We start from the raw sequence: 132,224 nt of genomic DNA, 5'->3' as shown, positions 1-132,224 counted from the left end.
GTGGATATGCCCCGTTGTGGTAATGATAACTTTGATCACTTGGTTAAGGTAGTGTCTGCCAGATTTCTCCACTGTAAAGCTACTATTTTTCCCTTTCTACTTAAATATCTTTGGGAAGATACTTTCTGACTATGTGAACATCCTGTTTATCAACATAACTTTCACCCACCAATTTTAGCATCCATCAATGATTCTTGCCTATATCAATTATTCCTGTGGTGTTTGCAAGTGGTGATTTGCTATTTTCATCAACGCTTCTAATTAGTTGGAATGCCACTATAAGGAAGAGTTTTTCCTTCTCCCCTGATTTATTCATTTATTTTTAATAGCATAGACTCACAGATTCATATTTTATTCTACAGGTTATAATTCATTATCATTATTTATTATGTTACTCAAAATGTCCCTGATTTGGCCATTGGGGTCCCTTCAAGTTGACTCCTAGGCGCTTCTGACATGGCCCCATCAGTTTTTTGGCACATCCCTACTTTCTGGCACTGCAGATGTTCCAGGTTCATGTACTTTTCCTTTGCTACTAGTCTAGGATTAGCAGTTTCTCCAAAGAGCCCTTGTTCCCTCTATTGGAGATAGCACTAGGTATACTCATTGGTTCTGGGGTATAGCTTGCCTTAGGCCCTCTCAGCAGATAGAGCCAAAAGCATATGTATGCCCACATCTGTGTGTGTTTATCTATGTATGTATATCTATAAAATCATTAGTTTGTATCGATACTTCCAATTCCAAACATCTCAGGGCTCATTCTTTTTTTTTTTTTTTTCAGGGTTCATTCTTGCCTTAGAAGTGTCTCTCCCTTTTAAAAATTCACTAAATATTTACTGAACACCTGCCAAGGGCCAGGCTCTGTGCAAGGCACTGGGGATACAATAGTGAACAAAACAGGTATGGTCCTGGCCTGCCCTCATGAAGCTTAGAAGGCATAATTCATGGATTATTCCCCTTTTCTCCAAATTGCTAAATTTATGCTTTCTACTGGCTCCTTCTCACCAGGATTTAAACAGGCCACAGAAGGACTTCAAGCAGGTAACATGAGCAGTTCTACATTTCTTAACAAGTCATTCTACTCGTGAATCGAAGGAAGAAAGAGTAAACTGGAGAGGCCAATTGTCAAATCAGTTGAAGAGGGATGAAAGCAAAGGTGGGGAGACCAATTATGAGACTAGTAAGTAGTCCAAGGTAAGAGATGACAGGCAACTGGACTGGGGTGAAAGGGAGGGGGCAATGGGAAAAAAATAAATGGATTTGAGAGATAGTTAGGAGATAGATGGACCACACCTGGTGACTGACTGAAGGGTAGGGGGATGAGGGAGAAGGATGACTCAAGGAGGACTCCTAGGTTTCAGGGAGTGTGTGCAGATATATTGGCTCAGATTTCCATATATTGTAAATATATGACAATACGTCTCTTCCATTAAATGGTAAACAACCTGATGACAAGAACAGACTAACAATGTATTATTCATATATTTGTATCCCCAGTATTCCCACAGTGTCTGGTACATAGTTGGAGCTCAAGAACTTGTGCTGAATAAACAAATAGGTGATCTTTCTCAGACTTACCGAGTTGAGATTTCAGCTGTAGGGTATCAAGTTAGTTATAATACCTTCATAAAAGCCTAAAACTCTTTTAGTAGAGGAAAATGACTTATACTGAATATCTATTCTCCCAAAAGACTATATCCTGGTCTTTTAGTTTATTACATACACTTTCTCTTCTATCACTAATTCATCTTACCCAAGAGGTAAAACCCAGAAGCTATAAAATAGAGGTAAACATTTGACTATAACAATGAAATTTCACTTCACCCCTATCAGATTGCCAAAAATTAAGGCCTATTAAGAGCCTATTCCTGGCAGGGAGGTGGGGGTAAGCGGAGGCCTCTGTTTCCTCACCTCCCAAATGAGGCTACGTGGATTAGGTGAAGTGTTTTTAGACTCAAGCAGGCATCTAGTAAAGATTGACACTGCCTTTCTCTTTACATATCCATATACTCCTCCTTCGAGACCCAATTCAAACCACTCCTCCACTAGGAAGCCTGCCCAGACCACTCCAATATGCAGCAACTTCTCTTCCCTTCTCTGAGCTCCTGGGTTACCTATCTGTAAAATGCTTCAGAAATTAATCATGGGTAGTTCTGTGATTGCTCTTGCAATAAATCACTTTCTTCTTTACTTGTTATTTAACTATCACATATTCATACACTGTTCTCCAGTGAAGTCAGATACACCTGGATTCAAAGGTCAGCTATGCCACTTATTTGCTATGACTTCATCTCTCCAGTGTTCAAGTTCTTATCTGGGATATGAGAGACACAGCCATCTATCTGATAAGGTCATTGTTAGGGTTTGAGATAATGTGTGTATAGGGCCCAGCACATGCCACATATTAGGTTTTCAATAACTAGATGCCAACAGGCAGTCGTTAAGGGCAGCTGTCAGATGTTTTTCAAATGTCAATCCCCTCCCAGATACAGCACCTCACAGAGTGCCTCACACATGGCTGCTGCTTGATATTTTATTTACTTATATTCCACCTTGTCCAAAAAGGACCTAAGGCAGGTAGGTGTTCAACAAATATTTGTTAAATGATTACAGGCCACACTTCCCATTCAGATTTTCTTCTTCTTTCTTTCTTTCCATTTTTCCATAATAAGCAGAACCACCATAATGTTGTGACTTTTTTTTTTTTTGGCCACACAGTTTGTGGGATCTCAGTTCCCAACCAGGGATTGAACCCAGGCCACGGCAGTGAAAGCCTGGAATCCTAACCACTAGACCACCAGGGAACTCCCAATATTGTAACTTTTTAAAAGCCTTTCATCATCCTTCACTTGCACCAATGATTTTTTTTTATTTAATTAAAAAATTTTAACTATGAAATACATGCTCATGGTGAAAATGAAAACATCATAAGGAAATAAAATGAAAAGTAGGCTTCTCTCCCCATATTCAGTTTCACCATCCACATGTAATATTAAAAAAACAACAACAAAAAACATTTCCTATGTGTCTTTCTAGAAATCTCCTTACATACACATGCTAAGTTAAAAAATAATAATAATTTGGATAACACTATAGATACTATCTACTCCCTGCTTTTTTCACTTAACATATGGGTAGTATTTATTGGTTTTGGAGTTTGGCAACTATTCAACCTTCTTTAAGTTATCAAAGATCTGCCCTGATTTAGCAGCATAAGCATATAAGCTCCACAAGAGCATTTTTGTCTCTTTTGCTCTCCTCTATCCCCAGCACCTAGATAGTAAATGAATCATAACTATATGGTCAAAAGTGCTTGCTAATGAATGTACTTTCTTTTGAGGAACTGCCTTCATTCAAGGTACATTGCCTTCCTTTAGCCAAGTGGCAAGGAAGATTGATTAGATGCTCTCTCCTTAGATTTTGAACTGTGAGCAGAATACAAACAGTTGGAGGGAGTTTATCCATTCCAGTGCTGAACCCATATGAGAGCATGGAATGTTCCTGCAAGACAATTCTCTGTGGTAGCCTACCTGACTGCTTCCAGCCTGGTTCTCCTGCCTTACTTTCAATCCTGTGAACTCACCCAATTCCTTCCAATAAATTTCCTTTTGCTTAAGTTAGCTCAGTGTTTCTCAACCTCAGTGCTACTGACATCTTGAGCCACAACATCTTTGTTGTGAGGGGCTGTTCTGTGCATTATAGTATGTTTAGCAGCATCCCTGGTCTCAACCCACCAGATGCTAGTGTAACTATCAAAAAAGTTTCCAGATGTTAACAAATGTCCCCTAGTGGGACTGAATTAGCTAGAGTTGATTTCTGTGGAACAAAAAAAAAACCCTAACTGATGACCACTACATCTTTAGCAACTTTTCATTATGGCCTATATAGAAATATCTCATTTGTTTCAATAGCTCAGCTATATAATACTATGTTATATTGATATGTCATAAGTTAATACATCAGTCAACTAACAATGGATTTTAAGGCTTTATCTGGTGTTATTTTAAACAACAGCTTTATGGAGATACAAGTCAAACACCAAATAATTCACCCATTTAAAGTGTACACTTCAGTGATTTTTAGTATATTCACAGAGTTGTGCAGTCATCGCTACAATCGATTTTAGAATGTTTTCATCACCTCAAAAAGAGGTGCACATCCCTGCACACCTTAGTTGTCACTCCTCAAAACTCCATCTCCCTCAACCCTAGGCAACTGCTAATCTAATTTCTGTCTCTGTAGACCTACCTATTCTGAACACTTCATATAAACGGAATCATAGAATATGTTCTCTTTCGTACTGGCTTACTTCACTTAGCACAATGTTTTCAAGGTTCGGCCATGCTATAGCATTTAACAGTACTTCATCCCTTATGGTTGAATAATATTCCATTGTATGGACACATTTTATCTACCCATATATCAGTTGATAAGCATTTGGGTTGCTCCACTTTGTGGCTATTATGAATAATGCTGCTATGAACATTCATGTACAAGTTTTTGTGTAGACAGGTTTTCATTTCTCTTGGGTATATATCTGGGGGTAGAACTGCTGGGTCATACGGAAACTTTATGTCTAACATTTTGAGGAAGTGCCAGACTGTTTTCCAAAATGGCCCCACCATTTTACCTTCCCATCAGCAGTGTATTAGAGCTCTAACTTCCTCACATTCTCACCAACACTTATTATCACTTATCATTTATTATTCATCTTTTTTATTATAGCCACCCTAGGGGGAGTGAAGTGGTATTTCATAGCGGTTTCGATTTGCATTTCCCTGATGGCTAACGTTGGTGAGCATCTCTTCAGGTGCTTACTGGCCATTTGTATATCTTTGGAGAAATGTCTATTCAGATCCTTTGTCCATTTTTTAATTGGGTTCTTTGCCTTTCTATTATTGAGTTGCAACAAATCTTTATATATTCTAGACACAAGTCATTTTTCAGATACATTATTTCCAAAAATCTTCTCCCATTCTGAAACGAGTGAAAGTCTTTTCACTTTCTGAACAGCACAAAAGTTTAAAATGTTTATTGTCAGTCTTTGGTAAAATAGTGTGAGATGAGCAGCTAGTTCAGCTTGTAGCTCAGCCATGTAAAGTGTTTTGCTCTGAGACAACTAACATACTTTGGATGCAGCAGAAGTGTGCATATTTCCCATTTCATCACACAGAATATTTAAAATATGCATATCCAAGGGTCAAAATTTAATAAATGAATAATTTTTACTGCTTAAGTGAACTTCTGTTTTTATTCTATGTGTGTGGTAGTGAAGACTATATAACCATTAGTACAGTTTGGTGTCAGTGCCTTTAATGGTGCTAAGATACAAGCAGTTACATCCGCCATTGTTTGTGCTATCAGTGTAAATGCCAATGCAGTGAAAGAGGCAAATAATGCTTTAGTATTATTATAAAAATAGCTTTGACCTCACATACCTCCTGGAAAGGTTCTCAGGGAGCCCTAGAAGTCTGTTAGACGACTTTTTGAGAACTGCTGCTCTGACATCCACACTTGTTTAAAAAAGAAAATAATTCTTTATATATACATTTTCGCATAAAATTGATACTCCTGAAACAAGATACAAGAAGGAAGATGTGGCATCTTATCCTGTGATTTTTACCTACTCTTGACATACCACTGCCTTATCCCAGGGACACCTAACCCGGAGAGAGGAATTTAACCAAGGACAATGAAAAGTAATGAGTCTTCCACAATATTTATGAGGAAAAGAAGACTAATTAGTAGGTGATTTTTTTTGTAAAATTATTTACCCTTTGTAAATATCTTTTCCGTTAGAGTTGACATAAGCTGTTAAAATTCTATTCTCTGAATAGCAAATGAAGATAAAGAGACAGGTTTTAGACTGTCTTCTATAAGTGGCCAGTGAAGCCTCTGTCCAGAATTAAGAAAAGGTCAATTCAAAGTAATCTTAAAGGGCTTACCTGGTGGCACAGTGGTTAAGAATCTGCCTGCCAATGAAGGGGACAGGGGTTTGAGACCTGGTCCAGGAAGATCCCACATGCCGAGAAGCAACTAAGCCCGTGCGCCACAACTGTTGAGCCTGCGCTCTAAAGCCTGCGAGCCACAACTACTGAGCCCACGTGCCACAACTACTGAAGCCTGTGTGCCTAGAGCCCATGCTCCGCAACAAGAGAAGCCGCCGCAATGAGAAGCCCTCACACAGCAATGAAGAGTAGCCCTTGCTCACTGCAACTAGAGAAAGGAACGAAGACCAATGCAGCCTAAAACAAATAAACTTATATAAAAAGAAAAAGTAACATTATAGATGCTAAGCCAGTAAAATGTATTCTGGGGACCAAGGTCTCCCTATAAAAGTCCTTTAAGAGACACAGGTACATTATCTATTTGAAAACTACTTAGCCAATCTAAGGCTCTTCAAGGACTTATAGCTGTGTTAAAGCAAACTTCTGAAATAGTTACAGACCATGGCTAAGTTACTGAGACCTAGGCCAGTCCTAACTTGTCTTTGTGCCCAACCCACCCTGCATACCACTGCAAAATTAATCCCCCTAAATCACTCTCACATTGACTCAAGAACTTTTAGTAATAATTAAGAGCTAACACCAATGGAGCTCTTAACCATGTACCCAGTGTTGTCCTGAACAATTTAAATGAATTTTCTCATTTAATCCTCCCAGTAACCCAGTGAGGTAGGTTCTGTAATTCTCCTCCTGAAGATGAGAAAACTTTGGCTTAAAAAGATTCAATAACTCACCCAAAATTGCTGAGCCCCTGAGTGGCAATGCTAAGACTCAAATGTAGGTTTGAGTTGAAGCTCTCAACCACTAAGGTATTTCTGCAGAGATACCATTGGTCTAATAATCACTTAGGAAATTTGTTTTTTAAAAAAACAGCTAATTGGGCACAACTACAAGGCACATGGATCAGAATTTCCAGGGTAATTCTCTGACTCACAGCAGGTTTGGGAACCACTACAAGTTAACTCTCCATTTCCTACATAATGGAGTCCATTTCTTATGTCCTCCTCCCAGCAGGATTCTAGGATAAAGGCAAAATTCCTTAAATTGGCTTACAAAGCTCTTCAGAGTCTGTCACTTGACTGACCTTTGTGGTCCCGTTTTACCCCAAGTCCTCTCTTTGTTTTGATTTCTCCTCTTCACCACAGGGCTTTCCTTCTCAGGGTATTTGCACATGCTGTCCTTTGGCCTGGGATGCTCTTCCCTCCTCCCTTTGTCCAATTAACTGTTGCTCTTCCTCAGTTCTCAGCATAATGGACACTTCCTGAGAAACTTTTCTGACCTCCCTGTCTAGGTAAAAACCCTAGTTATTATCTCTCATAACACCATGTACTACATTTGCAACCTAAAAAATGTATTTATGTGATTCTCTCTCTCCCACTATAAATGGTAAACTCCACAAAAGTAGGGACCATGCTTGTTTTTCTCATTATTGTGTCTCCAGTACCTAGCTTAGTGCCTGTCACATAAATATTGCTTGTTCAATAAATACTTATCAAAAGAATTAATAGCTTCAAGGCCTTTTAACTATTCCCTACTTAACCAACCAATCATATTTTTCACTCTTACTCAACAGAGACACAGTTCCAGTTACAGAGGTTAACTCCTCTCTCTTCATCTTTTCATCCTTATCCAGACCCAAGATCCTTCTCCACCTCTTTACCTACATAATTCTTATTGCTACAAGGTAGAGTCTAAATTCCCCTTGTTTCACAAAGTTCTCTAACACACCAGCCCATAACAGTCTCTAAACTTCTACCTCACTTTGTATTTCTAGGCCAATTCATTTGGCACTTAATCAATCATATGCTTCCATGTATCATTATGTAGTATTTCATATGTAAATGCTTTGTTTTAATTTTTTTAAATATAAACGTTGGTAGGTAGTTTGTATGTTCTTAAAGGGTAGTTATTGTTTAATTTGTGACTAGAGTACCCAGGCACATCATAAATCCTCTGGAAATGTCTGCTGAATAAATTAATGAAGAATATTCTGTGGCCTGCAATGTGGACTCAGCCTGCAATTTATCACCAAATTTGGCAATTGACAATTCTCCTTGGAAGGCACCTGGATACTTTATATATCTCTTTGGAATATCTCCAGGGCCCCTTTTGGCAGACAGTTCAAAACAAGTGTCATGCGAGAACATTAAAGTAATATACTACTTTAAATTTCCTAACATATTTAGAACAGTTCCATACTCAGGTATTTCTAAATCCATTATAAAATTATTAATGCATAAGTGCATTTCAACTTTTTATTTTTGGGGGGGTCAGACTAAGATCTAAGTAAGTAAGAAGTTTTTTCCTTCAAAATCATAAAGTAAATTATAATTCCAATTATTCCAAGCCTTATCTGAAAACACAAGAGCCAAGGAAAACAAAGTTGACAAACAATACTGAAATTCAAGCTATGTGTGTCACCCATTTCAAATTTATCTGAAGGAATTTATTTCATGAGTTCTATCAATCATGATTTTTGTCCATACTAATTAAAAAATATAAAAAATTAAAGTTAAATTAAAGAATTATCAGTTATCTGTTCATCTGTTTCTCTTTAGATGTCCTTATGAACATTTTCTATGGAGCTAATTTTTTAACAGCTTTACTGAGATGTAACTTACATACTATAAAATTAACTCATATTAAGCATACAATTCAGTTTTTTAGGTATATTTACAGAGCTGTGCCACCATCACCAGAATATAATTTTGTTTTATCTTATTTTTTTAATTGCAATATAATTCACAAAGTTGTGTAACCATCACCACTCTAATTCTGGAAATTTTCATCAACCCAAAAAGAAACCTCATACCCGTTAGCAATCTCTCCCCATTACTCCCCAACTCTTCCAGCTCTAGGCAACCACTAATCTACTTTGTCTCTATGAATTTATTCTTAACATTTAATATAAATGGAATCATACAATATGTTGTTTTTGTGACTGGCTCCTTTCACTTAGCATAATGTTTTCAAGGTTCATCCATATTGTCACATGTATCAGAACTTCATTCCTTGTTATAAGCTAATCACATTCTGTTGTATGACTATACCACACTTGGTTTATCCATTCATCAGTTGATGGATATTTCGGTTGTTTCCACTTTTTGGCTATTAGGAATAATGCTGCTGTGAATGTTGGCATACAAGTCTTTGTGTAGACATATGTTTTTATTTCTCTTAGGCAGATACCAAGGAGTGGAATTACTAGGTCAGGTGCTTATTGCTTTTTTTTTGCTTTTTTTTTTTTGCTAATCACTCTTAAGATGAATAACAGAAATTTTTTTTCCTATTTCAAAGGATTTTTGACACAGCCAGGAAACAGAATTTTCATGAAAATGCTAATATAAATTCTTTTTTTCAATATGCTAAGATCAAATTCTATTTTTTGAGCGGCATGTATGTATCAATCTCCTTGTGGCTGACAATTTCTTAAGAGATAAATACGCAGTAAGGGAAGACTTACCCAGTAGGAGTAGCAATAAATAGGAATTTAAAATATCAAACACCCTGATTAAATTACTTATTTCCCTCCCCTGTCAGGGGCCTGCTTCTCATTTCATGAGAAAAAGGTGAAGCATTAATTATAATTAGTCATGTAAATTCCCAAAGCTTTTCATAAAAGCATCCTTCAGAAATTGGAGGCCAAATAAACTTCTGGTCACATGTTATTTTTGTTTTTCTTCCTCGTGATGTACACTCTAGTTCAAATATATTCAGGAAGCCGACTTTGAGCAGAGAATTAAGAGCGGATTGTAAAATTCTACGTAAAAAAAAAAAAGAGCTTAAGCAACATATTTTAATTTAAAGAAAAATCAAACCTCTTACGGCAGAAATTAGGCATAATCAGGGGAAAACTACCAGACATCCTACCAATCGCAGCACTAGAGAACGTCACAGGTCATCCAAAAGACGCATTCCTGTTAGCCAACAGCTCTTTTCCTCCCGCCAAAGCTGTCCCTAGAGCGTCAGAGAATAAACCAACGAGCGATTCATGATTTTTCCCTTTTGATCCCCTCCCCTCCCCACACACACACATCCACCTGCTTGGAGGTGTCAAGGCGACTAGAAATGGTTAACAGCGACCAGCAGCAGGGAGAGAAACAAACACCCCTGACGACCCACAGCTGAGTAAGCAAGAGCTGTTTATTCACGAACACGTTCCGTTTGGAGACTAGTGGCGAGCCCTTGAAAGCCCAGGCACATTTTAGAAGGTTCCTAGAGAGGCAGGGAATAAACTCCCCCCATAACCCCGCCCCTCTCCCCCACCCCCCCGTCGGGCAAACATACACGGAGAGGTTCTGGTGGGAACCACCTCGTCTAGGCAGCCACTGCCCTTCCGACCCCTCAGGAATAACCTCATGTACTAGAGCATCCGACCCCTCACGGGGGTTGCGTAACTCCTCAAAATGGGTTCAGACACGGCCGACGCTGGCCCCAGCGCCGAGGGCTTCAGAAGGGGCTTCTGCTACCCCCACCCCCGCCACGGCCCGCCCCGACGCCGCGGCCGCGACTGGGGACCCTGCCGAGAAATGGCCCTTTAGCCCGCCCCCCCCCTCACCTGGCTCGGTCCCACCTGAGCACGAGAGCTGAGAGAAAAAAAACAGGCAGGGAGGGCTGACCTTGATGCTACTGACGGTGGAGCGGCACATCCCGCTGCTTCCTGGAAAGCGGCCCGCAAGACATTTTTCCCCCTGGAGGAAGGAAACGGGAGGGCGCCGGCCGGGCGGCGGCGGGCGCGACGGCGGTGGTCGGGGCGGGCTGGGCAGCCTCTTGCGGGGACGGTCCGAGGACTACATCTCCCAGGCTGCTCTGGGCCGCCTTACGTCGTGACCCCGGCGCGCACTGAAGTGGTGACTCTTACCTCACAAAGGTAGCTCCTCCGCCGGCAGCAACTCGGCGCCCGCGGTCCATGGACCGGAACCCTGGGCCGACGGGCAGGAACCCGGGCCGCAATCGCCGCCTCCCCGCCCCAGGCTCCTCCTCCTCGCTCCCCACCGCCTCCTCCCGACGCCCGCGGGCCGCGCACCGCCACCGTCGGGCTCGCAGAGCCGCCCCGGGAGGCTGGGTGGGGGCGTTCGCGGCTGCCGCCGGACTGAGGCCTACTCCGCCGCCTCTCAGTGCTATTGTCCCTGGGCCCGGGCCCACTGGGGAGGCGAGTGCGCCGCCTCCGACGAAGATGCCGGACCAAGCCCTACAGCAGATGCTGGACAGGTACGGGCAGCCTTGGGGGAGGACGCGGGCCGGGCCTCGGGGCTCTTCGGAGCGGAGCCTAGCCTGCCGGGAGGAGTTCCACGGCCTGGGGGCCGAGTGAGGGGCAGAAAGTTTGGAGTCCGTACTGGGGGGAGGACGGAGCGGGCGGCCTGGGTGCGTAGACTTAAAGCGAAACTTAGTTACGGATTGGTGTCTGGTTTTGTCCGAGCGCCGTTGCGAAGTGAGAGGGGTTCGTGTGAACCCAGAGAATTAGTTTCTTCTTCTTACTGTCCTCCTCCCCTCCCCCCAAACTGTGTTGTAACGTGTTTGTCAGCGCTGTCACTGGCAAGAAGGACCAGACGTTCTCTGGGGAGTGATCCCCCTCCAATTTGTACACTCCTTCCAAAAACCAAGGATAAGCATTCTTTTGGAAAGCCTGATAGACTGACTTCATTCCTCCTTCCTCCCCCATCCCATCCCCATCCCAAACTATAAGGGCAAGAGTAGCCGCAAGGGACTTTAACGGTCAGACCAGAGTAGAGGTTATGGAAAACAGCCGTAAGTCCAGCCCTGAACACTTAGCGTATTTTACCATTCGTTGAGTTTACTGAGAAAGTTTCATCTTCTCATGGGGTAAGTTCCTGGGGGGGGGCTCCAGTCGGTAAAACTCTTTCTGTGAAATCGGCTGCACCGCCCTCTGCTGTTGAAATTCTAGGCTCTACCACGAGTTTTTGGAGACCCTTACTCCACATTTTCCCCTAAGCCACGACATCACTTCCTGGTCTAGCCAGTGCTACAAGCTAATGCATGTTTGGTTGCCTACAACTCTCAGTAGACCATTTGCCACCCAGTTCAGCGTGTGGTACAGGTCTTCGTACTGAGGAAAAGTCCAACTGTAGGGTTGGCAATGAAAGGCCAACCTTAAATGAGATTATACCCAGTTAAATGCTGTTTGGATCACACCCAGAACACAAGTCACTCAAGAGTACATCTTCCAGAGTGACAGGCATTTCCTTTGGAGCTTAGAATTTTGAGACATCTAAGTTGATAGAAATCATGTACTGACTTTTTCAGTTGGGGTGACCCAGTGATTAATCCAGCCCTTGTTTGAGGGGAGCATTCAAGTCAAGTTGTATTGACTAACCCCTTTTTATGTAAGTAGTTTACAAGCTCCCGGAAGGCAGAAACTTACGCATCATTATTTATTTTGAAACCTACAGCAGAGCCTGGCACTAAGCAGGTCATCAGTAAATATTTCTTTAATGAACAAATGTATGAAATTTTGTCATTTTCCCCAGTTGTCTAGAGGTTTGATAATTTACCAGGTTTTACGAGGTAAATTATAATTTACCATACTGGCAAATTATATAGGACTACTGAAATATGCCCACAGGAGACCACTTTCTGCCACTGCCAATTCCAATCAAATGAGACGCTATTCTGGTGCTGGGTATTTTGTAATTAATTTTGTTTTCCCCCTCTGAGGGCCTGCTGCTTTCACTTTTATGTAGGTGACTTTTAGAAAAGCTTTTGTGCCCAAGAGCTGATCTGGCTTTCATACACTCTTTGGAGATTTCCATAAAAGTAAAAAAGCCAAGGAGTGCTAGCCAGGCATTTAAAACATCTAATAGAAACATGGAAATTCTGGCTGCATGTACTGAAACAGGTGACTATAATACTGGCTTCCCTCATCTTCGGCACCTTTTTGACATACTTCAAGGTAGATTCTTAAGATGACGTTCAAAGATCTTTATTATCTAAGTCAGTGTTTTGCAACGTGGCCCCACGTTGGAATCAGCCTGGGGAGCATTTTAAAATATGGATGGATGCCTGGCTCTGCCCACAACCAATTAATTCACAGATTTCTGGAGAATGGGGCCTGAGCATGTATATTTTCAAAAGCTTTCCTGATGTTTATTGTAGTTGAAAATCACTTTTTTTTTTTTGGTCGCGCGGCGCAGCTTGCTGGGGGATCTTAGTTCCCCAACCAGGACCAGGGATTGAATCCGGGCCCCCTGCAGTGGAAGTGTGGAGTCCTAACCACTGGACCACCAGGGAATTCCCACTACTCTAAATCCCAAGGGATTATTTCAGGATAAGAGAGAGTACATTTTAGTGATGTAAGCTTGGCCAGAAATCTTAAAATTCTCATCTTGCCACTTACTAGCTATGTGACTTTGGACTTATATTCTGAGGTTCTACATCCTCATTTGTAAAATGGCAGTATCCTACCTCACAGGATTGTATAAATGAGAACACGTGTAAGCACTTTATAAAACAATAAACTGGGGCCTCCCTGGTGGCGCAGTGGTTGAGAGTCCGCCTGCCGATGCAGGGGATACGGGTTCGTGCCCCGGTCTGGGAGGATCCCATATGCCGTGGAGCGGCTGGGCCCGTGAGTCATGGCCGCTGGGCCTGCGCATCCGGAGCCTGTGCTCCGCAACGGGAGAAGCCACAACAGTGAGAGGCCCGCATACCGCAAAAAAGAAAAAAAGAAAAAAAAAAAAAACAATAAACTGCTATTCATATGTTAGGCACACAGAAAGTACTTAAGATTCTAGTGTAACCAACTAATGTAGCAATTCTCTCCCCACCACACACACACACCCATCTCCATATTTACAGTATCATCTTAATCTGGGCTGGCCTTACATGCAAATTGAACACAAAGATACTTGATGGGTTCATTTGAGGAATACTGACAGGCCCAACAGACTAAAATATGTCAACTTGTTAGGACCTAGAATTCTTGCTTTGAATTTGGCTTCCCCCCAGGTTGGTCTTTGGGTGGCAATTTTTGAGGGATAGAATTTAGCTCAGAAACTTGCCCTTATTTTTATTTCTTCAGTGCAAGTTCTGTCCTTCAGAAGATTAGGAAATGTGTATAACATATACTGTTGTTTTGCTTCTAGGTTAAAATTAGGTATATTTTAGTGCTTATTAAACATTTGTATTTAATGAATTGACTTAATAAATATCAGTGCATTTGCCCGATACCATTCTAGGTCCTCAGTATATGGTGGTAGTGAACATAAGCAAAAATGCTCATATGGAGCTTTAATTCTAGTGAGGTTTGTGTTCCATAAACTGCCAAATAAAATGAAGATTATATTTACATAACATGGATGGTATGTTCAGTTTATACACTTAGTCTTTCAAGGTTTTTTAATTAATAGCAAGTTATTAATAGCTGAAGTTCAATTGCCTTGTCCTTTGTGAATAACTAAATTTAGTTTAGCAATTGTTTATCTTGATAAATTTTATTATTGCAGTATTTGTAGATAGAAAGAGTATATATAGATATATATTTTGATGGCCTTTCATTTTTATAAACAGTAAGCAACTGTTTTACATACATTTATCATTTGAACCTTTTAAATTGTTTGAGAAAGGGGGTGGGAAAGTGGGTGGTTTTCTAGTGTCATGAATGATTTGGGATCACAAATCATTGCCCTGAAATTATAACCATTCATAAACTTAAACCTTTTACATCGGGTTCTCTGAATCTTGGTCAGTTCCTCTTCCTTCCCTTCATTGCCATACTTTTTTAAGGAGAGGTCTGTTATATATTATTCTATCACCATTAAACTTTCTTGTTTTCTCTTTTATTTCTCAAAATTAGGATTAAATGTATAGAGAATACAAAGAATACTGTAACAAACTGCAGAAATGAACCTCAGGTTTAAAGCCTGGTGAGAGATGCTTCTGGAAACTTGACTTTTGTGTACCCCTTTCACCTTAAACACTCAGGAATTTGTTGAGGTTGTTTGCATCACTTACTTGCACCTGGTGAGTAGGCAAGGAATGTAGCCAGTGTCCCCAGAACAGTCAATGGGGAGAAAAGCAGGGAGAACCATCTGCTCCCCACAAGCCTCCTGCAGTGGCAAAGTGAATTAGAATCCGCACTCTCAGGGTGTTGTCAACCACACATGTACATCCTTTTAGAGGCTGTAGAGTGTTCTGATGGGAACGTACTATATTATCTTCTTATTTATATAACCACCTCTAGTTTCCATGAAAGCAACTTCTCACTCTCTGAAGCATATTTTCCCCAATCATATCACTATCCCATTTTGACATTTACAGAACAATACCTAGAATTTAAAAACATTAGCAATTAGTTGTATTTGCTTCCATCTCTATGTAAAAAGTGGAAACATTACTGATAAAGTCCCCTTTGGCCACTATCCCCAGTCCCATATCTTCTCTCCATCCCCACTCCACTATCGTAAATGGGTTTATGTTCTTCCAGTCTTTGTTTAATCCTTTTTTTTTTTCTTTTTTTTTTTTTTTTTGCGGTACGCGGGCCTCTCACTGTTGTGGCCTCTCCCGTTGCGGAGCACAGGCTCCAGACGCACAGGCTCAGCAGCCACGGCTCACAGGCCCAGCCGCTCCGCGGCATGTGGGATCTTCCCCTACCGGGGCACGAACTCGCATCCCCTGCATCGGCGGGCAGACTCTCAACCACTGCGCCACCAGGGAAGCCCTGTTTAATGCTTTTATATATACCATATGTAATTCATAGTACACGCCAGGGAAAAAATTTAAAATTTTAATATATTTCTAAAATTTAAATATATCAATCTACAGTTGGCTTTTTAAAATACTGAGTTCTGTGATATACAGCAATTAAAGAGTATATATATATAATCCATTGTATTAACTTACCACTCTTTTTCTTTCTAAATCCGTTTCCCTGTTTGTGACATTTATATTCTTATTTTCTCCTTATTATCTCTTGTTGTAATTTGATTTTCATCCACCTTTCTTGTCCGTAGCTCTACTAAAAGTATACTGAAGGTTACCAATAATTTCTTAATCGGTAAACCTAATGACTTTTTTTCTTGGTCCACATGTCCTTGACATATATGTAGTGGAGATGAAACTGGTGACGACTACCCCCTAACTTCTTGAAACTGTGTTCTAGTCTACCACACTATTTGTCTTTTACTTTTTTCGCCTCTTATATATCACTTTACTTTTACTCTCTTCAGTCAATTAAGTATGGTTCAATCCTCAGCACTTATCATTCTTCTCTGAAAAGTAGACCTGCTTACTATCTCACTATCACCTTTATTTGAGTGACTCCCAGGTTTATGTCTTTATTCCTGACCTCTTTCCCACATTTTAGTGTTTGCATTCTAGCTGCCCAGTAGACATTTCCATTTGTGTATACAGAGTATTACTAGCACCTTAACGTATCTAAACTACTGCTATTTCCCTGGCGTGTACTTATCTTGACTTCCCAATTTTGGCCTTTGATAGGACCATTCTTCTAGTCTACCAGCCATAAGACCTACATCTTTTTTTTCTTTTTTGCTTTTTTCCTCCAAATCCACTTGCTTATCAGATACTATATTCTTTCTCTGACTCCAGTTTTTCTCTACCAGTTTGACTTGCAGAGTGGTACCAGAATTTCCCAGTTTGACTTAACAGAGTGGTACCAGAAATGGCCAAGGCACAATTATCATGGCGTTTCCATACTTTAAAACCTGTCAGTCTCTACATCACCTATAGGATAAATTCTAAACTTTCAAGGCCCTGGTGAAGAGGTTTAGCTCTATTAATCCAATCCAGCCCCAACCATACTCTTCTGCACTGCACTTCATTGTCCTCTGGATATATCCTGCTGTACATCTTCTTCTTTTTGCTTTAGATGACTTCCTCCCTTTTGACCCCTGGCTAACTCTGACCCATGTTTAGAATTCAGCTCAAGTATCACCTTGAAGCATTACACAGCTCCTTCAGGCAGAGTGAGTTACTTCTTCCTGTATTTCCATAGAACCTTTACGCATTCATTTTAGTACATCACACTGTATGGTAATATTTCTTTTTTTTTTTTGCGGTACGTGGGCCTCTCACCGTTTTGGCCTCTCCCGTTGCGGAGCACAGGCTCCGGACGCGCAGGCCCTGAGGCCATGGCTCACAGACCCAGCCGCTCCGTGGCATGTGGGAATCTTCCCAGACCGGGGCACGAACCCATGTCCCCTGCATCGGCGGGCAGACTCTCAACCACTGCACCACCAGGGAAGCCCCAGTAATTTTATTTTTAATGCACCTATCCCAAGTCTCAGAGCCTTCCACACATACCCTTTACCACCACCACCATGCACATTCAAGTGGAAGTTCACTGAGAACAGAAACTGTTCCCTATCCCATTTCCCCAGAAGGGGAAAGTACATTGGAGACACTGTTGAATCATGGTGTCTGTCTTTTCACTATTTATGACATATCAGTGCCTAGAATAATCTTGCTAAAGAACCAAATATTTATTTGCTCAAAACCTTCTGTATTTTCTTAATTGCTTATTAAGCTTAAGTTCAAATTCTTTTTTTGATTTATTTATTTTTTTGCGGTATGCGGGCCTCTCACTGTTGTGGCCTCTCCCGTTGCGGAACACAGCCTCCGGACGCGCAGGCTCAGCGGCCATGGCTCACGGGCCCAGCTGCTCTGCGGCATGTGGGATCTTCCCAGACCGGGGCACGAACCTGCATCCCCTGCATTGGCAGGTGGACTCTCTACCACTGCGCCACCAGGGAAGCCCAAGTTCAAATTCTTTAACCTGGCCTTCAAGACCCTCCATAATCATATTTATGGTGCTCTCTATTATGTTTAAGACAGTGAGTATTTTGCTGGCACCAGCTACCTTCTTAAAGCTTTGCTTCTGTTTAAGAATGAGTTCATAAAGTATATATGTTTTGCCTAGGCCAAACTGATTCACTCACTGTCCTGTGTACTTTTCAGCATCTTGTCTTTCAAAATTCCACCCACTCTTCAAGACCCAGTTTAGTTTCTGCCTCATTTATAAAGCTTTTCTGACCATTTCAGCCAGAAATATTTCCCCCCTTCTCCAGACTCATGTAGCAGTTCTTTACAGGCCACACGTACATACGTGCTTCCCAACTCTTTACATGCCATAGTTCATAAGATGAGAGATGGTAACATTTATATGGCACCTTGGAGTACACTGGCAGGGGTTTAGATCTCTAGTGAAAGCTCCTTATGGCTGCTTAAAAGTACCCTAGCAAAAACGAAACACATAGCTCTTTTTTGTGGTGCCTTGGAGGTGGTCGGCCGCTTCAGAATGAAGCTGAACATCTCTTTCCCGGCCACTGGCTGCCAGAAACTCATTGAAGTGGACGATGAACGAAAACTTCATACCTTCTATGAGAAGCATATGGCCACAGAAGTTGCTGCTGACACTCTGGGTGAAGAATGGAAGGGTTATGTGGTCCAAATCAGTGGTGGGAACAACAAACAGGGTTTCCCCATGAAGCAGGGTGTCTTGACCCATGGCCGAGTCTGCCTGCTACTGAGTAAGGGGCATTCCTGTTACAGACCAAGGAGGACTGGAGAAAGAAAGCGCAAACCTGTACAGGGTTGCATTGTGGATGCCAATCTGAGCGTTCTCAATTTGATCATTGTAAAAAAAGGGGAGAAGGATATTCCTGGACTCACTGATACTACTGTGCCTCGTTGCCTGGGGCCCAAAAGAGCTAGCAGTATCCACAAACTTTTCAGTCTCTCTAAAGAAGATGATGTCTGCTACTATGTTGTGAGAAAGCCCCTAAACAAAGAAGGTAAGAAACCTAGGACCAAAGCACCCAAGATTCAGCGTCTTGTTACTCCACGTGTTCTGCAACACAAACATCTGCGAATTGCTCTGAAGAAACAGCGTACTAAGAAAAATAAGGAAGAGGCTGCAGAATATGCTAAACTTTTGGCCAGGAGAATGAAGGAGGCCAAAGAAAAACGCCAGGAACAGATTGCCAAGAGACGGAGGCTGTCCTCTCTGAGAGCTTCTACTTCTAAGTCTGAGTCCAGTCAAAAATGAGATGTTCTAAGAGTAACAAATAAATAAGATCAGACATCAAAAAAAAAATGAAACACATAATTACTTGTACTGGCTATAATTTCCTTAGAAATGAGAAGTGGAAAATTTTCTCAGAATACACTATCCATATGGCAGCATGGTGCAGTGAAAAAAGCTGATGTTTTTGGTGGTTTTTAAAATTTTTTAATTTTTTTTTATTGGGATATAATTTACAAAAAAGCTCATATTTTAGAGTTGAGGCCTAGGTTGCATCCATGCCTTTCTACTTAACCATGAGGCCTTGGGCAGACTGTTTAACCGTTCTGGGCTTTTGTTTCCTTATTTATTTAAGACAGAAATAATTATGTTTGCAGAGTTTGTGAAGATCAGAGACAAAGAGCATGGCATGAATATATGCTTAGTAAATGAATGCTTTCATTGTGGGGTATTTCCCTTTCCCTTTTTTGTAACATGTCATAATTGTGGTAGCTCTTTGATAAATCCAAATACTTTAACTTCTATTCCACTTGGCTGGACAGACATATAAAGGGATGTTTAGTCTTTTTTTTTAATTTTTAAAATTTATTTATTATTTTTATTTTTGGTTGCCTTGGGTCTTTGTTGCTGCACGCAGGCTTTTCTCTAGTTGCAGCGAGCAGGGGCTACTCTTCGTTGCAGTTCCTGGGCTGCTCATTGGGTGGCTTCTCTTGTTGCAGAGCACGGGCTCTAGGCACGCAGGCTTCAGTAGTTGTGGCACTCGGGCTCCGTAGTTGTGGCTTGCGGGCTCTAGAGTGCAGGCTCAGAACTTGTGGCACACGGGCTTCGTTGCTCCGTGGCATGTGGAATCTTCCCGGACCAGGGCTGGAATTCGTGTCCCCTGCACTGGCAGGCAGATTCTTAACCACTGCGCCACCAGGGAAGTCCCGGACTTTTAGTCTTCTTGATGGTATAGTTCCTGTTTAAGAATACATGGGATGTGACTCTTTTAATCCTGAGACAAAGCAAGCAGTTTGCAGTTTTTTCCATTGTTAAATTTAGGCGTTCCTTGCATTATTAACCAGAGCATGGTTCTCTAAGCATCTTCTTTTTTTTTTGGCTGTGTTGGGTCTTTGTTTCTGTGCGAGGGCTTTCTCTAGTTGCAGCGAGCGGGGGCCACTCTTCATCGCGGTGCATGGGCCTCTCACTGTCGCGGCCTCTCTTATTGCAGAGCACAAGCTCCAGACGCGCAGGTTCAGTAGTTGTGGCCCACGGGCTTAGTTGCTCCGCGGCATGTGGGATCTTCCCAGACCAGGGCACGAACCCGTGTCCCTGCATTGACAGGCAGATTCTCAACCACTGCGCCACCAGGGAAGCCCCCTCTAAGCATCTTCTGAATTAAGGACATGTTCTCTTTCCCTAAAACAGTCATGGAAATACATTGGCAAGGCACCATATATAATAACAACAACAACAATTTAAAGCTTGTTTCATTGCTCTCACTCCTGTATTCTGGAACTCTTCTATTCTGCTTCCCTCCAGTTTTCATCAAAGTGATCATAGGCAGGAGCCTATGATTTTCCAGATCTTTCTAATAATCCACTATAAACACCTACAGTCTGAGTCTGCAAAGGTAGACTTTACTGCCAACTGTTTTATTAGATAACCATACCTATCTTGCTTAGTTAATTTATGTGCCAGTGAGAAACTATTCTATTGATAAGTTTCCTCCCCTTTTTCCCCCATATACTTTTAAAATAATTAATCATATAAACTAGTTTAGTCACAAATGAACCCTGTGAAGTGAGGTTACCTTTGTCATCCATCCTTTGCCAACTGGTTTGTAATATCTGGCTTTATTTTAAAACCTTTCTGCTCCAGCCACATTGGTTTTATCATTGTCCATGATCATATGCTCATGTCTATCTCTAAGGTTGTTTATGCTGTTATTCTTACTTCAGATACCCTTATTCTTTTCATTCCCCAATTGTTATCTCATTTGTAGTTCTTCCTTTTCATAAAACCTTCTCAGCTATTTCATCCTGTGTTTCTTATGGTCATCATCACGTTTCTGTATTACCTTTGGTCACCAGCATCATTTCTTGGCACTCAGTGTTTTGTGTGGTTGTTTTGATGTGATCCTTCTATGCATATATTTGTTCCTTAACTAGATTGTAAGTTCCTTAAATGTATTTCTTCTGGCATCAAATAGTGAGCATACTAAGTATGTTCAAGTTAATTTAGGGGGAGATCTTGAATACTCTTTGATTTAAGGCAAATTAGATGTATATTCCTATAACTGTTTATAAATTTTACTGTTGAGAAGGATTTATATCAATAATTGGGGAAAAGTTATAATTTTAATTTAAAATTACATAGAAGTAAATGATTTTTTAATAAAGAGTGGCATGTCATACATGCAGATTAGTGACATTACCAGTACCAGTAAGGCCATACATTTAAGGAATAAGTAATATTCTTTAGAATTGTCTAGTTTAGTTCTTTTTTCATGTCTTCATATTATAATAGTAACTTGTTCTTTAATCTCTGAACCAGTCATGATAATTCCCAGATCTCCCTTTACTCTGTAACCTAATGAGCAGTAACTTGGCTGGTGGAAAGGTGTGGAAGTAAATTGTGAGTGTGTATTATCAGCAAGCAGGCAGCATTTAGAAAACCTAGTGGAAGGAAAAGAAGGGTGGTAGAAAATGAATTGAGGATTTGAATAAATATCTTAAGCAGTGGTGTTGGCCTATTGAACAATTGGGGGTGATCAGGAATCCAGGACCTTTTCCACTGAATACCAGGGTGCCAGGCAGAACTGCTGTATGTGCTAATTTAGATAAGAGAATGCATCCATAAAAATCTAGGCATAGGGCTTCCCCAGTGGCACAGTGGTTGAGAGTCCGCCTGCCGATGCAGGGGACACGGGTTCGTGCCCCGGTCTGGGAGGATCCCACATGCCGCGGAGCGGCTAGGCCCGTGAGCCATGGCCACCGAGCCTGCGCATCCAGAGCCTGTGCTCCACAACGGGGGAGGCCACAACAGTGAGAGGCCCGCGTACCACACACACACAAAAAAAATCTAGGCATAGATGTAAAGTTGACACCATCTTTCTCATCTCTCTTGGTGCCATTATTGCTACTGTTCATTTGGTGGTTATGTATGTGCCAGACAATTCTTAAGCAGTTTCATAATCACTTGTTTAATCCTTTACAATAGAGAATCTTTTTTAAAAATTTATTTTATTGAAGTATAGTTGATTTACAATGTTGTGTTAATTTCTGCTGCACAGCAAAGTGACTCAGCCACACACCTACGTACATTCTCCTTCGTATTCTTCTTCGCCGTGGCTTCTCACAGGACACTGAACATAGTTCCCTGTGGTATACAGTAGGACCTTGTTGTTTATCCATTCTATATATATTTGTTTGCATCTGCTCATCCCAAATTCACAATCCCTCCCTCCCTCTTGGCAACCACGAGTCTGTTCTCTTTGTCTGTGAGTCTGTTTCTGTTTCATAGATAAGTCCATTTGTGTCCTATTATATTTATTTATTTATTCATTCATTCATTTATTTATTTTGCGGTACGCGGGCCTCTCATTGTTGTGGCCTCTCCCGGCTCCGGATGCACAGGCCCAGTGGCCATGGCTCACGGGCCCAGCCGCTCCGCGGCATGTGGGATCTTCCCGGACCGGGGCACGAACCCGTGTCCCCTGCATCAGCAGGCGGACTCTCAACCACTGCGCCACCAGGGAAGCCCTGTGTCCTATTTTAGATTCCACATGTAAGTGATATCATATGGTATTGTCTTTCACTTTCTGACTTACTTCACTAAGTATGATAATCTCTAGGTCCATCCATGTTGCTGCAAATGGCATTATTTCTTTTTTTTTTGGCTGAGGAGTATTCCTGTGTGTGTGTGTGTGTGTGTGTGTGTGTGTATACACACCACATCTTCTTTATCCATTCATCTGTCGGTAGACATTTAGGTTGTTTCCATGTCTTAGCAATGGTGAATAGTGCTGCTGTGAACTCAGGGGTGCATGCATCTTTTTGAATTATGGTTTTGTCTGGGTATGTGCCCAGGAGTGGGATTGCTGGATAATATGACAACTCTATTTTTAGTTTTTTGAGGAACCCCTATACTGTTTTCCACAGTGGCTGTACCAATTTACAATTCCACTAACAGTGTAGGAGGGTTCTACAATAGGGAATTTTAACATAAAACCTTTTTTATGCTGAGAACTCCTTTGGAAGTTTAGTTAAGCTTAGGGGTTCCTTCTCAGAATGTTTTGAAAGAATAAAACAAAATATACAGGTCAGAAATGGACAAATTACGTTGAAATACAGCTACCAAAATATTAAAAATCTGACATGGTAATATGAGCTTTAAAACAAATACAAGATCTATTACTGGTGGGTCTGATAATTAATTTCAAATTAGCAGTGGGTTAAATGTTATTTTGAGATCTGCACAGCTGTAATAGGAAAATTTCTGGTCACTGTACTAATTTCTAATTGCTGTATGCTAATATTACTATGATTTGTTTATTCATCATTGAAGGAAAACTGAATTTTATTTAGAGTTTAGTGAAAATAAAGGTATAATTAATTTTTTTCCCATCCAAATTTACCAATCCCGTAAATTTTTCATGGACCTCAGGTTAAGAACCCCTGTATTACAAAAACTCTGAAAGAGATTGTCATTAAACCTAAAATAAGTGGTAAGCAGGAATTTGAACTCAGGCATCCCAAGTTCTTTAACCAGTTAGAATATCCTGAACTCACAAAATCTTTTCCCCAAATTTAGCTAGCTTTATTCCTTAGAAAAAAGGATCTCAAGCATTTTGCTTACTATTTAAATTAAAAACCAAATAGATTAAAAATGTTTACATTGAATGTAAAATAAAATTTCATTTTTGTATTATGGTGAGTTGAGGAAACTTACAAAGGGAAAAAGGAAAGAAGAATGGCCAGAGCAGAGGTTCTCAAACTTCAGGTATCACGATCACCTGAAGGGTTTGTTAAAATACCACGTTGGTGATTCCTCAAAAAAGTTAAAAATAGAATTACCATGTGACCCAGCAATTTCACTTCTGGGTATATATCCTAAAAGAATTAAAAACAGGATCTCAAAGAGATATTTGTACACCCATGTTCGTAACAGTGTTATTCACAATAGCTAAAACTTGGAAGCAACCTTAATATCTAAGACCAATGAATGGATAAGCAAAATGTGGTGTATATATACATACAATGGAATAGTATTCAGCCTCATAAAAAGGAAGGATATTCTGCAGTATGCTACAATGTGGATGAACCTTGAAGACGTAGAAAGACAAATACTGGATTATATGAGGTACTTAGAGTAGTCAAAATTATAAAGACAGAAGGTATAAGGGTGGCTGTCAGGGGCTTGGGAGAGAGGACATTGGAGAGTTGTTTAATAAGTATAGAGTTTGTTTTATAAGATGAAGAGTTATGGGGATGGGTGGTGGTGACGGTAGCACAACAGTGTAAATGTATTTAATACCACTGAACTATACACTTAAAAATGGTTAAGATGGCAAATTTTATGTTACATATTTTACTGCAATAAAAAAAGAAGAATTTTTAAAGAAATTTAAAATAAATAAATTTTTTAAATGTAGTGTTGGGTCCCATCCTCAAAGTTTCTGATTCTGCAGGTCTGGGGTGGGACCTGAAAATTTGCATTTCCAGCAAGTTCTCAGATGATGCTTCTGCATCACACTGAACACTGCTGAGAGATTGGAGGATTGAAGAGAAGAAGGGGAGGAAATGACTCAAAGAGAAACTCTTAATTAGAATTTTGTCAGAAATTACAACCTCTTCTTAGGTGTGGACTTTGAAAGGTTTTTGGCTTTGTCCTTTGAAATGGCAAATAGCCAGTTCTCACCTTTTAAGGGTATTAAAATTGCCATCCTATAAACTATAACAAAATATGTAATAAAGTAGAATTATAGTTAAATTGATCCTGCAATGCAAATATTATAGCATTGTCAGTAAGAATTTTTAATTTCAAAATGTTTGGTTTTATCTTTGTTGGTTGTTTTTATCTAAGAAATGACCTGATCCAGTAGCCAGAATCAGGAGCATATTTTTGCCTGTGTGAGAAATAGAAAAACTTGCAAGACTCAAAGTACTTGCAGTGGAAATTAGATTTATTTAAGCCTTTTCATCTCAAGTTGCAGTCAGTAGGAAACAAAGCCATTGACAAAAAATAGTGTCCTTATAAAAGCTGTTTAAGAGTCTACATTATATGATTGTTCAGGGCTATCTCTTATGTCCAGTTTCTCACAATCTATAGCAAGATAGGGTTGTATCTGATAGGAATCTGCCCCAAACTGGTTAAACCAAAAAAAAAAAAAAAAATCTGTGGGCTTATGTAAGTGAACAGTGCAAGGTTATATTTAGCTTTAAGCACAGCTTGATCCATGTCTCAAACGAAGTCATCAGTTTCTATCTTTCAGCTTCCTCTGGGTTCTTTAGGCTCCACATTGTGGCTCTCCTGGCAGCAGAGCCTCACACCCTCGTTTAGCTTCACACTTTTCCTGCCTTCAGGCTCAGTGGAAAAGAAAGTCTGTGTACCAACTTTCCCAGCTAAAATTCTGAAGTTCAATCTAATGAAACTAGCTTTATGGGCCCAGCCTCCCAATAACTGTAATCTAGGACATGGGATACTCCCTTAAACCAATCTAGGGATTACTCTTCCTGGAGCTGGGGATGTGGGACTATAACTGCCTAAATAAACCACATACATGGCTGATGTTGGAGGGAAGAGTGGTTTTCCTTAAAAAGTATGGTATACTTTTTGTCCCTAAAAAAGAGAAATTGTGCTGTACATTAAACCACAAGCTTCTACTCTCTCCTCTATTCTAAGATCTTGAGAAACTCTAAACCCATCATTTTCAAACAACCTCTTTTCCCCCTAAATGGAAGGAGGTGGGGAATTGGAGAATAAATAGCTGAAATAGATTGCATCAAGGAGGCAGTAGGGTATGGGGAAGCAAAGGGGGAGGCATAATTTTAAGACCTTCGTAGGTGGTATTCCTGGTCAGCCTATTAGAAGTGTTTTTTAAAATGCGGGAAGAGAAGATTCCTATACATACTTTGTTCCCTCCCTCATTTCCAGCCCTGAAGACTAATAACTGTCTTACAGGCTTTCTGCCTAAAAACATTTATGTGACCATTTTTATATGCTTTAATTTCCCATGTACCTGGCCCTTATTTCACAGACTAATATTCTTTCCATATTACGTAGATTAAACTCATATACCTAGTAAGGTAGTAAATCAGTTAATAAATTCTTTAGAACCTAACATTTTCTGTATGGTTATTTATATTAAAAATATTTAGTCATCAGAAGCAATTATTTCTACCTTAAGTAAATCCAGTAATTATCCCTTTCACACAGTCTGCTTTCTCCAATATGTTTGCTTTTTTTTACCTGCCATTTTTCTACACCAGCAGTTCCCAAATTTTATTGAATATTGGGATCACCTTGAGAGCGTGTTAAATCACAGATTTGTAGGCCCTCTTCCTCTGGAGTTTCTTATTTACTAGATCTGGAGTAGAGCCAGAGAATTTGCACGTTCCCTAGTGATCCTGAACTACTGGTCCTGAGACCTTTGTTTTGAGAATCCCTGCAATAAAGTCACTTGCCCCTGCTAATTTCTGCTCTCACTCCTCCCTGAAACCTTTTCTGATCTATCCAAATTGATGCTTCCTTCTTCTTAAAATGGATGTACCTATGGTAATTTCACTGGAACCTTAAATTTCTTGTATCTACTGGATGTAGCCCCAATTAAATTATAGGGTTTTCTAGATAGGTACAATCTTCCATTTATTTTGTTTGTGCAACCACATGGAACCAGTGAAACTACATGAAATCACTGAATGCTCAGTAAATGTTGCTGGCAATTTCTATAATTTTCAGTTGCTTGTTTGTTTTGTACTATTAAGTTAGAAGTCTTCATTTTATATAACATTTACTTGTATCTAAATTATAATTTTTAGCTGAAGTAATTTGGTGGTGGTACGTTGGTAGATGTTGAATATCAGACTTTTTGAGAGTATTATTATCAATAAGGTTTTTTTTAATATCTATAGGAAAATTTCAGTTAATCTCTAATGAGCATTAGCTTCAAAATCCAAATTTGTAAGCTGTATACTCACTGTCACTATGAATCAAACAATAAAAACAAGGTTATGGGTATTAACACTTCCAATTAGGTTTAACACCTAATAAGTTTTCACTGTAAATCATCGTTCAACTATCTTATCTACCATAGTTGTGAAATTAGAAAAAAAATCTGGAAAGTGCCTCTTTTACATGTTAGTTGAGTACCTTCTAAAAAGTAAAACTGTAGAAGTGTTTATTTAGGGGTGAAGTACACTAATGTCTGAAACTTTGAAATACATCAAAAAATAAGATTGATGAAAGAATATGTAGTAAAGTACATATGTAGCAAAATGATAAGAATTGTAGAATCTAGGTGTTAAGAATATGGATGTTCACCAAACAGTTTTTCAACTTTTTTTGAAAGTTTGAAATTTTTCCTATTAAATGTTGGGGAAAAATAAACTTGTACTTATCCAGAATTTATGGGGATTATAACTATACAAATATTCCCATTATATTGGTATATGAAGCTGCCATTTATGTAAGTTAAAAACAGATAAATATAGGCAATTTCATTTGGTTCAACTTATTAAGGTTCTTTACATTTCATTTTGTTTTTCCCTGATGACTGGAAATTGGCTTAATTTAAGATTCAGTTCACCTTAATACTGATTAATTATGCTGGTCTAGATGTACTTAGCTACATATATGTTCCATTGTTGATATGAAAAACTTAAAAGAACCTAGAAATCGAGTTTCTAGATATTCTGCCTATATTTTGTTACCAAAATATGGTTTTTATTTCCCAGAGGTATACAATTATATTTACAAAATTACCTTGGTTAAATGGGGAAAATATATACTAACACCTCAAATAACTGGTTTATTTGCTGTATACTTGTCAATTGAAATTTTATGAAAAAAACTAGGTTGAAACCCAGTCAAATCATGGATAGTGATGATGGTTGCCACTGTGAATGACTTAGTGCTACTGAATTGCAATCTTAAAAATGGTTAAAGTAGTAAATTTTATGTTATGTATGTTTTACCACAATAACATTTTAAAGAATAAGGAGGTGGAGGAGGAGTCATTTCTGGATAACCGTAAGATAGCACGAGGGCCCAGACAGCTTGGCTGAGGTGGGTCAGAGGGTCAGGCATGCTCAAACAAATGCTCCCTACCTCCAGTTTTTACCTAGGTAGGTCAAATGAAATCTGACTGAATTTGAAAGCTGATCAAAAGCACAATTTTGGATATTGTTGCCACGTATTCAGTTCAGTTTTTTTTTCCCTATTCTAATTGTGAAGTTTTAATTGGAGCACACAATTAAAATTCATATTGTTCTACAGACTGGAGACCTCACCTGTATATAGTACCTGACTATATAGTCTTTCCCATTGAGCATAGTTAAGTTCTGACAGAAGCCACTTATCTAATTAAGTGAAATGTGCACAGTAAGTGACAAGCTTTAATTAGCAGTTTCCTATTGTGCAGTCAAACTTTAAGGTAGTAAAGGGGAGTGAATGGTGTCACTGAGTTAAATTGTATTTGCCGTAATGGAAATCGGTGTCAAAACTCGTGTTAATTGAGAAGAAAAAAATAAGGAATTGCAACCTAATTCCACAAGAACAAATTAGAGTTCATGAAGTATCCTCAAAAGCAAAATGGGGAAATGTTTAAAAATTAACCATCTCAATAGAATTTTTTAAAATATAAGCATCCCAGACTTGACTTTTAGATTTTGAATATAATAAATATAATTTAATTCCCACAAAAAAGGAAAACCAATCATACCTATAATGGAAACATGTAGGCCGAAATTTATCATATCACTATCCTATAGCAATTTATCCTGATATCTTCATCTCTTCTTCCCTTTGTGCTTTTTAATTTAATCATCTTTCTCTCTTATAGTCATACTTCACCAGAAAGAGAAATGAGTGGGGTTTTTTTCTGTCTCAGTTGAAAACTGAATGAGACCATATGTGAAATCATTTATGTAATACTTGTAATACTTTAGTTTTCCAAGTTCAAGAGGTTAAGAGGTTAATGTTGTTGAAATGGGAGATACACTGAATTTCACATATTCCTATATTTACCACTCCTCGAAGAATTATTAGGTCTTATAAAAGCCGCTTGAGGATTGTCTCTTTGCATCTGGTTCATTAGAGAAAATGAAGAATTATTAGAAAGATGGACTTCCTTGGTGGCACAGTGGTTAAGAATCTGCCTGCCAATGCAGGGGACATGGGTTCAAGCCCTTGTCCGGGAGGGCTTGAACCCATGGAGTTCAAGCAACTAAAGCCTGTGCGCCACAACTACTGAGCCTGTGCTCTAGAGCCCACAAGCCACAACTACTGAGCCCACGAGCCACAACTACTGAAGCCCGCACACCTAGAGCCCATGCTTTGCAACAAGAGAAGCCACTGCAGTGAGAAGCCCGTGCACTGCAATGAAGAAGAGTAGCCCCGCTCACCGCAACTAGAGAAAGCCCACGCACAGAAACAAAGACCAGTGCAGCCAAAAATAAATAAATTAAAAAAAAAAAAAAAAAAAACTTAGGGCTTCCCTGGTGGCGCAGTGGTTGAGAGTCCACCTGCCGATGCAGGGGACGCGGGTTCATGCCCCGATCCGGGAAGATCCCACATGCCGTGGAGCGGCTGGGCCCGTGAGCCATGGCTGCTGAGCCTGCGCGTCCGGAGCCTGTGCTCCACAACAGGAGAGGCCACAGCAGTGAGAGGCCTGCATACCGCAAAAAACAAAACCAACAACCTTAATGTACTAGAAAGATGGAGGAAGTTATATAAAGACAAATTTCAGAAAACACAAGATTCTGCAGAAGAATACAAGGAAAAACAGAAAAAGAAGAAACTACTCTACTGGAAATGTGTTGGTTGTTTTTCTCCTCAGTCTTTTAATACAGAATTAGAAGTTCCTATAATATAACATAGTAGGCTCATCCCATTAAGTGGGAGCTGTGGTGAAGAGGAGGCTGGGGTGTTAATGATAATGTCATTATTTTCTCTTTTAATTTACAGAAGTTGCTGGGTGTGTTTTGCCACTGATGAAGATGATAGAACAGCTGAATGGGTGAGACCATGCAGATGCAGAGGATCTACAAAATGGGTTCACCAGGCTTGTCTGCAGCGCTGGGTGGATGAAAAACAAAGAGGAAACAGTACAGCCAGAGTGGCATGTCCCCAGTGCAATGCTGAATACTTAATAGTTTTTCCAAAGTTGGGTAAGAAGATCCTTAAAACCAACACAGAGATATATATATATATATATATATATATATATATATATATATATAATGTTATAATATATGACTCTATGATCCTAGCTTTATTTTTAAGTGGCTCATCTCTTTGCATTTTTGTGAATTTCTCTATTCCATTTCTGTTGTTTTCTCTCTAAATGTCAGATATTTGTTTTGCTAACAGTTTACATTATCCTTAATATATCCCCAGATCTATCCATTTGTCTGTGTATTCAATGTTTTCATTTGGTTGAGTGGATAAAGAACTTGGATATCTAATTGTGTGGGTAAAATCAAGTTAACAAAACTGTAATAAAAGCCTGACTAAAGAGCCTCATTCTCTGGAAACCATTGGTGTGGGAGAAAGAAAACAATAGTGTGTTCTTTCTAATACTTATTTTTCTTAATTCTCCTATTAAGGAATAAAAGGGAAATTAAATATTTAATAAAAGACAGTGTTTGGAATCCAATTTATGTGGCTGTTTTTCATGAAAACTACTTTCCTTTTTCTGTGAATTGGCAGGCGAGGAATAACCAATGGTCTTTGAGAATGAGGCTAGAGTTGAAACAAGTGTAAGCAGATTGTTTAAAGGAAGCTATAACTAAGGCTGATATTTAGTTAGCATGTTCCATTACATCCATGTGATTATGAACTGGTGTCATTCTCTTTGTTTGGTATTTATGCCATGCCAGTTGTTCAAAATTTTTAATATCACACTTGTCTATAATCGAGGTATATGAAAGCAGTTTGGGTTTTGGGAAGGTCAAGGAAAAAAATGACTTTGTGGAGGAATAGAGTTCAAGGAGAAACTGGAAATGATTATTAGATTTTTTTTTCTAGGTGCTATACATATTGAAATCAGACCTTTCTTTAAAAAAATAAGGCAACATAAGTGCAGATGATGAAGTGCTTTTCTAATGTGAGAAGATTAATAATAAGGACAAACAAAATTTCCATAGCTGTCTATATTTCTCTCTCTAACTTAATGCATAGGAAGAAGTGATAGCTTTCTATGAAAGAAAAATAGTGTAGTAGAGAAAGTAGCATTTCTCAGACATTTACAATTTGTGGACCACACTGACAGGTCTTTTTTGTTGTTGTTGTTTTTAATTTATTTATTTATTTATTTTTGCCTGTGTTGGGTCTTTGTTGATGCGCGCGGGCTTTCTCTAGTTGCAGCGAGCGGGGGCTACTCTTCATTGCGGTGCGCAGGCTTCTCATTATGGTGGCTTCTCGTTGTGGAGCACGGGCTGTAGGCGCGAGGGCTTCAGTAGTTGCAGCACACGGGCTCAGTAGTATTTAACTGTTTCTTTTCCTACTTCTTAGTTCTGCTAAATCAGATAATCCCACTTTTCAACTATAGGTTGTTGGGAATAGCAGCAAGTATAGGATGATTCTTTTAGATGTTTTAGATATTCAGATGGATGGGTACAAAAATTACTGCAAGAATTCTCACTGAAAACTACCTACAATATCCGATGAAGCACTGAGTTGACAAATGTGTGGCACTCAGCAATGAAGTTGAATGTTGCAGTTTGGAAGATGGCAGTGGATAAATCTGTCCTTCTGGTTGTATTTCAGTTCTAGGAAACATGTTTTTAGGTCTAGTGTGGTAATTGAATACCTTTTTTAAGTATACTAATAAGACACTGATTTCATTCTACAACAAGGAAAGAAAATGGCTACATGTTGGAAAAGTCAAACTCTTTGCTTAAGCTATGTGTATCATGATTTGGTCTTCGTATTTTATCATTAAGAATTGTTATTTCACCCTCATATGATAGGTTCAAGCTATTCACAATACTGAATATCACAGAGATCTGTCACTTGAGTAAGCCACAGATAATCATAGACTTTTTTTTTTTTTTTTTGGTACGCGGGCCTCTCACTGTTGTGGCCTCTCCCATTGCGGAGCACAGGCTCCGGACACGCAGGCTCAGCGGCCCTAGCTCACGGGCCTAGCTGCTCCGTGGCATGTGGGATCCTCCCAGACCGGGGCACGAACCCGTGTCCCCTGCATCGGCAGGCGGACTCTCAACCACTGTGCCACCAGGGAAGCCCAATCATAGACATTTTTTACTGACCCTACTGGTGTCATGGGGAAAAAAATGTACATACTTCATTTAAATAATTTTTGTTAGCATCTTTCCTCCTGACAAGATAGGAAAGCAGAGTGTTGTATTTGCTTCTTTTTTCCTGACATAACATGCTGAAGATACCTGCTCAGGGACTGCAGTTTGAATATTATATTCACAATTTTCCATGCAATCTTTAACAGATTCAATAGAAGACTTACTGTCAAATGTCAGGTGTTGTCTGTAAATGAAGCCATATGTGAATTGACTTTCAGGTGCTATACTCTTCCTTTCTACACACATGACTAGTGCTTTTGGCCATATTGATCCTAGTGTACATTTTCAAGTCAAGGTTCAAAGATAATTGTTGGTTAAAGGAAAATCCCTTCTCTAAAGCATGTTTTCATTGATAATCAGAACTGTTTGTATTTTATAATTTACATATTATGTACATACCAAGAGTTGATTCATATTCTGAATACGAGTGGTTTCTTGTAGCCATGAAACAAAATATTTAAGAGCATACATCTGTGATACTAACTGTTCTTACTCACTGAATACCACACCTAACATTGTGTAATTAATGTCCAGTAGTGTCATCTGAAACAGAAACATACCAGTAAGTTGTTTTCTTTCTGAGCATATTTGTCATTAATTTTGCAGCTGACCATAGTTATACCTGTTTTTGTTAAAATAATTAAAAGTTCCTTCGCAGTTTTTAATCTTTGCTTTCAATAACAAAACTCATAATGCAGGTATTGATTGGTTTACTAGAGTGGTTGAAAATTATATGAATGCTTCAGTGGCTTCTTATCCCTGTTTTATAATGTTTCAGTCCCTGTTTAAAAATGTATTACACTTTGATTGGAACAAAGAGGTCCCCCAGTGTAAACTAATAACTTGTAATTCACTGGTCATAGCCCACTGTAAGATCCTACTGTTTTCACTCTACAAGATCATACTATTTATCATTTATGACATTCTGAGTCAAATGTGTTTTTATCACTTTTACTCTTCAATGAACACTTTTGAGGCATTGATTCATTTTCCTAATTGGAGATTTAACACATTGATAGGAACAACAACAAAATATATATTTAACCAATGTAAACAACTCATGATGTCAAAGTTCGTTAACTGAAACAAACAGTCCCCTCTTAACTATCCTTGTAAAGCATGTGTGACCCTTGGAACATAACAATTAAGAAGCTAAAGGAATTTCCTTAAAAGTCATAATTAATCTTTTCAATTTATGAAATGTTTGTGATCAAAGCTTTTGTCACTTTTTTTTAATCAAACTATCTATAGTAAACCAATTAATTGATTCCCAGGGACCACCATTGGTCCCCAGATGACAGTTAGAAGACACTGCCCAGAAGAAAGAATGAAAGACAAGAGAAAAGATGCAGAGAGGAAGAGGTGATGGTTAACATTCTATGAGATGATCTCTGTGTAGCAGGTATTTAAAAAGAGTTTTCGGGCTTCCCTGGTGGCGCGGTGGTTGAGAGTCTGCCTGCCGATGCAGGGGACATGGGTTCGTGCCCCAGTCCGGGAAGATCCCACATGCCACGGAGCAGCTAGGCCTGTGAGCCATGGCCGCTGAGCCCGCGTATCCGGAGCCTGTGCTCCTCAACGGGAGAGGCCACAACAGTGAGAGGCCCGTGTACCGCCAAAAAAAAAAAAAAAAAAAGAGTTTTCATATGGATTTAGACTCAGTCTGTCTGGCTAGCTGGCCAAAGTCTGCATCTTTTCTGGTACTTAGTGGCAGCCAGAATGGAAGGATGGTGACAACTGTGTGTTCTTAATTGTCAATAGGGAATATATTGTGAATATATCCTCCTAGTCATCCCGTCCTCCTCCCTAAACCCTGGCAACCAGTGATCTTTTTACTGTCTTCATAGTCTTGCCTTTTTCAGAATGTCATATAGCTGGAATCATACAGTATGTAGCCTTTTCAGATTGGTTTCTTTCACTTAGTAAATATATTTAAAGTTTCTCTGTGTCTTTGATGGCTTGATAGTTCATTTCTTGTTAATACTGAATCATATCCCATTGTCTGGACATACCACAGCTTATTTATCCATTCGCCTACTGCAGGACATCTTGTTGCTTCCAGGTTTTGACAATTACAAATAAAGCTGCAGTACACATCTGTGTGCAAGTTTTGTGTGGACATATATTTTCAACTTATTTAGGTAAATAACAAGGATCGTAATTGCTGGATCATATGGTAAGAGTATGTTTAGTTTTGTAAGAAACTACCAAAATGTCTTTCACAGTGGCTGTACATTTTGCATTCTGACCAGCAATAAGTTCCTGTTGGTCTATATCCTTTCAGCACTTGCTTTTGTCAGTGTTTTGGATTTAGCCATTTATATCTCATTGTTTTATTTTTTTATTTTTATTTTTATTTTTTTTAATAAATTTATTTATTAATTTTTGGCTGCATTGGGTCTTTGTCGCTGCACGTGGGTTTTCTCTAGTTGTGGCAAGCGGGGGCTACTCTTCATTGCAATGCGAGGGTTTCAGTAGTTGTGGCATGCAGTCTCAGTAGTTGTGGCTCACAGGCTCTAGAGCTCAGCCTCAGTAGTTGTGGCACACATGCTTAGTTGCTCCGCGGCATGTGGGATCTTCCCGGACCAGGGCTCGAACCTGTGTCCCCTGAGGCAGGTGGATTCTTAACCACTGCGCCACCAATTTTAATTTGCTATTTCCTAATAACATACATGTTAAGTGTCTTTTCATATGCTTATTAAGAGTCTTATGTCCTTCTCACACCCGTCAGAATGGCCATCATCAAAAAATCTACAAACACCCAGGAATGCAAGGATTCTTCAATATATGCAAATCAATCAATGTGATACACCATATTAACAAATTGAAGGAGAAAAACCATATGATCATCTCAATAGATGCAGAGAAAGCTTTCGACAAAATTCAACACCCATTTATGATAAAAACCCTGCAGAAAGTAGGCATACAGGGAACTTTCCTCAACATAATAAAGGCCATATATGGCAAACCCACAGCCAACATCGTCCTCAATGGTGAAAAACTGAAACCATTTCCACTAAGGTCAGGAACAAGACAAGGTTGCCCACTCTCACCACTCTTATTCAACCTAGTTTTGGAAGTTTTAGCCACAGCAATCAGAGAAGAAAAAGAAATAAAAGGAATCCAAATCGGAAAAGAAGAAGTAAAGCTGTCACTGTTTGCAGATGACATGATACTATACATAGAGAATCCTAAAGATGCTACCAGAAAACTACTAGAGCTAATCAATGAATTTGGTAAATAGCAGGATACAAAATTAATGCACAGAAATCTCTGGCATTCCTATACACTGATCATGAAAAATCTGAAAATGAAATTAAGAAAACACTCCCATTTACCACTGCAACAAAAAGAATAAAATATCTAGGAATAAACCTACCTAAGGAGACAAAAGACCTGTATGCAGAAAATTATAAGACACTCATGAAAGAAATTAAAAATGATACAAATAGATGGAGAGATATACCATGTTCTTGGATTGGAAGAATCAACATTGTGAAAATGACTCTACTACCCAAAGCAATCTACAGATTCAATGCAATCCCTATCAAACTACCACTGGTATGTTTCACAGAACTAGAACAAAAAATGTCACAATTTGTATGGAAACACAAAAGACCCCGAATAGCCAAAGCAATCTTGAGAAAGAAAAACAGAGCTGGAGGAATCAGGCTCCCTGACTTCAGACTATACTACAAAGCTGCAGTAATCAAGACATTATGGTACTGGCACAAAAACAGAAATATAGATCAGTGGAACAGGATAGAAGGCCCAGAGATAAACCCACGCACATATGGTCACCTTATCTTTGATAAAGGAGGCAAGAATATACAGTGGAGAAAAGACAGCCTCTTCCATACGTGGTGCTGGGAGAACTGGACAGGTACATGTAAAAGTATGGGATTAGACCTCTCCCTAACACCATACACAAAAATAAACTCAAAAGGGATTAAAGACCTAAATGTAAGGCCAGAAACTATCAAACTCTTAGAGGAAAACATAGGCAGAACGCTCTATGACATAAATCACAGCAAGATCCTTTTTGACCCACCTCCTAGAGAAAGGGAAATAATAACAAAAAGAAACAAATGGGACCTAATGAAACTTAAAAGCTTTTGCACAGCAAAGGAAACCATAAACAAGACCAAAAGACAACCCTCAGAATGGGAGAAAATATTTGCAAATGAAGCAACTGACAAAGGATTATTCTCCAGAATTTACAAGCAGCTCATGCAGCTCAATATGAAAAAAACAAACAACCCAATCCAAAAATGGCAGAAGACCTAAACAGACATTTCTCCAAAGAAGATATACAGATTGCCAACAAACACATGAAAGAATGCTCTACATAATTAATCATTAGAGAAATGCAAATCAAAACTACAATGAGGTATCACCTCACACGGTCAGAATGGCCATCATCAAAAAATCTAGAAACAATAAATGCTGGAGAGGGTGTGGAGAAAAGGGAACCCTCTTGCACTGTTGGTGGGAATGTAAATTGATACAGCCACTATGGAGAACAGTATGGAGGTTCCTTAAAAAACTAAAAAGAGAACTACCATATGACCCAGCAATCCCACTACTGGGTGTATACCCTGAGAAGACCATAATTCAAAAAGAGTCATGTACCACAGTGTTCATTGCAGCTCTATTTACAATAGCCAGGACATGGAAGCAACCTAAGTGTCCATCAACAGATGAATGGATAAAGAAGATGTGGCACATATATACAATGGAATATTACTCAGCCATAAAAAGAAACGAAATTGAGTTATTTGTAGTGAGGTGGATGGACGTAGAGTCTGTCCTACAGAGTGAAGTAAGTCAGAAAGAGAAAAACAAATATTTTATGCTAACACATATATGTGGAATCTAAAAAACAAACAAAAAATGGTCATGAAGAACCTAGGGGCAAGACGGGAATAAAGACGCAGACCTACTAGAGAATGGACTTGAGGATATGGGGAGGGGAAAGGGTAAGATGGGACAACGTGAGACAGTGGCATGGACATATATACACTACCAAATGTAAAATACATAGCTCGTGGGAAGCAGCCGCATAGCACAGGGAAATTAACTCGGTGCTTTGTGACCACCTAGAGGGGTGGGATAGGGAGGGTGGGAGGGAGGGAGACGCAGGAGGGAAGAGATATGCAGATATATGTGTATGTATAACTGATTCACTTTGTTATAAAGCAGAAACTAACACACCATTGTAAAGCAGTTATACTCCAATAAAGATGTTAAAAAAAAAGGAAGAAAAAATAGTCTTATGTCTTCTTTGATGAGGTGTCTGTGAAGTCTTTTGATTGTTTTTAACGTCAGTTTTCTTATTATTGAGTTTTAAATGTTCTTTGTGTATTTTGGATAACAGTTCTTTATCAGGTATATCTTTTGCAAATATTTTTTCCCAGTCTGTGGCTTCTCTTCTCATTCTCTTGATCTTTCTTCTTTTTTAATGTAGTAATTTACAGCTATAAATTTCTCTCTAAGCACTGCTTGGATTTCTGCTTTTACCTGTTGATTATTCAGGAGTGTGGTGTTTAATTTTCACATATTTGTAAATTTTCCAAATGCCCTTCTCTTATTGATTTCTAATTTCATTCCATTGTGATCAAAGAACATACTTTGCTATCCATTCTTTTAAATGATTAAAGCTTGTTTTATGGCCTAGCAAGCTTTATACTTGCAAATGTTCCATGTGTACTTGGGAAGATGTGTGTTCTGTTGGTGGTGGTGGTGGTGGTAGAGTGTGATATAAATATCTAGTTGGCTCATAGAATTTTGATGTCTTCTATTTCCTTGTCATTCTTTTACCTATTCTTCATTGAAAGTGGGCTGTTGAAGTCTACAGCTATTGTTGAATTGTCTGTTTCTCCAGTTCTGCCCATTTTTGCTTCGTTTATTTTGGACTGTTGTAAGGTGCATAAATGTTCTTAATTGTTACGTCTTTCTGATGGATTGTCCCTTTTACCATCATAAAATGTCCTTTGTTTCTAGTAACACTTTTTGTCTTAAAGTTGATTTTAACTGATATCAGTGTTGCCACTTCCACTCTTTATGTAAATTCTTAGATTACTTTCAAGTTAAATTTTATTACAGCTTTGTTTTTTATTTCTTTATTGTTCTCAACTAAGCATTAATTCAAACTTCTGTGTAGAGACAAAGATAACTAACAATTACCCTCAAAAACTGGTTGTCAAATATTAAGTGGAGTGTAAAGCTTGGAAGGAAAAGATATTCACTGGGGATGATGAGGAGTGATTCCTGGGAGAAAGCTTTCCTAGAAAATCTAGCAAATAAAATTAATAGTTGTTACTATTTTATTTTATAATATTTTCTTTTAATAATATTAACAGTGATATCAGTAGCTATCACTTCCTAACAGGCACTGACTCTTTGCCAGGCACTATGTCAGTCAGTTTGCGTATATTATTTTAAGCTTCTCAGAAGTTCTACACAGGGCTTCCCTGGTGGTGCAGTGGTTGAGAGTCCGCCTGCCGATGCAGAGGACACGGGTTCGTGCCCCAGTCCGGGAGGATCCCGCATGCCGCGGAGCGGCTGGGCCCGTGGGCCATGGCCGCTGAGCCTGCGTGTCTGGAGCCTGTGCTCCGCAGCGGGAGAGGCCGCAACGGTGAGAGGCCTGCATACCACAAGAAAAAAAAAAAGTTCTACACAGGGCTTCCCTGGTGGCGCAGTGGTTGAGAGTCCGCCTGCCGATGCAGGGGACACGGGTTCGTGCCCCGGTCCGGGAAGATCCCACATGCTGCAGAGTGGCTAGGCCCGTGAGCCACGGCTGCTGAGCCTGTGCGTCCGGAGCCTGTGCTCCGCAATGGGGGGAGGCCACAACAGTGAGAGGCCCGCGTACCGCAAAAAAAAAAAAAAAAAAAAAAAAAGCTCTACACAATAGATAGTGTCCTTATTCTACAGTTAAGGAAACAGACTTGGCAAATTTATTTAACGGAATCCCATGGGTTTCTAGCAAGTAAGGAGCCAGGATTTTAATTTGCCAAAGCACATCAGAAGCTAGAGGGGAAGGTTACCTAGAGGATGCAGTTTTGTTTGGTCAGCCTCCCAATGCACAAAGCAGGGTGGAGAAAAAGGAGGAGTAAATGTGGAGAGGCAAACAGAATATTGAGCACAATTAGTTTATATGTTAATATATTCTAGACTAGTATACTATACATCATGTTCTATGTTTCCTTTTTTTTTCTTAGCAATATATGGTAGATACCATTTTATATTAGTGTATAAAGAGCTTTTTCTTTGTAGTTGTGTAGTGTTCTGTTACATAAATGTATGGTTATATAACCAGACTCCTAATGATGGACATACAGGCTATTTGTAATCTTTTACTACTACAAAGAGTGCTGTCATAAACAATTGTGTAAAATAATTTTACACATGTGCAAAATGACTAGAGTGGAATTGCTATAAGTCAAAGCGTATGAGCAGTTATAACATTAGTAGACATCATCAAATTGGCTTTTGTAGAGATTATATCTGTTTAATCTTCCCAACAGTGTATTGGAGTGCCTGCTTTTCCATTGCCTTTACCAACATGCTGCTATCAATATACAGAACTAATTATATCTGCTGCCTTAGCATTGATCAAAGCTCAGCAGAATGTTCACTAAGGTTTTTTTCTTTTATTATGAAATTTCATTTGTTGAGACAGAATATATAACTACACATGAGGAATAATGACTAATAAACCATCATCCATTTCCTTATCCCTCAGGTTTAGAAATAAAATATCCTGGTGATTTCAAGTTTTTATCATTAAGTAATGACTATTTTATCTATAAGAATTTTTTGTGTGTGTCTTAAACTTCTATATAATATAGACATAGACATGATAATATAGAATACAGTTTCCCCTCGGTATCTGCAGGAGGTTGGTTCCAGGACCCCTGCAGATACCAAAATCCATGTATGCTCAAGTCCCTTATATAAAATGGCATAGTATTTGCATATAATTTATGCACATACTACTATATACTTTATTTTATTTTATTTATTTATTTTTGGCCACGTTGGGTCTTCATTGCTGCACGCAGGCTTTCTCTAGTTGTGGCGAGCGGGGGCTACTCTTTGTTGCAGTGTGCAGGCTTCTCCTTGCAGTGGCTTCTCTTGTTGCGGAGCATAGGCTCTAGGCGCACGGGCTTCAGTAGCTGTGGCACACGGGTTTAGTTGCTCCGCAGCATGTGGGATCTTCCTGGACCAGGGATCGAAACTGTGTCCCCTGCGTTGGCAGGTGGATTCTTAACCACTGCGCCACCAGGGAAGTCCCCCTACTATACACTTTAAATCATCTCTAGATCACTCATAATATTCTAATACAATGTAAATGGTAAGTTGTTGCTGGTGTGCAGCAACTGAGTTTTGCTTTGGGGAACTTTCTGGAATTTTTTTCCCCTAGATATTTTCATTCTGCAGTTGGTTGAATATGCAGATGCAGAACCCAAAGATTTGGAGGGCCAACTGTAGAATGAAAATATAGCTATGCTAGCTTTTTTAAAATAGATTTGTTATTTTAGGACAATTTTTAATTTACAGAAAAATTTCAAAGATAGTACAGAGAGTTCCCAAATATCCCATATCCAGTTTCCTCTGTTATTAACACCTTATGCAGTATGGTACATTTGTTATAATTAATGTACCAGTACTGATATTATTATTAACTGAAGTCCATACTTTACTCAGGTTTTCTTAATTTTTCCCTAATGTCCTTATTCTGTTCCAGGATCCTGTTCAGGATATTATATTACATTTAGTCATGTCTCCTTAATGCTCCTCTTGGCTGTAACAGCTTCTCAGACTTTCCTTGTTTTTGTTGACCTTGACGGTTTTGAGGAATACTGGTTAGATGTTTTACAGAATGTCTCACAATTCGGATCTGTCTGGTGTTTTTACCATTATCTACTGAGGTTGAGTTTTGGGGTACAAGACCACAGAGATGAAGTGCCATTTTCATCACATAACATCACAGGCACATACGATCAATATTACTTATCACTCATGATACTGACCTTGATCATCTCAGTAAGGTTATGTTTGTCAGGTTTTTTTTTTACTGTAAAGTTACTCTTTTTCCCCCCTTTCATACCAGCTTTTTTTGATGTTATTACATTTGCTTATCTTTTCTCACCCTTTTATTTTCAGTTCTTCTGAATTCTTTTGTAAATAAGTGTAAACTTACTGTGATACTCATATAGTTGGGTTTTTACTGTCAAATTTTATGCATTCTATTTGTCCTTTTTCCTTTTTTTCCCCTTTAGTTGATCATCTTCTGGATTGAAATGCTTTTTCCTCTGATACTATATTTTCCCCTGTACTTTTTTTTTTTTTTTTTTTTTTTGGCTGCGTTGAGTCTTTGTTGCTGCGTGCAGGATTTCTCTGTTCGCGGCAAGTGGGGGCTACTCTTTGTTGCGGTGCACAGGCTTCTTATTGCCGTGGCTTCTCTTGTTGTGGAGCATGGGCTCTAGGCACATGGGCTTCAGTAGTTGTGGCACGTGGGCTCAGTAGTTGTGGCTCGCAGGCTCTAGAGCTCAGGCTCAGTAGTTGTGGCACACGGGTTTAGTTGCTCCGCAGCATGTGGGATCTTCCCAGACCAGGGCTCGAACCCGTGTCGAACCTGTGTCCCCTGCATTGACAGGTGGATTCTTAACCACTGCGCCACCAGGAAAGTCCCAGAAATACAAAGGATCTTAAGAAAGTACTGTGAGCAGTTGTATGCCAACAAATTGGATAACCTAGAAGTAAAAGATAAATTCCTAGAAACATGAAACCTACAAAGATTGAATCATGAAGAAATAAAAAATGTGAACAGACCAATAACAACTACGGACATCATAAAGCTCCCAACAAAGAAAAACCCAGGACCAGATGGTTTCACTAGTGAATTCTGCCAAACACTTAAGGAAGAATTAATGCCAGTCCTTCTGAGACTCTTTAAAGTTAAAGAGGAGGGAACATTCCCAAACACATTTTATGAGGCCAGCATTACCCTGATACCAAAGCCAGATATGGACACTATAAGAAAACTACAAGCCAATATCCCTGATGAATATAGATGAAAAAATTCTCAACAAAATATTAGCAAAACAAATCCAACAGCATATTTTTTTTTTTTATAAATTTTATTTTTGGCTGCGTTGGGTCTTCATTGCGGCGCGCGGGCTTCTCATTGCAGTGGCTTCTCTTATGGCGGAGCACGGCGCGCGGGCTTCAGTAGTTGTGGCGCACGGGCCTAATTGCTCCGCGGCATGTGGGATCTGCCCGGGCCAGGGCTCGAACCCGTGTCCCCTGCATTGGCAGGCGGATTCTTAACCACTGCGCCACCAGGGAAGCCCCCAACAGCATATTAAAGCATCGTACACCATGATCAAGTGGGATTTATCCCTGGGATGCAAGGATGGTTCAATATCTGCATATCAATCAGTGTGATATATACCACATTAATAGAATGAAAGATAAAAATCTTATCTCTGCATCTCATTATCTGCAGGATGCAGAAAAGCATTTGACAGAATTCAACATCCTTTCATGATAAAAACTCTCAACAAATTGGGTATAGAAGGAGGTACCTCAATGGAATAAAGGCTGTATATGACAAACTCACAGCTAACATCATATGCAGTGTACCCACTAAGATCAAGAACAAGACAAGGGTGTCTGTTCTCACCACTCCCGTCCTACCCAGAGCCATTAGTCAAGAAAAAGAAATAAAAGACATCTGAATCCAAAAGAAAGAAGTAAAATTGTCTTTGCTTGGAGATGATATGATCTTATATATAGAAAATCCTAAAGACTCCACCAAAAGCCTGTTAGAACTAATAAATGAATTCAGTAAAGTTGCAGGATACAAAATCAACATAAAAATCAGTTGTGTTTCTATATATACACTAAGCTATCTGAAAAAGAAATAAAATAATCCCATTTATAGAACCAAAAACAATAAAATACTTAGGAGTAAAACAAAATTTCAACACATTGATGCAAGAAATTAAAGAAGACACAAATAAATGAAAAGCTATCTCATATTCATGGATTGGCAGAATTAATACTGTTAAAATGTCCATACTACCCAAAGCCATCTATATATTCAATGTAATCCTTGAAAGTCCAATGGCATTTTTTATAGAATTAGGAAAAATAATCCTAAAATTGTATGGAACTACAAAAGACCCCCAAATAGCCAAAGCAATCCTGAGAAAGAAGAACAAAGCAGGTGGCATCACATTTACTAATTTAAACTTTATTACAAAGCTATAATAATCAAAGCAATATGGTACTAGTGTAAAAAGACACATAGGCCAATGGAACAGAGTTGAGAGCCCAGAATTGAACCCACACATATATGTTCAACTAATATTTGACAAGGGAGCCAAGAATACTCAGGGAAGTCTCTTCAATAAGTGATGTTGGGCAGACTGAATCGTTACATGCAAAAGACTGAAATTGGCCCCTGTGTTATTCCTCTCACAAAAATTAACTCAAAATGGATTAGAGATTTAAATATAGGACCAGAACCTATAAACGTTCTAGAATAAAACATAGGAAAGTCTCCTTGACATTGATCTTGGCAATGATTTTTTGGATATGACACCAAAAACACAAGCAACAAAAGCAGAAATAAGTTGGACTATATCAAACTAAAGAGCTTTTGCACAGCAAAAGAAACAATTAGCAAAATGAAAGAGTAACCTATGGAATGAGAAAATACTTGTAAGTCATCTGTCTGATAGGGGATTAATATCCAAAATATAAGGAATTTATACAACTCAATATCCAAGAAAACCATACACAATCTGATTTAAAAATGGGTTAAGATCTTGAATAGAAAATTTTCTGTAGAAGACATACAAATGGTCAACTGATGCGTGAAAAGATGCTCAACATCACTAATCATTGGGGAAATGGAAATCAAAACCACAATGAGATGTTACCTCACATCTGTTAGAATAGCTATTAACAAAAAGACAATAGACAGCAAGTGTTAACAAGGCTGTGGAGAAAAGGGTACTGTGTGCACTGTGTGTGGGGATGTTAATTGGTACAGCCACTATGAAAAACTATATGGAGATTACTCAGAAAAAGTTTTTTAACTATCATGTGATCCAGCAATCCCACTTCTGATTAGATATCCAAAGGAATGAAATCACTGTCTGGAAGAGATACCTACACCCCCAGGTTCACTGCAGCATTATTCACAATAGCCAAGACATGGAAACAACCTAAGTGTCCATCGACAGATGAATGGATAAAGAAAATGTGTGTATATATACAGTAGAATATTCATCCTTTTTTAAAAAAAATAAAAGGAAACTCTGCCTTTTGCAAGAACATGGGTAGATCTTAAGGGTATTGTGCTAAGCTAAATAAGTCAGAGAAAGACAAAACTGTATGTTCTCACTTATATGTGGACTCTAAAATATCCAAACTCAAATAGCAGAATGGTTGGGTCTGGGGGTTGGGGAATATTGGGAAATGTTGGTCAAGGGCTACAAACTTCCATTTAAAAGATGAATCAGTTCTAGAGATCAGTGTACAATATGGTGACCATAATTAACACTGTATTATATAAATGAAGGTTAAGAGAGTAGATCTTAAGTGTTAGCACCACAAAGATGGTAATTATGTAAGAGGATTGAAGTGTTAACTAACCTTATTGTGGTGATCATTTCTCAATATAATCAAATTATCACATTCTACACCTTAAACATATATGTTATATGTCAATAATAATAAAGCTGGAAAAATGTATAGTTATCTTTTTTTATGATAAGACTGATCAGTGGATACAGGTTTTATCAACCTGATACATCCAATAGAATTCCCTGTCAGTTTCCACCTACTGGTTTTAGCAGAGATTGATAATTTTTTTATTCATTGCCTCTAGATCTATTATTTCATTAGATGGTACAGAAGAATGACATTGTAATTCTTTCTCTTTTTTTTGAGTTTGTTAGCTTAGAATACTTATTAAAGATGAACTGAGAAGGGATTGCTAAATTGGGGTGAATAGCACATATACTTTTGATGGATTAGGTACTATACCATTTTATATGCACCTGCAATGGATGAGTTTGCCTGTTTACTTACAGCTTTGCCAATAGATGGGCTAACATTTTAGTTTGTCAGTATAATCTGTTAGGTAAGAAAAGGTACCTCAGAGTTTTAATTTCCATTTCTTTATGAGTGAGGTGGCTAACCATTGGAAAGCAAGAAAGAATGCTGTTGTGGTTGTTGTTTTTTTTTAATTTTTATTGGAGTATAATTGCTTTACAATGATGTGTTAGTTTCTGCTGTATCACAAAGTGAATCAGCTATACATATACATATATCTCCATATCCCCTCCCTCTTGCATCTCCCTCACACCCTCCCTGTCCCACCCCTCTAGGTGGTCACAAAGCACTGAGCTGATCTCCCTGTGCTATGCGGTGCTTCCCACTAGCTATCTGTTTTACATTTGGTCGTGTGTATATGTCCGTGCCACTCTCTCACTTCATCCCAGCTTACCCTTCCCCCTCCCTGTGTCCTCAAGTCCATTCTCTACATCTGCGTCTTTATTCCTATCCTGCCCCTAGGTTCTTCAGAACCTTTTTTTTTTTTAAGATTCCATATATGTGTTAGCATACATTGTTCGTTTTTCTCTTACTGACTTACTTCACTCTGTATGACAGACTCTAGGTCCAACCGCCTCATTACAAAGAACTCAATTTCATTTCTCTTTATAGCTGAGTAATATTCCATTGTATATATGTGCCGCATCTTCTTTATCCATTCATCTGTTGATGGACACTTAGGTTGTTTCCATGTCCTGGCTGTTGTAAATAGAGCTGCAATGAACATTGTGGTGCATGACTCTTTTTGAATTAGGGTTTTCTCTGGGTATATATATGCCCAGTAGTGGGATTCCTGGGTCATATGGTAGTTCTATTTTTAGTTTTTTAAGGAACCTCCATACTGTTCTCCATAGTGGCTGTATCAATTTAGATTCCCACCAACAGTGCCAGAGGGTTCCCTTTTCTCCACACCCTCTCCAGCATTTATTGTTTGTAGACTTTTTTATGATGGCCATTCTGACTGGTGTGAGGTGTGATAACTCATTGTAGTTTTGATTTGCATTTCTCTAATGATTAGTGATGTTGAACGTCCTTTTGTTTGAAAAAGGGTACTAAATATATATTAAATATATTTTCCCAAAATTAAAAAAGTTTTTCATGGCTTCAATTTAATGAGAATTTTACATTTTTAATGTTTTCTAAGCTATCAGTTACTTTCTAAGAATAGTCTGCATTGTTTCCTCTAACCACACGGCCCTCTGTTACTCACCGTAAATCCAAGTGGTTACTTTCCTGACTGCTCTCTTAAAATATATTGTTGGCTTATTTCATTACTTGAAAACCACTACAGACTTAAGAATTCAGGTACTTTCTTCATATAATTAAGAGTTTCTAGTAATATTTACACTTGGCCATCAAAGAAGTGTTTATTTTTGCTTTGCATTATATCTAAACGTCTATGGATGATCAAAAGAAAGGAATTGAAAGACCAAAATCTCCATAATGATTCAATCTTTGAGTACCCTCTGATAGTTTTTTTTTTTTTTTTTTTTTTTTTTTTTTGTCGTCTGTGTTGGGTCTTCGTTTCTGTGCGAGGGCTTTCTCTAGTTGCGGCGAGCAGGGGCCACTCTTCATCATGGTGTGCAGGCCTCTCATTGTCGCGGCCTCTCGTTGCAGAGCGCAGGCTCAGTAGTTGTGGCTCACGGGCCCAGTTGCTCTGTGGCATGTGGGATCCTCCCAGACCAGGGCTCGAACCCGTGTACCCTGCATTGGCAGGCGGATTCTCAACCACTGCGCCACCAGGGAAGCCCTACCCTCTGATGTTAAAGTTTATAGGTAGGCATCTCATTAGATCTTCTTTGGCCCTCCTTTATATACCCTCTTATAAGGCAGATGACTAGAATACCTTCAAAGTAAGGATTTCTTGTGTTTATTGCTGGATCACATCTAGTCTTGTTCCCTAAGATTTAAATATAAATTTGTTTTAATAAGTATCTTCAATAGGGTGAGGCTTTCTGGGTGCACACTATATATAAATACTGGTAGATGAATTATAGGTCCAAAACACAATTACAGAATCTTACATTTTTTAAAAAGGAATGACTAATTATAGTCTGGTGTCTTCTCCCTCTTCATTCCCAGATTCCCTGACACCATGAATTTTCCTCTTCCTCCTTGTCCCAGACCTTTAGGCGAAAAAAAATCTGTCCTTTATTTCTTACCTCAGATTTTCCTGAAACAGTCTTATTTTTATACCAGAGCCTTATACCATAAATTTTTCCTCAAACATCTGTCTTGGATTATACCTCCTATTCCAGAGTTCTATTCTACTTAACTTAGTATGCCATTTTTGAAAGAACTAATATCTGACGTTGGTACAGTGTAACACTAAGTACTGTATTAAGAGCTTCATGTGCATTAATTTTCACAAAAACTCTGAGGTAGGGCCTCCCTGGTGGCGCAGTGGTTGAGAGTCCGCCTGCCGATGCAGGGGATACGGGTTCGTGCCCCGGTCTGGGAGGATCCCACATGCCGTGGAGCGGCTGGGCCCGTGAGCCATGGCCGCTGGGCCTGCGCATCCGGAGCCTGTGCTCCGCAACGGGAGAGGCCACAACAGTGAGAGGCCCGCATACCGCAAAAAGAAAAAAAAAAAAAAAACTCTGAGGTAGATATTATCTTCATTATCATTATAGATGTAGAAATTGAGGTCTGGAGATATCATTTTGTCCAAATTCACACGGTAGACCCTACCTAATCCTTACTCCCCTTGTTATTTTGCCTCCTAAGGAGCCTACTGTGGGTTTCTCATATAAAGGGGAAAAGAAAATGAAACAGTAGTGTCAGGTTGACTTTCCTTCGGGTATGGTTACCTGAATTTTATGATAACCCTTTGTTATTCTCTAAAAAGTAGTTTTTCTTATTAATAAAAGTAATTATATTCTCGTCATAGAAAATTTGAAAAATACAGGTATGTTTAAAGAAGAAAAAAGAATATGTAATAACAATTCCTTGGCATATATGTAGTAAGTGCATAATTAATATTGCCATCTATTTTTATGTACTAATGATAATTGATGGTGTTTCTTTTATCACAGCTTAACTTTTTCAACTTTTAATTTGGAAATTCAAAGAATTTAATACCTTAGGCATGGTTTCTCCTAAAAGCAGACAAAACATTTTTTCTCTAATAAGGTTTAATATTTCTTTATCCTTTCTAACAACTCTCTTTTATATTAAACTACTTTAGATTGATGCTACTTTCTCTTTTTTTGTACTCACTTTAGATACAAAATCTTGTGGATTCTATTCTAGTTTATTCTGACTTTAAATATTCTTAGTTTTCCTAAAATATCATATTCATTTTAGCATGCCTGTCACCAGTAACTTCCTTCCTGCCTATTGTGTCATGTTCTTCAGAGATCTGGCTAACGATTTTTATCAATTAACCCCCACCTTACTGGCATACTAGCTTTTTAAAAATATATAAACCCTTTGAATAAAGTCTTTTGCCTCTAGTTAGAAGGTCTTCTAGCATGCCCCCCTTTTCAGATCATAGATTTCAAGGTCAAGATTCACTTCTGTTAATTAGTAAATACATACATACAGACAGTAATATTAAAACTCTTGGGCTTCCCTGGTGGCGCAGTGGTTGAGAGTCCGCCTGCTGATGCAGGGGACGTGGGTTTGTGCCCCGGTCCGGGAGAATCCCACATGCCGCGGAGCGGCTGGGCCTGTGAGCCATGGCCGCTGAGCCTGCGCATCCAGAGCCTGTGCTCCGCAACAGGAGAGGCCGCAACAGTGAGAGGCCCGCGTACCGCAAAAAAAAAAAAAAACTGTTTGCATCCTTACCCCCTCTATAATCTTTACTTAAAATTTGTTAACATGTATCTGTGTAGTTTGTATGATGCTATCATATATTTGTCAGTTTTGCCATAAAGTTTCCCAGTTGTTTAATGTGTATTTATTGTTTGTCCCTAACTAGATTGTAGGCTCCTTGGAGGCAGAGGCTAGTGTGTTAAATTTTATTTACATTTATTTTAATGCATAGTAAAATGCTATGTGTACAATAGGTGCTTAATAAGTACTTAGTAGTTGATGTTATAGCCCTCAAATATTCTGTGGGCTAATCTATTCTAATGAGGAAAAATTTAAGCTTTCCCTTGGCACAAGCTATGTACTCATAAAGAACTACTTTGATGATATTTAGTTACTTTTCTATATATATACACCAAGACATGATATTCATCTGCTTTGACTCTGAATCTTTTATTCATCATTAGTTTTGTTTTGTTTTGAGGGGGTTTTGGTCAGTTATTCTTAGTTTGGTTAAATAAAAAATTGTCCAAGAACATATCCTTTCTTCTGTTGACAATCTAATGACTAACTTTCATCATTAAGCAAAGTAAATTAAAGCCTGGGTTTGCAGGATGTTTGTTTTTACATAAAAAATGGTAAAATCTCAACCTACAAGCAGAGGAGTTAAAGATTAATTACATGAGCTTGTCTGGGGCTCTTAGACCTAGCCTCCGGCATCTTAGTGTTTAAAACAGTGATGAATGCTAGAGAAAGAGTTAAAAGTTAAAACTCTTTACTATCCCATCAAGATTCCCACGTGTTTTTAACTCAGTTGAATTGGTGGTTGTGATATTCGTGTTTTCAGTAAAATCCACATTTGTTGTTGGACCATATAATTAATACTTTTTTTAAGTTGTTTTTTAACACTGAATTGAGTCAAGTACTTGCCACAGAGTGCTGCAGCTAGGTCCTGTGCCATTATATTCTAATGCCCTGTGGAACAGGCCAAAGTGCCCTGATATACTGCCAAGTACCATGTGCTGAAGATAGCTGTAGCTTAGACAGTCCCAGAGAGTGATAGATACCAATCATCATTAAAAAGCATTTTTTAAGCACCTATCTGTACATGGTTCTATCCTAGGCACTGTACAAAACGAGTTAAACAGACATGGCCCCTGCCCCCTGGGAGTTTTCAATCTCAGATGATGCTGACATGGACAGACTTAAAGGATATTGAGACAACTGAACAAACATTGAACAAGAACATAACGTACTAACATTATGCACAAGCAAAGGGGTAAGTGCATTTTGTGGGATAGTATGTGAAGGAAGACTCGTGGAACAGGCTTCCACGAGGCTTAAGCCTGGTGAACAGGGTGGGGTAGATCAATTAGTCAGCCTCTATCAGGTTAGGTTAGTTTTCATTGGGAATTTGGGTTTTCATACAGATTTAATCAAAGTAGGAACAGGACATTCCAGAAATAGTGTGCAACAAAAAGAAGACTTGGAGCAAGGAAAGAAATTTAGAACTGTATTGTTAGACTCTTGGTGACCTCGAAAATCTGCAATTCTCAGCAGTTCTGAACCTGAAAGTGGGGTTGATGTTTTGGCTTAGCAAGTTGGCATTTGAGTTGGGTCTGGCAATCTCTTTTATAAATTTGGCCACTTAACAGTAACCTTGGAGTTCATGGGAGCTGTTATCATCTCAGGGACTTATACAAAGTTATCTTGTGAAGCATTAAATTATGTTTTGTGTTAGAAACTTTAGCACCCTGGCAGTGTCTAGAAATTATTTTTCAAGAATTGGTCAGAGGTGTTTTTGAGGATACCTTTCTATCCCCAAGAAAGGTACTGGGAATTCTGGGTATGATTGTATGCAGTGCCAGGAGATTTTGAACACTAAGTATTACCTGCCCTTCAGTCATTAATTCTTAATTTCCAAAATGTACCTTTAACACCATGCATACAGAGACTTGAATTTAAATCACAACACAACAGTCACAACAAATCTACCTTTGCAGTGTCTGCCAGATAAAACTGATTACTTCTTTTCAGTAGACATGGACTTAGGAATTTCCCTAATAGTTCTCAGCTCACTGTTTGATGTCATTCAAATCTGAAATGTGAAGATTTGAATTTACCCAAAACATTACGTGTAGTTATTTTCTTTACAAAAGCTTTATTGTGCAAAAGAATTCACAATAGATTTCCTTTTAATTGCAAGTTTCCCTAGTGCTCTTTAAATTACTGAATTTTCAAAACTTGTATTTATACAAAGCTTCTCCAATTGCCATTCATTGTGTAAATACAGTACTGTTGGAAACATAAGTGATGAAGCCCACTGAGGCATTAAAAATTCAATAATACCTTTTTAAAATACTAAATAAAACCTTTTTATGCCCTTACATATTTAACTTGTTAAGTACATTTATTCATACTTCTTCCTCCCCATTAGAATTGAGATTTTCAAGGGCTAGAGTCTTGCCTTTCCTCATTTCCCGTAACTGTTTGTACTTTAATCTGACAATAAGAATAGGCTAGTGACTGTTGCTGTTTTCCTTTTATGACCTCAAGTCATAGGATAGTACATGATAAGCTTCCTAATAAGAAAAATATGATTGAGGGACTGCATCCGGAGGATTTGAGTGATTGTTCTTATTCATCAAATAGCTTGCCTAGATAATCTTTAGCTCTCAGAAATACCTCCCTTGGGTGGCAGTTTATAATTCTAATGGTATATTTACCACTAGGCGTTTATCCTTCCTTTTAAATATTAAACTAATCTTGGACTAGTCTATCTGGAAAAGACTTGAGAGGTTTAGGCAAAATAAACTTAAGACAAAAGCCAGAAAAGCCAGAAAAACTGGAAATAGGGATTATAAAATGCAGCCAGTGACTTCATTTAATCCAGCACATCTGTTGCATATGACCCAAGGGATAAGTAAAAAATTTCCAGAAGGAAGCATGAGGACTTATTTGTTTGTTTTTGTTTGTACAGAAAGAATTCATACCCAGTGATTCAGAAGAAAATTGAAAATTGAGCTTATTCTGTTGGAACCTTCTGAGATCTTTAAAGGAAAGACAATTCAAACATCTATCTACTGTCCAAGTTCATAATAGATAAAATCGGTAGTGACTGATTACTTCTTAGGAACTATGTTTTCATCTAAATGATCTGTTACTTTTTTTTAGGAATTATATTGCTTTGCTCCATCAGTAGATCTTTCCAAGCACGCTTTTGAAAAGGTGGGGGATGGGGGGAGAAAGTCAGCTGGAAGCAGGTAAAATACCTTCTCTCCTAATACATTCTGATTCTGAGTGGGTAGAAAAGAGTCTCATAACTTGGGCTTCATACAGAATAATGAAAAAGGAAGACCTAGAGATTTTCATATCCTAGTTTTTCATAAGTACCTCAGTAGAGAATTAAGCAAATTTTTGAGAATCAAAGGAATTGGGATTCGTCAGTAAGAAAAATAAAAAGGTTACTTTCGCTTTGGAGCTTATATTCTAGTTCAGGAGCCAACAAACTTTTTCTGTAAAAAAAAAAAATATATATATATATATATATATATATATATATATATATATAGTAAATGCAGTTGACCCTTGAACAGTGCAGGCTTGGAGGGGGGAAGGGGTACCAACCCTCTGTGCAGTCAAAAACCCACATATAACTTATAGTCGGCCCTCCATATCCACAGCTCCTCTGTATCCCTCCATATCCATGGATTCAACCAACAGAGGATTGTGTAGAACTGTAGTATTTACTATTGAAAAAAATCCTAGTGTAAGTGGATCCATGTAGTTCAAACCCGTGTTGTTCAAGGGTCAGCTGACTTTGCATGTGGCCATGTTTCTCGAAAACTTTATTTACAATAACAGTGAGGTGGATTTGGCCCATGGGCCATAGTTTTTCAACCCTTATTCTAGTAGGTGGAAACAATAAGTAAATTAGAGTATGTTAGGTGGTAAGTGCTTTAGGAAAAAGAAAAATAGAGCAGAGTAATCAAATAGGCAGTATGATGAAGTAGAAGTTGACAGGGTGGGCCTCACTGAGGTCAAGAAAAAGAGGAGGAACCAGCAAAGGAGACTGAAAAGTTAGTGACTGGTGAGATGGAAAGAAAACCAAGAGATGGTGATGTCCTAGAGATGCAATGATTATTGGGAAGAAGAAGGGAACATCTATCAGATGTTGGTGGTAGGCCAAATAAGAGGAAGGCTGCGATTAGACCATTGGATTTAGCTATGTGTGAGTTGTTAGTGACCTTGATGAGCAGTTTTGGTGGAGTGGATTCAAGAGAGACTTGGAGAGAGAGAGTGAAAACAGAAAAGTCTTCTGAGTGATTTTGTTGTAAAGGGAGCAAAGAAATGGAGCAGTGGGAAAAGAAGGATCAAGAGAAGGGTTTTGTTTTTTTGTTTGTGTGTGTGCCGTACGAGAGCCTCTCACTGTTGTGGCCTCTCCCGTTGCGGAGCACAGGCTCCGGACGCACAGGCTCAGCAGCCATGGCGCGGCATGTGGGATCTTCCCGGACCGGGGCACGAACCCGTGTCCCCTGCATCGGCAGGCAGACTCTCAACCACTGCGCCACCAGGGAAGCCCCTTCTTTTTTTTTTTTAAGATAGAATAAATAATGACATGTTTGATGAAAATAATCCAATAAAGGGTAGGGGGAAATGATGTAGGAGGGTAGAAGTGAATTGCTAGAGCTGTGTCTTTGAGTTGGTGAGGGGATGGGATCTGGTGTATAAGTGGGGATTGACCTCAGATAGGTGTGATGTTGGTAGGTGGAAACATGCTGTAAAGAGTCTGTAGTTGTTGTTTTGTGGCTTCAATTTTCTGATGAAAGAACTATCAATAGAGAATATGAAAGCTGAAGTTTTTAGGTTTTATATATACCTATTGGCTGTAACTTTTAGTACCAGCATTTCAGGGATCTTTGGTGACTTACTAAAATGCTTTTTATTGTGCCTTCTGAGAGGGTTATAAACTTAAACCTGCAAATTTGTGTATTTTAAGGATTAAACCCTACATTATGAGATTAAATAATGATACATGTAATGTGTGGCACAGCACCTGCTATCATGTAGAATGTAGAGTCAGTATACATTGAACTAGGCTTACTTTTTCTCTTTGGTCCCAAAAGATACCTTGTCATAGTTTTAAATGTTATGTAAGTTAGATTTTGACAATAATAAGTTTATATGCTAAATTTAAATCATAGGTCCCTTTGACATCTCTCCTAATGTTCTTCCTTCTTCACAGTATGGTCTGTCTTTATACAGTGACTAGTAATATTACTGGCTCCAGCAATCAGGGGGAACTATTGATCAGGGCTCCATAGATGGATGCTTGTTCTTTTAATGATTTTATCATCATATTGCTATTTGAATTTCTTTGTACAATGAAAATAAGTTGGTTTTGTATACAGCCTCCTCCTATAGATTGTAAGCCCCCAGAGGTAGGTAATACCTCTTATACATTTCTAAGAAAATGTCCTAAGTAATAGTTTTTACATAGAGGGCATTCAACAAATATGATGATTACTAACCAAGTCAAGGTTGCATGTTCCTTTAGTTCAACTTAGATATTCAGTTCTTTAGGCCTTGCTCTAATTCAGGTCTAAGACTTTTCCACTACTCTTGAAAATGCTGGAGCTAAATTATATCGGGCTTAATTGCAATTATTATAATTCCTCCTGTATAGTTATTCCCAATAACTACCAGAGGAGATAATAACCAAATTTCACTTTATAAGCACATAATAATAGAAGCATAATTGGCATATACAGCTGTTGGAATGCCATAAAAATTGGCATGATCATTAAAAGTAGTTTGTTAGAGAACAGTACTCAACTAAATATAGTATATTGGATATCAAAGTAAGATAGGTTGACTTTGTGTAACGACAAAAAAAATAGGCTAGGTTACCTTCACACACTACCAAGGAAGTAATAAGTGAAGTCAGAGAAGTGATAGTCTTACCAAATACTATAGAATCTACTTGTGGCCAGGAACTGTTTGTGAAGAGCAAGTTGAAATGGCCATGTCATTCTGCAGTAGCCAGTGTCATCAAGAGAAGTAAGAGAACTATTTTCCTTTATAAGAAGCAGCTGTGTTTAAGGCTTTACTCTTAGGTTTACTGATAAAGATAAAAATTTGAAGGGGCTATTTCCTAGGATTTAGAAAGTAAAACTCAGCTATTCATGCAAATGACTGAGAAATTCTAAATCGGTTCAAATCTAGGTTCCCATTACATTTATAAGTTATTTCTAAAGCATCAGGGCATCCAACTTCATAAAAATATTTTAGATCTGGTAGGTTTTTTGTTTGTTTGTTTGTTTTTAATCTGTCTTGTGTTAAAACTTTGTTTTCTTTATATTATAGGTCCAGTTGTTTACGTCTTGGATCTTGCAGATAGACTGATCTCAAAAGCCTGTCCATTTGCTGCAGCAGGAATAATGGTTGGCTCTATCTATTGGACAGCTGTGACTTATGGAGCAGTGACAGTGATGCAGGTTCACTATTTTATTCTATTTGATGATGTTACTTTTGATATGAAGATCAAACAGATTAAATAGATTTTTGTTGGAGTTTTTAAAATTATTATTTGAACAAGTGATAACATTCTCATGGCTTAAAAATAAGAAAATAGGGCTTCCCTGGTGGCTCAGTGGTTGAGAGTCCACCTGCTGATGCAGGGGACGCAGGTTCGTGCCCTGGTTTGGGAAGATCCCACATGCTGCGGAGCAGCTGGGCCTGTGGGCCATGGCCGCTGAGCCTGCGCGTCCGGAGCCTGTGCTCCGCAACGGGAGAGGCCACAACAGTGAGAGGCCCGCGTACCGCAAAAAAAAAAAGAAAGAAAGAAAGAAAATATATAAAAGCTCTCTAGGGGAAAGTCTTCTTACTCCTGTCCTTCATTTGCCCAGGTTCCCCTCTCCTCAGGTAGCCAGATATATTCTTCCAGACTTGCTTTGTGCATATGCAAGATAAAATAAATATGTTCTCCCACACACGTTATAGTTTTCCCCCCAAAAGGAAACGTATTAGAGCTGAACACCCCTTTTTCCAAAAACAATGAATTTTAGAGATCTTTTCACAAAGTATGGAGAAATCTGCATAGCATTCTTTGTATAGAATTTCAGCAGTTTACTAACCAGTCTCTTATTGATTAGACAGTTAGTTACTTCTAGTTTTTTGCTATTATGAAACAATGCTACAGTTAGTAACTGTGGATGAAAATTAGAATGACTTAAATTTCAAGATTTAGTCCCAGGCCCTTGACTCTTCTCTCTGTATACCTCTTCTTTGAAGATTTCCAGCCATCTTAACTGTGCGTTTTGTGTTCAGATCTATGTCTTCCACCCTAATCTTTTCCCAAAATCAGTCCTATAAGAACAGCATGGCCCTTCTCCTTAAATGACCTCTTATGACTTCACACTCAATATTATTGAAATCGAACTTGTCTTTTCCTCAGTTTGAAACCTAAATTTATTCTCTGTTATCATTTCTCTATATCTTTGATTCCTACAATTATTTTCCCATCTACTCGATATATAGCCTACATTCTTACGGTTACCTTTAACTCTTTCTACTCCATAGCGCTATATCCAGTCCACTAAGTCCAAGCAGTTTCCATCTAGATATGTCTTAACATCTGTGGCTTCCTTTCCACAATCTTTAATACCTGACTTACTGTCTTTCTCCCATCATACCTGGATGGCTAAAGGAGCCTCCTGATTGTTTTCTTTAACTTCATTCTTTTATGTCGATCCATCCTTCCAAATGAATCTTCCTAAAATAATACCTTTCAGCGTTTTACTTCAAAGCTTAACGACTCCTCTAACTTAAGTGATCATTTTCAAAAGCAGCACCTAGATTGGTTAAATGTTTCTTTTTTTTTTTAAAATAAATTTATTTATTTTTATTTTTGGCTGCGTTGGGTCTTTGTTGCTGCACGCAGGCTTTCTCTAGTTGTGCTGACCAGGGGCTACTCTTTGTTGTGGTGCGCGGGCTTCTCATAGCAGTAGCTTCTCTTGTTGCTGAGCACGGGCTCTAGGCTCACGGGCTTCAGTAGTTGTGGCACGTGGGCTCAGCAGTTGTGGCTCACAGGCTCTGTAGTTGTGGCTCGCGGGCTCTAGAGAGCAGGCTTGGTAGTTATGGCGCACGGGCTTAGTTGCTCCGCGGCATGTGGGATCCTCCCAGGCCAGGGCTCGAACCCGTGTCTCCTGCAATGGCAGGCGGATTCTTAACCACTGCGCCACCAGAGAAGCCCAGTTAAATGTTTCATAACTAACTCAGTAATAGTTAACACACTTCGGTTTGTAGATGATATAACTTGCTTTTCTTTAATATAAATTAAAGAGTACATGAAAGAAAAAGGGATCGAAGGGATTATATGTAATATTCTAGAAGTTGCACATAACCTATCTTAACAATCATGGTGAGACAGAATATTGCAATGCTTCTTTATAAAATGTTGATGACACCCCAGAAATCTGGATGTAGTCACTGGAATGAATCACAAATCATTTGTCATAGGATAGTGGATAAAGATTGAGAATCACTGACTTGAAAAAGATTCCATTTCCTTAACCTGGTTTGTTATGCAGTGTTCTCCACAATCTTAACTTCATTCTACTTTGAGGCCTATGGGGCTATCTCCTCCAACCCATCCTTATGTTGTTTAGTTTTTTTACCTCTGTCCTTTGGCTTATGTCACCCTCCCTGCCTAATACCTGTCCTTTCAGTCCTTTCTCTCCGAATTTAAACCCTCCTTCCAGGCTTAGTTCAGCCACTTTCCCTCCATGAAACTTATCAGGCAACTCCTGCCCAGTGTGATTTCTTCTTCCTCTGCATTCATGACATTTTTATTCCTCAAATGGCAGCCAATCCTATGTTGACCAAGTGCTATTTCTTATATCGATTACCTAAGTTATTTAACTTTGGCTGTATTCAGGCCTTACTCTTCCATTAGCAGGTAATTTCCTTGAGAAAGTAGAGACTATCGTATACGTAGGTGTTCCCTGTACAGCATATACACAGATGTTAACTTTAAAAGGCTTTCATAAATAATGATCTTTTTAATATGACCAATTCTATCAGGTAGTAACAGGTTTGTTTAACTGATTATATGTTCTGTAATAATTTGTTAAGCTCCAGTAATGAGTATTAGTATATCATTAGATCAGAGAAGTTCAGGACCATTCACTAGGACTGACAAAGACCTGAAAACTTAGAGATTATACATTGTTTAATGTACAAATACATTATACAAAAGTATATTTTTGCAGATGGGGAAACTAAGGCCCTCTGAGATTGAGTGACTTCTCTTTAAGACCCAATTGACCATAAGAAATGGGATGGCTCTTTTTGAAAAGATTTTAGGCTAGCACAGTCTTAAAAGAATTCTCGTAATTAATGAGACACTTCAACAACAGGAACCAATTAAGGAAAGACTACATTAACAGTATTTTAATTCAGTAAAAGTGAAAGATCATTTGAAGTTATGGAAAAAAGTAAGTCTTGAGCTGACCCTTGAAGAGAATGATTTGGATTGGCAGAGAGGAGGAAACGATATGAGCAAGGAGACAAAAATAAACATGTTAATGGTGACAGTAAAGAAGGTTAAGGGTGACAGAAAAGAACTACAACGATGATAATGCATATGTATATTATGTGTTACCACTTAGATATAACCTTCGCATGTACTGTCTCACTTGAAAAGATTTTTTTTTTAGCCCAGAAATGGGAGCAATTCGCTGTGACAGTAGATAGCTCCTGTTGTGTGATTTACGAGCATTCAGAAGACTTTTATCTTTCTGAATATTTGAGAGCAGTCGTGCCCCCTACTCCATCAGCAGAATTTAGGATTTTCTTTTTCACACTTAACTGTTTTTTTCCTTTTGTTCTCTGACTACTCTGAAGTTCAGGTAAATCAGATTAAGGAATCAGATCACTGTTTTTTCCCCATTTATTTCTTCATGAACCAGTCTTAGGTTCAATCCCTGTTCGTTGTAAAGAACTTGAATGGCCCCTTTGATTTAAATTTCTGTTGAAAAGACAACGTGATAGTTAACTTTTTCTTCCCCTAGCACCTGGCAGAACACCTTTCAAGCACTGATGCGTATAATTCTTGCAACAATCTTGTGACATAGATACTATCAATTATTCCTAGTTTACAGGTTCAGAGAGCTTACATGTCCAGTACCAGTTCCACCTTCCAGCAAGGAAGAAGCATTAGGACTCCTGTCCCTAATCTAGGGCTCCTGAAATGATAGCTGGTCCCAGAGGCAGCTGGAGCATTGTATCCGGGAACAGTGGAACACTAACCCCCGGCCCAGCTCTGCTTCTGCCTCTGCTGTACAGCGGCCCCCACACGCATTGTCCCTTCTTAATTGTGTTGCATTTAATTACCCTGAATTCTAAGGAAACCTTTTAGTTCATCGCTATTCCATCCTCCCGTTTAAAAGTAGGGTTCTACAGGCAGTGCTGTAAAAGATCAAGCCTTAATTAAAACTTACTCTTAGCATTTTAGCATTGATGAACCACAGGCCTAGCTGACTATGGAGATTTCGCTTTTAGCTCTTAAGCAGAAAAACAAACCTTTCTCTAAACCTGCAATTCCATAGGCCTTGGTTTTGTACATGGATAAAAAATTCTTAGAGAACACATTCTATAGTTCCTGAATCTAACCTCAAAATTTAAGTCTTGAAAATTATCTCTTTTTCAGTCTTAGGGCATAACATCAGAATGTACATGATCTTACACAAGGTTTGCTGGTTTTATATTGACCAAAGTTAAATCAGCCCCATTGATTAATTCAGCTTTCATGTATTACCCTTGAGTCTGACTGTAGCAGCACATAGTATGACACTACAGGTGTTACACTGTCCTAGTTCCTTAACGTTATATTTGCACACTTGTTTGATTTGATTGCCTCTTACCTCCAAAAGACGTCTATTGGGCTTCCCTGGTGGCGCAGTGGTTGAGAGTCCGCCTGCCGATGCAGGGGACACGGGTTCGTGCCCCGGTCCGGGAAGATCCCACATGCCGCGGAGCGGCTGGGCCCATGAGCCATGGCCGCTGAGCCTGCGCGTCCGGAGCCTGTGCTCCGCAACGGGAGAGGCCACGACAGTGAGAGGCCCGCGTACCGCGCAAAAAAAAAAAAAAAAGACGTCTATTTAGCTCACCTTTTAATTCCCAGCACCTAGGCCTGTGTCTGGCACATAATCAGTATTCAGTTGAATGAATGCATGCAGGTATGCATGTAATGGTCAGCCTCAGCTTAAGCACAAAACATGACTCTTAATCACAGGTGGGGAAAATGGGCTTTTGCTCACTGTTTGCCCTATTTTCTTTTTTATTTCCTCATTCTTAGACACCTGGTTGGAAAGTTTTTACTGCTACCCATGAGGAATAAATTTTCCCTTACTATAGTCCATACCTGAATATTCACTTGGCTTTATATATATATATATATATATTTTTTTTTTTTTTTTTTGCTGTACGCGGGCCTCTCACTGCTGTGGCCTCTCCCGTTGCGGAGCACAGGCTCCGGACACACAGGCTCCGCGGCCATGGCTCGCGGGCCCAGCCGCTGCGCGGCATGTGGGATCTTCCGGGACAGGGGCACGAACCCGTGTCCCCTGCATCGGCAGGCGGACTCTCAACCACTGCGCCACCAGGGAAGCCCTGCTTTATATTTTTAAACCCTGAATTCTAAAAAGAAAACATAACCCAACAAAGGAATTTTTCAAATTTCTGAATTTATTTGTTAACACTTTGGGAGTATTTAAATCACATTTAGTTATAACTTTAAAGTGATCATAATATTGAAAATAATAAAATGATATAAAAAATAGAGTGTCATGTGACAAGCATTATAGGTAAAGACAGTTTCTGGACTAATCCACTTTTGCCACCAATGTGGGATATGTGTTTATGAAATATGGTGTACCAAACTATTTCACTTTAGGGCAGCTCAAAACAACCACCCTTCTTCACATGCAAGATATGAGGTTGTTAATTTCTACCTGGAAACACAGAAGAATATCAGATACTGATACCATGGGTTTTGACCATTTGGAAGAGGCTAGTCCTCTGTTCTTTAATGTTACATCTTGGTTAGATAAATTAATCATGCACAGAAGTCTGGGCTATATCCTTAGCTGAAATTTTAAAAGCACCCATTTTGGTCCTCTCCACATGCTTTATCTTTTTTTTTTTTTTTTTTTTTTTTTTTTTTGGTTGGCCACGCCACGCAGCATGGCATGTGGGCTCTTAGTTCCCTGACCAGGGATTGAACCTGTGCCCCCTGCGTTGGAAGTGCAGAGTTTAACCACTGGACTGCCAGGGAAGCCCCTCCACATAATTTTATAAACTATTTCTACCTGGATCAAGTCTGTTGTCTAGAATTTGAATTTGCCGTGACCATTGTCAGCTTCCTTATTTCACATCTCCTTGAAGTCCACCTAAAAAAATCTGCTATAATAGCTGACATAAAGGGCATCTCATTTTTGAAAAAAAATCCCATTTACTTTTTCATGAGTTTGCTTTCCTAAGTAGATATTGTCCCTGGAGCTTTTAGTCTTCCCTACCTTCTTTTCTCCCTTCCCTCCTTGCCTTTCCTTCCTTTCTTTTCCCTCATCCCTCTCAGAGATATAGACAAAGACAAAGATATAAATTGTCTATATCAACAATCCTTTCTTCATAGTTTAATCCTCAAGTGTGTACAGAAAAACTATATAGAAACCTTTATAGTAGTCTCCTCATATCAAGCTGTGATACCTGGATGGGCTAAAACCCCAAGATTCTGAAATAGTCTCCCCTGTCATAGCTGCCAAGAATAATCCCTCAGAGAAATATATTTAATTTGCCAGCATTTGAGACTTCTGGCTAAAGGGAGGTCATTTGAGACCTGTGAAAGAATTTTTAGGGAAATTTTCTAGTTAAAAGTAAGAAGCTCACCAAAAAAAGTGGCCATATTGAGAGACATGTAAGACCAAGATTGATCAGCAAGTGAAAAGAATTTTGCCAGGAGGGGAAGTATGGAGATTCACAAATGTGAATTAATCATGTTCTTCTTGCCCTCTCAGATCTAAACCAATTGAGAAATAACCCCAAGACCCAGATGAGAGGGGAAGGATTGTTTTAGCTTTATTACCCCATAGATAGGCACCCTTGGGTTCCTGGATTAGAAAAAGTGCCTGGAACCTGGAACCAGAACTGGACCTCCTATTGCATTCCCTCAAATCTAGACCTTGGAATTGCATTTTAGGAGAGTTAGGTCTGTAGAGCAGGCATTTAGCCAGCCAGAGAAATCACACTCAATCCCAGACACCACTGAGCAGGGAGAAAGCCAAAGAGAAATGAGATTTCAGACCATCTCCTGAAGGCCGGTCCTGCCCCTTGGCTGGCTGTGCTTACCTCCTAGTAGGAAGAGCAGGAAAACAGTTGCTCTTCTGGAAGACACATGAGACCTAAAATTATAGCCCAGTCTAACCAAATTAAATAGAGGAATGGAAGCAAGAACCAGAAGTCCTCTCCCCTCTATTGAAATGTAATCAATGTATAACCAATTAAAGCTTTTATTCCAATGTAATATGAAACAGCTTGGGAGCTTTTCTTTTTCCCCTTGAATGAGAGACATTTCTTATAAATAAATCAGGATTGATAGCTTTCCAGCTTATTTTTAAAACTTTATTTCTGTATTCTTTTGAAATTTAGCATTTCCTCTAAAATGAATTGCACTCAAGCATGCAACCCTTCATTAGATAAGGAAATGATTGGAGCAAATGCTATCTGTTTCACAGGTTGTAGGCCATAAAGAAGGTCTGGATGTTATGGAGAGAGCTGATCCTTTATTCCTTTTAATTGGACTTCCTACTATTCCTGTCATGCTGATATTAGGCAAGATGATTCGCTGGGAGGACTATGTGCTTAGACTATGGCGCAAATACTCAAATAAACTACAAATTTTGAACAGTATATTTCCAGGTAAGGCCCTGAATTGTGGTGGTAATGAACATACCAAATTAATCTTGTGGACGAATCCTAGCATGCGAAGATATTATAGATATTCTGATTTATTAGCACTAATACCCTACATTTTTTTCTCTAGGGATTGGTTGTCCTGTTCCTCGAATACCAGCCGAGGCTAATCCTTTGGCAGATCATGTCTCTGCGACCCGAATTTTGTGTGGAGCCCTTGTTTTCCCTACTATTGCGACAATAGTTGGTAAACTAATGTTCAGTAGTGTTAACTCTAATTTACAAAGGACAATCTTGGTAAGGTGGCTTTAATATTACTTTTTTCAAGTGACTATGCAAAAGAGAAAGAACTGTATATTTGTTTAAAAAATAAAAAAAGAATGGGACTATATAAATATTTATACTATGGCTCCTGTGCCTTAAGTCTCTATTTGATCCCCACTGTTATCCAATAGCAATAAAAAGAGGAGGATCCACTGCAGCAGTCCTGGTCTTCTGGAACTATGCTGTGGGAGTTCTCTCCTGGGATATGCGTGAATCATTACTCCCAAAAGATAGTGTTGAAAAGTTTCTGCTCTAGGGTCAGACTGCCCAGGTCAAATCCTATCACAGACATTGCCTTGCTGAGAAACCTGAATAAAATTTCTTGATCTCTCTGTGCTTGTAGAATGGAGACAGTACTGGTAGCTACCTCAGGAGTACTGTGAGGGTCAAATCAGATCACTCATTTTCAGTGCTAGCACATAGTAAGCCCTTACGCTGTTGGATGTCATTATTGTTGTCCCCACGTCTCCCCTCTGGTCGCAGCCTGCACATGCCTGGGTATTCTACTACATGAGGATGGATTTAGAGCTAAGTGGAAGGAAGATGACTCAGAGAGGATAGAGGCTTTCTGACCTCTCATGTCCGTTCCTATCTTACCCCCTAGTAAAAAAAAAAAAAAAAGAGAACTATTTCATTTGCAGTCATCTGAATTAGCAACAATGCCTGTGTCTTTTGTGATTTAAGTAAAATGATTTTTATTATGTTCCTCCAAATCTGCATTATAAAAAGCTAATTTTTCTCTTTTTTTTAGGGTGGAATTGCTTTTGTTGCCATTAAAGGAGCATTCAAGGTGTACTTCAAACAGCAGCAATATTTACGTCAGGCACACCGCAAAATTCTAAATTATCCAGAGCAAGAAGAAGCATAAAACTGTGACTTCTCGTTGTTCTGCAGTCCTCTCATTCTTATGAGTCTGTTGTGTTGTTTTGATTCCATCATTAATGCACAGTAGTGGAGACTTGCGATAAGCTGCTGCTCTCATATTTTTAAGAAGTAAAATAAAGCACTTAGGGAAGGGGAAACCCTCTGAGTAATCACGGAACCTAAGGATGTGATTTGTTTTCATTGTTTTGTATGTACTTCTTTTATGGCAGTCATCTGAACCATTATCTTAGCATGGTGAACCTGAGTTTTGTTCATATTTTCTTCAGACAGAAATGTAAAGATCAAACTGTGCAAATATTTAAAAATGCACATGCTGTTTTATTCAAAGGCCTCTTTTGTACATGTTTATGTTCAGTGTTTTCTTAGAATCAGCAACTCAATGAAGGTACTATGAGGATTTTTCTCACTGGCATAATTTGATTACAAGCTAAACAGGAGTATATGTTAATATGAGGAAATGTAAATTAGTTATACATAATTAACAAACCAAAAATGTATGTAAACATTCAAATGATTATCTGAACAAATGCAATTTTGCTGTGTTTTTCTTAACCCATGTGATATCCAAAATGTGTAGGGTAAAAATTCACAGGGCTTCCAGATCACTTTTTCACTATTAAATTTTATTTATATAATGTTGACATCTCATAGTTCATATTGTAATTTTGACTCATGCAGTCTTAATTACTCTGTGTATGTATGTGTGTGTGTGTGTGTGTGTGAGAGAGAGAGAGAGAGAGAAGAGAAGAGAAGAGAAGAGAAGAGAAGAGAAGAGAAGAGAAGAGAAAAGAGAAGAGAAGAGAAGAGAAGAGAGAGAAGAGAGAGGAGAGAGAGAGAGAGGCAGAGACAGCGACATCAGGTCCTTCCATCACCGGAGTAAGGTTTTTAAATTCGTGTTCCTAGAAATTAGAACTGCCAGTTTATAGTAGTTTGAGCACAGAGAACGATTTGCAAAAAATCAGTAAAGTTATTTTCCTCTCCTTTCTCATCGATTCAGTTATTCAGGTGTTTGTTGATCACCTCCTACTTCCCCAGGCACTATGCAAAGTGCTGTGGGGATACAGTGGTGAACAAGACAGACTTGGTTCCTGCTTTTATGTAGTTTATACAGTCTAGTTTCAACAGGTAGAAAACCAGCAGTGAGTAAACCAAGGTGAGGCCTTGAGCTCTTTGTTTTTATACCAGTCAGTGAGGAAATAATTATGAAAACAAGTCTTGAGTAAATAATAAGGTCATTGTTTTTGTCAAATTATTATAAGAAAAAAAAACAATACTAACATTTTTAAATCTAAATTGCTTGTCATACTGAGGAGGCTAGCACCTTAATAGTCACTGTTTAACTAGTTTTATATTCATTTTTCAAAAGCAATTATTTATTTTAAGCTGTTCAGTAGTGACCCTTTTAATGTTCAGCGATCTGGTCTTGGAGTTATTTTCATCAATTAGTATTAAGATTTTTAAAGATAGTTCCAAAAACCCTATTTATTTTCTTGTTCACAGCATCTAATGCATGGCAATATGAATGTTCCCCCTTACTGATAAGTGGCCACTTCTCTTTAGGATTGTAGCAAGTATAGACTGAGCTATGTTAGATTACAGTAGTATATGTTAACTTCAGTAATTTAAGACTGGTACCTTTCTATAGTATGAATGTCTTAATTTTGAGTTATAACATGAAATTTATGTGAATGGCTATTGAACATTCAAAGTTGTAATTACTTGGGGAGGAAGGGAATATTTGACTGACAGTGAGCCTTATATTAAGATCACTGCTACAGTTCTGAAGGGGAAATATAAAACTATGATTATATATAAAAATAACAGATTATATAGCTGTGCTTATAAAATATATTGGCTTTCTTAAATTTTCAATATAAAAAGACATACTGGATATTTCCTGCATAATTTTGTTATATAGAACAGCTTTTAGCAGCCTTTACTAAAGTTACACAAGCACACAGTTCCCCGTTTATTACTTTATGCCCAAAATGGGGGAATAACTGCTTGGATTTGTTTGGCATCAGGGTTTGTGAGGGCCAGAGAAACAACTCTAATCCTTTAGGGGCAGGGAGAAGGAGTTTTGAGGGCTGTGGGGAGGGAACTGCAAGTGCCTGGGGACCAGAGTAGCCTCAGCCCTGGAACTGAACACATTTAAATCTAAAGAGCCTTAGCTCAAGAAGTACCGGGTACCAGCCTCTTCAGAAAGTGTCCTGCACCACCCTGAATCAACAAAAGCATGGGCTGACTAAAGTTCGGTGGACCTAGGTTCAGATCCTAATTCTGCTTTTAATAACTGTATGTATGACTTTCATCAAGTGACAACTTGCTCTCAGCTACAGTTTCCTTCATCTCTGAAATACAAGTAATACTTAGAAGACTGTTTCTAGGATTAACTGAGAAATTAAAGAAACAGAGAGAGGCACTTTAGCTAAGCTCAAAATAGCCTCTACAGAGCAGTAGTGTCTTAATTGCTGAACACTAGGAAAAGGGAACGAGGCAGTAAACGAGAAGCATGAGGGGACAGATTAAAGGGATGCTCCAGACTTTGGGGATGGGCAGGTATATTTGTGTTTTCCAGTTTATTTTCACGTTTCTTTACTGTGTTATTTCTATAAACTTTAATGTTTTAAACCTCTTTTATAAAATTCAATGACGACTAGTAGAATTCTCTTCTTTGCAGAGTTTAACTTATCTCCAAAGTGGCAGAAAATATTGTTCATCATTACATGATTATCAAATGACTGTGAAGAATATAAAATTAAACTGAGTGACTTAATTAGTCACTGCCTTGCTAACTGTGCTGTAATTTTTTTAAACGTCTTGTTTTTAACATAGCAGACTCTCTCAACACTGGCTGGATTAGGTTAAATAAAGAATTTTTATGTTCTCTAGGTGTACTTTGTCTGTTGAACAACTTCCAAAAAATAATTTGTTTATTCTGTACCTACTTAATTCTTTTTAAATCATAGTAATCGAGATACTAGTGAGATTTTCTCTTAGTACAAGTAATCTGAATTTTTTAAGAACTGTAAAGAAATTTGTCTTAATTTCATAAGCAGGCGAATCTAAATTCCAAGTATGTTCTAATTTCTAAAATGAATCCCCCCTCACCTACCCTCAGAGCCACTTGGACTGTGATTAGACGAGATCTGTGGGTGGTCTCATGCCACAGGTATCAAAGTATACTCAGGTGGGTTGGGAACACAGAAAAAGTTGCTTCCTCTCAAAGGCTACAAAATTTCAGTTATGAAAGATGGGTAAATTCTAGAGTTCTGCTGTACAACACAGAACCTACAGTTAACAATGTTATACTGTATACGTGAAAATTTGCTAAGAGAGTAGATCTTATAAGTGCTCTTGTCCCAGAATTTAAAAAAATAACAAATATATGAATACATAAAAGGGGTCATAGGAAACTTTTGGAGGTGATGGATAAGTTTATGGCTTTGATTGTGGTGATGGTTTCACAATGAATACTCGTCTCCAAACTCACCAAACTGTATACATTAACTATGTACAGCTTTTTGTATGTCAGTCATATCTCAATAAAGTGACTTTAAAAAGAAAAAAAAAAAAAGTTGCTTCCTCCAAGATACTAAGAACTTTAGTTTCTGAAGCAGATTAGAATCTTCCAGAATGAGTACATCAAATAAAGGCCTTTCCATCCATAGGGATAGTATTGTGTCTAAATCATTTCACTGTCACCGTCTGAGAGACAGACTAGCAGAGAAACAGCCATAGAGTCAGTCCTGGATGCATATTCTAGCTGATGTTTAATGGTTGTAGGGCAAGTTACTTTACCTTTCAGATAGACCCTCAACTTCCTTATCGATAAGATGAAGATTATAAAACCAATCTCCTGGGTTATTGTGAGGATTAAGTGAAGTAACATGCTGGGACACTTTGATATACAGAGAAACTAAATATATCTGTGCCAACTTGGAGGTTTGTTTGCCCATAACCTTTCTTTGGTCCCCTGGGATCTCAAGTTTGCTGCTTCTCTACTACCTGCCACCCACACACCCTCTAATGGGTATAGTGATGAAATGTTTAATTGCCTTCCTGGAACAAAGATGCTGAGCAAAGGGAAGAGAAGAAGGGTTTGCAGCTCAGTGTAGAAGATGGACAAGTAACAGAGGCTCGGCTGTTCTGGTCAAGCCCATGTGGATTTATCTTACTGCTAACAGCCTGCCAAGGTTACTGTAGGCCAACAACGTATCCTACTTTGCCAGATGTTTGTTGAGCACCTGTATGAGCCAAGCACTGTGCTAATAAATCCTTTGGTAGATGAGAAATAAACCTGCTTTGAGATGTTGAGAGTCTTCAAAGTACACAACAGATCTTACTTAGTCTTATTATGATATTACCCACCCAAGAACGTAAGATCCACAAGGGTGTGGGGGTTTTGTTTTACTTTTGTTTACTACTCTTCTCCACAAATTAACAGCATTCATGGGCTGCTGCTGAATACTTGGAAATCTTAGAAGATGTGCCCTCCTTAAATACAGACTGTCTCTAGTTTAAAAATTAGCAAGAAACAATCTGTAACAGGAACTGAGAGGTAATATGTTCATGACCTTTTAATAATTCACATCGAACAATGTATTTATTCTTATGTATCAGTGTATTTACCAATTCAGATAATTGTACACCAAAAATAAGACACGTAAAGTGCACGATTGGGACTTCCCTGGTGGTCTAGTGGTTAAGACTCCATGCTCCCAATGCAGGGGGTCCAGGTTCGGTCCCTGGTCAGGGAACTAGATCCCGCATGCCACATCTAAAAAAAGATCCCACATGCCACAAGGAAGATCTTGCACGAGGCAACGAAGATCCCTTGTGCTATAACTAAGACCTGGCACAGCCAAATTAATTAATTAAAAGTGCACAATCTTTAAGTATAAATCTTGATACATTTTTGCCTTGCAGTGTCACTCCAGTGCCCTCTGTTGTTCCAAAGGAAAACGGTTTACAGAATCCAGTTCCATATCACAAAGTTGGGCAAGGAAGAGTGAATTTAGAGCTGAGAGACAATAATTTGGCACAGGTAAGTAATGCCCTTCTTTGTGGCCTTTCCTAGTCGATCTCTGACCCCCCCACTCCACCCACCCCACAAGGAAATATAATCTTGACCTCTTTTCAGTTAATAACTTAGAAAGTGTTTGGCATAGTCATTTAATTCTGATGTACTTGATTCACAGAAAGGGCCATAAGTGATTAAATACCATATCATCCAGGATGATAAATGGGCCATTTTTTTATATTATGGTTTGGGGTGTAAACTGGTATAGAGGGCAATTAGTATCTTTATAAATTACAAATGCATGTACCCATTGACTCAGCAGTTCGAATTCTAGGAATTTTTCTTAAAATATATTTGCAAAATATATTTGCACTATATATTCCTTGCAGCAATATATGTAATAACAAGAAATTTGAATCAACCTAAATGTCTATCAGTAGGGAATTGGTTAAATAATGGTATGTCCATAATGAATACTATATGGTTCTAAAAAACAACAATGAAAGAGCTGTTTACATAATGATATGGAAATATTTCTAACGAATATTGTTTTAAAAAATCAAGGGACTTCCCTGGTGGTGCAGTGGTTAAGAATCCACCTGCCAATGCAGGGGACATGGGTTCAAGCCCTGGTCCAGGAAGATCCCACATGCCTCGGAGCAACTAAGCCCGTGTGCCAAAACTACTGAAGCCCGCGCACCTAGTGCCTGTGTTCTGCAACATGAGAAGCCACCGCAATAAGAAGCCCATGCACCGCAACAGAGAGTTCCCACTCTCCACAACTACAGAAAGCCCGTGTGCAACAGTGAAGACCAACACAGCCAAAAAAAAAAGTGTACAATCAGTGATTTATACTGAAGTATAGAATAGTATACTAAATAGTATAGTATTTTCAGAGTTGTGTAACCATTACCCCTATCTAGTTCCAGAACATTTCTATTCCCCCCAAAAGAAACCATATACCAATCAGCAGTCAGTCTCAAGGTCCCCCTCCCCCAGGCCCTGGAAACCCCTAATTTACTTCCTGTCCAGATTTGCCTATTCTGGACATTTCCTTTAAATGGGATCATATATTATGTGGCCATTTGTGTCTGGTTTCTGTCACTTAGCATGTTTTCATGGTTCATCCATGTTGTAGAATGTTTCAGTACTTCACTCCTTTTTACGGCTGAATAGTAATCCATTGTTTGGATAAAACCACATTTGGTTTATCCATTCATCCACTGATAGACATTTGGGCCCTTTCTCTTTTAAACCTACTCCAATCATGCCTTTACCCCCTACATCCCACACTTCACCAAAACTACTCTAAACAAGGTCATCAGTTACCATATTGCTAAATCCAATGGTCAATCCAATCTAATGGTCACCTCATTTAACTTATATAAAGTATTTGACAAAGTCATAGCTTCATTCTTAAAACAGTTTCATTTGGCTTTTGGAGTACCACCCTCCCGATTCTCTTCCTACCTCACTGGCTGATCATTTCCAGTCTCCTTCATTAAATCTGATTTACCTCTCCAACGTCTAAGTGTTGAAGAGCCCCAGGGCTCAGTCCCTGGACTTTTCTCATTTACACTACCTAAGTGAACTCATCCAGACTTCTGACCATCCATAAGATCTACCTTCTATAATATGATAATAATTCCCAGATTTATATCTCCAGCCCAAATTACACCCGTGAATTCCCGATGAACATTTCCTATTCAGCATCTTTATACACACACACACACACACACACACATATGTATATCATCTCAAATTATCCCAAGCCATGTGCAGACTGGTGCACGGAGGGTGAGATGCTACACGGAGAGAGGGGGGGTGAGGGAGACATGTGAGTGATGGAGCCATCTTGGAAATGAATCCTCCAGTCCCATCCTGCCCCAGCTAATGCCATGTGGATCAAATACAAGTTACTTGGCTAAACCCTTCCTGAATTCCTGACACACAAAATTGCCAACAAAATTAAATGAAGTGGTTTGTTACACAGCAATAAATAACTGAGACACGGAGTGACAACCATTAGTTACTGGTGTGAGACATCTTAGGGGGTAGAATTCAAGTATTTCTGGCTCAGTTGTTAAGGGCATCCCTGTGGTGAAGGAGGCATGAAGATCCCTCCCCCTGAAGCCAATACACTTTGAAGCTATCCAGCTTTTCTTGCTCTGATGCTGTGTCCACCGGACAGCTCTCAAGAGGCCCACAGATACCAACCTAAAGAAGATGCTGCCTGAATCTTTTGTGTCCCATCCTGGCCTTGATGGTACCCAGGGTGAATTAGTAAAATGGTCTCTTTGTCTTTCCCTGCAGCTTAATCACTAGGCAAGAATGTGCTGATTATGAGGCCACAAGTATGCTAATATGTTCATATGAGAACTATAATTCTCACCATAACAAATGGGCATTCTAGGATCTGCCTCCTTGTGAAAGCTTTTCAGTTAGTTGGTCTTCAAGGACAGAGGAGAGCAAGTGTTTGAGTCTTCAGAGCAGAAGAGGGACAATTTCAACTGGTTTTTATTTAGATAATTCTCCTATGAGCCAACTCCTGATGTACTTGTTTTCTATTTAGCTACACTCTTTATTATACCCATTTAGCAGATAAGAACATGGAGGTTAAGTGCCCTAAATGCTCCCCTCTCCTTTCTCTGCCTATTCTATTTGCTCATTCTCCAAGACTGTGATGTCTCCCACATTTCAATGATTTTAAATGTGAGGTCTTTTTTTATTGTTTTAATTTTATACAGTAAAATAAACTATTTTTAAAAGTAACAACTCAATGGATCTTTATACACATACATATTTTTATTGAAAAAAAATCCACATATAAGTGGACCCACACAGTTCAAACCCATGTTGTTCAAGGGTCAACTGTATACCCCTGTGTGACAACAATCTACACCATATAGAATATTTATTTCCATCTCCCTAGAAAATGCCCTCTTCCCAGTTAATACATCCCTCCCAAGACACAACCCTATTCTGACATCTATCAACAGTCTTTTTAATTTTAGCCATACTGGTGGGTATACAGTAATAGTATCTCATTACCATGATGTAATTCTTAACAAAAGTTGTTAAGGTTACAACCAGTGTGCTACCTCAGCCCTCAGGCTGCTACAAAAGAGGGTTAGTAACTGGCAAGGGTTTGATGGCTTCGGCTGAATAATCAAGCAACCCCAATTTTTAGTTATTAGAATAGTGATAGGGCTTCCCTGGTGGCGCAGTGGTTGGGAATCTGCCTGCCAATGCAGGGGACTCGGGTTCGAGCCCTGGTCTGGGAAGATCCCACATGCCGCAGAGCGGCTGGCCCCGTGAGCCACAATTACTGAGCCTGCGCGTCTGGAGCCTGTGCTCCGCAGCAAGAGAGGCCGCAATAGTGAGAGGCCTGCGCACCGCGATGAAGAGTGGCCCCCACCTGCCGCAACTAGAGAAAGCCCTCGCACAGAAACGAAGACCCAACACAGCGATAAAGAAATGAAATAAATAAATAAATAAATAAATAAAAAGAATAGTGATAATTCAAATCATAACCTATTTCCTCATGTATATATAGAAAGAAATCTATTGCTATACATATGAATGAGACAAGACGTGAGTCCTGCCCTCGTGGAGCTTGCAGTCTACTTTTATAAGAAAGCTCTTCTAGTTCATACAGCCACTAACATAACATAATTTACCTATTTGACACAGATTTCTAAGAGGCTTTGAAGGCTTTGCTGTGCCCTGTTCTTCACTAACAGCTGCTTGTCCTAATTTTGTTGGTTGTTCACACCAGTGTAATTATATGTCAGTTAATGGTCCTTTCCTTCTTACAGTAATTAACTAAAACCATAAACTTTCTGCAAAATTTTAACCAGTTCGACATCCCTCTTTTTCTGAGGTATTGATGATGATTATATTTCTTTTTCAAAGCTTTTCACCAAACTACTCTCTAGAGCTCAAAGAAAGTCTTATTTTCTTATGTTCTTATGTTCTCCCTTTGATGATCCAACTGTTTTTCAAGTTACTTGACTTTAACTTCCAGCCCTTCTGTTGCAATTTTCATTTTGACTATCCTATTTTGAATTTCTAAGAGCTCTTAATTATTCTCTGAATTTTCCATCTTTTATTTTTCCATATAGCAATAGCACCCTGTCCTTGACCTTGGGCTTGTGGATGTAATATCTTCTCTTATCTCCTCAGATTATTATTAGTTTTTTAAAAATGTTTTGTTCTACTCTCTGCATTGCCTGTTTCTCTGAACTCTTTTCCTTGAGAGCCTGGTGATCCTTGGTTATCCTTTCACATTTAAAAGTAATACACTAGGGACTTCCCTGGTGGTCCAGTGGCTAAGACTCTGCACTCCCAATGCAAGGGGCCTGGGTTCGATCCCTGGTCAGGGAACTAGATCCCACATGCCACAACTAAGATCCCACATGCTGCAACAAAAGATCTTGTGTGCCGTGACTGAAGATCCAGCACAGCCAAATAAATAAATAACTTTTTTAAAAATAAAAGTAATGCACTAAACAGCTGACTGGAAGCTCTGTAGGGATGCAAAATGCCTGTCAATTGGTGCCCTTCACTGTGTAATGAAAAAGTAGAGAGCCAACTTTTCTTTTGGGGAAGACCTCCGTAAGTCAGCCTCTATATTAGCTCCTTTCCATTACAAACCACCACAAAATTTCAATGGCATACAGCACAAGCATTTATTTCTTCCTTCTCCCCTCTTCAGGTTGGCTCTGTTGGGCTCGGACCCAAGCCTCAAGTTGGGTTCAAGTCTGCTCCACATGTCTCTTATCCTCCTATACCAGTGTCTACCCATGGAATATTGTTCTCATGGTGAAAAGCAGGAGAGCAAGACAGCAACCCAACCATGCAAGCTTATTTCAAGTCTCTGTTCATTTCACGTCTGCTAATGGGGCCAAGCAATTCACATGGCCAAAGCCAAAGTCAAGGGATGTGGCACTATATCCTACTTACTATGAGGCCCAGCAAGAATGAGGATGTGAACTTTATTACACTGAACTTTATTCAGTGTAATAAAGTTAGGGAGTTAAGAATTGGGACAGGGACTTCCTTGATGGTCCAGAGGTTAAGACTTTGCCTTCTAATGCAGGGGGTGTGGGTTCGATCCCTGGTCGGGGAGCTAAGATCCCACATGCCTTGTGGCCAAAAAAGCCAAAACATAAAAACAGAAGCAATATTGTAACACATTCAATAAAGACTTTTTTTTAAAAATGGTCCACATCAAAGAAAAAAAACTTAAGAATTGGGACAAATAATCCAATCTAATATTCCACTCAGTGTTTTCAAGCCACTCATTGTTTTCCCCAAACAGCCCTCCCATCTGCTGTCAGGGGTGAATAAACCAAGCTACAGGTGTTCTTGAGAACAGGTAGGGGGATTAGGGCTCTCCCTGACCAGTGACAGCAGTCTGTCCTTTATTCCTCTCATTTTCAGTCTAGCCCTCAACTACTATTAACCCCACTTGCTGCTCTCCATGTGCTTACTCTTCTTTTTTATGCGGGGACCACACTGCGAAGCTTGTGGGATCTTAGTTCCCTGACCAGGGATTGAACCCGGGCCCTCGGCAGTGAGAGTGCTGAATCCTAACCACTGGACTGCCAGGGAGTTCCCTGCTTACTGTTCTTAAGTTCTGAACTTCTCAGGTTCAATTTCTCCAAAGAATACACCTCTGGTATCCTGTGGGAGTGAAGGAGGTAGACTTGCTCAATTGCTGGAGCTTTGAAAAAACTCAAACTAACCTCCTGCTTTCACCCCTGCCTTCTGAGGTGTTATGATTCCTAGTCTCTCTCATTAGTTTCCCCTTCTTCAGGTGCTTGTATATTTACCTTTACTCTGCTACAGTTCCCACTCCATTATCTGCTTTTTGACAGCAGTAGTTGGGATTTACAATTTCATCAAAGATACAGTTTGTGATTTTGTTCCTCGTTGGTTTGGTTTGATTCTGGAGTGATTTCCAAGAGTTGGAGAGGCTAAACAGGTCTTCTATTCTCATCCTTAAAACTGGAACTCTAGGGCTTCCCTGGTGGCACAGTGGTTGAGAGTCCACCTGCCAGTGCAGGGGAACAGGTTCGTGCCCCGGTCCAGGAAGATCCCACATGCCGCAGAGCTGCTGGGCCCGTGAGCCATGGCCGCTGATCCTGCGCGTCTGGAGCCTGTGCTCCGCAACGGGAGAGGCCACAACAGTGAGAGGACCGCGTACCGCAAAACAAACAAACAACTGGAACTCTAAAGAAGAAAAATAATTTTTAAGCTATCATTTGTTGATTGCTTACCATGTGCAAGGCACTTCTCTAAGCAATTTACTCACAGTACATCATTAAATCTTTACAAAGTCCTGAGAACTAAGTATAATTATGATTATGCCCATTTTACAGGTGAGGAAATGGGGGCTGAGTGAGGTGAAGTAACTCAGCCAAGGCCAACAGACTGCTAAATGGTGGCATCAAGATTATAACTCAAGTCTGTCTGTTAGTCTGCACTGTGAGTAGATTTCGTACATGGTGCCCATTTACCCTTCATCCTTTGCTAAGGACAAGCTCCCGGCCAGACTCCATGCTTGGGGACTGGGGCTACACAGATCAATACAGGGGGCCCTGCTCTCAAAGAATTGACTATTCCTGAGGCTCCAGCTAGAAGTGCTTACCCTGTCCTTTATGTGGTTACAATTCTGCCAAAAGTGTCTTTTAGAGAATGTACTCTTTAACATGCCATGTTTACCAGGCACTAGTGTAGATTTCCTAAGTTCTGAACATAGAGGTACCAGGAGGAAATTCTTTTGTATCTTACTCTCTCTGCCAGTGTTTGGCTGTCTTTGGATATTGACAAATCTGACACTTCCTGTAGAAATTAATCATTGTCTAAAAATGTGAAGGATTGTAGAAATTGCCAAGTTCCATGTAGTTTTTTTTTTAATAAATTTATTTATTTGTTTGTTTATTTTTGGCTGTTGGGTCTTCATTGCTGCGAGCGGGCTTTCTCTAGTTGCAGCGGGCGGGGGCTACTCTTGGTTGTGGTGTGCGGGCTTCTCACTGCAGTGGCTTCTCTTGTGGAGCACAGGCTCTAGGCACGCGGGCTTTAGTAGTTGTGGCTCTCAGGCTCTAGAGCACAGGCTCAGTAGTTGTGGCGCATGGGCTTAGTTGCTCCATGGCCTGTGGGATCTTCCTGGGCCAGGGCTCGAACCCCTGTCCCCTGCCTTGGCAGGCGGACTCTTAACCACTGCACCAACAGGGAAGTCCAAGTTCCATGTAGGGTTTTTTTTTTTTTTTTTTTTTTTTTTGGCGGTACGCGGGTCTCTCACTGTTGTGGCCTCTCCCGTTGCAGAGCACAGGCTCCGGGACGCGCAGGCTCAGCGGCCATGACTCACGGGCCCAGCCGCTCCACAGCATGTGGGATCTTCCCGGACCAGGGCACGAACCCGTGTCCCCTGCATCGGCAGGTGGACTCTCAACTACTGCGCCACCAGGGAAGCCCTCCATGTAGTTTTTATCAGAAAACACTTCATGTTGTCAGTTTAGAAATGGTCTAAGAAAATCCGCCAAATACTACACATTCAAAAAACACCACATTCACAATATAAATCTATCATCTCTCTTTTATAAAAATAAATTATTATAACAGTATTGTATGCTATAATTTATAAAGAGTCAAACATAAAAGTACAAAATAAGAAGTTAAAGTCTGCCTCGCCCCGTTTCCTTCCTAATTTCCTAAATATCATGTGCTTGTTGTAAAAACTTCAATTGATATAGAATATGTAAAAAATAATAATAATAATAATAATAATAAACAGAAGGGTGAGCTCTCATGATCTGGATGACAGCAGAGCCCAACAGGAAGAAGAAAGACTCCTCTTGTTTCCTGGTAACAACTCAGCCAATGAAAAGCCAGTCACTCTTTCTTTACTATAGCCTTCTGGACTTCCTTTCTCCTCTATAAAAGTTTCTCTTTCTCTTGCTGTGAGGGGACTTGCACTTGGCTCACCTTGGTTGCAGACCCCGAAATACAATTCTGTCTTGATCTTGAATAAACCCATTTTTGCTGGAGAAATAACCTGCCGTCTATTTGTTTTAGGTCAACAAAGCATATCCTCAATCCCATTTCCCACATGTAACTAGTGTCTATCCGTTTTTGATATTTCCATCATCTTTTTAAAAACTAACTCACAGAAGCCTTTGGGATTGATAACTATATTTTTCTGAGCATTCCTTGGGTACCACTAATTATGTATAAACTGGGAAAAAACATATTTCAGCCTTAGGGGATTTTGTTTCCTTTTGTTTTGATTGTTGTGTTTTGAAGTCCAGGTCCCAGTGAAAGATTCCCATTGAAGAAGAAGCCAGTCCCCACAACCCAGCACAGTTCATCTCAACTGTAGGGTGGTTTTTAGCAAATGGAATATCACCTTTTAAATAACACTAATACTGGGAATAAGGAATTGTGTTACAGCGAAAAATGCAATTAAGATTCTCAAGACAGAGGACATGGGGAGGGGGAAGGGTAAGCTGGGACGAAGTGAGAGAGTGGCATGGACTTATATGCACTACCAAATGTAAAATAGATAGCTAGTGGGAAGCAGCTGCATAGCACAGGGAGATCAGCTCAGTGCTTTGTGACCACCTAGAGGGGTGGGATAGGGAGAGTGGGAGGGAGATGCAAGAGGGAGGAGATATGAGGATGTATGTATATGTATAGCTGATTCACTTTGTTATAAAGCAGAAACTGGGCTTCCCTGGTGGCGCAGTGGTTGAGAGTCCGCCTGCCGATGCAGGGGACACGGGTTCGTGCCCCTATCCCGGAAGATCCCACATGCCGCGCAGCGGCTGGGCCCGCGAGCCATGGCCGCGGAGCCTGTGTGTCCGGAGCCTGTGCTCCGCAACGGGAGAGGCCACAGCAGTGAGAGGCCCGCGTACAGCAAAAAAAAAAAAAAAAAAAAGCAGAAACTAACACACCATTGTAAAGCAATTATATTCCAATAAAGATGTTAAAAAAAAAAAAGATTCTCAAGACGAGATGCTATGGATTTCTTGTCTCCTTACCAAGGCAAAATACCATTTGTAAAATGTACATTTATTGTGGTTTTCACCCTATAAAATTAATACATTCCTTTTGTAAAAATGTTAACATTACAGATGTATGTAACATAGCAAATAAAAGTCAACCTACTCCCTAGCCCCCAGAAATGACAACAGTTTGGAATATATTCTTCCAAGGGTTTTTTTGTTTCCTATAGAGCAAAACTTTTCTGTTATCTTAATTTCCTAAATATTATGTACCTGTTATAAAAACTTCAATTGATAAAGATGCATATCAAAATTTAAAGTGCAAGTTTTCTCCCTTCCACATCCTAATTCTTAGAATTAGTTTGGTGTATATCTTCCTTTACAGACGTTTTTCTACATAGATACTAAGATGTCTATATGGCTTTTTTTTTAAACACAATAAACCTATTCTGTAACATACTATTTTTCACAAAAAATATATCTTGGACTTTTTTCCCTGTCTATTCATGTAGCTCTGTCTTGGCTGTTTAATAGTTGCATAGTGTTCAGTGGTATTGGATATATCAGTCCTATTTACCCAATCCATTTTGCTTGTTTCCTTTTTACACATTTGTACAAGCATTTGTCAAGTCTAGTATAGTGGTTACCAGGATGGACTCTGGAGTTAAACTGCCTGGATTGATACCAATTCTAATTCCACCACTTTGTAACTTGTGCAAGTTACCAGACTCTTTGTGCCTCAATTTCCCCAGCGTAAAATGAGAATTATAACACTCTATAATAGAGTATACTGTAAGAATTAAATGACACAGACTATATACAATACTTATCTCATTGCTTGGCACACCTAAGTACTCATTAAATACTGGTTCTTAATGTTTATCATTAACAATAAGATTAATAAATGGTTCCTATTATTATAATTATCATCATTCTCAAGAAAGCAAAAAACAGAGTAAATTGAGAAAGTAGTAACTAGTAGCTAATTCGTAATTAGTAGTCAAGAAAAATTATATCATTACCACTTAAAGATACTTATTCTACCTGACAAGTCAGTTAATGAAAGTGTATTTTAGGATGTGAAGAATTTTACATTAAGCTAGTTACATGAGAAAATCTGAACGATTTGTATTTTAAATAAGAATGAACAGGCCTCTGAGGCCCAGGAGGGAAGACATTAACTGGTAATTAGAAAAATCAATCTCTTAGCTGAAAGTTTTAATAGCTTCCTGTGTTCTTTCGTCCTAACTGCTACCTGGACCTAAGCAGTGGCTGGAGAGAGGGCAGAGCCGTGAGGGTTCCTAGCGGGGCTTCCACTCAGGGCCTCATGGGGGCCAGCAGCATCTCAGGGTGTGTCCTACATCTCCGTCACCTTAATATCGTGAATACCTTCCCACTAGGGATTAGTGCCCCTCTTCTATAGCTTAGGAAACAGGCTCAGAGACCACGTCATTTAGGGTTTCTGGTTTGCACCTCTCAGAAACCAAGGCTGACCAAAGTGAAGGGGATATTTTAAGCAGGGATGTTGGGAGCTCATAGGGTGGGAGGGGTGGCTGGAGAGCCTGAACACGAAACAGGCAGGATCTCGCAGGTGACATGAGGCAGAGGCAGGAAGCAAGTCCAAGCTTTTCAACACTCAGATTTTGATTCCAGAATCTGGAAGCATCTGATGGCCAAATGCTTGAGAATGGGTGCACAGGCCAGCAGCTTTGGCATCACCCAGGAACTTGTTAGAAATGCAGAATTTCAGGCCCCACCCTGGACGTCCCAAATCCGGATCTACATTTCAAGAGACTCCCCATATCTGTGCATGCTACAATTTGGGAATCAGTGGGCAGAGCCCCTAAAAAACACCTAATCTCTGATCAACTTCCCCATGGGGAAGAGGTGATTCCTCAACAGGAAATCTGGGGAGCTGCTCAGAGAAGGAAGAGGAATGGACTCTAGGAGAGCCATAAAAGGCATCCCTGGGATTCCAGCACAGCCTGGTCTGCATCAGGCTGCCTCCTCCTATCCATCCTCAGGACATGTGGACAGACAGTTCCTGTTGGCAGCAGGACAGGGTTTTTCACTCTAGATCAGATTTCTTGGAGCTGATGACATCTGGGAGATCTGAGAGAGGGCTCTGCTGTAACATCACTGATCTTTTTAAGCCAATGAATTTAAAAACCTTTTCCCTCCTCTTACATAACTTTTTGGACAAAGATGGAATGTTAAGACAGCAGCTGCACTCCTTCTTCTCAGTAGTGCCTCTTTCACAGGAACCCACTACAGATTTATTGCTATATTAAAGGGAATAACAAAGATTAAAGTTTTGTAAGGCCTTGGATCCAGGTGCCAAAGGACAAAGGAAGCACCTGGCTTTGCCAGCACAAAGGCTCTGGTACCAAAAAAGCAAGATGTGAGCACTGGAATGCCAAAGAAGGGCAGCTTCACATTTCTTCGTCTGGCGTTGCCTTGACAAGGGGCTCTACGTGAGAGGCCTCTTTGGAGACTTCCCCCCACCCCTCCTGGAGCCCTGCCCCTCTTTCTGCCCAGGCCTGTCTTGCATGAGCATAGCAAGCCCACGAATGTCTGTGGTCAAAGCAGGGCACATGGACCGCTATCCTTGGTCCTGAACCATAGTTACAAGTTGCGGCAGTAATTCACAACCTGGCTGCAAATCTGAGTTAATGGGGAAGGTAGATAAATGTACTGATTGCAAAGCCCCACTCCCAGATATTTTGACTCAGTAGGTCTCTGCATTTAACAACAACAACAATAACAACCAGAGACCAGATGAATCTGATAGTCATTCCATGGATTATAGCTTGGAAATCACTCTGCTAGGATATGCTTAGTGCTCCTAAGCCTATGTAGTAGGCACCCTGTTGTTTTTTTTCCTGTTAGCCTTTATTCCCCAATCTTCTAGAAATGCACCCTGGTTCTTATAATGGAGCCAACCCAAAGGCAGGTAGAGCTGAGGGATGGAGACCAGGTCCAAATGACCTTGTTTGAGCCTCTGAATCAAGTGGCTCTGAAGTCTGAAATTCTCCTGGACTTTTCAGGGCTAATACATTCCCTTTATTGCTTAAGCCAGTTTGAATTGGGTTTCTGTTACTTGTAACCAAATCTGACTATCATTTCTTAGGACTCTGGTGACTCTTACACATCTCCTAAGAATTCTCTCCTATGAATTCTGAACCAAACAAGAGAAGAGGCAGTGTGGAAGAGAAGGGCTGGGGCCAGAGTGAGAACAAGGAAAAGAAGCTGAAAAGTTGCCAGGGAGAAATAAGAATGACTCCAATTTGGACAATGTGTCCAAATAATCAGTTACTAGGAATGGACTCTAGGAGAATTAAACCTCAAACAACCATGGCTTGAAAATCACTTGACTGAAGGAGAGTCAAAAGAATGGGTGGGCTCAGGGGACCAGAGGGGACTAATGTTGATACACCTCCAGAAGAGGTATCCTAAGTTGTGTCACCAAAGTGTTCACATATTTTGTTTTCATTTTCTATCTCAAAAACCTTGTTATTTTTACTCTGTTCCCCATATCTTTGGTTTATGCTACATGGTTTCTATGGTTGATCTCACTCAGCTTTTTTTTTTAATTTATTTTATTTATTTATTTATTTTTGGCTGTGTCAGGTCTCCATTGCTGCACACAGGCTTTCTCTAGTTGCGTCGAGTGGGGGCTACTCTTCATTGCGGTGTGCGGGCTTCTCATTGCGGTGGCTTCTCTTGTTGCGGAGCACAGGCTCTAGGCACGTGGGCTTCAGTAGTTGTGGCTTATGGGCTCTAGAGTACAGGCTCAGTAGTTGTGGCTCACGGGCTTTGTTGCTCCGCATCATGTGGGATCTTCTTGGACCAGGGATTGAACCCGTGTCCCCTGCATTGGCAGGCGGATTCTTAACCACTGCGCCACCAGGGAAGTCCCTCACTTGGCTTTTTGTCTGACATTTACAATGCTTGTCCTCTCTGAGGATCTGGGGCAGTATGAACCACTCCATCAGCACACTGAGCTCAATGTTTGCTCCCTCCAATGTCACTGTGGGGTGGGGGACATATATGATGTTTACATTCCCAGGAATTTTAAACCCATAATAAAAAATACTGAAAGATCAAAAGGTTTTCAGGACTGAAGGGAATAACCCCCAATGGTATAACTCCAGAGCATCATTTCTCCAAGTAGGTGGTACATATGGGAGCAGGGAAGCATGACAAAAATGCCTATATCCCTTCCATGTGGTTTTGAGAGTATTCCTGTCTGGCTGGGGCAGGACAAAAGGTCTAATTAGTGGACGTTGAAGTGGCTTAATGTTTGCATTACTGAAGAAGGGAGAGTTGCTTGACAGAGATTCCAGGACACAGGTAATTAGACAGGAGGAGAGGATCTGATGAAAGACCACTGGGGAGATCTGAAAAACCAGGGTGAAACATAAAAGGAAGCTATTTTTAGGGACAGAGATGCTAAATCAGACTGCAGGCCAAGCAGATCTAGGCATCTGGGAATGGTCATTAGAAATGGCTTGAAAGTCAGTAACTCTGAGCAAAAGAATATTAGGGCAAAGCTGTGGTATTTAAATGACTGTCGAGAAATGTGCAATTTTTAACAAATTCTGGAGAGTCTGATGCCTCTGAGCTATTTGCAAAGCCCAAGAAAAGGATCTGTCCCTTTTGGACAAAGGTTGCTCCTCTAATGTGGTGCAAAGTCATTAGATCAGGAACATCATATTACACTGAACTTTTAAAATATTTTAGCTGAAAATCTGGAGGAGGGAGGAAGCACAGAGTGGGCTCTGGGGACTGGTTTTCATCTGTTTCTTGGTCTGGTAAGTAGTCATAAGGGAGCTCACCTTGGATTATTTGTGAAACTATACACTGGTGTTACTTGAACTTTTCTATATATTTCACAATAAAACAGTGGAAAAAGTTATCCAAGTGCTAACAGAGAAATATTCTGAGTCATTGAGAAAGGATGTGAATCAAGGAGGAGGGAGCATCCTCTGGGGGATGTTATGACATGGCCATTAGAAAGAGTGCTTATGAAAAGTTTTGATATGGGAAAATGTTAATGATATGGTGTTAAGTGAATAAGTAGGCTCCAATATGTGTATGTACACAGATATTTATAAAAACTATGAAATAAGTATACGTAGAGGAAAAAGATTGAAAAGAAAGTGCTATCACCACCCAGCTACCTAAATGAAGGGAGGTTTCTTTGGTAGCACCCTGGCTGCTTCCCATACAATAAATACAGGGCTTTGGAGGTCCAATCCCAGCACCACCACTTACTAGTTGGGTCCCTTGGACAAACTGCTTAACCTCTCTGGGGACATAACAGTGCCTCTGGGAAAATAGGTCCTGGGCAAAACCTGCCAGCATGGTTTAGGGAGGTCTGATTTATTAGGCCCATTCCAGCCCAAGGAGATTTTCATAGTCTGAACTTTTTCCTTAGTATGGATGGAGTTGGTGATGATTGTTAAGGGTTCAGAACACCCTTGGGCCCATGACTTGCTCCTGTCATCTCTTTTTTGTCTCTTTTGTTTTGTAATGATGTTCCTTGATCCTATGGGGGAAGTTGGGAAGGGTGAATTGGAGCTATGCCATACCCTGGGACATTTAAGATGTACCTTACTGCAGCCTGCCCCTGTCCCACAAGCATCAGGGCTGGCTGGCGGCTACCAAGTTCCATCAACTTTGATCCTATTTATGGAGACAGGCTTTGGAAATAATAAAAATCAAAATATTTCTCTGGCCAGATCACCAGCATAGAATTATTATAGTATAGAATTACTTTGGACCTATAAATCTTTAAAGCCAACTTTTTCTCTCTGACCCTTGATAATCAACACTATCCTTGGTTGTCCTTTGGAAAAGAAGAACATTTATGATGAGATTTAGTCAAGGAAAATTCCTCAGGTGAGCGTGGGCCAACATCCCTTTCATGTTTCCTCATTCCATTCTAGGTTAGAGGAACACAATCAGAACGTTAAAAGTATCCTCCAAAATACCTCCCTTGAGGTTTTGGAGATTTAGTGAGAACAGAGCAGCAGCCAGGGACTCAGTTTCTAGTTCTCTAGCCAACCAGCTACAGAATTAAGGACAAGATGCTCCACACCTCAAGGCCTGGATTTCCACTTTAAAATCGGGTTTTTTCTAGTCCATGGTTTCTGGGTACAAGAAATCAAAGTTGACTCAAGACAACCCGGGTGAAATATGTCTGTGCAGATACTGAGTGGGAAGAGAGAGAGATGACTCAAAAGCCAAGCACGGGAAGCGAGGTACAGCAGGCAGGGCTTTTTTTTTTTTTTAATAGAAAACTTTTATTATAAAAAACATATGTATGTTATTTAAAAATTTAGCTCAGGGTGTATCAAAGTATTACTTGCTTTATTCTTGCCTTTTCTTATTAAATCCAGTATGTGGTGAATGGGCTATTTCCTTTTTATTCTTAGGTTTTATAATAATATGTAAGGTTATTATTCCATTTTTCCTTTCTGCTCTATATACTACATAGTTCTGGAAACAATAATTTCTTTTTAACTTTTAACCAATTTCATTTCTTTTTATGGTAAGGAGCGGTAATTAGGTCCCCTGATTTAAGTTGTTCTAATTTATACTTAAATTGTAACCCTTATACAAACAAACTCTTATTCATCAGGCAGGGCTTTGTGGGAACATTTGCTGTCTGCCTCTCTTGGGGGCAGTGTGGGTGTGTCTCTTCGATGGGTTCTGCTTCTCACTGCGTTCCCCCATTCTCCTTTCCACTTTGAGTGCTCAACAAATGACTATGACCCCTTCTGTCTCAAAGTCCACTCCAAGAGATGACATTGGATTGATCATCTCACATCTGTCAGGGCAAGGATAAGTTATAAACTATTAGCTGGTCTTTCAGTTGGCTCTTTGAGTAAAATACCCATCCCTGGCCCAGGACCATGGTTGGGAGTGGGTGGATGCAGATCTCTCCTTGACGAGGCTTGGTCGGGCAAGCAATGAATTCCATCTTTTGCAGAAATAATAAAAGCCTCATCTGACAAGGATCATATGACATAATTGTGAAACTGCCTTAGGAAGAATAAAGGGTAAGTTAAAGTTATTCTAATTATTATTCAGAATTATTAGAACAAAGAATGAGAGTCAGGAGGCTACTTGAAGAAGTTCCCAATGGCCAAATCTGATATAGTTTGAGCAACAAAGTAATGACGATGATGGATTATTGCCCTCAGTAAAATAAATATCTATCCCTCAGTAAAATAAATATCTATAAGTCCTGATGATATAAATAGTTGAATAAACTTTAATATGTAGGAAAAGGGGAGGCTCCTCCTTCGAGCAGAATTCCAGTTAAATAAAAATTCAAGGAAGGACTGAAATAGAAAATCACCACTTGGCAAATAACACAGTAATAATTATTGCAAGTGAGGATCATTGTTGGATACCAAAATTCATGGGAAAATGTATGATAGAAACAGGGTGTTACATAGTCTCAAAGCTCTCCCAAGATACTTATTAATTGCAAAGGGGAAAATAGTAACTTTACAGTGGAGAAATACGGCAGACACCTCCTTAACTAACTGTTCGAAGTTAACTTCACTAGTAATGCAACATATCAGTATCGTATGCCTCTTGATATGCTGCAAGGAGAAGGACACACATCACTTCCGTGGTATTCTGTTAAAAATGCATAACCCGAATTTAACCATAATGAAACATCTTATAAACCCCAATTGAGAGACATTCTATAAATTACCGGACAGTGCTCTTCAAAAAGTCATAAAAGACAAAACCAAAAAAACAAAAACAAAACTGAGAAACTCTCCAAGACAGGAGAAAATTAAGGAGACATGAAAACTAAATACAGGGTCCTGGATTTGATCCTGGGCCAGAAAAAGATCATTAGTGAGACAATCGGAGACACCTGAATAAGGTAAGGAGATTACTAGTAGTATTATGTCTGTACTAATTTCCTGGTTTTGATAATTGTCTTGTGGTTATAGATGTTGTTAACATTTGGGGAAGCTGTAGAAAGGTTATACAGGAATTCTTGTATTACTTATACAGTTTTATCTTTAAGCCTGAAATTATTTCAGAATTCAAAATTAATAAGCCTAAGAAATAAAACAAGAGAGCTCATTAGTACTGATGTGGAATAATCTCCAAAATATATTATTGAGTGAAAAAGAAGTTACTTTTTGTGTAAAAAGTAGTCTGTCACTCATTCTCACATTCTCTCTCTCTCACACACACACACAAACACTCTTGAATCTACATAGAATATGTCTTGAGGAAAATGCAAACAATTGGTGATAGTGGTTGCCACTTGCTTGGGGAACTGGGAACCTGACAGACTTGGGAGAAATACTTTTGAGGACATAATTGTTTTCTATATTGTTTGAGGTTTAAAAAAAGATCATGTCTTGCATGTCTTATCTTTAAAATATCATTAAACTGCCAAAATCTGTTTGTCTTGAGAAACCTGGATTCATTTCACCAAAGCTTACTAGGGCCAGATATCCCCTTTTCAAGATCCTCAGTCCTGTGACTTCCCTGGTGGCGCAGTGGTTAAGAATCCATCTGCCAATGCAGGGGACACGGGTTTGTGCCCTGGTCCGGGAAGATCCCACATGCCGCGGAGCAACAAAGCCCGTGCGCCACAACTACTGAGCCTGCGCTCTAGAGCCCGCATGCCTAGAGCCCGTGCTCTGCAACAAAGAGTGGCCCCCTCTCACCGCAACTAGAGAAAGTCCACGCACAGCAATGAAGACCCAATGCAGGCAAAAATAAATAAATTTATTAAAAAAGAAAAAAAAGATCCTCAGTCCTCTACAAAACTTCCCTATCTAAGCTAAGAACATAAGCCAATGTAATTATATTTCTTCCCAAACATATATTCCCATGGAAACCGAAGGGCAACAGTCCAAGAAAGAGAAGCAAAGAAAGAAGCAAAGGATATTCATTTATTTATGATTATTTGAAAATTTTCAGGTCACTTTCCGATTTCCACTTATGTTCCATGACTGCTTTGAAAAACACCAAATGTATAACAATTCTGCCATGAAAGAGAATGAGTTTTATTACTAAAACCAGGTAAGAAGCCCTCTTTAGTGCTAGGCAAGGTCTGGATAACTAGGACTAATATATAAAATGTACAAGTCTGTCTCCTTGTGCTTTTGAATCTAGCTGGTGCAAGTGAAGCCTTTTTTGAGAGAAGTTTGATCACAGGTATTAAAATCTTTAAAATGTACAGAAATGAGACTTCCAGCTATGACAATATGAAGAGGTAGGCAAATATTCTCTCACCAAATACAAGGAAGAAATCGAAGAAATTATCAAAATCAAACCATTTTAAGGCTCTGTAGGTCAACGAAATGCAAATAACAAATTGAGAGATGTTTATTGCTAGCGAATTTGCTGGAACTTTGTGTAAGAACAATAGGAGTCTGCAGCCTTCTTGGCCAGGACAGCTTCCATCCCACCACCCAGCTTGGTAGGTGCAGCTGATTTACTAGAGCAGGACAAAAATTGAAAACCAGCTTGGCTGCAAGTAAGTAGGGGCAAACTTGATTTGGAATGGAGAGTGAAAAGTCCATGCTCAATAGCATTGTCAGGAAAGCAGCAAGCCCAGTAGAAAAGGAACATAGAAAGCCTGCAGCTTGGCTGGCCTGGGGCTGTGGTCCCAGGTGGGATGGGTGGTGGATCAGTTCGATAGGAAGGCTCTGGAAGTGATAGGGTGATAGAAGGCCTAAGTAAGCTCTCCACATGTCTCCAGCTGACTGGAAAACTATACACACGTTCAGGGAGACATGAGAGGGCCCAAGGAAAAGTGAAAGCCACAGCAGACTTGGGAATGCCCTCCTCACCCCACACACAGACCCATCAGGGAAGGGTGAGAATGTTATGGGCTCGAGGTGTTTAAATACAACCTCTGCCAGAATCAATGGCTAACTACTAAGCTATGTTGACACATGGGTTCCCTTAGGAAGTCAGGCTAAAAATAAGCATAAAAATACTAAGCAGAGACACCAGCTGCTATACACTGTGGGGAAGACAGATTCTGCAGATTAAGTTCAGGCAAGTTACTAAAACCAAACCAAAACAGAACAAAACAAAGAAACAAACTAAAAGAAGCCCTCAGGAAAATAAATCAGAATCTCTAGGTGCTATAGAATATATTATATTGAATTTTCTTCAGCTTTTGACAAAAAACTACTAGACATACAAAGAAACAGGAAAGTGTGGTTCACACAAAGGAAAACTCTGTTGAAACAGACTCTGAATGAGCCCAGATGTTGATTTTAGCAGAAAAAGATTTCAAAGCAACTGTGTTTTTTGGGGTTTTTTTGTTTTGTTTCTGAGGAAAGAAATGGAAAATTTTATTAGAGCCATCCTGAAGATTATAACCTGGGAGACAGTCTTTCAGAAAGCACTGAAGACTGTTCCCTTAAAGCAACTATCTTAAATATGCCCAAATAATTAAAGGAAACCTTTAAAAAAAAACTAAAGGAAAATATGACAACAATTCAGTAAATCGAGAACCTCAAAAGAAAATATCAACTAGACTAAAACAAAACAAATGGAGGGCTTCCCTGGTGGCGCAGTGGTTGAGAGTCCGCCTGCCAATGCAGGGGATGTGGGTTCGTGCCCCGGTCCGGGAGGATCCCACATGCCGTGGAGCGGCTGGGCCCGTGAGCCATGGCCACTGAGCCTGTGCATCTGGAGCCTGTGCTCCGCAATGGGGGAGGCCACAGCAGTGAGAGGCCCGCGTAGTATAAAAACAACAACAACAACAACAACAACAAAATGGAAACTCTAGAGTTGAAAACAACCAAAATGAAAAATTTCATCACCTGGATAGGTTCAACAGTGGATCTGAGAGGGCAGAAGGAAGAATCAGTGAACCTGAAGACAGTTCAGTAGAAATTATCCAATCTGATGAACAAAGGGGGAAAAATAAAAAAGAATGAAGAAAAATGAATGGAGCCTCTAAGACCTGTGGAACAACATCAAGCAAACCAACTTACATGTAATGAGAGTCCTAGGAGGGGAGAGAGAGACATAACAAACTGAAGAAATAGCCAAAAATGTTTCAAATTTCATGAAAAGCTCAACAAACCCCAAATAACACAAACACAAAGAATCCACACCTAGATACATCATAGTTGAATTGCTAAAAGCCAAAACAAAGAGAAAAGGTTGAAAGCAGCAAGAGAAAAATCACTCATTGTGTACAGAGGATCCACAGCACAATTAATGACTCATCATCAGAAACGAGTCCAAAAGGCAGTGAAGTGGCATAGAGAACTAAGGAAAAAGTCAACAAATAATTATAGAGTCAGCAAAACCATCCTTTAAAAATGAAGACGAAAGACGTTTCCAAATAGACAAAATCTGAGGGCATTTGTTGCTAGCAGACCTACCTCTAAATACTAAAGGAAATCCTTCAGGTGGACAGGAAATGACACAGATGGTAACTTGAATGCACAAGAAGAAATGAAGTACACCCAAAATGCTAAATATATGGGCAAATTAAAAAGAGTACATAGGGGCTTCCCTGGTGGCACAGTGGTTGAGAGTATGCCTGCCGATGCAGGGGACATGGGTTCGTGCCCCGGTCTGGGAAGATCCCACATGCCGTGGAGCGGCTGGGCCCGTGAGCCATGGCTGCTGAGCCTGCGCGTCCGGAGCCTGTGCTCCGCAACGGGAGAGGCCACAACAGTGAGAGGTCTGCGTACCACAAAAAAAAAAAAAAAAGAGTACATAAGTATAAAGGCGTCTCAGTTCTCTTAATTTCTTATAAAATATGACTGCAGAATAGAAACCATTGACTTGACACTTTGAACATGTGAACTTCGTGGGACATAAATTATACCTCAAAACTATTCAAGGAATACAAAAATACATACAAATTCTAACACTGTATTGTTGGATTCCTAACATACATATGTGGCAATAGCACAAAAGAGGGGGAGGAAATGGAGCTTTATTGGAACAAAGTTTCTATGTTTTACCAGAATCAAGTCAGTATTAATCTGGAGTAGACTGTGACACATTAAGCTGTGTATTGCAGTCCTTGGCACTACTGATACTTTGTGTCAGGAACTGCTGTGGTGGGCTGCCCTTTGCCTTGTAGGGTGTTCAGCGTCATCCCTGCCTCCTCCTAGTAGCACACCCCTACTCCCAGCTATGGCCAATAAAAAGGTCTCTAAATATACCCTAACCAGATGGCTGGAGGCGGGGGCATTGCCCCTAGTTGAGAACCACTGTCCTACAGCAACCACTGAGAAAATAATCCAAAGAAACAGAGTTTAAAATCAATAAAAAAAATCAGAAGAATCAGAATAATACAATAACAATGTGTGTTTAACACAAAAGAAATCAGTAAATGAGCAAGGTATAATAGATAAAGAAAACAAATAGTAAAGTGGCTGATTTTAAATCCAATCTTATTAATAATTACATTAAATACTAAATACTCCAATCAAAAGACAGAAATTGTCAGATTGGATAAAAAAGCAAGCTCCAACTATATGCTGCATATAAGAGGCACACTTCAGATTCAAAGACACAATTAACTGAAAGTTAAAGGATGGAAAGAGATACACTATGCAAACAGTATCCAAAAGAGAGCTGGAGTGGCTATATTAATATCAGACAAAATGGACTTTAAGACTAGAAATAATACTAGAAACAAACAGGGACATGTCATAATAATAAAACGGTCATGACATCAGGAAGATATAACGATTATAATTGTACATGCACCTAATAATAGAGACTCAAAATACATGAAGAAAGCTGACAGAATTGAAATGAGAAATAGAACAACCAGACAGGACCTCAGGAAGGATATACAGCACCTTCCAGTTAGATCTAACTGACAATTATAGAACACTCCACCCAGTGACAGCAGAATATACATTCTTTTCAAGCACACTTAGAACATTCTCCAGGATAAAAATAACAGGATGAAAAAGGAAGTCTCAATAAATAGGAAAGGACTGAAATCATATGAAGTATGTTTTCTGACCACAATGGAATTAAATCAGAAATAAAAGACAGTAGGAAATTTAGGAATTCCACAAATATTTGGAAATTAACACACTTGTAAATAACTCATGGGTCAAAGCAGAAATGGCAAAGGAAAGGTTTTCTAAAGGGTTGCTGTATCTGTAACAGGCCGCCTGGCTAATAAGCAGTTAAACCTGAATTTCCACAGAGGTCTGACCCAGCCCAGAAACCAGAGCCTTGAGTGCTTACTTCCCTACTGAGGATCAGGTCTTACTTAATAAGTGAGTGAAAATCCTGAAACAAGATTCTGTTTCTCCTCCTGCTCCCAATAAGACTGGCTTTTTTTTTTTTTTTTTCCTGGAACAGGTAATCCTACTTTTATTCACAGTAAAATGCACTTTTAGTATGTGTTTAGTTCTTTTTTAGTACATTTTTTAGTACTTAAAAGCTATTAACTAAATCTGCTAAAAATGGGTTCTCAGATTTTGAGGACTGGCTTATTAATGACACCAAAAAATGCATGCAAGGGGCTCAGGAACCTCTGCTTTCCATAGAAATTCAGGTTTCCCCATCACCACCCCCTCCCCTGAAGGAGAAAGCTGGAGATGACAGAAAAGAATGCAATGTCATATTTAATGGAATGTTCCAATTCACTAGTAATAATATTATCCTATTAGAGTCTATCAGTCAAAATGTCTCATATCAGAGAATGAATTATTATTTAACTAGGTGTTAAAACCGTACTTCAAAAGGATCCATTCATAATACATCACAATATCCTCAAGCTGAGAATGTGGGTCATCTTGGCACTTCCTGTGTCCTGCTTTCACTGCAGGCAATTCTCAAAACCAGGGCACTGAGTGTCAGCATTGAACGTCCCCAGTCAGACAGGGAGGCCCAGGCTCACATTAGGCACATTTACAGAATCAGGCCCAGCAAGGGGATATACGTTTCAGGAGGCAGCTTCATGTCTGCTGGGAAGCACAGGCTTTGGAGTTAGACATGCTGGGTTTGAGTCCTGGCTTTTCTGCACTGTACCCCTGGGCAGCAAATCACTTAACCTCTCTGAGCCCATTTCCTGTCATCTGCAAAATAGGAATGATGAACTCTACCTTATAGGCTGCAGTGAGGAGCATGACAGGATGTGCGTTGGTGTGTATGTATGTATGCATGTGTGTGTGTATATGTATATGTATATATATATATAGTATCCTGAGCTCTTTAGCTTCCCCCGCTCATCCCAACCTCTGTTAATCTCTGCAATTCCAGTTGCTCAGCCCCAAAATCTTGAAGGCTTTTCTTTAAAAATGAAGTATAGTCAGCTTACAATACTATATTAGTTTCAGGTGGTACAACATAGTGATTCGATATTTTTATGGATTACACACCATACCAAGTTATTATAAAATACTGACTATATACCCGGTGCTGTACGTTACATCCCTGTGACTTATTTATCTTATAACCAGTAGTCTGAACCTCTTAATCCCCTTCACCTGTTTCACTCTTCTCCCCCACCTCCTCCCCTCCGGCAATCACCAGTTTGTTCTCTGTATCTCTGAGCCTGTTTCTGTTCTGTTTGTTCGTTTGGGGGGTTTTTTGTTTTGTTTTGTTTTGTTGTTTTAAATTCCACTCCTGGGTATTTAACCGAAGAAAATGAAAACACTATTTTGAAAAGATATATACACCCCAATGTTTGTTGCAGCATTATTTACAATAGCCAAGATATGGAAGCAACATTAGTGCCCATCAATAGATGAATGGATAAAGATGTGGTGTGTATGTTCAATAGAATATTTCTCAGCCATAAAAAAGAATGAAATTTTGCCATTTGTGACAACATGCATGGACCTAGAGGGTGTTATGCTTAGGAAAAGCCTTTTTCTTTCACTCCACACGTATACTCCATCAACAAATCCTGCTGGCTCTACCCTTTAAATACATCCAGAATCCAACCGCATCTCACACTGCTGGCACCCACCCGGCTCAAGCCACAGTCTAAGTCCCCATCATTTTTTACCTCCTGACTGGTGTCACTGCTTCTGCCTTTTCTCCCTTGCAGACCAGCAACCAGAGAGATACTATTAAAATGTGAGATACTTTCTGCTCCTGCTCAAAGCCCTCTGAAGAAAAGGGTTTGGCAATTCTTGAGCCTGTGGCGGGGTGCACCTTGAGGCAATGGTGATTCCTTGACCCAGAAAGGATGGGAGAGACGGAAAGTACAGGGAGGAGCTGGATTTGGGAACTGAGCTTCCAGAAGCCTATGCCACCAGCTACTTTTAGGGCCCTCAGGGCCGCGCTTACCTCCAGCAGTTCTCCAGAAGCAGGATGTAGAACCAGAGCACAGGCTCGAAGGCCAAGAGCGAGAGCAGGGCTCACCTTTCTTCCTAAGCTTCTGCTCCCCGAGCTCCAGTACTCTCTCCAGCAGCGCCCTTGTCCCCCGCCACCCCCGCCCCGCCACGATAAAGAAAAGAAAGCAAAACTGGCTTCACCAGTTTCCTCTGAACCAACAGGCCAATTTAATCAAAGCCCACAGCATACAGCTGTGCTGAAAAGGACTGGCTCCACCTGTACCATGAGCTGCTGATGCTTATTTTAAAAAACAGCTTTACTGAGGTGTATTTGATATATGTAAAAATTGTGCATATGTAATATATGCAATTTGATGAGTTTGAACACATAGGTACACCTGCAAAACCATCACCAAAATTAAGGTAATAGACATAGCCATCACCTCTAAAAGTTTCCTTATGTCCCTTTGGTTTGGTTTTTGTGGGATTACATGAGATTACTCTCTTAAGAAATTTTTAAGTGCATAATACAGGCTCTGTGCCATACAGCAGGTCTCCAGAACTAATGCGTCTTGCGTAAGTGAAACTATACCGATTGAAAAACTCCCCATTTCCCCTCCCCCCAGCCCCTGGTAACCACTGTTCTAATCTCTGCTTCTAGGAGCTTGACTATTTTAGGTCCCTTACGTAAGTGGAATCATTCAGTATCTGTCCTTCTGTGACTGGCTTATTTCACTTAGCATAATGTCCACAGGTTCATCTGTGGAATCTTAAAGAGATTTCTGCCCTCCTGTGTTCATTGCAGCACTGTTCACAACAGCCAAGGTATGGAGACATGTCCTAAATGTCCATTGACAGATGAATAAAGAAGATGTGGTGTATACATACAGTGGAATATTATTCAGCCTTAAAAAGAAGGAAACATAGGCTTCCCTGGTGGTGCAGTGGTTGAGAGTCCGCCTGCCGATGCAGGGGACACGGGTTTGTGCCCCGGTCCGGGAAGATCCCACATGCCGTGAAGCGGCTGGGCCCGTGAGCCATGGCCGCTGAGCCTGCACGTCCCGGAGCCCGTGCTCCGCAACAGTGAGAGGCCCGCATACCAAAAAACAATTAAATAAAATAAAAGAAGGAAACACCATGAGCTCCTGAGAGGAGCTGCCTGTGGAGCAGGAAGGACATGCATGTTGAGAAATAGTAGACAGAGGTCTAGAACATAAGGCCAGTGGGGACTGGGTTACTTTGGAGTTGAGGGAGAGATGGTGTAAAGTAATTCGAGGAAGGAGAGTATTAAGGGCCCAGAGAAGAAATCACAGAACTAAGGAGTTTAGAAGTTCTTTCTAATTGCTCTTAAGGAACTGATGAACCTTGTGACCAGGTTTTCCCATGTTTCATTTATTGCAGCATAACAAATCACCCCCAAACTCAAATTTAAACAATGAGAATTTATCACTTCCTACAAGTCTACAGGTGATTTCGGTGGTTCCTTGGTCTTGACCACGTTCATTTATGCAGCTGCTATCAGCTGTGGGATCCATTGATCATCACTGGGCTATCTATCTCCCATGTTTGGGCAGGTCTGCAGGCTGGTCTAGGGTGGCCCAGAATGAGACACCTGGGCTGCCACCCATGTGATCTGTTATCCTCTGGTAGGTGGTGGTAGAGGCCCCAGAGAGACAGAACATAAGTATGCAAAGCCTCTGAAGGCCTAGGCTTGGAATGGACATACCTGTCATTTCTGCCACACTACTTTGGCCAGAGCAAGTGGTGAGGTCAAACCCAGAGTCAGGATGGGAGGACATTATCAAATGTGTGGATCCAGGGAGGGGAGAAAAATTGGTACCATAATCAATCTACTGTACCATCCCAGCCCCAATTTCAAATCTGCCACCCCACTGTCAGAGGGGCCCGGTGAATGACGGAATCATTAAGACTTTGGGATCTGCCAGACTTGGATTCAAACCTACTTCCTTGCCTGAGTGTGTTTGGGCAAGTTACTTAACCACTCTGGCCTTGGGCTCCTCATCTGCAAAAGGACAATAATAATTCCTCTCTCTCAGGGCTGTGAGGATGAAATGACATGCATTGTGAAGAGGCTCAAGTGCTCAAGGATTGATTATGACGTGGTGCTTGGAGTAGTGGGGGAACCGCAGGGAAACCCTAGGTGCCCCTCTTTCCTCCAGTCTTTTAAGTGGGACATGGAGGATAGGAAGGAGATAAGGAGGAAAGGGTGAGAAGGATAAGGGGTGGGTGGAGAGGGTTGGTGTGGTGAGAGCCCCCGTGCAGGGCCTCAGGAGGAACTCGAAGAAAGCAGAGCACCCTTCTGTGCAGTCACAATGGCCCTGCTGTCCAAGCATCTGCAGGCATTCATCAACCCTGGAAGCAAACACAGCTGACTCTCTCTAGGGAACAGGGAAGAAAGAACAAGTCATGAATTCATCAAGTGAACTCAACTACTCCAGGAAAGGGGTCTTTTTTTTTTGGCCGCATGGCAGGCAGGATCTTAGTTTGCCAACCAGGGATCAAAACCATGTCCGCTGCAGTGGAAGCACAGTCTTAACCACTGGACCACCAGGGAAGTCCTGGAAAGGGGTCTTTTGTCACCCTCACCTAACATGACGGGGTTGTGGCCTCTCCCTTGACTGGCTTCTGCACACATCTCTTTGTGTGTTTGCGTGTGAGAAACAGGCAGAGACAAATGCTCCCTGAGAAGAAAAGAACTTCATTTAACAATAAGGCTACAGGAGCCAGGAGACCATTTGGCTTATCCTCCTCGTTTCACAGATGAGCAAACTGAGGCAGTGAGGCCAAGTGGCTCTTGCCAGTTGACACAGCCAGCTACTGAGCCTGGACCAGAACGCAGGGGTCCTGCCTCCCTTTGCAAGTTCAGGTTTCCAAAACCACCCTTGGGTTGGACAGATTCACTAAAAGGAATCACAGAACTCCCTGAAAGCTGTTATACTCACAGTTACGGTTTATTTCAGGGAAAGGATACAGATCAAAATTAGCCAGAAGAAGAGATACAAAGGGTAGAGTACGGGAGGTTCCCAGATGCAAAGCTTTGATTGTCCTCATAACGTATGACCCTCCAGATGTTGATATTGACGTATGGCAATACGCATGGAGTGTGGCCAACCTGGGAAGTTCACCCAAGCTTCAGTGTCTAGAGGTTTTATTGGGGCTTCATTCCATAAGCATGAGTGATTGATTTATTGTCCATAGGATTGAACTTAGACTCCAGCCCTGCTCCACCCCCTGGAGGTGAGGCTGATATCACCTGGCCTGAGCAGACCAAGAGTCACCTCATTAGCATAAACTATCAGGTGTGAGCTAAGGGGCCCAACATGAATAACAAAGACACGCCCATCACTTGGAAAATTCCAGGGGTTTAAAAGTTATCTCCCAGGAACCAGGGACAAAGGTCAGACCAATCTGGGCACGGCCAAGTTCTTTACTACATACCTTCCATCTGCTTATGCCTTATAAAGGCAGTTACAGTGAAAAATAAAGATAGCTATACTGAGCGTGTGCTAGATGTCAGACATTGTACACGTATTTTGTCTAATTCTCACAACAACCCTGCAAAATTGGTGTTATTTAGTCCTATTTTACTGATAAGAAAATTGAAGCTCAGAAAGCTACCTGAAGTTTTAGAGCTGGAAAATAAACAGATTTGACTATGTTGACATACTCCTTGGGCCATTAGATTCATGTTGCAAACTTCATTCTTTCATTCATTCATTCATTCAACAAACATTTATTCAAGCCTACTACATGCCAGTAACTGTTTTAGGTGATGAAGATACAGCAAAGAACAGACAAAAAACCCACTTGCACAGAGTTGATACTCAAGTGGGAGAGACAGACAACAGGTACTAAATATGCAAAATAAATAATATTTTGAATAACTTAAAGCATTGTGTGTACTTTGTATGGACCTTGATCTGGATGCTGGTTAAGTACGTGAATTCAATTTGCGAGCAGCCACCAAGCAGCACACTGATGATTTGTGCCCTTTTCAGTATCTACAGTATAGTTAATAAAACATCTTTAAAAAGTCATGCAGGGGTATCTTGGTTCCCTCCTCTTAATTATTGATGATGATACCCAGCCACCCCTACCCGCATCTCATGCTGAATAAGAGGGGAACAGGACACAGTGTATTGTTGATTTAAAAAGAGTAGATGTCATGCTTTCTCAACTCACAACAGCAACCTCTACATTTAAAGCTGCTGAAACTGACACAGTGAGTTCTCTGGCTCGTGGAAGTGAGGAATCTACTAAGAACTGGGTGAAACTGTAAATAAAATCTGAGAACTATCTTCCCTTAATAGATGTTAATAATGTACCTTATTCTGTCTTATGCAACAGAACATTTTCACACAGTATCATGATGCCAGTTAAGTTGTGGCATCATTTTGAGAGCAATCAATTTGAGTTTAAAGAAAAAGGAATTGAATATTTTAAGTGTAGACATTACGAGCTCTTAAAAAGCCAAAATTACAGCTTTTCAAACTAGAAAAGGCACTGAAGCATCCTACAGGTTTTAATTTCTAACAAGATATTGATAGGCATAACCCATATAAACAAAAAGCCCTTTGGGGTCCTCGATTTTTTTTTTTTTTTTGGCTGCTCCGCTCGCGACATGTGGAACTTCCCTGACCAGGGATCGAACCTGTGCCCCATGCAGTGTTAGTGCAGACTCTTAACCACTTGACCATCAGGAAAGTCCCTTTTTTTTTTTTTTAAGAGTAATGGGTCTCACTTCAGATCAAAAAGTGAGAAAATCACTGTGGTTATCCCCAACTCTGTTGATAGGTCTGTTTCTTCCTATGACCTCATAAGGAGCTATTGTTTTAGAATTCCAAGAACCAAATAAGCTCCCAGTTAGGACTAGATTATTAGCCCTTCTGGCTCAGAAAGCTGCTTTTCAGTGACCTAAGGGATTTTGACGAAAGTCAACTTGTTTCTTCCTTGGCATTTTGGTCTATTTTAGTTGTTGGGGCTTATTTTTTCCCCCTATATTATTTTTCCTCACTTCTTTTCTTTATTCTTTAATTTTACTTTTATTATTTTTCTTTTCCCTCAATTTTTTCTTTTTAAATTTAGTTTGTTAGTATTTGCTTTTGTTTCTTTTTAGTTTTGTTTGGCATTGTGTTTTGATTCAGTCATAAAGACCAGTTCATGGGGTGAACTTTGAACTGGTTTTCTTTTGATTTGGACCAAGCTTCTCACCAGCTCTTCCCAGATGTAAGCCGACCTTAGGACGCCTCGACTCCAAGCGCAGCAGTGAGTTCAGCGTGCTGCGGGGCCTCTGAGCCGTCTCTGTTGAGAAGAGACCCAGATTCACGTGGCCTTCTCCAGACCCTCGAGACCATCGGCAAGGGAGACTGGGCTACGGTGAAGTTGGCCGGCACATCCTGGCTGGGAAAGTGAGAGCCGTGAAGATCATTGATGAGACTCAGAGGAACTCCTCCAGCCTCCGGAGACTGTCCCGCAAAGCAGGAATCATGAAGGTTTGGATCATCTCAACATAGTGAAGTATTTGAAGTGATGGAGGCTGAGGAAACTCCGCCTTGTTAGGAGGGTGCTAGTGGAGGAGAGGTGTTTGAGTACCTCGTGGCTCATGGCAGTAGGAAAGCAAAGCATCTGAGAGCAGAGTCCCCCAGGAGGGTATTGTCCACAGAGATTTAAAGGCAGAAAACCTGCTCTTGGATGCGAACACGAACATCAGACTTCGGCTTCAGCAACAAATGCACCTTTTACAACAAGCTGGACACCTTCTGGGGTGGTCCCGCTCATGCTGCCCGGAACTCTTCCAGGGAAGAACAGAAGGACAGAAACTCAAGGAGCTGTGGGAGCGGGTGCTGAGCAGAATATATCACATTTGATTCTTGTCAGTGGAATGTGAATATATGCTAGAGAAATTTCTCATTCTCCATCCCTACAAGAGAGGCCCTTTAGAGCAAATTGTGAAGGATCCGTGGATTACTGTGGGTCATGGCTATGAGGAACGAAAGCTGTACATGGAGCCACTCTCTGACTAACAGAAACCCCCAGCAGACTGAATTCATGGCGTCCATGGTTCCACGTGGAGACAGAGATCCAGGACTCACTGACAGGCCGTAAAGACAAGGTAATGTTCCAGTATCTTCTCCTGGGTTATAAGAGATCTGAGCCAGAGGGCTACGGGGTCACCCTGAAGCCTCAGCCTTCAGCGGATCTAACAGCAGCTCTCCTTCCCCGCCCCCAGGAACGGCGCAGGGTCCCCGCCAGCTGCAAGCAGCACATTCCCACCTCTACCTGCTGCTCTGAGAACACTCCGCCGAGGAGGAACGCAGATGTGGAGGAGGATCAGGGCCCAGGGCGGAGGGCCACAGCACAGCCAGCGAGCGGCAGGGGAAGAAGACCGCCGCTGCCGCCCACCCCCCAGCGCCCTCCCCACCGGCACAAGTCAGAGCAGGAGTCCCCCGCGCTGGGACAGAGCCAGCCTCGGCCAGGCCTCCGTGCGGAACGGCCAAGGCAGCCTAACCGTGCGGGTCCGGGGCCCCCTTGGCTTCGGCTTCGGCCACAGTCTAACCCGGCCCCGCCTGCACCAGGAATCCAAGTGCAGCCCACGCCGGCCTCCGGGCCCCGCCCCGCGGAGAGTACCTGTGAGGAGCCCAAGCCCAGCACAGCCCCCACCTGTCCCCGAGTCCACCCGTCTACCTGCAAGGTCAGTAGGGAGTGGAGCCCCGGCTCTGTCCAAAGGGAACCCCGCCCACGGGGGCAGCCCGACAGGTGCCAGACCCAGACATTCTGCCCTGAGGTGAGACCCCAGCCTCCGCCCGCGGCAAAAGCCACGATCGGCTCCACTGGGAGCCTCTTCAGGAAGTTCAAGTCCAAATCGACAGGAAGAAATCGAGGTTTGCCAGAGGAACCTGAATGAACCTGAAAGCCAAGACAGAGGGAAGACATTCCTCACTCACGTGGTGAGCAGCCGAGGCAGAGATAAAACGTGAGCCGCGCTCACTACACTTGAGATGGACGATGGAGACCACGAGCTCCGTGGAGCGGTGGGAGAGGATGCGGGGACAGGAGAGGATGCGGGGGCGGGAGAGGATGCGGGGACGGGAGAGGATGCGGGGGCGGGAGAGGATGCGGGGACGGGAGAGGGTGCGGGGGCGGGAGAGGATGCGGGGGCGGGAGAGGATGCGGGGGCGGGCGGCGCTCCAAGCGAGCAGCTGCAGGTGCGGCCAAAGCAGGAACCCCAGCTGTGCGAGCAGCAGGGACTCGCTAGCAGGGATGGCGGCCTTCCGACCCGGGGGATCGAAACGCGGACTCTCGTCTACACGGCTTCCAGAAGCATCGCCTCCAGAACCAACGCCCGGGGACCAGAAGGGGGCCGCCCCGAGCTGAGGCCTCGCTCGCCTACCTGGTCCAACTCGCAACCAGGCCGGGAGTCTCCCTGGATCCCTTCTCCCGCAGCGGCCTCCTCCTCTTCTCTTCCACCCAGTGGGGAGGCGCGATGCCCTGTAAGATAAACACAGGCGACTCCAGTGAGAACACACAGCTGTTTACTCAGAGGTGGCGAAGTGGCCACCATCACTTGAGTCTGGCGGGGACCCCAGGCAGGCAGGGCGGTGGGAAGCTCCCAGGTGGAAAGGGAAGGCTCGGGGAGCGTTGATGGAAGCTGCTGGCCAGCGGCCCCCTCTCCTCCCCGCTCCACTGGGACACCGAGACTGGATCTCTGGAGTTCCCCCGGAGGGGCTCGGGCCCCTAGCAGGGCCCACTTCTACTCTGCCCGTTCCGCCCCACTTTCCCCTCCAAGCAAACCACCAGCGCAGCCTGCCCCGACCTCAGCCCCTGGGCTGCAGAGGTGTGTGTGTCGGGCGGGGGGGGGGCTCTGGTCTCCTTCCACCGTGCGCCCTGAGCCCTCCCTCCTTCCCCAGAGCTGGTGTTTCTCCACAGGGCGCTGGGCAAGGGGTGGCTGTCTTCCTTGCCAGCTCTATGCCATCCCTCCCCCACGCACTCTGGGGCTGGGAGTGTGGAGGGGCTGCAGGGACATTAGGCTCCCCCTGGGGCCCCTGGGTCGTTGGTCTCCCTGGTGACAGGGACACAACATTCCCCGTTCTAGGAGAGCCTTTGTCTGAAAGCACCACTACGCCACCACCCACCATCCTCTTCCCCATCGCTTCCCTGCATTGCACTGATCTGGACCACATCTAGTTCCTCTGCAGTGAGCTCCTCCCACCGGACCCTGTTGCCTCAGCTTTCTGTCTCCCAGCCATCCCTTCCTGACAATGTCGCCTGTCCATGGGCTGGGGGACAGACTGGGCAGAGTGGCTCCCTGCTTGCTAACCCCGCAGCTGGTGTGGAGACAGATGGTTATGGGCGCTGGCCGGTGATGGCGTTGCATCCCTCACTTAGACCAAGGCTCCCCTTCCCCTCCACTCCCTATTCCTGCCCTGTGGAACAGCCTGGATGCTCTGAGGGGTCCAGGAAAACATGGCTTTGTTTCCAAATGGGGTGGGGGCCAGGGGGACCCCAGCAAGTGGCCCCTCCCCTCCCAGCATGCCCTCCTGCACTTAGTTTCTCCTGGGATCCAATGCATGGTAATGAGAATATTTTGAGGGGAAAAACTTTAGTCCTCTATAAAAGACTTTTAATCTGAGAGAAATGGGGAGACATTGGGGAGTTTTCACAGAGAACTGACATTGGCTGACGCTATGTTTTCTCAGGATCCCTGTGTTTGATAAAGCGTTTAGGGTGACAAGAGCAGAAGCAGACGGATGCCAGGAAACAGTGCCACATTCCAGACGAGTGGTGATGGTAGACTGGACCGGGTCATGGATGCAAAGGTGGGAAGAGGAGTGTGTCCCTGTGGCTGGCAGCTTGCACCTGCTGAATTAGCAATCAGCTGGCCTGATTTCTGATGGCCTCCAGCAGGGCTCTCTCTGCCTCCCAGACCCAGTATAGCCTTCCATCCTCTTCTCCTGATCTCTTCTCCAAGACCCCCTCTTCCAGCTAATATCAGAAGATTCAAGTAGCATAGGCCAGGGGAGTGCTATAAGATGTAAGTAGAGAGTAAAGGAGTAAAGGAGAGATGACACAGAAAAAGACAAGGCTACCAGTTCATGGGTCTCAGTTGCAAGCAACAGAAACCAATTCAGGTTGAGTTTGACAAGAAAGGAATTTATAATGTTGGGTAGATCACGAAATTGCCAATATGGATGGAGAGCCAGGTTCTATGAAACACAGGATCAATGCCCACTACTACATGGCACAACTCATCAAGTGTGGACATTCCTACCACCACCAGCAAGCAAAAGAGTCTACATCTTGCACCACCAACCCCTCTAGCACTGCACCCTGCATACCATTTGCTGCCACTGCTGCCCTAGGAACTCAATCCATGTGGAGGCTCCCAGTCCCTACTCCTTTGAGTCACTGGTTCCTACTTCCGAGGCACTGTAAGTCACTGGACCATGCCCTAGCTGCAAGGGAGTCTAGGAAAGCAAGAGTTTGGCATTTCATCTCCCATTGAGTAAGGCAACCTCTGCATCCCACTATGGCTAATAAGGGTAGGAAAAAACCAAACATCCAAGGGATTGCAGATGTAATACACAGTGTCCATAGAGAAAGTATATCAGTTGGGGACCAGTGAATGAACTATGATTATAAAATTACCAAACCGATTTCACTCTGTGGCTCTAATCCACACTACCTGAAGGAAAACCCAAGAGGAAAATTATTCTCCTGAGGGAACCACCTGTTTGGATATTTGTTTAAATATTATTGTCAACAGCCTGATAAAATTTTTATGAAACAATGTTTCTGAGAGATAGATAAATAGACACACATTACACTCAAATCTGGACAATATCATTTGACACTCCCTCTGATCAGTTTATTCAGCTGTAACTAGAGCTGAATAAACCCTTGGAACTCCCAGGTATTCAACAAATAAATTACCTTTCAACCGGTTAGTTTGAGATGAGTTTCTGTCACTTGCACCTAAGAGAATCTGAAATATTTGAATAAAATTGGCACTTAACATTTGTTGATGCTATTTGTTTGTACTACAGCCATAAATGGACTTATATGAGAGCACTTTTAATTCATATCAGAAGGAAATGGAAAATAAAAACAGAAATGATTGTAGATTTATTTTTATAACCCTTCATCTGTGAGAACTGTGATAAATTTTATTTTCTTTACAATTTTTTCTTAGTTTTTAATGTTTAGTTTTTCTTAATATTTGTAAGTGGGACAAAAGCACGTTTAACAAAAAGCTGAGGTCCTACTGTATTTTGAAAAATTTATACATTCCAGGCAAGGCAGGTTCTACTTGTTCCTGGAAAGGAACAAATATTGACATAGATTTAAGGCCAATTTGTGAAAGAATAGATGTTAAAACTTAAGCTATTTATAAAATATGAGGGGAAAGGAACAAAGAAGATTACATTTGTGATTAAATATAGTAATAGTATAAAATTAGGGTCAATTAAACATTTGAGTCTAGCACTGATGCCCCCTTATCCTCAATACACACACACACACACAGCAGTTACTCTGCTCTAAGGGTTCTAGGACACTAGATTAAACTTAAATAGTACATAAAACGTGTATAAGAATTTTATGAGATAGTTCCCACTAATCATCAAAAAATGAACAAGGGCATTTACCTCCCCGCCCCTCCTATAACTCCTAAAATGATAGGAAAGGGAATAATTTACAAGGTCAAACCACAAGGATAAGCAGAAGTGGCAGGAAGACAATAGCAATAAAAGTCTGGAAACAAGAATGCGTGTGTACAAGTAGTAACTTTTCTGCAAACATGAGGAAGCCAAACCCTAACCAGCAGCAACAGAGTGTGAGCAAGCTCTTCCCTGCTGTGGCCCCTCGGAAGCTCTGGACCGGAGGCTTCAGGGACCCTGTGGAGGATCAGGTGGGTGAAAACTCGGGGAAGTCAATGCAAGTCTGAACACAGTGGCTGGAAGCCCATATCCACTCCACTGGTTGAAGACTGGAGGTTTACTCCCTGGAGATGCTCATTCAACAAAGCTCTGGACTCTAGGGCCCAGCCTACCCTGTAGGCAGTAAGGCTGTGCTGAAAACACGGGAACAAGTGAGAATCTACACACCGAACAGTGAGCCTCTTGTCCACTAGGCTCCCCAAATATTGGGGGTTAATTTAGGGTGCAGCTTTCAGGCTACCTTTACTCTCTTCTGTTTATATTTATATGTTTTGAATTCTTTACAATAACGTATCATTTATTCATGTAAACAAAATTCAGGAGGTAAATTACTTCCAACTTAGACATACCAGGCGCCAAAGAATGTGTTGCTTTGCTCCAACAAAGAAATGACATCTTGAAGAACAGCTAAGTTGGAGTGACCATCCAAATAAGTTGATAATTCACTGTTACTCACCAAGATCCACCTGCCCTTTGCATAGACATAATTGAGCAATTCTTTAAAGAGAAAGAAATTGTGGTTAAGATTGCACAACTGATAAGTGTCTGACCAGAATTCAAACCCATTTGTCGGGCTCCAAAGTCTAAGCGGACGTCCCACACCGTAAGACCTTAGAGGCTCTGTAATCACATCAAGTTGCCACCCACAAATCTGGACTTGCAGATCCATCACTAGGAATTAGTTAGTCTCACTTTTTGGTGAAGAATACATTTTTTAAAAAATCACCCTCTCCCAAACATTAAACAAATTGCAAGGTGGGTACCAAAGTAAGATCCAATCCTTCTCCCGCAGTAATTGAATGATCTCTGATGGAAGTTTAAATCATGACTGGCTTTCTAGATGCCGTTTGGTAACGAATCAACATCCTTAACAGCCGCAATGGGCACGAGCGGCGGGACTGCCAGGGGACCGAGTTGTCCATCACCCTCCAGCCTCGCGCCCGTGTCCCTGCTTGGAGCCCCAGCTCCTGGGACTCGGGCCGCCGAGTCTGCCAGAGCTTCAGGAGGTGCTGAAGCGCGAGGCGAGGCTTTGACAACGACAAGGTCACTTGCAAGTTGCCCGCCCAGGGTGAAAAGACCTTCGACTCTGTGGCCAAACTACAGAACACGAGAAGCTTGGAGGAAACGCGAACAGTTTCATCCCATAGACCGTGCACCAAGGCGAAAAGCCACTGCGGGAGAGGATGTGGACCCGGCTAAGGCCCAAAATTCTGACAGCGATTCGCGACATTTTATGACCCGTTCCTGGCTGTTCCTCCGCAGATAACAGCAGGTCACCTAAAGCAACCTCACACAAACAGGAACTGTGCGTCCCCTTCACGAACGCGTCCGCAGCGACGAGCACCGGCCTTCCAGCTGTAGAGCCAAGACAAAGAAAACGATCAGGAATAAAGAGGGGCATTACATAACGATGGGTCGATTCCCCAAGAAGCGATAACAGTCTTTAATGTGGATGAACCTAACAACAGAGAGTCAAAATTTGTGAGGCAAAGATGGATAGAATTGAAAGGAGAAATAAACCAATCCTCTACATAGTTGGCGACTCCAACACCTCTCTATCAGAAATGGACAGATCCAGGAGGCAGAACATCAGTTAAGGATGTAGTTGAACTGAACTGCACCATTAGTCAGTTGGATCTGTTGACATCTATAGATTACTTCATCCAGCACCGCAGAGTATACATTTTTCTCAACCTCACATGGAACATTCACCAAGATAGACTACATTCTGGGGTGTAAAATGCACTTTAACAAATTCAAAACAGAAATAATACAGTGTACTCTCAGACCACAATGGAATTAAACTAGAAATCAAAAACAGATAGCTGCAAAATCCCCAAATAGCAGGAGATTAAATAACATACTTCTAAATAACATACAAGTCAAAAACCAAGTCTCAAGAGAAATTTAAAAAAAATTGGAACTAAATGAAAATACAACTTATAAAAATTTGTAGTATCCAACAAAAGTGATGCTAAAGGAAAATATATATAACATTGAATGCATGTATTAAAAAAGAGGGAAGGACTTCCGGGTAAGATGGCGGAAGAGTAAGACGCGGAGATCACCTTCCTCCCCACGGATAAACCAGAAATACAGCTACACGTGGAACAACTCCTACAGAACACCTACTGAATGCTGGCAGAAGACCCCAGACCTCCCAAAAGGCAAGAAACTCCCCACATACCTGGGTAGGGCAAAGCGGAGAGATTCCCGCACAGAGGATCGGTGCCGACCGGCACTCACCAGCCCGAGAGGCTTGTCTGCTCGCCCGCTGGGGCACGCAGTGCTGGAAGCTGGGGCTCGGGCTTCGGTCAGAGCGCAGGGAGAGGACTGGGGCTGGCGGCGAGAACTCAGCCTGAAGGGGGCTAATGTGCCACAGCTAGCCGGCAGGGAGTCCAGGAAAACTCTGGAGCTGCCGAAGAGGCAAGAGACTTTTTCTTCCCTCTTGGTTTCCTGGTGCGCGAGGAGAGGGGATTAAGAGCGCTGCTTAAAGGGGCTCCACAGACGGGCGCGAGTCGCGACTGAAAGCACGGAGCCCAGTGACGGGCGTGGGACGCTGGGGCTGCTGCTGCCGCCGCCAAGAAGCCTGTGTGCCAGCGCAGTTCACTGTCCACACCGCCCTTCCGGGAGCCTGTGCAGCCCGCCACTGCCGGGGTCCCGGGATCCAGGGGCGGCTTCCCTGGGAGAACGCACGGCGCGCCTCGGGCTGGTGCAACGTCACGCCGACTTCTGCCGCTGCAGGCTCGCCCCGCACTCCGTGCCCCTCCCTCCCGCCCGGCCTGAGTGAGCAAGAGTCCCCGAAGCGGCTGCTCCTTTAACCCTGTCCTGTCTGAGCGAAGAACAGACGCCCTCCGGCGACCTACACGCAGAGGCGGGGCCAAATCCAAAGCTGAGACCCAGGAGCTGTGAGAACAAAGAAGAGAAAGGGAAACCTCTCCCAGCAGCCTCAGAAGCAGCGGATTAAAGCTCCACAATCAACTTGATGTACCCTGCATCTGTGGAATACATGAATAGACAACAAATCATCCCAAATTGAGGAGCCAGGAGTCAGTGCTGTGCATCTGAGGTGGGAGAGCCAACTTCAGGACACTGGTCCACAAGAGACCTCCCAGCTCCACATAATATCAAACGGCGAAAATCTTCCAGAGATCTCCATCTCAACACCAGCACCCAGCCTCACTCAACGACCAGCAAGCTACAGTGCGGGACACCCTATGCCAAACAACTAGCAAGACAGGAACACAACGCCACCCATTAGCAGAGAGGTGGCCTAAAATCATAAAAAGTCCGCAGACACCCCAAAACACACCACCAGACGTGGACCTGCCCACCAGAAAGACAAGATCCAGCCTCATCCACCAGAACACAGGCACTAGTCCCCTCCACCAGGAAGCCTACACAACCCACTAAACCAACCTTAGCCACTGGGGACAGACACCAAAAACAACGGGAACTACGAACCTGCAGCCTGCAAAAAGGAGACCCCAAACACAGTAACATAAGCAAAATGAGAAGACAGAAAAACACACAGCAGGAGAAGGAGCAAGATAAAAACCCACCAGACCTAACAAATGAAGAGGTAATAGGCAGTCTACCTGAAAAAGAATTCAGAATAATGATGGTAAAGATGATCCAAGATTCTATTTCCCAGATCCAAAATCTTGGAAATAGAATAGACAAAATGCAAGAAACAGTTAACAAGGATCTAGAAGAACTAAAGATGAATCAAGCATCGATTAAAAACACAATAAATGAAATAAAAAATACTCTAGATGGGATCAATAGCAGAATAACTGAGGCAGAAGAACAGATAAGTGAGGTGGAAGATAAAATAGTGGAAATAACTGCTGCAGAGCAAAATAAAGAAAAAAGAATGAAAAGAACAGAGGACAGTCTCAGAGACCTCTGGGACAACATTAAACGCACCAATATTCGAATTATAGGGGTTCCAGAAGAAGAAGAGAAAAAGAAAGGGACTGAGAAAATATTTGAAGAGATTATAGTTGAAAACTTCCCTAATATGGGAAAGGAAATAGTTAATCAAGTCCATGAGGCACAGAGAGTCCCATACAGAATAAATCCAAGGAGAAATACGCCAAAACACATATTAATCAAACTGTCAAAAATTAAACACAAAGAAATCATATTAAAAGCAGCAAGGGGAAAACAACAAATAACACACAAGGGAATCCCCATCAGGATAACAGCTGATCTCTCAGCAGAAACTCTACAAGCCAGAAGGGAGTGGCAGGACATAATTAAAGTGATGAAGGAGAAAAACCTGCAACCAAGATTACTCTACCCAGCAAGGATCTCATTCAGATTTGATGGAGAAATTAAAACGTTTACAGACAAGCAAAAGCTGAGAGAGTTCAGCACCACCAAACCAGCTTTACAACAAATGCTAAAGGAACTTCTCTACGCAAGAAACACAACGAAGGAAAAGACCTACAATAACGAACCCAAAACAATTAAGAAAATGGCAATAGGAACATACATATCGATAATTACCTTAAATGTAAATGGACTAAATGCTCCCACCAAAAGACACAGATTGGCTGAATGGATACAAAAACAAGACCCATATATATGCTGTCTACAAGAGACCCACTTCAGACCTAGAGACACATACAGACTGAAAGTAAGGGGATGGAAAAAGATATTCCATGCAAATGGAAACCAAAAGAAAGCTGGAGTAGCAATTCTTATATCAGACAAAATAGACTTTAAAATAAAGACTACTAGAAGAGACAAAGAAGGACACTACATAATGATCAAGGGATCGATCCAAGAAGAAGATATAACAATTGTAAATATTTATGCACCAAACATAAGAGCACCTCAATACATAAGGCAAATACTAACAGCCATAAAAGGAGAAATCGACAGTAACACAATCATAGTAGGGGACTTTAACACCCCACTTTCACCAATGGACAGATCTTCCAAAATGAAAATAAATAAGGAAACACAAGCTTTAAATGATACATTAAACAAGATGGACTTAATTGATATTTATAGGACATTCCATCCAAAAACAACAGAATACACCTTTTTCTCAAGTGCTCATGGAACATTCTCCAGGATAGATCATATCTTGGGTCACAAATCAAGCCTTGGTAAATTTAAGAAAATTGAAATTGTATCAAGTATCTTTTCTGACCACAATGCTATGAGACTAGATATCAATTACAGGAAAAGAGCTGTAAAAAATACAAACACATGGAGGCTAAACAATACACTACTTAATAACGAAGTGATCACTGAAGAAATCAAAGAGGAAATTAAAAAATACCTAGAAACAAATGACAATGGAGACACGACGACCCAAAACCTATGGGATGCAGCAAAAGCAGTTCTAAGAGGGAAGTTTATAGCAATACAATCCCACCTTAAGAAACAGGAAACATCTCGAATAAACAACCTAACCTTGCACCTAAAGCAATTAGAGAAAGAAGAACAAAAACATCCCAAAGTTAGCAGAAGGAAAGAAATCATAAAAATCAGATCAGAAATAAATGAAAAAGAAATGAAGGAAACGATAGCAAAGATCAATAAAACTAAAAGCTGGTTCTTTGAGAAGATAAACAAAATTGATAAACCATTAGCCAGACTCATCAAGAAAAGAAGGGAGAAGACTCAAATCAATAGAATTAGAAATGAAAAAGGAGAAGTAACAACTGACACTGCAGAAATACAAAAGATCATGAGAGATTACTATAAGCAACTCTATGCCCATAAAATGGACAACCTGGAAGAGATGGACAAATTCTTAGAAATGCACAACCTGCCAAGACTGACTCAGGAAGAAATAGAAAATATGAATAGACCTATCACAAGCACTGAAATTGAAACTGTGATTAAAAATCTTCCATCAAACAAAAGCCCAGGACCAGATGGCTTCACAGGCGAATTCTATCAAACATTTAGAGAAGAGCTAACACCCATCCTTCTCAAACTCTTCCAAACAATATCAGAGGAAGGAACACTCCCAAACTCATTCTACGAGGCCACCATCACCTTGATACCAAAACCAGGCAAGGATGTCACAAAGAAAGAAAACTACAGGCCAATATCACTGATGAACATAGATGCAAAAATCCTCAACAAAATACTAGCAAACAGAATCCAACAGCACATTAAAAGGATCATACACCATGATCAAGTGGGGTTTGTTCCAGGAATGCAAGGATTCTTCAATATACGCAAATCAATCAATGTGATACACCATATTAACAAGTTGAAGGAGAAAAACCATATGATCATCTCAATAGATGCAGAGAAAGCTTTCGACAAAATTCAACACCCATTTATGATAAAAACCCTGCAGAAAGTAGGCATAGAGGGAACTTTCCTCAACATAATAAAGGCCATATATGACAAACCCACAGCCAACATTGTCCTCAATGGTGAAAAACTGAAACCATTTCCACTAAGATCAGGAACAAGACAAGGCTGCCCACTCTCACCACTCTTATTCAACCTAGTTTTGGAAGTTTTAGCCACAGCAATCAGAGAAGAAAAGGAAATAAAAGGAATCCAAATTGGAAAAGAAGAAGTAAAGCTGTCACTGTTTGCAGATGACATGATACTATACATAGAGAATCCTAAAGATGCTACCGAAAAACTACTAGAGCTAATCAATGAATTTGGTAAAGTAGCAGGATACAAAATTAATGTACAGAAATCTCTGGCATTCCTGTACACTAATGATGAAAAATCTGAAAATGAAATCAAGAAAACACTCCCCATTTACCATTGCAACAAAAAGAATAAAATATCTAGGAATAAACCTACCTAAGGAGACAAAAGACCTGTATGCAGAAAATTATAAGACACTGATGAAAGAAATTAAAGATGATACAAATAGATGGAGAGATATACCATGCTCCTGGATTGGAAGAATCAATATTGTGAAAATGACTCTACTACCCAAAGCAATCTACAGATTCAATGCAATCCCTATCAAACTACCACTGGCATTTTTCACAGAACTAGAACAAAAAATTTCAAAATTTGTTTGGAAAAACAAAAGACCCCGAATAGCCAAAGCAATCTTGAGAATGAAAAACGGAGCTGGAGGAATCAGGCTCCCTGACTTCAGACTATACTACAAAGCTACAGTAATCAAGACAGTGTGGTACTGGCATAAAAACAGAAAGATAGATCAGTGGATCAGGATAGAAAGCCCAGAGATAAACCCACGCACATATGGCCAACTTATATTTGATAAAGGAGGCAGGAATGTACAGTGGAGAAAGGACAGCCTCTTCAATAAGTGGTGCTGGGAAAACTGGACAGGGACATGTAAAAGTTTGAGATTAGATCATTCCCTAACACCATACACAAAAATAAGCTCAAAATGGATTAAAGACTTAAAAATAAGGCCAGAAACTATCAAACTCTTAGAGGAAAACATAGGTAGAACACTCTATGACATAAATCACAGCAAGATCCTTTTGGACCCACCTCCTAGAGAAATGGAAATAAAAACAAAGATAAACAAATGGGACCTAATGAAACTTCAAAGCTTTTGCACAGCAAAGGAAACCATAAACAAGACCAAAAGACAACCCTCAGAATGGGAGAAAATATTTGCAAATGAAGCAACTGACAAAGGATTAATCTCCAAAATTTATAAACAGCTCATGCAGCTCAATAGCAAAAAAACAAACAACCCAATCCAAAAATGGGCAGAAGACTTAAATAGGCATTTCTCCAAAGAAGATATACAGACTGCCAACAAACACATGAAAGAATGCTCAACATCATTAATCATTAGAGAAATGCAAATCAAAACTACAATGAGATATCATCTCACACCAGTCAGAATGGCCATCATCAAGAAATCTAGAAACAATAAATGCTGGAGAGGGTGTGGAGAAAAGGGAACACTCTTGCACTGCTGGTGGGAATGTGAATTGGTACAGCCACTATGGAGAACAGTATGGAGGTTCCTTAAAAAACTAAAAATAGAACTACCATATGACCCAGCAATCCCACTACTAGGCATATACCCTGAGAAAACCATAATTCCAAAAGAGACATGTACCAAAATGTTCATTGCAGCTCTATTCACAATAGCCCGGAGCTGGAAACAACCTAAGTGTCCATCATCGGATGAATGGATAAAGAAGATGTGGCACATATATACAATGGAATATTACTCAGCCATAAAAAGAAACGAAACTGAGCTATTTGTAATGAGATGGATAGACCTAGAGTCTGTCATACAGAGTGAAGTAAGTCAGAAAGAGAAAGACAAATACCGTATGCTAACACATATATACGGAATTAAAAAAAAATGTCATGAAGAACCTAGGGGTAAAACAGGAATAAAGATACAGACCTACTTGAGAATGGACTTGTGGATATGGGGAGGGGGAAGGGTAAGCTGTGACAAAGCGAAAGAGAGGCATGGACATATATACACTACCAAACGTAAGGTAGATAGATAGTGGGAAGCAGCCGCAGAGCACAGGGAGATCAGCTCGGTGCTTTGTGACCGCCTGGAGGGGTGGGATGGGGAGGGTGGGAGGGAGGGAGATGCATGAGGGAAGGGATGTGGGAACAGATGTATATGTATGACTGATTCACTTTGTTATAAAGCAGAAACTAATAAAAAATAATAATATTAAAAAAAAAAGAGGGAAGATCTAATATCTGTAAGCCTCCATCTTAGTAAACTAGAAAACAGCAAACTAAATCCAAAATAAGTAGAAGAAAATAAAAAATAAAAAATTAGAGCAGAAATCAATGAAACTGAATATAGGAAATCAATAGAGAAAATCAAAGAAACCAAAAACTGGTTCTCTGAAAGATCAGTAAAATTGATAAGCCTCCAGCCAAGCTAACCAAGAAAGAGAAGACACAAATTGCTAATATCAGACATGAAAAAGAGGCCAGCACTACTGATCCCACAGACATTAAAACAATAATAGAGGAATATTATGAACAACTCCATGTGTACAAATTCTGTTGATCTTTTTAAAGAACCAAATTTAGGTTTTGTTGATTTTCTCTATTTTTTTTTCTATTCTTTATTTCATTTATCGTTTCTCTAATCTTTATTATTTCCTTTCTTCTGTGACATTTGGGTTTAGTTTTCTCCTCTTTTTCCAGTTATTTAATGTAAACAATTAGGTGATTGATTTGAGAAATTTCTTCTTCATTAATATATGTATTTACAGCTATAAATTTCCCTCCTAGCACTGCTTTGGCTGTATCTCATAATTTTTAGTATGTTGTATTTTTTTTTAACATCTTCACTGGAGTATAATTGCTTTACAATGGTGCATTAGTTTCTGCTGTATAACAAAGCGAATCAGCTATACATATAGTATGTTGTATTTTTATTTTCATTTTCCTCACACCATTCTCATTTCCCTTGTGATTTCTTCCTTGACCCATTGGTTCTTTAAGTGTATGTTGCTTAATTTCCACATATTTTTTAGTTTTCTATCTTTTTCCTTCTGTTATTGATTTCTAGTTTTATTCCATTGAAATAAGAAAGGTACTTTGTATGACACCAATCTTTTAAAATTTATTAAGTTTTGGTTGTGGATTAACATATAGTCTATCCTAGAGAATATTCTATTTGTGCTTGAGAAGAATGTATTCTGCTGTTGTTCAGTGAAGTGTTCTGTATGTGTGTTTTAGGTCTACCTGGTTTATAGTGTTGTCAAAGTCCTCTGTTTCCTTATTGAGCTTCTGTCTGGCTGTTCTATCCATTATTGGAAGTGGGGTATTGAAATAGTCAAATATTATTGTAGAATTGTCCACTTTTCCCTTCTTTTCTGTCAATTTTTACTCCATATAACTTGGGGCTTTATTATTAGATAGGTATTTGTTTATAATTCTTATATATTTTTGATGAACTGAAACTTTAATCAATATATAATATCCTTTTTTGTCTCATAACCTTTTTTGACAATCTATTTTGTCTGATAATAATATAACAACCCCAGTTCTCTTTTGGTTACTATTTTCATGGAATATTTTTTCCATCCTTTTACTTTTAATCTCTTTGTGTCTTTGTATCCAAAATAAGTCTCCTTTAGACAACATGTGGTTGTATTAAACATATACAAAAAATATATATATATAATCTGCATGAGGAAAACTACAAAATTCTGACAAAGAAATCAATAAAATCTAAATAAATGGAGAGATATTCCATATTCATGGACAGGAAGACTCATGTTAAGATATCAGTTCTTCCTAATGCGATCTATAGATTCAACACAATCCCAATCAAAATCCTACCAAGTTACTCTTCGAATACCAACAAACTGATTCTAAAGTTTATATCAAAGGCAGAAGACCCAGAATAGCCAAAACAATATTGAAGAACAAAGTTGGAGGACTGACATTACCGACTTCAAGACTTACTATAAAGCTACAGTAATGAAGATGATGTGTATTAAAGAATAGACAAATAGATCAATGCAACAGAATAGAGAGCCCAGAAATAGACCCATACAAATATAGCCAACCAATACTTGACAAAAAGGCAAAGGCACTTCAATGGAGAAAGGATAGTCTTTTCAACAAATGGTGCTGGAACAACTGGACATCTACAGGCAAAAAAAAGAATCTAGACACAGACGTTATACTTTTCACAAAAATTAACTGAAAATGGATCTTATACCTAACAGTAAAATATAGATCTGTACTCCTAGATGATAATATAGGAGAAAACTGAGGTGACCTTGGGTTTGGCAATAGTTTTTATTTTTTTTTATTTATTTATTTTTGGCCGCACCATGTGGGATGTGGGATCTTAGTTCCTTGACCAGGGATCTAATCCACGTCACCTTGGAACCCACTCCACATTGGAAGCACGGAGTCTTAACCTGGACCACCAGGGAAGTCCCTTGGCAATAGTTTTTAGATACAATACCAAAAACACAATCCATGAAAGAAAATATTGATAAGTTGGACTTGATTAAAATGAAAAATTTCTGCTCTGTGAAAGACAACTTTAAGAGAATAAAATGACAAGCCACAGACTGGGAGAAAATATTTGCAAAATACGTTTCTAGTAAAGGACTTGTAACCAAAATATACAAAGAACCCTTAAAACTTAATAATAAGAAAACAACCCCATTAAAAAGTGAACCAAACATTTGAACAGACACCTTACCAAAGATGGCAAATAGCAGATGAAAAGATGCTATTTCAATATCAAATGTCATTAGGGAATTGCAAATTAAACAATGAGATACCACTATATAGCTACTAGGATGGCTAAAATCCCAGACACTGACAATGCCAAATACTGGCCTGGATGTGGAGCCACAGGAACTCTCATTTATTGCTGGTGGGAATGCAAAATAGTAGAGCCATTTTGGAAGATAGTTTGGTAGTTTCTTACAAAGGTAAATATAGTTTCACCATACAACCCAGCAGTCATGCTCCTTGGTATTTACCCAAATGAGTTGAAAACTTTACCCAAATGAGTTGAAAACTATGTCCACTGAAAAACCTGCACACAGATGTTTATAGCAGTCTTATTCACAATTCTCCAAATGTAGACACAATCAAGATGTCCTTCAATAGGTGAATGGATAAACTATGATACATCCATACAGTGGAATATTATTCAGCAATAAAAAGAAATGAGCTATCAAAAAAAAGAACTTGGAAGAAACTTAAATGCATATTGTTAAATAAAAGAAGCCATTCTGAAAAGGCTACATATTGTATTATTCCAACTACGAAATTCTGGAAAAGGCAAAACTATAGAGACAGTAAAATTGTTGGCGGAAGTTCTAAGAGGAGGGATAGATGAATAGGTGGAGTACAGGGGATTTTTAGGGCAGAGAAACTATTCTGTCTGTACTGTAATAATGGTTGACATAAATAAATAAAATAAATAAATTTATTTTTTAAAAAATCGACTTTTAAAAAATTAATAGATTTTAAATTATTTATTTATTTATTTATTTATTTTTGGCTGCGCTGGGTCTCTGCCGCACGCACTTGGGCTTTCTCTAGTTGCGTGGAGCGGGGGTTACTCTTCGTTGCGGTACGCGGGCTTCTCATTGCAGCGGCTTTTCTTGTTGCAGAGCATGGGCTCTAGGCACACAGGCTTCAGTAGCTGTGGCGTGTGGGCTTCAGTAGTTGTGGTACACGGGCTCCAGAGAGCAGGCTCAGTAGTTGTGGTGCACGGGCTTAGCTGCTCTGCGGCATGTGGGATCTTCCCGGACCAGGGCTCAAACCCGTGTCCCCTGCATTGGCAGGCGGATTCGTAACCATTGCACCACCAGGGTAGACCAGTCAGTTGATTTTTAACATAAAATGGGAAAGCACTAGAAAGACTTTAGTCAGGAAAGCGACCTGGTCAGATTAGGTGAGGGGTAAAGCTGTCTCAAGGCAGTGTGGAAAGGAATGGGGGTAGAGTGAAGACAAAGAGGGAAATATACAAAGCCTGGCTTCAAGGAGTCATGCCCGGTCCACGTCGAAGATGGAGACAGTCTCAGCTAGGGTAATGAGGAAGGGAAGGAGGAGATGGGCTTGAGAAATATTTAGGAGGTCAAATAGGCAAGCTGTGGTGGTTGGTTGTATATGGTAAGAGAGGGCAAGGAGAGGATGACGCCCTGGTGACCAGGTGGGTAATATTCTGCCTGATTAGACAGCAGTCCCCCTGTTGACTCTCAGATATCCCTCTGGTGTCCATTCCTTTGTCATCACAGATTGAAATATGTACTCATTTGTGTGCTTATTTGCTTAGTGGCAGTCTGCCCCTCCAGACTGAAAACGCAGTGGGTAGAATCAGGTCTGGTTTTGCTCATCCTTGTACCACCAGCACTAGCAACTTGAGTGGCATATAGTCAGCACTGAATAAAAGCTGTCCAAAAAATACACAGAATGGGAAACGGAATATACCAGAAGAAAAGAGACTTCAACGAGTTCCTTTTTGGACATGGTGAGTTTGAAATGAATGTGCAAAAATCCAGGTGGCAGTTGGAAAGGAACTCAGGGAGAGGTTAGGTTTGGAGATAAAGACCTGAGTGTTACCAGAGGGTAATAAAAGCCTGAAAGTGAGAAGAGCATGAGGAGAAGACCTGATGAAGTTCAACAATTAAAGGGATTTCCTTCCTCCTACTTCTTAGTCAATTACCTTTGCTTTCTAGAAGTACACCGTCACTGTCCCCTGGGCAGCTCACAGAGCCGGATTGTGACAGCTCCAGGGTGCACAATTCTGTGTTGTGCTCCAGGGAGGACCCACCCAAACCTTTAGGACCTTTCCAAGGAGACCTCATATGCCTATAATATCTTCCCCCTATTTTGCCAACTCAATTCTCCCAAGTTCTTTAAACAACCCCTGATTTCCGAGAAATCCTATTCCATGAAATTCTCCTGCGCTAGACCACAGAACAGCAATTATCCTGAATATCCTAGCCATCAGATAGCAAATTGCCCACTCTGCTTAATCAAAATGGAGAAATCTTACTCTTTCCCAGTTCATTTTCCAATTAGATACCTTTGTTTGTCATCTGTCCACCCTAAAGACCAAATTAGGCCTGCGTTGATACAAATACCTGTTTTTTATTACCATTTGGTTTATTATTTCTATGCTGTTGACTGTGTGTTCAGTCACAGCAGGGGTCTGTGTACTTTAACCTGGTGCCGACCCTGAAGAAATCACAGGCTATATCAGGTAGGGTGACAGGACTTCCTGGCTTTTCTAGTACCATTGTGTTGAAAATGTTCTCCCTAACCAAGTGGTATGTGGAACTATGGATTTTGGCTCAGATAATGTTCATCAGGGCAGGACCCAGGCTCCTCTGGCCTGTCCTCTCTGACATCCTTAATTATACTGCCTTTTATCCTCACACTTGTCATCTCATGGACAGTTATGGTTATTCCACCTCCAAGTTTTCTGTCCCCAGGAATATGGGGCAGGAGGAGGGGGGGAACAAGGGAGAAAAGGAATTTTTTTGGTACTAAGTCTTATCATTTCATTCTGGAAGGGAAGCCTCCCTAGTGTTTTTTACCTACATCTCATTGACCATCTGCAGCTAAAAGGGGACAGAGATTAAGATTGTAGCTTTTATAGCTTCTATGAGTTTCTATGATAGAGCTTGGCAAGAGATGGGAGAAACTGAGAGTTGAGAATTGCCAATCAAGTATTTCAGATTTAGAAATAAACATAAAGGGGAATTCCCTGGCAGTCTAGTGTTTAGGACTCTGCACTTTTTTTTGCTGAGGGCGAGGGTCTGATTCCTGGTGAGGCAACTAAGATCCCACAAGCCGCATGGCCAAAAATTAAAAAAATTTTAAAAAAGAAATAAATGTAAGGTTCATTATTATGTCTGCATATTTCCTAAAATCCTGTGAGCATATCTTAAGCTAATCTACTCACGTTGATGTTGATTTCTATTTGCATAATTCTTAGAGTAATTTTATTTCAAAAATTTCCACTCTATAATATATCAACAACGCTACCCATCCATTTTTATTTTCAGTTTTGATGTCAGTTTATATGGTCTCTTTTATCAAAGTGAGCTAGAAAAGGAATTGAAAATATTTCTAGATGCTAGTTCTGGGTGAATAAGATATATTTTTCTCCACATGTTATTCCTTAAGTTAGACCTGGAACTTTTGCCAGTGGTGGCAAGAACAGTACCAAAGATAATTTTACCTATCTTCTCACATTTGTGCTGCTTGGCACATTACGTAAATTGGAGTTGACGCAGCTGTGACGCAGGAGAATGGGTTTTATGTGGGGCCTTTTTCAGGGAGAAGTGCTTTGTCTCCCTCTGGTGGACAAACTCATCTTTGCAACGTCATCGGTAATTCTCAGGCCCGGGTGCACTTTAGGATCACCAGGGGTGCCACAATCTCAATATGTGCTAAGCAAACACACAGACACAGACACAGACACACAATTAGACTGGTCCCTGGGCAAAACTGTCAAATAATTTCAACCCAATTTTGATACCCTATGTATTTACCAAAAACTTTCTCACATATTTTCTCATTTAATCCTCTCAAGAACTTGTTAAAATGAGTTTTCCCTCTTCTCATGAGTACAAACACTCACCTAAGAACACAGAGCCCTTGCATATCTTAGGTGCACATTCAGACCCTGCTTTTCCCTGCATCTTTGTGTTCATTAAATCTTACAGTGCCGGGGCTTCCCTGGTGGCACAGTGGTTGGGAGTCCGCCTGCCGATGCAGGAGACACGGGTTCGTGCCCCTGTCCGGGAAGATCCCACATGCTGTGGAGCGGCTAGGCCCGTGAGCCATGGCCGCTGAGCCTGCGCGTCCAGAGCCTGTGCTCCGCAACGGGAGAGGCCACAACAGTGAGAGGCCCGTGTACCGGAAAAAAAAAAAAGAGTGAAAAGGCAAGCCAGAGAGTGAGAAATAGTATTTGCAATGCATATAACTGACAAAAGAGCTCAGATCCAGAATACATACAACTCCTATGACTCACTAAGAAAAAGACTGGCAACATGATAACAAAAAGGGGGGGGCATGAGGTTTCACAAAAGGGAATATTCAAATAGTCAATAAATATATGAAAAGGCTCTCATCTTCATTAGTATACAAAGAAATACAAATTAAAACTACAAAGTATTCACCTACCACACCCATTAGAATGGTCAAAATTGAAAAGACTAACAATACCAAGTGATGGGGAGCAACTGCAACTCTCATACCCTGCTGGTGAGGGTGTAAGTTGGTACAACCACTTTGGAAAATTGTTTGATGGCATCTCCTAAAGTTGAACATACATGGTTATCTATGATATAGCAATTTCACTCCGAGGTACACCCACAGAAATGCATGTAAGTGTGTACCCAAAGACATGTTTAAGAATGTTTATAGCATTATTTATAAATAACTAAAAACTGGAAACCTAAATGTCCTTTAATAGTATAATAGATAAATTGTGATATATTCATACAATGGAATTCTATAGAACAATAAAAGTGGAAAAAACTATAGCTACACACACAATAAATGGGTAATCTAACATGAAGTTTTGTACAAAGTCAGGCACAGGCAATGCATATTTTTAAAGTTTCATTTGTATAAAGTTCAAAGAAGGTAAAACTTATCTATGCTGTAAGAAGTCAAGATAGTGGTTACCTGTAGGTAAGAGGGAGAGGTAGAAAGTGTAAAGGGGAAAGGATAATGATACAATTCTTCCCGAGTTGTCAGTACACCAATGTGTTCACTTTGGGATAATTCACTGAGCTGTAAACCATTTTGTGTACTTGAGTAAAAGAAATTTCTAAAGCAAAACAGAATATTCAAAAATAGTTTTGTAAAACTAACTAAAAGTCTCCCTTGTGTTTTTCACCATAAGTGAGGAGAGTTTTAATTGATGGGATGTTATCAACAGTGTTCCTCAAACTTTACTGTACATATGACTCATCTGAGAATCTTGTTAAAAGGCAGCTTTGATCCAGTATTCTGGTGTGGGGCTCACAATTCTTGCATTTCTAGTGTTAACTTAAAGAAAAATGCACAACATGAGAATTGTGAGTTTGAGTTTGATTCGGGGTCTTACAGAGGACTCCCGCCCGGGAGACAGCCACTCAGTAGCTCTGAGGAACTGCTCTGAGAGGTGGGCGAGGAGCCAGGATACACATGACTTTTTTTTGGCTGGAAAATACGTGTAGTCAGGCATGCATCTTGGTAAAAGATCACTGCTAATCACAAAGAACACACGTCTCAAGTTAATGATTTTAGGTTTTTCTGTGTGTGGGAAGATGCAAGAATCTGGGGTCATTGAAATTCTTCCTGAGACTTCCGTAGTGGCGCAGTGCCTAAGAATCCACCTACCAATGCAGGGGACACGGGTTCAAGCCCTGGTCCGGGAAGATCCCACATGCCGCGGAGCAACTAAGCCTGTGCACCACAACTACTGAGCCTGTGCTCTAGAGCCCACGAGCCACAACTACTGAGCCCGCGTGCCACAACTACTGAAGCCCGCACATCCTGGAGCCTGCATGCCGCAACAAGAGAAGCCACCGCAATGAGAAGCCCATGCACCGCAATGAAGAGTAGCCACCACTCGCTGAACTAGAGAAAGCCCGTGACCAGCAACGAAGACCCAATGCAGCCAAAAAGAAAAAAAATTAAAAATAAAAGAAATTCTTCCTGAGATATGCACCTAATTATCTAGGGGCCAAAGCACAGAATGCCTCATCCTGTTTTTTCATCCTGAATTCCCCTCAGGGTGCACTGTTGGTGGGTGGCTGCGGTGGGTTGTGTTTTAACCCCCTTGTATAACTGGGTGATGAGTGACGCTGTTTATTCTTTTTTGTTCACAGTCTCTCTCCCCTTTTGGTCATCAATTCGATTAAGGTTTGAGAGGCATTTTATGACAAATTTGTCCCATAGTGCTAGGAAGTCTCATTCCTAGGTTTAGTGAGGATTTCATTGAGAGGCCATTCAAGTGCTATATCTGGATTAGGTCCTGTTAATAACCTAAAAATTCTCTGGATCATCCGTCTTACTAGTCTATTATGATCCAGGAAATGTTTCTCCCTTGTTGCTTCTTCCTATATCTATTAAAATTAATTTTATACAGAGCTATATATGTGATGAATTGCCTCAAGATGTTTAGCTGTCATCAACTTTGTCAGAGAGCTGGTTACACAGCAGGTGATGCAAGAAACAACAATCATAAAATAACAGGGTATCACTAGTAACATTAATAAGATGATAGTACAGCAGCAAGAGACACAAAGCATAAACAGTTTAAAAACTACCAAGAGAGATCAATTAGAACAATGATTAGTATAACTAGTTGCAATCTGGATCATAACAAACCACCAAGTCCAGAGGGGAGCCAGCCACAAGAAGCCAAATTCTGGATGGATCAGGTAGAGAGAAATCGATGTTAACTAACTATAATTTAAGAAGGCTTATCATCACTTATTTGACAATGTTTCCCATGTAATTTAACACACCAAATAAGTATAATTAGTTTAATACCTCCCTTTGAGATGTTTCAGGGGCCCTCTGAAACATCCCAAAGTTAGCTAGAGGTCAAAAGAAATCTATTTAGAATCCGATTTGGGGAAGTTTGTCAAAAATATCAAAAGTTTTAAAAACACTTGATCAATTAGGATCATAGCGTAGATCACTGTGAAACAGTGCTTATTCATTTAACCAAAGTGATAACAAAAGATTTCAAAGGCAAATATAGAAAGTTACAACAGATTACTTAAGAGGTAAAGAAACTTATCAAAAGCAGATATTCCAAAAAAACTTTGTCCTCTTAACAGAAAGAATAAAGTTCTAGTTTTGTACAGCCTTACTTTTAAGATTCATTTATTTAATTTGTTCTAATCCTAGCCAGTCCTAACCATACACAAAACTCTTTTCTCAGGGTTCCTTTTCCATAACCTTTCTATAACTTCCTTTTTTTAATCTTTAACTTTAGCCTCCATTAGGACCCCATCAAGTCTTGGTCTTATAAGGAGTTCCAGAAACTTTTCCTTTTTATCCGCCAGCTGTTTTAACCATTCCTGTATAAAAGGCTTTGGGGTCCCCAGTGAGGGGTCCAGCCAAGGAACCCAGGCCCTTTTGTCAATGTTTAACTTGATTAATTGGCCTAACTATTGCTCTAAGCAATTGCTGATAGCATCTCTCAGTGTAAATTTTCCCTTCCAGCCCCTTTTTTCCAAACTGGGGTAAATAGAGCAAACTTGTTTGGGGCCCTTTAATATTGGGTGGACCCACAGAGGGTCCCTTTGGCTCATCCAACCTTAAGTAGTGCTGTTTCAAAGCCTTTGTTTTAATCCCATGAATATCCAAGCCACAGGACTTTCCCCTTAATAACCCTTTCTATTCCCTTATTAACCTAATTAACATTAATTAACCTAATGTTTTATTAGCATCTGTAAGACCCAGTGAGGGAAGCTGAGATCACAAATTCAAATAGGCTTCCCGAACAGATTTTTTTTTGGTTTTTTTTTTTAAACTAAGGGAGTTCTTAAGGTTAGTCATTACATTTCTTTGTGTCCACCTTTTAATTTGGTCTTTCCATAGCTACCAATAAAATAACTGTTTACAAGGAGAGCTCTCTAAAAATTTACCAGTTTAGAAGTTTTTCCAATTTAAAGGATCCATCATTTGGCCATTGATGAGTTGGATCTGAATAGGGATTCAAACGAGTAAGACACAAGAGGTGTCCCCCTAGGATCGTGCAAAGGATGCAGCCCTCACAAGATCCAGAAAGTTTATTTGCAAAAATAGTCTAAGAAAGTAAGGGCCTTTATTGTACAGGTGGATCCAATGAAAGTTGACATGATGAAGGCCCCTTATGGATTGGGGACCCTTATGACAAACTCTCCCGAGAGCTGACAGGGCCAAAGGGACTGCTCGGAATCCTAGTCTCTTCAACTGGCTTCCAAATGTACACTGTATGAGTACCTTCCAGATGGCAGAGGCCAGAAAGAGTTTTCTCACTGATCAACAAACCAAGCTCTCAAGACACAGAACAAGATGCCTAAGAAGATCAGGTACATTTACATCTCAAAGGCACAGGGAGATAATGCAAGTTCCTCCTAGAAGCCTGTCTGGGTTTCTCCCTCCAGTACACTAAAACCACCATGGGTGCTCAAGCACTGGATGGCCAGTTCTAATGTGTACAACCCCAGATAAGCGTATCTTTAATTAATGAATGGGTTTCTCTACGGGACCGCTGCATGGTATGAGGCCTTGCCTCCACCACTCCTGTAAATTTCTCAGTTGCCTGAGAAAGCTGTAACCAGCTGGGAGGAGCATTTTGTCTCTTATTTTGGAGCTAAAAGCTCTCATATGGTGTCTTCATTTTTATTCCAACAAACTCTGTTAAAGTAGCCCATTCAAGGAAAGACACCAGGTTAGCCCTTACCTAATCACCCAGTCCAAACCTTTCCAGTCAGTGTCTTTCAGCTAGACAATTTTCTCAGTGCATTTGAACTGAGCAACCTTCCCAGTGTCTTTCAACTGAGAATTCAGGTACCTCTTCTTGAACTGCCTTAAGTTCAAGGAAAACCTACTCATAACAAGTTTACCAACCACTGAATAAAACTCAGAATCGTCAACCAAGATGGGAGATCCAAGACCAAGACAGACTTACCCAGTCACTGAGGAGGTCGATGGGTCTTCTCTAAAAAAGTTTCCTTATGTCCTTTGATCCCATCTGCTGACCTCAGTCTCCAGGCAATCACCAATCTTCCTTCTCACTCTAGTTTTGCTCTCCCATTGGCTTACATTTGCATTTCCCCATGATTCATGATGTTATCTTTTCATGTACATATTGACCATTACTTACATCTCCTTGGGTGAAGCATCTATTGAACTCTTTTCCAACATTTTTGTCTTATGAGTTTCTTGTATATTATATGTAAGTCCTTTGTCTGATTTATGTATTGTAAATATTTCCTCCCAGTCAGCAGCTTGCCATTTTCTTTTCTTAATGGTGTCTTTTAAAGAGAAGACAGTTTTAACCTTGAAAAACTTCAATATGTCCATTTTTTCTTTGATGGTTAGTGACTTTTGCATCCTAAGAAATTTTTGTCTAACAAACTTCGAAGAGATTTTCTCCTATGTTTCCCTGTAGAACTTTTACAGTTCTAGTTTTTATATTTAAATCTGTAGGCCTTTTTGAGTTAATTCTGTATATACTGTGAGATAAGGGTTAAGGTTCTTTTTTTTTTCCCCATAAGGACATCCAGTTGTTCTTGAACCATTCATAGAAAAGACTACTTTTCCCCCATCAAATTACCATGACACTTTAGTCAAAAATTAATTGAAAGTAAGGTGGGGCTCTATTTCTGGACTCTGTTCCCTTCCATTGATCCATGTCAATCCTTAGGCCAATACTCACTAGCTTGATTATAGTTTCATATAAACCCTGCTACCAGGAAGGATACATTTGTTCTTCTTCAGAATTATTTTAGCTATTCAAGATTCTCTGCATGTTCATGTAAAATTTTAAATCAGCTTGTCTGATTTTAATGTCTGTCCAAAAAGCCTGCAGGAATTCTGACAAGCATCGCTTTAGAATCTATAGCTCAGTGGGGAAAAACAGATCTTAAAAGCACTGTCCTACAATCCATGAATATGGATTTTGTCCTTTTATTTTGGTCTTTAAAAACTTTCCTTCAGTAACGTTTTGAAGTTTTCAGTGTAGGGGTTTTTCACATTTAAAAATATTTTGCCCCTAATACTTTTTTGGTGCTATTATAAGTTATTTGAATTTTGTGGACAGTATAATTTGACATAAAATTGATTTGTTAATGTTATATCCTGCAGTCTTGTTAATTCAATTATTATTAGTACCATTTTTGTAGTCCTTAGAGTTTTTCTGGTATGTGCTCATGCCATCTGTGAACAGTTTTACTTCATTCTTCCCAATCTTTATTGTACTGACGAGGACCTCATATACAAGTTTGAAAAAAGTAGTGAGAACATACAACCTCATCTTGGTGCATCTCTTAGGGTCAAAGTATTCAATATTTTATCCTTACTTAGGATGTGACCAGTAGGTATTTTTAAAATTACCTTTATTAGGTTGAGGAAGTTCCCTTCCATTCCTTGTTTGCTGAGAGCTGTTAGTATGAACTTTGTAAAATGCTCTTACTCTACCTATTGAAACGACTATGTGGTTTTTCCTCCTTAATTCTGTCACTATGGTAAACAATAATAATTGATTTCCAAATATTATACCAACCTTGCATTCCTCCCACTCTGTCTTCATGTAAAGTTGGTATAATATTTGAAAATCAACTGTATAAAAAATTCCTTTTTATACATTGTTGGATTTAAATTGCCAACATTTTGTTAAAGACTTTCAGGACTTTTAAAAGGGTAATTGATTTAGAGCTTTCTTTACTTGAAATACCTTTGTCTGAGTTTGGTTTAAGGGTAATGCTGACCTCATAAAAGGGTTCCCTCCTGTTTTCTAAAATGTAAGATTGGTATAATTTCATCCTTAAATGTCTGATAGAATTCACCAATGAAGCCATCTGGGTTTGGGATTTTCTTTGTGGAAAGGGCATTAATTCTATTTCTTAAAACAGATTAAGGGAATATTCATATTTTCTATTTCCTTTCATGTCTGTTTTGGTAATTTGTGTCTTTCAGGAAATGTACCTCTTTCATCTAAGTTGTCAAACTTATTTGTCTATAATGTCTAAACAAAAACAAAGGGGACACAGGCCAGACCTACCTTTGGGTGAGACCCAATTCCTGACTACACATCGACAATGTTATTAGGAGATACTTGATGAAGTATTTAGGGGTGAGGAGTCACGACATCTACAGAGAGAGAGGGAGGGAGGGAGCAACGCGCAGCAAACATTATTAAACTGGTGAATACAGGGTGAAGGCTATATGGGCATTCACTGTACTATTTCTACAACTTCTGTAGATTTAAAACTTTTCCAAAAATAAGTTAAATGATATATTCATATTCTACAACCCAGTGATTTAAAGAAATAATCAGAAAACCACACACATACTCTGTCTGCACAAGGAGTTTTATCATGGATCCGAGTTTGAAAACACCCTAAATATCCCACTCTTAAGAGGACTGGATAAACAAACTACAGTATGACACCAAAAACTCAACAATAATAACAACAACAGCAAATACCACAAATTTCCCAAGAGTATCCACGTGGAAAATTCTCAACATAGTTGGATTATGGAAGGAAAAAGTTGTAACACTGAATATATGACCCCATTCTACATGCACGGGAAAAAGACTGCAAAATAACAATGCAAAAAATGTGGTTGCCTTGGAGTGGTGGGGTTACAGATGAACTTGACTCTTCTTCACACTCTCATTCAGAATCACTTGAAAGATTCCAGATCATCTCATCACTCCAGGGGCGACAGCAAGGAGAGCTTGCATTGATTTAAGGGCCTAGCAGGCCAGGAGGCATGGGTCTGGATTGACTCCAAGAGGGAGGGAGATCCCAGTGGTGATAACTGGCCACAAGGGTGTCCAGCAGAGGGGAAACAACAGAGGACTGGAGGAGAGGCACACAGACTTGGAGACTTGGTCTCACTTGGTCTAAGTTGGCAAAGGTTGGGACACTAAGGTGGTATCGGTGAAAAAAGTTAAGTTTCATCCACATGTAAAAGCAACTGCCCTTCTACTTTGTTCCACAAGTACCTTTGTAGACTTGGTACCCATTATTACAGGAAATCCACATGGAGCAATGAGAACTAGAGTTTAAAGATCTGAGTGGAGGTTTGAATCCCTGCTTCCTGCATGGTCTGGGGCAAACCGTTTAGCCTTTCTGAGCCTATTTTCACTTCCGAAAACCTGGGATGATGATGATTTTAATCATCGTCCTCCCACGTCAAAAGATTGGGTGAGAAAAGTAGCAATTCAGTACTACCAATAAGCTTTGCCACAAGAAACCATGCAGTGGTCAACGTTCAGGTTGATAAGGACAGTGAATGAACTTCATCGGATGGGCAGCACAGAATACCAGGGATCTAGAAGCCTACTGGTCAGAGGCCCTTCCAGGGAGGGCTTAGGAGGGCAGGAACCATCCTTACAAAGGGAGATGAGTATGTGAGAATCCTTGGTTTTCACCATAAGCATGCTGCGAATAAGAGAAGGGGACCAGATGATTCCCCTCACACACCATGAGAGAGGGGGAAACTGCACCAAGCCCTAAAACCTGGGGTGGCTCCAGGCCTCCGGATGGGGCAGCTGTGTCCTGCCTGAGCACAAAGCTGACCATGTGCCCTGCACTACTGTCCTAGGTTAGAAATGGAAGAACAACCAGATTCCCTCTTGAAATGCTTGGTCGAACCAGCTGGTAACCACACGAGTGGAAAGATTCTTTTGACAGGGAGTAAGGAGCCAGGGATCAGACAAGACATCTGCCTAACCTGCTGCTGGAGACATGCGAGGAAGATGAGGAGAGAAATATTTTTTCTACCTTCTGAATTCTCCTCCCTGAAACTCACAGGACAAATCTTTCTGGGTTTGGGGTCAGCAAGGAGTTCAGCCTCTCACACTGAGACTCCTGTTTTACAAAAGTGATCTACTCTTAAGACTGTGAAATTGACCCATTTATTTGACTAAATCACTGTTACCCAGATTCACTTAAAAAAAAAATCCACTGCTTTCTACATTAGGAACAATGAAAGCAAGAAACATCGTCATATCGGGATGTTGAGAGGTAGGCTGAGGACTGGCCACTGAAGCTGTAAAAATAATACAAATGCAAACTCCAGAGGTGAAATTCAGGCAATTTATTGTAAACAGGATTACCCTAGCACTCTACCACATACTGGCTGTGTCACATGCTCTCTCTTCCACATCAAGTAGTGAAAAAGAAGACTTTTCAAAAAGTCACGGGTAACTAACACCTTAGTGTGTTTCACAAATCTCATTTACTAAGCGCTGAGTAAAGAGCGGTATCCAGGTAGTCTGTTATTGCTCAGGGACTGCAGCTTGGACCCATGTAGCTGAATCCATAAGTATGCCTGAGTGATCCAACAGTAGCTCTAGATCCAAAGTGGAAACCAGACAATGCCGGAGCACGCTCAAGAGCAACCACAGGTTCCTGTAAGACTACATGAGATGCCTTTCAGATTTCTTCACGTGACTTTCTCATAAAAATGATACTGTTAAATTTCACCCCCTCCCTTTTTGTTAAAGAGCAAAAAGTTACCCAGTAGCACATAATTTTCCACAGAAAAGATATAAGTGGATTATTTACTTTTCCAGTGGTGGATTTATGCACTCAGGACTAGTTTTTGATCCCTCTCGTATATATCTGCAGTTTGATGAAAAGCTGCATAGTCTACAAATGCATAAAACCAGAAGGAAGTGATGATGACTCACGCACCTTCTGATGGACAAAGACAGGCTTCATACAAGGAAGCTCTTGAAGATAGGGATAAAAAGGTGGTTACAGCACCACGTCTGACAGTAGAAATGGAGCCCCGCTTTCAAAAGGAGCCTCCACAGTTGTGATTATCATTCTTGCCCCAAATTCAGATTATTCAGAAAAATAACAAAGGTGAAAACTTAAGATGTGAAAAGACATGACTCTACAGAAAGAAGTCCTGGCAAATCAAGTCATATGGAGGTAAAATGTCATCTGAAAATGCCATTCTTTACTTTGCCTGAGTTAGTGAACTACAGGGCCACTTACTGTTACTAGTGCCTGTATGTCTCCAATTTCTCTTTAAGTTTTAATAACAGTAAATATTTCAAAACAGCTGTTAAATCTACAGTAACAATTTCATCCAAAATTGTATCTCATGAAAAAAATATTTTTTAAAAGTTCACTCCAGTCATCATCTATGTGTTTGTATGTTTGAATTTATATATTCAAAAAGTAACTTTACACTTAAGGCAGTATTAGACTGGTAGCAAAACAGGATTCAGAGTCTCTATGGATGGCACGCTATTTAAGAATCCAAGGCTTTCCTTTTTATACCTCCAAAAAGGTGTCTTTGCACGTGTTGCCTTTTATATTCATAATGGAGCAAATATTTTGGTTCGCATACTGACTGCAATTTCGTGGTAGTAAAAAGTTACAGGTGTTTAGAACAGATGATGCTGGAAAAGCATGTCACACACTCAGTGGGATCTGAAGTTGACCCTGTTTGTTTTTGTTAAATAAATACAGCAACGTGTTGATGGGAAAAAGTGACACTGATGGAACACTGCAAACCAACTATGAACAAGAATGTCAATATAATTCAATCAGAAAAAAACAAATCACAGTAATCCTGAGAAATTCAGTTTGGGACAAAATTGATGTTAAGGTAAGTCTGTATTTCTAGCACTGTAAATAAGTAGGGTGTTCTAGAGTTTTCCAGCATTTTACTAGTTTGAATAAAAAACATGTTCAAATTCTATAAAAAGATTAAAACCATGCCTTATATAATCAGCAATTTCACTAATAAAAGAAAATTACATTGCTTTGTTCATTATCTGCCAAATGTAATGTTCTCCATTATTTACATGAAACCATTAAGTAGAAAGCAAAATTGAGGATCCATTTTTAAAAAGGTATTATCTTTCTATATGTTTTGAAGTCTTTTCTGTCAACCTAGGAGGCTTTTAGAAAAAAGCTAACATATTTTTCTTCTGACAAGTGATATTTTACAGAATAAGGAAGAAAGTTTCTATAGGAATATCATCCATCATTTTAAGTATTGTTATATAAGGGACATTTCTCTTAGTAATGAAAAGAAAACTTTTAAAATATTAAGAGGCATGTATTTAAAAAATATTCTACATCTATAAGATTCTGTAATTTAATTACTTTGGATTTTTAATATTTCTACATAATGACATTTGACAACTTTTTTTTTTTCTGTTTGTCTCTCTAATAGTGAACCAGAAAATATTAAAGTGGCCAAGATTGTTTTCCTAGCCCTTGGAAGACTCAGGAATGCATCCACTTGCACTTTCCCGCCCGTGAGGAATCTTCAGAGTTTTGCAGCCATGAAGTTAATATGTGGTTTCACAAGGGGAAACAGTGGCAAACCACGCTTGAACTCAGTCATGTTCTGAATCACTTCAGGCTGCAAAGAAAAAAAGTTTTCTCTTAGTGTATTTAGCCTAAAAAGCAGACTGAACAGGACATAAACTTTATTTTTATATATACACACTGGTTTCTACACTATATATTACATTTTATATCTACTGACCTCTCTTCCTGGATCAGTAAGGTCAGAGGGTCTATGCAAACCTATGGTAAATGTCCCCAGTGGGACTCTGGGCCAGAGGGAAGAATCTTGGCTTTCCTCCGGGCACTCAAGGGCAGGCCCATTGAGGGCTCAGGACCGCTGCTTTGGCGCAGTGGTAGAGGCCAGTGTGCCCACCCGGCAAGAGCCTAATTACACTGCCAGCTTCCTCTTCTTGCAAGTAAATGCCAGCCTTTCCAGATGATTAAAATGCACAAGCACTATGGAAAAGGCTGGGATAAATGCGGCTGGAGATGACTCATTGCAGAGTAACACAACTGTTCAAGCTAGAGGACAAGGCGGACAAGGGAAAAGGCTGAGTCTCTGCAGCTGAAAAAGGAAAGAATGGCAACCTGGTCTTTAAGGGAGACCTAAAGTAGATGCCCGAATACCTCGTAACCTGAAATCTCTAGGTCTTATGTGTCCTGGTGAAACAAGCTCCTTCTAAGTAGGAAGTCCTCTAACAGGGCAAGCTAACATGAAATTTATATTTCTTACTTGTGGCAAGGCTGGTGCTTGTGACAAATTTATATCGTTTTGACATGGGAACTCTCCAACCACAGGACCTATAAAAAACAAAAGGTTTAATGCTTTGCACTTATTGATACTTGTACATGAGAGCAAACAAACAAACAAACAAACACAAACCAGAGTCAGCTCACTAAAAA

At 40.3% G+C, this 132,224-nt stretch overlaps 3 protein-coding genes across 5 annotated transcripts in view; 2 read left to right on the top strand and 1 right to left on the bottom strand.

The window, feature by feature from the left end:
* Window positions 1-10,852: 10,852 nt before the first annotated feature.
* On the top strand, window positions 10,853-67,476 carry MARCHF5 (membrane associated ring-CH-type finger 5). Of its 2 annotated transcripts, XM_081225311.1 has the most exons (6): window positions 10,853-11,216; window positions 30,172-30,374; window positions 55,776-55,906; window positions 63,203-63,386; window positions 63,511-63,677; window positions 64,456-67,476. In XM_081225311.1, the coding sequence occupies exons 1-6, from the start codon at window positions 10,915-10,917 to the stop codon at window positions 64,570-64,572; spliced, it is 1,104 nt and encodes a 367-aa protein (XP_081081437.1). In that variant the 5' UTR covers window positions 10,853-10,914; the 3' UTR covers window positions 64,573-67,476. The 2 variants fall into 2 exon arrangements, with proteins under 2 accessions (XP_081081437.1, XP_081081438.1); XM_081225312.1 differs by lacking the exon at window positions 30,172-30,374 and having other exon boundaries at window positions 11,147-11,216.
* Window positions 18,243-19,101, top strand: LOC308617775 (small ribosomal subunit protein eS6-like). The gene has a single exon (XM_081235157.1). The coding sequence runs from the start codon at window positions 18,280-18,282 to the stop codon at window positions 19,027-19,029; it is 750 nt and encodes a 249-aa protein (XP_081091283.1). The 5' UTR covers window positions 18,243-18,279; the 3' UTR covers window positions 19,030-19,101.
* A 61,611-nt stretch (window positions 67,477-129,087) lies between the features above and the next one.
* The window catches only part of IDE (insulin degrading enzyme), a 125,899-nt gene continuing 122,762 nt past the window's right edge, over window positions 129,088-132,224 (bottom strand). For both annotated transcript variants that reach the window (XM_081250007.1, XM_081250006.1), the window contains exons 24-25: window positions 132,055-132,122; window positions 129,088-131,394 (exon numbers count right to left, since the gene is read on the bottom strand). In XM_081250007.1, coding sequence (XP_081106133.1) covers window positions 131,299-131,394; window positions 132,055-132,122 — 164 coding nt within the window. In that variant the 3' untranslated portion in view covers window positions 129,088-131,298. The remainder of the gene's footprint in view (window positions 131,395-132,054; window positions 132,123-132,224) is intronic.

The sequence above is a fragment of the Mesoplodon bidens genome (genome assembly GCF_964165515.1).
Source record: "Mesoplodon bidens genome assembly, chromosome: 1".
NCBI classification, from domain to species: Eukaryota; Metazoa; Chordata; class Mammalia; order Artiodactyla; family Ziphiidae; genus Mesoplodon; species Mesoplodon bidens.
This window is presented reverse-complemented; position numbering and strand designations above follow the sequence as displayed.

Excerpts from the sequence above, each read along its gene's own strand:
- MARCHF5 (XM_081225311.1), top strand. The coding sequence starts at position 10,915 with ATGGACCGGAACCCTGGGCCGACGGGCAGGAACCCGGGCCGCAATCGC. Across the intron at positions 55,907-63,202 it reads GAGCAGTGACAGTGATGCAG|GTTGTAGGCCATAAAGAAGG; the intron begins GTTCACTATTTT and ends TCTGTTTCACAG. Across the intron at positions 63,387-63,510 it reads TTTGAACAGTATATTTCCAG|GGATTGGTTGTCCTGTTCCT; the intron begins GTAAGGCCCTGA and ends TTTTTTCTCTAG.
- LOC308617775 (XM_081235157.1), top strand. The coding sequence starts at position 18,280 with ATGAAGCTGAACATCTCTTTCCCGGCCACTGGCTGCCAGAAACTCATT.